General features: G+C 49.4%; 1 pseudogene; it reads right to left on the bottom strand.

Annotated features, from left to right (window-relative positions):
• Window positions 1-76,227: 76,227 nt before the first annotated feature.
• Window positions 76,228-133,386, bottom strand: LOC132887259 (zinc finger protein 883-like; annotated as a pseudogene).
• Window positions 133,387-144,179: the final 10,793 nt, after the last annotated feature.

The following is a 144,179-nucleotide window of genomic DNA, read 5'->3' as shown; positions in this document are numbered from 1 at the left end:
CCCTGCAGGGTCTGTGGCCCAGACTCGACTTTTGGAATTGGGACTATGTTTTTGGAATTGATACCTGGGATCCTGGGGGGAATCTGCAGTCAGGGGCACCTGGGACCTCCCCTGGCCGAGCTATGGGCCTCCAAAGTCGGGCTGGGGCCTCGGACATGACCGCCCCGTGCTGGTTCCCTGGGTGGAGGTCAGGGGCATCTGCCTGCCAAGCCTGGGGCTCCTGGGACCTCCCCTGGCCGAGCTATGGGCCTCCAAAGTCGGGCTCGGGCCTTGTGTATAACCGCCACCTGAGTGGAGCCCCACGGGGAATAACGGCCCCTGGCGGGGGGCTGCCCGGGCCTTCGGGTGCTGGTTCCCTGGGGAGAGGTCAGGGGCATCTGCCTGCCAAGTCTGGGGCTCCTGGGACCTCCCCCTGGCCGAGATATGGGCCTCCAAAGTCGGGCTCGGGCCTTGTGTATAACCGCCACCTGAGTGGAGCCCCACGGGGAATAACGGCCCCTGTCGGGGGGCTGACCGGGCCTTCGGGTGCTGGTTCCCTGGGGGAGAGGTCCCAGGCATCTGCCTGCCAAGTCTGGGGCTCCTGGGACCTCCCCTGGCCGAGATATGGGGCCTCCAAAGTCGGGCTCGGGCCTTGTGTATAACCGCCACCTGAGTGGGGCCCCCACGGGGAATAACGGCCCCTGGCGGGGTGCTGCCCAGGGCCTTCGGGTGCTGGTTCCCTGGGGAGAGGTCCCAGGCATCTGCCTGCCAAGTCTGGGGCTCCTGGGACCTCCCCTGGCCGAGCTATGGGCCTCCAAGTTGGGGCTCGGGCCTTGTGTATAACCGCCACCTGTGTGGAGCCCCACGGGGAATAACGGCCCCTGGCGGGGGGCTGCCCGGGCCTTCGGGTGCTGGTTCCCTGGGGAGAGGTCCCAGGCATCAGCCTGCCGAGTCTGGGGCTCCTGGGACCTCCCCTGGCCGAGCTATGGGCCTCCATGGTCTGGCTGAGGCCTTGTATAAAACAGCCAACTGAGTGGGGCCCCACGGGGGATAGCGTCCCCTGGCTGGGGGCTTCCCGTGCTGGTTCCCTGGGTGGAGGTCAGGGGCATCTGCCTGCCAAGTCTGGGGGTCCTGGGACCTCCCCTGGCCGAGCTAGGGGGCCTCCAAGTTGGGGCTTGGGCCTTGTGTATAACCACCACCTGAGTGGAGCCCCACGGGGAATAACCGGCCCCTGGCTGGGGGCTGCCCGGGCCTTCCCGTGCTGGTTCCCTGGGGAGAGGTCCCAGGCATCAGCCTGCCAAGTCTGGGGCTCCTGGGACCCTCCCCTGGCCGAGTTATGGGCCTCCATGGTCTGGCTCAGGCCTTGTATAAAACAGCCAACTGAGTGGGCCCCACGGGGGATAGCGTCCCCTGGCTGGGGGCTTCCCATGCTGGTTCCCTGGGTGGAGGTCAGGGGCATCTGCCTGCCAAGTCTGGGGTCCTGGGAGGTCCCCTGGCCGAGCTAGGGGCCTCCAAGTTGGGGCTTGGGCCCTTGTGTATAACCACCACCTGAGTGGAGCCCCACGGGGAATAACGGCCTCCTGGCTGGGGGCTGCCCGGGCCTTCCCGTGCTGGTTCCCTGGGGAGAGGTCCCAGGCATCAGCCTGCCAAGTCTGGGGCTCCTGGGACCTCCCCTGGCCGAGCTATGGGCCTCCATGGTCTGGCTGAGGCCTTGTATAAAACAGCCAACTGAGTGGGGCCCCACGGGGGATAGCGTCCCCTGGCTGGGGGCTTCCCATGCTGGTTCCCTGGGTGGAGGTCAGGGGCATCTGCCTGCCAAGTCTGGGGGTCCTGGGGACCTCCCCTGGCCGAGCTAGGGGCCTCCAAGTTGGGGCTTGGGCCTTGTCTATAACCACCACCTGTGTGGAGCCCCACGGGGAATAACGGCCCCTGGCTGGGGGCTGCCCGGGCCTTCCCGTGCTGGTTCCCTGGGGAGGGGTCCCAGGCATCAGCCTGCCAAGCCTGGGGCTCCTGGGACCTCTCCTGGCCGAGCTATGGGCCTCCAAGTTGGGGCTTGGGCCTTGTGTATAACCACCACCTGTGTGGAGCCCCACGGGGAATAACGGCCCCTGGCTGGGGGCTGCCCGGGCCTTCCCGTGCTGGTTCCCTGGGTGGAGGTCAGGGGCATCTGCCTGCCAAGCCTGGGGCTCCTGGGACCTCCCCTGGCCGAGCTATGGGCCACCAAGTTGGGGCTTGGGCCTTGTGTATAACCACCACCTGAGTGGAGCCCCCACGGGGAATAACGGCCCCTGGCTGGGGGCTGCCCGGGCCTTCCCGTGCTGGTTCCCTGGGTGGAGGTCCCCAGGCATCAGCCTGCCAAGCCTGGGGCTCCTGGGACCTCCCCTGGCCGAGCTATGGGCCTCCAAGTTGGGGCTCGGGCCTTGTATCGAACCTCCGACTGAGTGGGGCCCCACGGGGGATAGCGTCCCCTGGCTGGGGGGCTTCCCCTGCTGGTTCCCTGGGTGGAGGTCGGGGGCATCTGCCTGTAAAGTCTGGGGGTCCTGGGAGGTCCCCTGGCCGAGCTAGGGGCCTCCAAAATCGGACTGGATATCTGGAATCCTGGTGGAATCTGCAGTCTGGGGCTGCTCAGTTATACCATGGGCAGATATAATATGGGCAGTTATACCATAGACAGTTATACCATGGGATTCAGGCTAGGGCAAAAAACTTAGACAGGGTGGATGGACCAGGGACTCTTCCCCCTGTCCATGCCCGATTAGGAGAGCTCTCTGCTGGGAGGAGGGAGACTGCATCCCCCCCTGGAAGTGCTGCTGCGCAACCTGGTGCTGCTGAGAGGTGCCATCGGGATACAGGGGATGAGTGGGCCTGGGAACCCATTGAGACTTGATTCATGGAATCCTGGGTCTACCGTCCCCCTGGCTGGGGGCTGCCCGGGCCTTCCCGTGCTGGTTCCCTGGGTGGAGGTCAGGGGCATCTGCCTATGAGGTCTGGGGGTCCTGGGAGGTCCCCTGGCCGAGCTAGGGGCCTCCAAATCGGACTTGATATCTGGAATCCTGGGGGAACCTGCAGTCAGGGGCACCTGGGAGCTCCCCTGGCCGAGCTATGGGCCTCCGAGGGCGGGCTGCTCAGTTATACCATGGGCAGTTATACCATGGGATTCAGACATGGCCAAAATCTTAGACATGGTGGATGGACCAGGGCACTCTTCCCCCTGGCCGTGCCCGAGGAGGAGAGCTCTCTCCTGGGAGGAGGGCGACTGCATCCCCCCCCTGGAAGTGCTGTTGCGCACCTGGTGGTGCTGAGAGGTGCCATCAGGATACAGGTGATGAGTGGGCTTGGGGAACCCACTGAGGCTTAATATCTGGTATCCTGGGGCTGACGTCCCCTGGCTGGGGGCTGCCCGGGCCTTCCCATGCTGGTTCCCTGGGGAGAGGTGAGAGGCATCTGCCTGTAAAGTCTGGGGGTCCTGGGAGGTCCCCTGGCCGAGCTATAGGCCTCCAAAGTCGGACTTGATATCTGGAATCCTGGGGCTGGCATCCCCTGGCTGGGGGCTGCCCGGGCCTTCCTGTGCTGGTTCCCTGGGTGGAGGTCAGGGGCATCTGCCTGCCAAGTCTGGGGGTCCTGGGAGGTCCCCTGGCCGAGCTATGGGCCTCCAAAGTCGGACTTGATATCTGGAATCCTGGGGCTGGCATCCCCTGGCTGGGGGCTGCCCGGGCCTTCCTGTGCTGGTTCCCTGGGTGGAGGTCAGGGGCATCTGCCTGCCAAGTCTGGGGGTCCTGGGAGGTCCCCTGGCCGAGCTATGGGCCTCCAAAGTCGGACTTGATATCTGGAATCCTGGGGCTGGCGTCCCCTGGCTGGGGGCTGCCCGGGCCTTCCTGTGCTGGTTCCCTGGGTGGAGGTCAGGGGCATCTGCCTGCCAAGTCTGGGGGTCCTGGGAGGTCCCCTGGCCGAGCTATGGGCCTCCAAAGTCGGACTCGATATCTGGAATCCTGGGGCTGGCGTCCCCTGGCTGGGGGCTGCCCGGGCCTTCCCGTGCTGGTTCCCTGGGTGGAGGTCAGGGGCATCTGCCTGCCAAGTCTGGGGGTCCTGGGAGGTCCCCTGGCCGAGCTATGGGCCTCCAATGTCGGACTTGATATCTGGAATCCTGGGGCTGGCGTCCCCTGGCTGGGGGCTGCCCGGGCCTTCCTGTGCTGGTTCCCTGGGAGGAGGTCAGGGGCATCTGCCTGCCAAGTCTGGGGGTCCTGGGAGGTCCCCTGGCCGAGCTATGGGCCTCCAAAGTCGGACTTGATATCTGGAATCCTGGGGCTGGCGTCCCCTGGCTGGGGGCTGCCCGGGCCTTCCTGTGCTGGTTCCCTGGGTGGAGGTCAGGGGCATCTGCCTGCCAAGTCTGGGGGTCCTGGGAGGTCCCCTGGCCGAGCTATGGGCCTCCAAAGTCGGACTCGATATCTGGAATCCTGGGGCTGACGTCCCCTGGCTGGGGGCTGCCCGGGCCTTCCCATGCTGGTTCCCTGGGGAGAGGTGAGAGGCATCTGCCTGTAAAGTCTGGGGGTCCTGGGAGGTCCCCTGGCCGAGCTATGGGCCTCCAAAGTCGGACTCGATATCTGGAATCCTGGGGCTGACGTCCCCTGGCTGGGGGCTGCCCGGGCCTTCCCGTGCTGGTTCCCTGGGGAGAGGTGAGAGGCATCTGCCTGCCAAGTCTGGGGGTCCTGGGAGGTCCCCTGGCCGAGCTATGGGCCTCCAAAGTCGGACTTGATATCTGGAATCCTGGGGCTGGCGTCCCCTGGCTGGGGGCTGCCCGGGCCTTCCTGTGCTGGTTCCCTGGGTGGAGGTCAGGGGCATCTGCCTGCCAAGTCTGGGGGTCCTGGGAGGTCCCCTGGCCGAGCTATGGGCCTCCAAAGTCGGACTCGATATCTGGAATCCTGGGGCTGACGTCCCCTGGCTGGGGGCTGCCCGGGCCTTCCCATGCTGGTTCCCTGGGGAGAGGTGAGAGGCATCTGCCTGTAAAGTCTGGGGGTCCTGGGAGGTCCCCTGGCCGAGCTATGGGCCTCCAAAGTCGGACTTGATATCTGGAATCCTGGGGCTGGCGTCCCCTGGCTGGGGGCTGCCCGGGCCTTCCCATGCTGGTTCCCTGGGGAGAGGTGAGAGGCATCTGCCTGTAAAGTCTGGGGGTCCTGGGAGGTCCCCTGGCCGAGCTATGGGCCTCCAAAGTCGGACTCGATATCTGGAATCCTGGGGCTGACGTCCCCTGGCTGGGGGCTGCCCGGGCCTTCCCATGCTGGTTCCCTGGGGAGAGGTGAGAGGCATCTGCCTGTAAAGTCTGGGGGTCCTGGGAGGTCCCCTGGCCGAGCTATGGGCCTCCAAAGTCGGACTCGATATCTGGAATCCTGGGGCTGGCGTCCCCTGGCTGGGGGCTGCCCGGGCCTTCCCATGCTGGTTCCCTGGGGAGAGGTGAGAGGCATCTGCCTGTAAAGTCTGGGGGTCCTGGGAGGTCCCCTGGCCGAGCTATGGGCCTCCAAAGTCGGACTTGATATCTGGAATCCTGGGGCTGGCGTCCCCTGGCTGGGGGCTGCCCGGGCCTTCCCATGCTGGTTCCCTGGGGAGAGGTGAGAGGCATCTGCCTGTAAAGTCTGGGGGTCCTGGGAGGTCCCCTGGCCGAGCTATGGGCCTCCAAAGTCGGACTCGATATCTGGAATCCTGGGGCTGACGTCCCCTGGCTGGGGGCTGCCCGGGCCTTCCCATGCTGGTTCCCTGGGGAGAGGTGAGAGGCATCTGCCTGTAAAGTCTGGGGGTCCTGGGAGGTCCCCTGGCCGAGCTATGGGCCTCCAAAGTCGGACTCGATATCTGGAATCCTGGGGCTGGCGTCCCCTGGCTGGGGGCTGCCCGGGCCTTCCCGTGCTGGTTCCCTGGGGAGAGGTGAGAGGCATCTGCCTGTAAAGTCTGGGGGTCCTGGGAGGTCCCCTGGCCGAGCTATGGGCCTCCAAAGTCGGACTTGATATCTGGAATCCTGGGGCTGGCGTCCCCTGGCTGGGGGCTGCCCGGGCCTTCCTGTGCTGGTTCCCTGGGTGGAGGTCCCAGGCATCAGCCTGCCAAGCCTGGGGCTCCTCGGACCTACCCTGGCCGAGCTATGGGCCTCCAGGGGCGGGCTGCTCGGTTATACCATGGGCCAGTGCTACTGCTGAGGTTTACCATGGGCCAGCTCGACTGGCCAGCGGGGCTGAAGGTCCTTAATGCAGGGTGAGGAGGGCTTAAGTGTGGGTGCCCAGGACCGCCTGGTGCACTAGGCGTGGTGGACGGACCAGGGCGCCTCCAAAGTCGGGCTGCTCGGTTATACCATGGGCCAGTGCTACTGCTGAGGTTTACCATGGGCCAGCTCGACTGGCCAGCGGGGCTGAAGGACCTTAATGCAGGGTGAGGAGGGCTTAAGTGTGGGTGCCCAGGACCGCCTGGTGCACTAGGCATGGTGGACGGACCAGGGCGCCTCCAAAGTCGGGCTGCTCGGTTATACCATGGGCCAGTGCTACTGCTGAGGTTTACCATGGGCCAGCTCGACTGGCCAGCGGGGCTGAAGGTCCTTAATGCACGGTGAGGAGGGCTTAAGAGTGGGTGCCCAGGACCGCCTGGTGCGCCAGGTTAGGGTTAGCTGCCCGGGACTTCCAGGGGAGCCTGCCCCAGCCCTAAGTGGAGCTCCCCCGCCCTGGGAGTAGGGTTAGCTGCCCGGGACTTCCAGGGGAGCCTGCCCCAGCCCTAAGTGGAGCTCCCCAGCCCTGGGAGTAGGGTTAGCTGCCCGGGACTTCCAGGGGAGCCTGCCCCAGCCCTAAGTGGAGCTCCCCAGCCCTGGGAGTAGGGTTAGCTGCCCGGGACTTCCAGGGGAGCCTGCCCCAGCCCTAAGTGGAGCTCCCCCGCCCTGGGAGTAGGGTTAGCTGCCCGGGACTTCCAGGGGAGCCTGCCCCAGCCCTAAGTGGAGCTCCCCAGCCCTGGGAGTAGGGTTAGCTGCCTGGGACTTCCAGGGGAGCCTGCCCCAGCCCTAAGTGGAGCTCCCCCGCCCTGGGAGTAGGGTTAGCTGCCCGGGACTTCCAGGGGAGCCTGCCCCAGCCCTAAGTGGAGCTCCCCAGCCCTGGGAGTAGGGTTAGCTGCCCGGGACTTCCAGGGGAGCCTGCCCCAGCCCTAAGTGGAGCTCCCCAGCCCTGGGAGTAGGGTTAGCTGCCCGGGACTTCCAGGGGAGCCTGCCCCAGCCCTAAGTGGAGCTCCCCCGCCCTGGGAGTAGGGTTAGCTGCCCGGGACTTCCAGGGGAGCCTGCCCCAGCCCTAAGTGGAGCTCCCCAGCCCTGGGAGTAGGGTTAGCTGCCCGGGACTTCCAGGGGAGCCTGCCCCAGCCCTAAGTGGAGCTCCCCCGCCCTGGGAGTAGGGTTAGCTGCCCGGGACTTCCAGGGGAGCCTGCCCCAGCCCTAAGTGGAGCTCCCCAGCCCTGGGAGTAGGGTTAGCTGCCCGGGACTTCCAGGGGAGCCTGCCCCAGCCCTAAGTGGAGCTCCCCAGCCCTGGGAGTAGGGTTAGCTGCCCGGGACTTCCAGGGGAGCCTGCCCCAGCCCTAAGTGGAGCTCCCCCGCCCTGGGAGTAGGGTTAGCTGCCCGGGACTTCCAGGGGAGCCTGCCCCAGCCCTAAGTGGAGCTCCCCAGCCCTGGGAGTAGGGTTACCTGCCCGGGACTTCCAGGGAGGCTGCCCCAGCCCCGAGTGGAGCTCCCCCAGCCTGGGACTTCCAGGGAGGCTGCCCCAGCCCCGAGTGGAGCTCCCCCAGCCTGGGACTTCCAGGGAAGGCTGCCCCAGCCCCGAGTGGAGCTCCCCCAGCCTGGGACTTCCAGGGAGGCTGCCCCAGCCCCGAGTGGAGCTCCCCCAGCCTGGGACTTCCAGGGGAGGCTGCCCCAGCCCTAAGTGGAGCTCCCCAGCCCTGGGAGTAGGGTTAGCTGCCCGGGACTTCCAGGGGAGGCTGCCCCAGCCCCGAGTGCTGCTCCCCCAGCCTGGGACTTCCAGGGGAGGCTGCCCCAGCCCCGAGTGGAGCTCCCCCAGCCTGGGACTTCCAGGGGAGGATGCCCCAGCCCCAAGTGGAGCTCCCCCAGCCTGGGACTTCCAGGGGAGGCTGGCCCAGGGCTCCAGCGGTCTTCCCCAGCCCATCAGAGTCACTTTTGGGGCAATTTCCCAAAAAGTGGTCCCAGTCCAAAAACCAAGTCCCTGGGGCCTGGCCCAGGGCTCCAGGGGCCTTCCCCAGCCCTTCAGGGTCACTTTCTGGGCAAGTTCCAAAAATCAAGTCTGGGTTCCAAAAATCAAGTCCCTGGGGCCTGGCCCAGGGCTCCAGGGGCCTTCCCCAGCCCATCAGAGTCACTTTCTGGGCAAGTTCCAAGAATCAAGTCTGGGTTCCAAAAATCAAGTCCCTGGGGCTCCAGGGGCCTTCCCCAGCCCATCAGAGTCACTTTTGGGGCAAGTTCCAAAAATCAAGTCTGGGTTCCAAAAGTCAAGTCCCTGGGGCCTGGCCCAGGGCTCCAGGGGCCTTCCCCGGCCCATCAGAGTCACTTTCTGGGCAAATTCCAAAAATCGAGTCTGGATTCCAAGAATCGAGTCCCTGGGGAAAAAGGCAATTCTGGGTTCCAGAAGTCATGTCTCCTGTCCCAGCCTACCCCCTAGAGTCCAACAGACCCAGATCCTAGCCGATTATGCTAAGCTAGCCAAATTCCCAGGACTAGATTCTTGGATTCCAACTTGCCATTACGGATGAACGGTTGCAATCCGTTGTGACCGCTCACATCGGTTTGCGTCCAAATCTGCAGTCCCGTCAATGGGGAGCGTTCCACAAATCGAGTCCATTCGCCTAACCCTAATTAGGCGGAGATAGGACAATAGACTCTTAAGGTGGAATTGGATTCCACAAATCGAGTCCGAAATTCCGAAAAGCCATTAAACGGTTTTCCTGTGGGCTGGGTCGCTTTTTGGGATTTTGCAGAGGGTTATTACAGATTTTATGACACCCTTGGAATTAATTTTGGACCTCCCCACGATTTTATACCGCGATAAACCCCCTTATCCCAAGTTCAGCTGCAGTACCGTTCCATGACACCAGGTGGCTATTTCCCAGACTTGATTTGTGGAATTGGCCCAAAATGGGGAAATTCCACTGCAGGGCCATGCAGACTGGTCTCCCCTGCCGCCCTGCAGGGTCTGTGGCCCAGACTCGACTTTTGGAATTGGGACTATGTTTTTGGAATTGATACCTGGGATCCTGGGGGGAATCTGCAGTCAGGGGCACCTGGGACCTCCCCTGGCCGAGCTATGGGCCTCCAAAGTCGGGCTGGGGCCTCGGACATGACCGCCCGTGCTGGTTCCCTGGGTGGAGGTCAGGGGCATCTGCCTGCCAAGCCTGGGGCTCCTGGGACCTCCCCTGGCCGAGCTATGGGCCTCCAAAGTCGGGCTCGGGCCTTGTGTATAACCGCCACCTGAGTGGAGCCCCACGGGGAATAACGGCCCCTGGCGGGGGGCTGCCCGGGCCTTCGGGTGCTGGTTCCCTGGGGAGAGGTCAGGGGCATCTGCCTGCCAAGTCTGGGGCTCCTGGGACCTCCCCTGGCCGAGATATGGGCCTCCAAAGTCGGGCTCGGGCCTTGTGTATAACCGCCACCTGAGTGGAGCCCCACGGGGAATAACGGCCCCTGTCGGGGGGCTGACCGGGCCTTCGGGTGCTGGTTCCCTGGGGAGAGGTCCCAGGCATCTGCCTGCCAAGTCTGGGGCTCCTGGGACCTCCCCTGGCCGAGATATGGGCCTCCAAAGTCGGGCTCGGGCCTTGTGTATAACCGCCACCTGAGTGGGGCCCCACGGGGAATAACGGCCCCTGGCGGGGTGCTGCCCGGGCCTTCGGGTGCTGGTTCCCTGGGGAGAGGTCCCAGGCATCTGCCTGCCAAGTCTGGGGCTCCTGGGACCTCCCCTGGCCGAGCTATGGGCCTCCAAGTTGGGGCTCGGGCCTTGTGTATAACCGCCACCTGTGTGGAGCCCCACGGGGAATAACGGCCCCTGGCGGGGGGCTGCCCGGGCCTTCGGGTGCTGGTTCCCTGGGGAGAGGTCCCAGGCATCAGCCTGCCGAGTCTGGGGCTCCTGGGACCTCCCCTGGCCGAGCTATGGGCCTCCATGGTCTGGCTGAGGCCTTGTATAAAACAGCCAACTGAGTGGGGCCCCACGGGGGATAGCGTCCCCTGGCTGGGGGCTTCCCGTGCTGGTTCCCTGGGTGGAGGTCAGGGGCATCTGCCTGCCAAGTCTGGGGGTCCTGGGACCTCCCCTGGCCGAGCTAGGGGCCTCCAAGTTGGGGCTTGGGCCTTGTGTATAACCACCACCTGAGTGGAGCCCCACGGGGAATAACGGCCCCTGGCTGGGGGCTGCCCGGGCCTTCCCGTGCTGGTTCCCTGGGGAGAGGTCCCAGGCATCAGCCTGCCAAGTCTGGGGCTCCTGGGACCTCCCCTGGCCGAGTTATGGGCCTCCATGGTCTGGCTCAGGCCTTGTATAAAACAGCCAACTGAGTGGGGCCCCACGGGGGATAGCGTCCCCTGGCTGGGGGCTTCCCATGCTGGTTCCCTGGGTGGAGGTCAGGGGCATCTGCCTGCCAAGTCTGGGGGTCCTGGGAGGTCCCCTGGCCGAGCTAGGGGCCTCCAAGTTGGGGCTTGGGCCTTGTGTATAACCACCACCTGAGTGGAGCCCCACGGGGAATAACGGCCCCTGGCTGGGGGCTGCCCGGGCCTTCCCGTGCTGGTTCCCTGGGGAGAGGTCCCAGGCATCAGCCTGCCAAGTCTGGGGCTCCTGGGACCTCCCCTGGCCGAGCTATGGGCCTCCATGGTCTGGCTGAGGCCTTGTATAAAACAGCCAACTGAGTGGGGCCCCACGGGGGATAGCGTCCCCTGGCTGGGGGCTTCCCATGCTGGTTCCCTGGGTGGAGGTCAGGGGCATCTGCCTGCCAAGTCTGGGGGTCCTGGGACCTCCCCTGGCCGAGCTAGGGGCCTCCAAGTTGGGGCTTGGGCCTTGTCTATAACCACCACCTGTGTGGAGCCCCACGGGGAATAACGGCCCCTGGCTGGGGGCTGCCCGGGCCTTCCCGTGCTGGTTCCCTGGGGAGGGGTCCCAGGCATCAGCCTGCCAAGCCTGGGGCTCCTGGGACCTCTCCTGGCCGAGCTATGGGCCTCCAAGTTGGGGCTTGGGCCTTGTGTATAACCACCACCTGTGTGGAGCCCCACGGGGAATAACGGCCCCTGGCTGGGGGCTGCCCGGGCCTTCCCGTGCTGGTTCCCTGGGTGGAGGTCAGGGGCATCTGCCTGCCAAGCCTGGGGCTCCTGGGACCTCCCCTGGCCGAGCTATGGGCCACCAAGTTGGGGCCTTGTGTATAACCACCACCTGAGTGGAGCCCCACGGGGAATAACGGCCCCTGGCTGGGGGCTGCCCGGGCCTTCCCGTGCTGGTTCCCTGGGTGGAGGTCCCAGGCATCAGCCTGCCAAGCCTGGGGCTCCTGGGACCTCCCCTGGCCGAGCTATGGGCCTCCAAGTTGGGGCTCGGGCCTTGTATCGAACCTCCGACTGAGTGGGGCCCCACGGGGGATAGCGTCCCCTGGCTGGGGGCTTCCCCTGCTGGTTCCCTGGGTGGAGGTCGGGGGCATCTGCCTGTAAAGTCTGGGGGTCCTGGGAGGTCCCCTGGCCGAGCTAGGGGCCTCCAAAATCGGACTGGATATCTGGAATCCTGGTGGAATCTGCAGTCTGGGGCTGCTCAGTTATACCATGGGCAGATATAATATGGGCAGTTATACCATAGACAGTTATACCATGGGATTCAGGCTAGGGCAAAAACTTAGACAGGGTGGATGGACCAGGGACTCTTCCCCCTGTCCATGCCCGATTAGGAGAGCTCTCTGCTGGGAGGAGGGAGACTGCATCCCCCCCTGGAAGTGCTGCTGCGCACCTGGTGCTGCTGAGAGGTGCCATCGGGATACAGGGGATGAGTGGGCCTGGGAACCCATTGAGACTTGATTCATGGAATCCTGGGTCTACCGTCCCCCTGGCTGGGGGCTGCCCGGGCCTTCCCGTGCTGGTTCCCTGGGTGGAGGTCAGGGGCATCTGCCTATGAGGTCTGGGGGTCCTGGGAGGTCCCCTGGCCGAGCTAGGGGCCTCCAAATCGGACTTGATATCTGGAATCCTGGGGGAACCTGCAGTCAGGGGCACCTGGGAGCTCCCCTGGCCGAGCTATGGGCCTCCGAGGGCGGGCTGCTCAGTTATACCATGGGCAGTTATACCATGGGATTCAGACATGGCCAAAATCTTAGACATGGTGGATGGACCAGGGCACTCTTCCCCCTGGCCGTGCCCGAGGAGGAGAGCTCTCTCCTGGGAGGAGGGCGACTGCATCCCCCCCCTGGAAGTGCTGTTGCGCACCTGGTGGTGCTGAGAGGTGCCATCAGGATACAGGTGATGAGTGGGCTTGGGGAACCCACTGAGGCTTAATATCTGGTATCCTGGGGCTGACGTCCCCTGGCTGGGGGCTGCCCGGGCCTTCCCATGCTGGTTCCCTGGGGAGAGGTGAGAGGCATCTGCCTGTAAAGTCTGGGGGTCCTGGGAGGTCCCCTGGCCGAGCTATAGGCCTCCAAAGTCGGACTTGATATCTGGAATCCTGGGGCTGGCATCCCCTGGCTGGGGGCTGCCCGGGCCTTCCTGTGCTGGTTCCCTGGGTGGAGGTCAGGGGCATCTGCCTGCCAAGTCTGGGGGTCCTGGGAGGTCCCCTGGCCGAGCTATGGGCCTCCAAAGTCGGACTTGATATCTGGAATCCTGGGGCTGGCATCCCCTGGCTGGGGGCTGCCCGGGCCTTCCTGTGCTGGTTCCCTGGGTGGAGGTCAGGGGCATCTGCCTGCCAAGTCTGGGGGTCCTGGGAGGTCCCCTGGCCGAGCTATGGGCCTCCAAAGTCGGACTTGATATCTGGAATCCTGGGGCTGGCGTCCCCTGGCTGGGGGCTGCCCGGGCCTTCCTGTGCTGGTTCCCTGGGTGGAGGTCAGGGGCATCTGCCTGCCAAGTCTGGGGGTCCTGGGAGGTCCCCTGGCCGAGCTATGGGCCTCCAAAGTCGGACTCGATATCTGGAATCCTGGGGCTGGCGTCCCCTGGCTGGGGGCTGCCCGGGCCTTCCCGTGCTGGTTCCCTGGGTGGAGGTCAGGGGCATCTGCCTGCCAAGTCTGGGGGTCCTGGGAGGTCCCCTGGCCGAGCTATGGGCCTCCAATGTCGGACTTGATATCTGGAATCCTGGGGCTGGCGTCCCCTGGCTGGGGGCTGCCCGGGCCTTCCTGTGCTGGTTCCCTGGGAGGAGGTCAGGGGCATCTGCCTGCCAAGTCTGGGGGTCCTGGGAGGTCCCCTGGCCGAGCTATGGGCCTCCAAAGTCGGACTTGATATCTGGAATCCTGGGGCTGGCGTCCCCTGGCTGGGGGCTGCCCGGGCCTTCCTGTGCTGGTTCCCTGGGTGGAGGTCAGGGGCATCTGCCTGCCAAGTCTGGGGGTCCTGGGAGGTCCCCTGGCCGAGCTATGGGCCTCCAAAGTCGGACTCGATATCTGGAATCCTGGGGCTGACGTCCCCTGGCTGGGGGCTGCCCGGGCCTTCCCATGCTGGTTCCCTGGGGAGAGGTGAGAGGCATCTGCCTGTAAAGTCTGGGGGTCCTGGGAGGTCCCCTGGCCGAGCTATGGGCCTCCAAAGTCGGACTCGATATCTGGAATCCTGGGGCTGACGTCCCCTGGCTGGGGGCTGCCCGGGCCTTCCCGTGCTGGTTCCCTGGGGAGAGGTGAGAGGCATCTGCCTGCCAAGTCTGGGGGTCCTGGGAGGTCCCCTGGCCGAGCTATGGGCCTCCAAAGTCGGACTTGATATCTGGAATCCTGGGGCTGGCGTCCCCTGGCTGGGGGCTGCCCGGGCCTTCCTGTGCTGGTTCCCTGGGTGGAGGTCAGGGGCATCTGCCTGCCAAGTCTGGGGGTCCTGGGAGGTCCCCTGGCCGAGCTATGGGCCTCCAAAGTCGGACTCGATATCTGGAATCCTGGGGCTGACGTCCCCTGGCTGGGGGCTGCCCGGGCCTTCCCATGCTGGTTCCCTGGGGAGAGGTGAGAGGCATCTGCCTGTAAAGTCTGGGGGTCCTGGGAGGTCCCCTGGCCGAGCTATGGGCCTCCAAAGTCGGACTTGATATCTGGAATCCTGGGGCTGGCGTCCCCTGGCTGGGGGCTGCCCGGGCCTTCCCATGCTGGTTCCCTGGGGAGAGGTGAGAGGCATCTGCCTGTAAAGTCTGGGGGTCCTGGGAGGTCCCCTGGCCGAGCTATGGGCCTCCAAAGTCGGACTCGATATCTGGAATCCTGGGGCTGACGTCCCCTGGCTGGGGGCTGCCCGGGCCTTCCCATGCTGGTTCCCTGGGGAGAGGTGAGAGGCATCTGCCTGTAAAGTCTGGGGGTCCTGGGAGGTCCCCTGGCCGAGCTATGGGCCTCCAAAGTCGGACTCGATATCTGGAATCCTGGGGCTGGCGTCCCCTGGCTGGGGGCTGCCCGGGCCTTCCCATGCTGGTTCCCTGGGGAGAGGTGAGAGGCATCTGCCTGTAAAGTCTGGGGGTCCTGGGAGGTCCCCTGGCCGAGCTATGGGCCTCCAAAGTCGGACTTGATATCTGGAATCCTGGGGCTGGCGTCCCCTGGCTGGGGGCTGCCCGGGCCTTCCCATGCTGGTTCCCTGGGGAGAGGTGAGAGGCATCTGCCTGTAAAGTCTGGGGGTCCTGGGAGGTCCCCTGGCCGAGCTATGGGCCTCCAAAGTCGGACTCGATATCTGGAATCCTGGGGCTGACGTCCCCTGGCTGGGGGCTGCCCGGGCCTTCCCATGCTGGTTCCCTGGGGAGAGGTGAGAGGCATCTGCCTGTAAAGTCTGGGGGTCCTGGGAGGTCCCCTGGCCGAGCTATGGGCCTCCAAAGTCGGACTCGATATCTGGAATCCTGGGGCTGGCGTCCCCTGGCTGGGGGCTGCCCGGGCCTTCCCGTGCTGGTTCCCTGGGGAGAGGTGAGAGGCATCTGCCTGTAAAGTCTGGGGGTCCTGGGAGGTCCCCTGGCCGAGCTATGGGCCTCCAAAGTCGGACTTGATATCTGGAATCCTGGGGCTGGCGTCCCCTGGCTGGGGGCTGCCCGGGCCTTCCTGTGCTGGTTCCCTGGGTGGAGGTCCCAGGCATCAGCCTGCCAAGCCTGGGGCTCCTCGGACCTACCCTGGCCGAGCTATGGGCCTCCAGGGGCGGGCTGCTCGGTTATACCATGGGCCAGTGCTACTGCTGAGGTTTACCATGGGCCAGCTCGACTGGCCAGCGGGGCTGAAGGTCCTTAATGCAGGGTGAGGAGGGCTTAAGTGTGGGTGCCCAGGACCGCCTGGTGCACTAGGCGTGGTGGACGGACCAGGGCGCCTCCAAAGTCGGGCTGCTCGGTTATACCATGGGCCAGTGCTACTGCTGAGGTTTACCATGGGCCAGCTCGACTGGCCAGCGGGGCTGAAGGACCTTAATGCAGGGTGAGGAGGGCTTAAGTGTGGGTGCCCAGGACCGCCTGGTGCACTAGGCATGGTGGACGGACCAGGGCGCCTCCAAAGTCGGGCTGCTCGGTTATACCATGGGCCAGTGCTACTGCTGAGGTTTACCATGGGCCAGCTCGACTGGCCAGCGGGGCTGAAGGTCCTTAATGCACGGTGAGGAGGGCTTAAGAGTGGGTGCCCAGGACCGCCTGGTGCGCCAGGTTAGGGTTAGCTGCCCGGGACTTCCAGGGGAGCCTGCCCCAGCCCTAAGTGGAGCTCCCCCGCCCTGGGAGTAGGGTTAGCTGCCCGGGACTTCCAGGGGAGCCTGCCCCAGCCCTAAGTGGAGCTCCCCAGCCCTGGGAGTAGGGTTAGCTGCCCGGGACTTCCAGGGGAGCCTGCCCCAGCCCTAAGTGGAGCTCCCCAGCCCTGGGAGTAGGGTTAGCTGCCCGGGACTTCCAGGGGAGCCTGCCCCAGCCCTAAGTGGAGCTCCCCCGCCCTGGGAGTAGGGTTAGCTGCCCGGGACTTCCAGGGGAGCCTGCCCCAGCCCTAAGTGGAGCTCCCCAGCCCTGGGAGTAGGGTTAGCTGCCTGGGACTTCCAGGGGAGCCTGCCCCAGCCCTAAGTGGAGCTCCCCCGCCCTGGGAGTAGGGTTAGCTGCCCGGGACTTCCAGGGGAGCCTGCCCCAGCCCTAAGTGGAGCTCCCCAGCCCTGGGAGTAGGGTTAGCTGCCCGGGACTTCCAGGGGAGCCTGCCCCAGCCCTAAGTGGAGCTCCCCAGCCCTGGGAGTAGGGTTAGCTGCCCGGGACTTCCAGGGGAGCCTGCCCCAGCCCTAAGTGGAGCTCCCCCGCCCTGGGAGTAGGGTTAGCTGCCCGGGACTTCCAGGGGAGCCTGCCCCAGCCCTAAGTGGAGCTCCCCAGCCCTGGGAGTAGGGTTAGCTGCCCGGGACTTCCAGGGGAGCCTGCCCCAGCCCTAAGTGGAGCTCCCCCGCCCTGGGAGTAGGGTTAGCTGCCCGGGACTTCCAGGGGAGCCTGCCCCAGCCCTAAGTGGAGCTCCCCAGCCCTGGGAGTAGGGTTAGCTGCCCGGGACTTCCAGGGGAGCCTGCCCCAGCCCTAAGTGGAGCTCCCCAGCCCTGGGAGTAGGGTTAGCTGCCCGGGACTTCCAGGGGAGCCTGCCCCAGCCCTAAGTGGAGCTCCCCCGCCCTGGGAGTAGGGTTAGCTGCCCGGGACTTCCAGGGGAGCCTGCCCCAGCCCTAAGTGGAGCTCCCCAGCCCTGGGAGTAGGGTTACCTGCCCGGGACTTCCAGGGAGGCTGCCCCAGCCCCGAGTGGAGCTCCCCCAGCCTGGGACTTCCAGGGAGGCTGCCCCAGCCCCGAGTGGAGCTCCCCCAGCCTGGGACTTCCAGGGAAGGCTGCCCCAGCCCCGAGTGGAGCTCCCCCAGCCTGGGACTTCCAGGGAGGCTGCCCCAGCCCCGAGTGGAGCTCCCCCAGCCTGGGACTTCCAGGGGAGGCTGCCCCAGCCCTAAGTGGAGCTCCCCAGCCCTGGGAGTAGGGTTAGCTGCCCGGGACTTCCAGGGGAGGCTGCCCCAGCCCCGAGTGCTGCTCCCCCAGCCTGGGACTTCCAGGGGAGGCTGCCCCAGCCCCGAGTGGAGCTCCCCCAGCCTGGGACTTCCAGGGGAGGATGCCCCAGCCCCAAGTGGAGCTCCCCCAGCCTGGGACTTCCAGGGGAGGCTGGCCCAGGGCTCCAGCGGTCTTCCCCAGCCCATCAGAGTCACTTTTGGGGCAATTTCCCAAAAAGTGGTCCCAGTCCAAAAACCAAGTCCCTGGGGCCTGGCCCAGGGCTCCAGGGGCCTTCCCCAGCCCTTCAGGGTCACTTTCTGGGCAAGTTCCAAAAATCAAGTCTGGGTTCCAAAAATCAAGTCCCTGGGGCCTGGCCCAGGGCTCCAGGGGCCTTCCCCAGCCCATCAGAGTCACTTTCTGGGCAAGTTCCAAGAATCAAGTCTGGGTTCCAAAAATCAAGTCCCTGGGGCTCCAGGGGCCTTCCCCAGCCCATCAGAGTCACTTTTGGGGCAAGTTCCAAAAATCAAGTCTGGGTTCCAAAAGTCAAGTCCCTGGGGCCTGGCCCAGGGCTCCAGGGGCCTTCCCCGGCCCATCAGAGTCACTTTCTGGGCAAATTCCAAAAATCGAGTCTGGATTCCAAGAATCGAGTCCCTGGGGAAAAAGGCAATTCTGGGTTCCAGAAGTCATGTCTCCTGTCCCAGCCTACCCCCTAGAGTCCAACAGACCCAGATCCTAGCCGATTATGCTAAGCTAGCCAAATTCCCAGGACTAGATTCTTGGATTCCAACTTGCCATTACGGATGAACGGTTGCAATCCGTTGTGACCGCTCACATCGGTTTGCGTCCAAATCTGCAGTCCCGTCAATGGGGAGCGTTCCACAAATCGAGTCCATTCGCCTAACCCTAACCCTAACCCTAACCCTAACCCTAACCCTAACCCTAACCCTAACCCTAACCCTAACCCTAACCCTAACCCTAACCCTAACCCTAACCCTAACCCTAACCCTAACCCTAACCCTAACCCTAACCCTAACCCTAACCCTAACCCTAACCCTAACCCTAACCCTAACCCTAACCCTAACCCTAACCCTAACCCTAACCCTAACCCTAACCCTAACCCTAACCCTAACCCTAACCCTAACCCTAACCCTAACCCTAACCCTAACCCTAACCCTAACCCTAACCCTAACCCTAACCCTAACCCTAACCCTAACCCTAACCCTAACCCTAACCCTAACCCTAACCCTAACCCTAATTAGGAAAATGAAGGAGAATAGACTCTTAAGGCGGAATTCGATTCCACAAATCAAGTCCGAAATTTCAGAAAGCTATTAAATGATAATCCTGCGGCATAGGTCGCTTTTTGGGATTGTGTAGAAGGTTATTACAGATTTGTTGACACCTTTGAAATAAATTTTCGATCTTCTTATGATTTTATACCGCAATAAAACCCCTTAAGCCTAATTACCACTAATTATTGTTGCAATATACTACCCTGTCACAGGGTGGCCGTTGTAAAAACTAGGTTTATGGATTCCGGACTACTTTTTTGGAACTTGCTCCAATAGGCTGGGACACCCCCCTGGACGCTAGGCCACGCCCCCCCAGACTTGATTTTTGGAATTGGGACTAGTTTTTTGGAACTTGCCCCAAACTTAATTCTGATAGGCTGGGACACATCCCTAGACCCTAGGCCACGCCCCCCAGACTCGATTTTTGGAATTGGGACTAGTTTTTTGGAACTTGCCCCAAACTTGATTCTGATAGGCTGGGACACACCCCTGGAACATGGGCCACGCCCCCCCAGACTAGATTTTTGGAATTGGGACTAGTTTTTTGGAACTTGCCCCAAACTTAATTCTGATAGGCTGGGACACACCCCTGGACCCTAGGCCACGCCCCCCAGACTCGATTTATGGATCCGAGCCTACTTTTCTGGAAATCGCTCGAAACTTAATTCCGATATGCCGGCACGTGCCCCCGGACCCCAGGCCACTCCCCCAAAGTGTTTTTTGGGAAACCGGGACCGAGTTCCAAAAAACTAGTCCGAGTTCCAAAAATCAAGTCCGACCGTCTCGCACCTAAAACGGGGTCGAATTGTAACAAATGCTGTATCGGTAGATAGCCCTAAGCGAGACGAAAAGGGGGATACTTGTCTGACGTCCGTACGACTTTCCTGTCCCGAACGGCGGCCCGAAACGCACTCGGAAAAAGGCCTCATAAAAATTGTTGGAAATATTCACAAAAAATCAGGAAAAGGTGCTATTGACTCGCAATTGAGGCTACCCCCCCTAAATCGCGGGCGTTGAGCGCGCCTGACTTGGAACCGAGTCCCTAGCACCTTCCTGTCCCGAGATACACCCGAAGGTGAAAGGTCAGAAAAAAAGTGTAAAAATATTCGTGAAAAATTACCCGAATGTCCGTGCGGCTTCAAAATCGTCACACGCCCTAACTCTGGGTCCGCGATCGTGGCCGAGGCGTCCGCTGAACCTAGGCCCAAAAAAATCGACCGTTTTTGGAGGGAAAATGAAATTCCAACCGGCAAGTCTAAGCAATGGCGTCGGGTTTGGACTCGTTCAGGAAATCGAGTCCAAAGTCCTAACCGAGTGATTTCCAGAGCCATTTCACCCACTTGAAAGTCAGAAAAGTAATTTCTGATGGGCTATTGTGTTTCAGCATCCCATATAAGCCCTGGGAGTGGGGGAAAAAAAATAAAAATTTTTGGAAGATTTTAGGCCCACGGTGTCGAGTAAGGGTATTAGGCCTTTGACATAGGGGCTGGCCACGAGGCCTATTTTTTTTTTTTTCAAAAATCCATTAAATATGGTTACCCTGAGCCTCACACATCCTTTTTTTGTACACATACAACTTTCAGCCTGCAAAAGGGCTCGCTCTGAAGTGAAGGAGTTACAATTACGGCTTTAGGCAAATAGACTTGATTTCCGGAACGAGTCCTAACCTAACTCATTGCTTAGACATTGCCGGTTGGAATTTCATTTTCCCTCCAAAAACGGTCAATTTTTTTGGGCCTAGGTTTCGCGGACGCCTCGGCCACGATCGGGGACCCCGAGTTAGGGCTTGCTAAGGTTTTGAAGCCGCGGGGAGATTCGGGTAATTTTTCACGAATATTTTTACACTTTTTTTCTGACCTTTCACCTTTGGGCGTATCTCGGGACAGGAAGGTGCTAGAGACTCGGTTCTGAGTCAGGCGCGCTCAGTGCCCTCGATTTAGGGGGGGTAGACTCGATTCCGGGTCAATAGCACCTTTTCCTGATTTTTTTGTGAATATTTCCAACTATTTTTACGAGGCCTTTGGCCGAGTGCGTTTTGGGCCGCCGTTCCGGACAGGAAGGTCGTACGGACGTCAGACGAGTACCCGCAGTTACGTCTCGCTTCGGGCTATCGCCCGAAAGGGGCGCGAGACCCTAGCCCGAAAAGGCGGGCCGTGATTGGACAAAATCTAAATTCCAACAGGTAATGTCTAAGCAATGGAGGCCACAACTCAAGTCCAATCTCCTAACCTAAGTGTGTGGGGGATGGGCAGTAGCAGCTGAGAGCTTCTTCTAAGAGCTTTTCTTTGACTGTGACAAGGCCCCGAACTGGATTTTTGGAATTCAGGCTCGATTTTTGGAATTGAGGCTTGATTTTTGGAATTGAGACTCGATTTTTGGAATTGAGGCTTGATTTTTGATATCTTTTATCTCTGGGGCAAGTTCGGGTTGTGACTTGATGTCTGGAACTTGATATCTGGAATTCAGACTTAATACCTTGAACCCATTATGTTTCACACTTGATATCTGGAATTCAGACTTGATATCTGGAACAAATTAGGGTTGGGACTTGATATCTGGAACTGGACACCAAAAAAGCATTTAATTGCAATTCAATAACTTTAATGCACTTCCATATCTTTGATAAAGCCACAATTTAATGCACTTCCATATCTTTAATAAAGCCACACACCCCAGACTCGATTTTTGGAATTGGGACTAGTTTTTTGGAACTTGCTCCAAACTCAACTCTGATAGGCTGGGGCACCAACCCTGGCCCTAAGGCACACCCCACCCGACTCGGTTTCTGGGTTCCAGACTACTTTTTTGGGACTTGCTCCAAACTCAATTCTGATGTGCGGGCATGTGCCACCAGACCATAAGACACTTCACCACACTCTTTTCTTTGGAAAACAGACAACTTCATCAGGAAAAACCCTTATATCTCGCTCCCTGAAAGACATTGGAGGAGACTTTCACCACAGGGTCGTACAGACTGGGCTCCTCTATCAAATTCCAGTGCTATTACACTAGGATTAGGGTTAATTCCAAAAATCGAGTCTCAATTCCAAAAATCGAGTCTCAATTCCAAAAATCAAGTCTCAATTCCAAAAATCAAGTCTCAAACTCCTAACCGAGACTTGATATTTGGAATTGAGACTTGATTTTTGGAATTGAGACTCGATTTTTGGAATTGAGACTCGATTTTTGGAATTGAGGCTTGATTTTTGTTATTTTTGATCTCTGGGGCAAAGTAGGGTTGTGACTTGTTGTCTGGAACTTGATATCTGGAATTCAGACTTACTACCTTGAACCCATTAGGTTTCACACTTGATATCTGGAATTCAGACTTGATATGTGGAACAAATTAGGGTTGGGACTTGATATCTGGAACTGGACACCAAGAAAGCATTTTATTGCAATTCAATAACTTTAATGCACTTCCATGTCTTTAATAAAGCCACAATTTAATGCACTTCCATATCTTTAATGAAGCCACACCCTCCAGACTGGATTTTTGGACTTCAGACTACTTTTTTGGAACTTGCTCAAAACTCAATTCTGATAGGCTGGGGCACCAACCCTGGCCCTAAGCCACAGCCCACCCGACTCGGTTTCTGGGTTCCAGACTACTTTTTTGGGACTTGCTCCAAACTCAATTCTGATGTGCTGACATGTGCCACCAGACCATAAGACACTTCACCACAATCTTTTCTTTGGAAAACAGACAACTTCATCAGGAAAAAGCGTTATATCTCGCTCCCTGAAAGACATTGGAGGAAACTTTCACCACAGGGTCGTACAGACTGGGCTCCTCTATCAAATTCCAGTGCTATTACACTAGGATTAGGGTTAATTCCAAAAATCAAGTCTCAATTCCAAAAATCGAGTCTCAATTCCAAAAATCAAGTCTCAATTCCAAAAATCAAGTCTCAAACTCCTAACCGAGACTTGATATTTGGAATTGAGACTTGATTTTTGGAATTGAGACTCGATTTTTGGAATTGAGACTTGATTTTTGGAATTGAGACTCGATTTTTGGAATTGAGACTCGATTTTTGGAATTGAGGCTTGATTTTTGTTATTTTTGATCTCTGGGGCAAAGTAGGGTTGTGACTTGATGTGTGGAACTTGATATCTGGAATTCAGACTTAATACCTTGAACCCATTAGGTTTCACACTTGATATCTGGAATTCAGACTTGATATCTGGAACAAATTAGGGTTGGGACTTGATATCTGGAACTGGACACCAAAAAAGCATTTTATTGCAATTCAATAACTTTAATGCACTTCCATGTCTTTAATAAAGCCACAATTTAATGCACTTCCATATCTTTAATGAAGCCACAGCCTCCAGACTGGATTTTTGGACTTCAGACTACTTTTTTGGAACTTGCTCAAAACTCAATTCTGATAGGCTGGGTAACCAACCCTGGCCCTAAGCCACAGCCCACCCAACTCGGTTTCTGGTTTCCAGACTACTTTTTTGGGACTTGCTCCAAACTCAATTCTGATGTGCTGACATGTGCCACCAGACCATAAGACAATTCACCACACTCTTTTCTTTGGAAAACAGACAACTTCATCAGGAAAAACCCTTATATCTCGCTCCCTGAAAGACATTGGAGGAAACTTTCACCACAGGGTCGTACAGACTGGGCTCCTCTATCAAATTCCAGTGCTATTACACTAGGATTAGGGTTAATTCCAAAAATCGAGTCTCAATTCCAAAAATCGAGTCTCAATTCCAAAAATCAAGTCTCAATTCCAAAAATCAAGTCTCAAACTCCTAACCGAGACTTGATATTTGGAATTGAGACTTGATTTTTGGAATTGAGACTCGATTTTTGGAATTGAGACTTGATTTTTGGAATTGAGGCTTGATTTTTGATATTTTTGATCTCTGGGGCAAAGTAGGGTTGTCACTTGATGTCTGGAACTTGATATCTGGAATTCAGACTTAATACCTTGAACCCATTAGGTTTCACACTTGATATCTGGAATTCAGACTTGATATCTGGAACAAATTAGGGTTGGGACTTGATATCTGGAACTGGACACCAAAAAAGCATTTTATTGCAATTCAATAACTTTAATGCACTTCCATGTCTTTAATAAAGCCACAATTTAATGCACTTCCATATCTTTAATGAAGCCACACCCTCCTGACTGGATTTTTGGACTTCAGACTACTTTTTTGGAACTTGCTCAAAACTCAATTCTGATAGGCTGGGGCACCAACCCTGGCCCTAAGCCACAGCCCACCCAACTCGGTTTCTGGGTTCCAGACTACTTTTTTGGAACTTGCTCCAACCTCAATTCTGATGTGCTGACATGTGCCACCAGACCATAAGACACTTCACCACACTCTTTTCTTTGGAAAACAGACATCTTCATCAGGAAAAACCCTTATATCTCGCTCCCTGAAAGACATTGGAGGAAACTTTCACCACAGGGTCGTGCAGACTGGGCTCCTCTATCAAATTCCAGTGCTATTACACTAGGATTAGGGTTAATTCCAAAAATCAAGTCTCAATTCCAAAAATCGAGTCTCAATTCCAAAAATCAAGTCTCAATTCCAAATATCAAGTCTCAATTCCAAAAATCGAGTCTCAATTCCAAAAATCAAGTCTCAAACTCCTAACCCTAATCCTAACCGAGACTTGATTTTTGGAATTGAGACTCGATTTTTGGAATTGAGACTTGATTTTTGGAATTGAGACTTGATATTTGGAATTGAGACTTGATTTTTGGAATTGAGACTTGATTTTTGGAATTGAGGCTTGATTTTTGTTATTTTTGGTCTCTGGGGCAAATTAGGTTTGGGACTTGATGTCTGGAACTTGATATCTGGAATTCAGACTTAATACCTTGAACCCATTAGGTTTCACACTTGATATCTGGAATTCAGACTTGATGTCTGGAACAAATTAGGGTTGGGACTTGATATCTGGAACTGGACACCAAAAAAGCATTTTATTGCAATTCAATAACTTTAATGCACTTCCATATCTTTAAAAAAGCCACAGTTTAATGCACTTCCATATCTTTAATAAAGCCACACCCTCCAGACTGGATTTTTGGAATTGGGACTAGTTTTTTGGAACTTGCTCCAAACTCAACTCTGATAGGCTGGGGCACCAACCCTGGCCCTAAGGCACACCCCACCCGACTCGGTTTCTGGGTTCCAGACTACTTTTTTGGGACTTGCTCCAAACTCAATTCTGATGTGCTGACATGTGCCACCAGACCATAAGACACTTCACCACACTCTTTTCTTTGGAAAACAGACAACTTCATCAGGAAAAACCCTTATATCTCGCTCCCTGAAAGACATTGGAGGAAACTTTCACCACAGGGTCGTACAGACTGGGCTCCTCTATCAAATTCCAGTGCTACTACACTAGGATTAGGGTTAATTCCAAAAATCGAGTCTCAATTCCAAAAATCGAGTCTCAATTCCAAAAATCAAGTCTCAATTCCAAAAGTCAAGTCTCAAACTCCTAACCGAGACTTGATTTTTGGAATTGAGACTTGATTTTTGGAATTGAGACTCGATTTTTGGAATTGAGACTTGATTTTTGGAATTGAGGCTTGATTTTTGATATTTTTGATCTCTGGGGCAAATTAGGGTTGTCACTTGATGTCTGGAACTTGATATCTGGAATTCAGACTTAATATCTTGAACCCACTAGGGTTCACACTTGATATCTGGAATTCAGACTTGATATCTGGAGCAAATTAGGGTTGTGACATGATGTCTGGACCCTGGACACCAAGAAAACATTTTATTGCAATTCAATAACTTTAATGCACTTCCATATCTTTAGTAAGCCAAAAAACCTTTAAAGAAATACAATAACATCAAACATTTCAAAACACACTTTTAATAGAACAGCATGGAACAGAAGGTCATGGGGACACTTTGGGCTTGTTCTCCCACAGCCCTAAATCCTCCTGGGGAAAGTTGTTAGGAGCATGTTTCAGGCCATTTGGAGTGTATCGGTGCCTGTTTTGGAGACATTTAAATTTGATATTGAACTCTTTTAGTTTGAGCCTAGGCTCGTAAGCCCCAACACCACGTCAAGGTAGAGTTCACGTTGGGGTTGTTAACACAATGTGGTTTTGTCTAAGCAATGGGTCGGGTTAGGACTCGTTCCGGAAATCGAGTCCAAAGTCCTAACCGAGTGATTTCCAGAGCCATTTCACCCACTTGAAAGCCAGAAAAGTCATTTCTGATGGGCTATTGTGTTTCAGCATCCCATATAAGCCCTGGGAGTGGGGGGAAAAAAATATTTTTTTGGATGAGTTTAGGCCCACGGTGTCGAGTAAAGGTATTAGGCCTTTGTCCCATCCGTAGGGTCTGGCAACGAGGCCAATTTTTTTTTTTCAAAAATACGTTAAATACGGTTACCCTGAGCACCATGCATCCTTTTTTGTACACATACAACTTTCAGCCTGCAATAGGGCTCGCTCTGAAGTGAAGGAGTTAGGGTTAGCGGGTTAGGGAAATAGACTTCATTTCCGGAATTAGGCCTATTGACAGTATCCTATACCTGGAACGAGGCCTAACCTTTCAAAAACATTTAACACTACAAGTCCCAGCATTTTTCTGTCTACCTAGAAGACCCACATAGGGGCCGTTTGGCCCGACGGCTTTTCCCTTATGCACTCCTTTTGTTATGGTAATGAGGCTGTTAGTGGCAGTGTGTGGGGGGAGGGGGTCACCCTTCACACACTTCACACTTCAGTGGTGAATTCATGTTGGCTGCTTCTGTGAGAATGAGGAATAAAAACACATTCTATTCTAAAATGTGAACATGTGAATGTCCCATGTGACCATAACATTTATCCCCATGGCAATTAATCAATTGAACAAGATATGGGAGATACATACTACACTCATACTTGTGTTAATGTACAAATGATTCCTTTTAACATTTCTAGCATTGATTGATGCCTCTGACCAGTGGTCTGTATTTATTTACACGTTTTGCTATTTATTGTGTTGTGATGGGTTTTTTTATTGTATGTGTTTTTTGTCACTCTGCTGTGCTGTAAGACAAATTGCCTTTTTTAAGGACATTAAAGCTTTCAACTCAAGTCAAGATGAGTCATAACGACTCATGTGACTGCAACCAGACAATTGTTTGATGGATAAATACCTCAGTGCACATGGACTATCGCTTCAGTTCCCTCAAGAATTTTGTGGTGAAAGAAGCTCCTCTCCAAGGAACGAAGATGCAGAGATTCAACAGGCATTGGAAATGATCCTGGATGGAGCAAACCCTTGCGACAAGTTCAAGTGGCTCCAGCCGTGTGCCACTATCAGCCACATTTCCATAACAAAATGAGTGTCCAGAGGGGGGACTTGAGGCCAATTGGCCCTCTTGTGGGTTTTCTAGGTAAAAAGGCCAAATGGCCCCTCTCTGGGAAAAAAATCATGTCTCCAAAATAGGTAGGGTTAGCGGGTTAGGGAAATAGACTTGATTTCCGGAATTAGGCCTATTGACAGTATCCTATACCCGGAACGAGGCCTAACCTTTCACAAAAACATTTTTTTAAAAATCATGTCTCCAAAATAGGTAGACTCCAAATGGGCTGAAACCTGCTCCTAACACCTTCCCCTGGGAAGTTTTTTGGCAAGTGGGACTTGGGCAAATTTTCACTACCGGCCTTCCATTGAAATGAATGGGTTAGGGTTTGTTTTTGAATAACTCTGAAACTAAAGGTCCTACGGCTTCGCGGATACATCGGCCACGATCGGGGACCGCGACTTAGTGTGTGCGACGATTTTGAAGCCGCGGGGACATTCGGGTAATTTTTCACGAATATTTTTACACTTTTTTTCTGACCTGTGACCTTTGGGTGTATCTCAGTACCGGAAGGTGCTAGAGACTCGGTTCCGAGTCAGGCGCGCTCGGCGCCCTCGATTTAGGGGGGGTAGACTTGATTCTGGGTCAATAGCACCTTTTCCTGATTTTTTTGTGAATATTTCCAACAATTTTTACGAGGCCTTTTGCCGAGTGCGTTTCGGGCCGCCGTTCCGGACAGGAAGGTCGTACGGACGTCAGACGAGTATCCCCCGTTTCGTCTCGCTTAGGGCTATCTACCGATAGGGGCGCGAGGCCCTAGCCCGAAAAGGCGGGCCGTGATTGGACGAAATCAAAATTCCAACCGGCAAGTCTAAGCAATGGGGTCGGGTTAGGACTCGTTCCGGAAATCAAGTCCAAAGTCCTAACCGAGTGATTTCCAGAGTCATTTCCCCCACTTGAAAGTCAGAAAAGTCATTTCTGATGGGCTATTGTGTTTCACCATCCCATATAAGCCCTGGGAGTGGGGAAAAAATAAAAATAAAAATTGGATGATTTTAGGCCCACGGTGTCGAGTAAGGGTATTAGGCCTTGGACGTAGGGTCTGGCGACGAGGCCGATTTTTTTTTTTCAAAAATCCATTAAATATGGTTACCCTGAGCCCCACGCATCCTCTTTGTACACATACACCTTTCAGCCTGCAAAAGGGCTGGCTCTGAAGTGAAGGAGTCAGGGTTAGCGGGTTAGGGAAATAGACTTCATTTCCGGAATTAGGCCTATTGACAGTATCCTATACCCGGAACGAGGCCTAACCTTTCAAAAACATTTTTTAAAAAATCATGTTGCAGTTGCAAAGAGAATTTACTACTAACGCAAACTTTACAGCACATCAGGGAAAAAAGGACAAAAAAGGCTACCGGTAAACCCACTGAACTTTTTCATATGCAAACGCTGCGCTCGCAGTAATCCGTGGGCATGACAAATGTTTGTTCCTTACCTGTGATTGGTTTAAACTTTCTTTCTCAGTGGTGTGTAGTAAAATATCTTCAGTTAAAGTGAACAAACTGCCTGTGAAAGGGCTAATGGTTAAAATGGTTCTTACTTTACAACTGGTTTTCTGTTCAGTTATATTTGTTCAGCAACATATTACCTGAATGATTACAAATTGTTAAAATATACTTAATTTACCTTATACATAAATATTTATATATTGTTGCCTAATTAACTTGGGTTTTGTTATAGAACAACAAGCATTTATTCATACATGCTTTGTTGTAGAAAAACAGGCATTTATTCATACATTTATTTTATGTTTGTATGTTTAAAGGTTTTTAACCTTCTAGCTTCTACTTCTGATTCTGGTTCTATGTTTTGTTCTGGGAAAACCCACTACTACCACAATTATACTATAACGTCAGTTCCACTGAAAACCAATAAAATACAAGACGAGTGGAATGCTGTGTCCGAGTCCTTCCCTTTCAAGTGTGGGAAACCCTGATGCTCACATACACTTGACAGACCCTGTGTTTGACTTACATCTCTGTTGTTGTTGTGAAAAGTAGTGTGGGGGAAGGGCATCAGCAGCAGAGAGCTTCTGTGTGGGTGGGGAGGGGCAATAGCAGCAGAGAGCTTCTTCTAAGAGCATTTCTTTGACAAGACCCAGACTGGATTTTCCAAAAAAACACCTTGGCGGCGTGGCTTAGGGTCCTAAGGCGTGTCCCAGCACGTCAAAATTGAGTTTGGACCAGGATAGGACATTGGACTTCAATACCAGAATTAGGCCTATTGACAGTATCCTATACCCGGAACGAGGCCTAACCGTTCAAAAACATTTTAAAAAAAAATCATGGATCCAAAATAGGTAGACTCCAAATGGGCTGAAACGTGCTCCTAACATCTTCCCCCGGGAAGTTCTTTGGCAAGTGGGACTTGGGAAGTTTTCACGACTGGCCTTCCATTGAAATGAATGGGTTAGTGTTTGTTTTTGAATAACTCTGAAACTAAAGGACCTACGGCTTCGCGGACACCTCAGCCACGATCGGGGACCCCGAGTTAGGGTGTGTGACGATTTTGAAGCAGCGGGGACATTCGGGTTATTTTTCACGAATATTTTTACACTTTTTTTCTGACCTGTGACCTTTGGGTGTATCTCAGGACAGGAAGGTGCTAGAGACTCGGTTCAAAGTCAGGCGCGCTCAGTGCCCTCGATTTAGGGGGGGTAGACTCGATTCCGGGTCAATACCACCTTTTCCTGATTTTTTTGTGAATATTTCCAACAATTTTTACGAGGCCTTTGGCCGAGTGCGTTTCGGGCCGCCGTTCCGGACAGGAAGGTCGTACGGACGTCAGACGAGTATCCCCCGTATCGTCTCGCTTAGGGCTATCTACCGATAGGGGCGCGAGGCCCTAGCCCGAAAAGGCGGGCCGTGATTGGACGAAATCAAAATTCCAACCGGCAAGTCTAAGCGATGGGGTCGGGTTAGGACTCGTTCCGGAAATCAAGTCCAAAGTCCTAACCGAGTGATTTCCAGAGTCATTTCCCCCACTTGAAAGTCAGAAAAGTCATTTCTGATGGGCTATTGTGTTTCACCATCCCATATAAGCCCTGGGAGTGGGGGGAAAAAAAATAAAAAATTTTGGATGATTTTAGGCCCACGGTGTCGAGTAAGGGTATTACGCCTTGGACGTAGGGTCTGGCGACGAGGCCGATTTTTTTTTTTTTCAAAAATCCGTTAAATATGGTTACCCTGAGCCCCACGCATCCTCTTTGTACACATACAACTTTCAGCCTGCAAAAGGGCTTGCTCTGAAGTGAAGGAGTCAGGGTTAGCGGGTTAGGGAAATAGACTTCATTTCCGGAATTAGGCCTGTTGACAGTATCCTATTCCCGGAACGAGGCCTAACCTTTCAAATACATTTTTTAAAAATCATGTATCCAAAATAGGTAGACTCCAAATGGGCTGAAACATGCTCCTAACACCTTCCCCTGGGAAGTTCTTTGGCAAGTGGGACTTGGGAGGTTTTAACTACCGGCCTTCCATTGAAATGAACGGGTTAGTGTTTGTTTTTGAATAACTCTGAAACTAAAGGTCCTACGGCTTCGCGGACACCTCGGCCACGATCGGGGACCCCGAGTTAGGGGGTGGGACGAATCTGAAACCGCGGGGACATTCGGGTAATTTTTCACGAATATTTTTACACTTTTTTTCTGACCTGTGAGCTTTGGGCGTATCTCGGGACAGGAAGGTGCTAGACACTCGGTTCCGAGTCAGGCGCGCTCGGCGCCCTCGATTTAGGGGGGGTAGACCAGATTCCAGGTCGATGGCACCTCTTCCTGATTTTTTTGTGAATATTTCTGACTATTTTTACGAGGCCTTCGGCCTAGTGCGTTTCGGGCCGCCATTCCGGACGGGAAGGTCGTACGGACGTCGGACGAGTATCCCCCGTTCCGTCTCGCTCGGGGCTATCTACCGATGGGGGCGCGAGGCCCTAGCCCGAAAAGGCGGTCCGTGATCGGACGAAATCAAAATTCCAACCGGCAAGTCTAAGCGATGGGGTCGGGTTAGGACTCGTTCCGGAAATCAAGTCCAAAGTCCTAACCGAGTGATTTCCAGAGCCATTTCACCCACTTGAAAGTCAGAAAAGTCATTTCTGATGGGCTATTGTGTTTCAGCATCCCATATAAGCCCTGGGAGTGGGGGGAAAAAAAATAAAAAATTTTGGATGATTTTAGGCCCACGGTGTCGAGTAAGGGTATTAGGCCTTGGACGTAGGGTCTGGCGACGAGGCCGATTTTTTTTTTCAAAAATCCGTTAAATACGGTTACCCTGAGCCCCACGCATCCTCTTTGTACACATACAACTGTCAGCCTGCAAAAGGGCTCACTCTGAAGTGAAGGAATCAGTGTTAGCGGGTTAGGGAAATAGACTTCATTTCCGGAACGAATCCTAACCTAACTCATTGCTTAGACATTGCCGGTTGGAATTTCATTTTCCCTCCAAAAACGGTCGATTTTTTTGGGCCTGGGTTTTGCGCCTTTGGGTATCGGTAGAGAGCCGGGTCTGTGCGGCCCTACGGTAAAAGTTTTCTCGGGTGTCTTTCGTGGACCGAGTTATGGGCCTTTTTTGGAATGATTTTGAATTGAATTTTGAAACGAATGGGTTAGGGTTTGTTTTCGAATAACTCTGAAACTAAAGGTCCTACGGCTTCGCGGACGTGTCGGCCACGATCGGGGACCCCGATTTAGGGCGCGCGACGATTTTGAAGCCGCCGGGACGTTCGGGTAATTTTTCACGAATATTTTTACACTTTTTTTCCGACCTTTCACCTTCGGGCGTATCTCGGGACGGGAAGGCGCTAGAGACTCGGTTCCGAGTCAGGCGCGCTCGGCGCCCTCGATTTAGGGGGGGTAGACTCGATTCCGGGTCGACGGCACCTCTTCCTGATTTTTTTGTGAATATTTCCGACTATTTTTACGAGGCCTTCGGCCTAGTGCGTTTTGGGCCGCCGTTCCGGACGGGAAGGTCGTACGGACGTCGGACGAGCATCCCCCGTTTCGTCTCGCTCGGGGCTATCTACCGACGGGGGCGCGAGGCCCTAGGCCGAAAAGGCGGGCCGCGATCGGACGAAATCGAAATTCCAACCTGCAAGTCTAAGCGATGGGGTCGGGTTAGGACTCGTTCCGGAAATCGAGTCCAAAGTCCTAACCGAGTGATTTCCAGAGCCGTTTCCCCCACTTGAAAAATAATTTCTGACATCGACCCGTGCGGCTCGATCGGACTCGGTGCGCTATTACGTTGCACGACCCCTTTTTCCCCATTCATTTATATGGGCTTCTTTGGAGATACGTGAGATCTCGCCAGCAGATGGAGGCAAAACACAAGCGATAATACTCTGCCTCTCGACTTCAGTTCCACAGGGAATCTTGGTGTGATTTTCTGGGGTCTCCTCACAGGGCCTGGCTAAGCGCGCTGCATCACTCTCGCGATTTCCCACAGGGGAATTGTCTAGTTATTATTATTCTTATTCTTCTTATTATTTTTTTTTCAAAAATCCATTAAATACGGTTGCCCTGAGCCGCACGCATCCTTTTTTGTAGACATACAACTTTCAGCCTGCAAAAGGGCTCGCTCTGAAGTGAAGGAGTGAGGGTTAGCGGGTTAGGGAAATAGACTTCGTTTCCTTGAATTAGGCCTATTTACTGTATCCTATACCCGGAACGAGGCCTAACCTTTCACAAAAACATTTTTAAAAAAATCATGTCTCCAAAATATGTGCCAAACGCCTCCAAATGGGCTGAAACGTGCTCCTAACACCTTCCCCTGGGAAGTTTTTTGGCAAGTGGGACTTGGCCGTTTCACCCACTTGAAAGTCAGAAAAGTCATTTCTGATGGGATATTGTGTTTCAGCATCCCATATAAGCCCTGGGAGTGGGGGAAAAAAAAAATAAAAGGGTTTCATTTCATCCAAAATCATTTTGGATGATTTTAGGCCCACGGTGTCGAGTAAGGGTATTAGGCCTTGGACGTAGGGTCTGGCGACGAGGCCGATTTTTTTTTTTCAAAAATCCGTTAAATACGGTTACCCTGAGCCCCCACGCATCCTCTTTTCCAACTGTTTTTACGGGCCTTCGGCCTAGGACGTTTCGGGCCGCCGTTCCGGACAGGAAGGTCGTACGGAGGTAGGACGAGTATCCCCCGATTCGTCTCGCTCGGGGCTATCTACCGATACCGCGTTTGTTACGGTTCGACCCCGTTTTAGGGGCGAGACGGTCGGACTTGATTTTTGGAACTCGGACTAGTTTTTTGGAACTCGTTCCCGGTTTCCCAAAAAAACGCTTCGGGGGAGTCGCCCGTGGTCCGGGGGCACGTCCCGTCGTATCGGAATCGAGTTTCGAGCGATATTTCAAAAAAGCGGTCTCGGATCCGGATGTCGGGTCGGGGGGGCGTGGCCTAGGGTCCGGGGGCGTGTCCCAGCCTATCAGAATCGAGTTTGGGGCGAGTTCCAAAAAACCAGTCCCAATTCCAAAAATCGAGTCCGGGGGGCGTGGCCTAGGGTCGGGGGGCGTGTCCCAGCCAATCAGAATCGAGTTTGGGGCGAGTTCCAAAAATCTAGTCCCAAGTCCAAAAATCGAGTCCGGGGGGCGTGGCCTAGGGTCGGGGGGCGTGTCCCAGCCAATCAGAATTGAGTTTGGGGCAAGTTCCAAAAAACCAGTCCCAATTCCAAAAATCGAGTCCGGGGGGCGTGGCCTAGGGTCGGGGGGCGTGTCCCAGCCAATCAGAATCGAGTTTGGGGCAAGTTCCAAAAAACTAGTCCCAATTCCAAAAATCGAGTCCGGGGGGCGTGGCCTAGGGTCGGGGGGCGTGTCCCAGCCAATCAGAATCAGGTTTGGGGCAAGTTCCAAAAAACTAGTCCCAATTCCAAAAATCAAGTCTGGGGGGCGTGGCCTAGGGTCCCGGGGGGGTCCGCAGCCAATCAGAATCGAGTTTGGGGCAAGTTCCAAAAAACTAGTCTGGAGTCCAGAAAACAAGTCTCTAGTGTTAGAGCGCCACCTAGAGTCCAATATGCCCTCGGCCTAGCCGACTAAGCTAAGCTATCCCAATTCCACAAACTGTGTTCTTGGATTCCAACTTGCCATTACCGATGAATGGTCGCAGTCTGTCGTGACCGGTCACGACGAAAAAATTCCAACTCCACAGTCCCCGCAATGGGGCCGGTTCCACAAATCAAGTCTATTTGCCTAACCCTAACCCTAACCCTAACCCTAACCCTAACCCTAACCCTAACCCTAACCCTAACCCTAACCCTAACCCTAACCCTAACCCTAACCCTAACCCTAACCCTAACCCTAACCCTAACCCTAACCCTAACCCTAACCCTAACCCTAACCCTAACCCTAACCCTAACCCTAACCCTAACCCTAACCCTAACCCTAACCCTAACCCTAACCCTAACCCTAACCCTAACCCTAACCCTAACCCTAACCCTAACCCTAACCCTAACCCTAACCCTAACCCTAACCCTAACCCTAACCCTAACCCTAACCCTAACCCTAACCCTAACCCTAACCCTAACCCTAACCCTAACCCTAACCCTAACCCTAACCCTAACCCTAACCCTAACCCTAACCCTAACCCTAACCCTAACCCTAACCCTAACCCTAACCCTAACCCTAATTAGGCGGAGATAGGACAATAGACTCTTAAGGTGGAATTGGATTCCACAAATCGAGTCCGAAATTCCGAAAAGCCATTAAACGGTTTTCCTGTGGGCTGGGTCGCTTTTTGGGATTTTGCAGAGGGTTATTACAGATTTTATGACACCCTTGGAATTAATTTTGGACCTCCCCACGATTTTATACCGCGATAAACCCCCTTATCCCAAGTTCAGCTGCAGTACCGTTCCATGACACCAGGTGGCTATTTCCCAGACTTGATTTGTGGAATTGGCCCAAAATGGGGAAATTCCACTGCAGGGCCATGCAGACTGGTCTCCCCTGCCGCCCTGCAGGGTCTGTGGCCCAGACTCGACTTTTGGAATTGGGACTATGTTTTTGGAATTGATACCTGGGATCCTGGGGGGAATCTGCAGTCAGGGGCACCTGGGACCTCCCCTGGCCGAGCTATGGGCCTCCAAAGTCGGGCTGGGGCCTCGGACATGACCGCCCGTGCTGGTTCCCTGGGTGGAGGTCAGGGGCATCTGCCTGCCAAGCCTGGGGCTCCTGGGACCTCCCCTGGCCGAGCTATGGGCCTCCAAAGTCGGGCTCGGGCCTTGTGTATAACCGCCACCTGAGTGGAGCCCCACGGGGAATAACGGCCCCTGGCGGGGGGCTGCCCGGGCCTTCGGGTGCTGGTTCCCTGGGGAGAGGTCAGGGGCATCTGCCTGCCAAGTCTGGGGCTCCTGGGACCTCCCCTGGCCGAGATATGGGCCTCCAAAGTCGGGCTCGGGCCTTGTGTATAACCGCCACCTGAGTGGAGCCCCACGGGGAATAACGGCCCCTGTCGGGGGGCTGACCGGGCCTTCGGGTGCTGGTTCCCTGGGGAGAGGTCCCAGGCATCTGCCTGCCAAGTCTGGGGCTCCTGGGACCTCCCCTGGCCGAGATATGGGCCTCCAAAGTCGGGCTCGGGCCTTGTGTATAACCGCCACCTGAGTGGGGCCCCACGGGGAATAACGGCCCCTGGCGGGGTGCTGCCCGGGCCTTCGGGTGCTGGTTCCCTGGGGAGAGGTCCCAGGCATCTGCCTGCCAAGTCTGGGGCTCCTGGGACCTCCCCTGGCCGAGCTATGGGCCTCCAAGTTGGGGCTCGGGCCTTGTGTATAACCGCCACCTGTGTGGAGCCCCACGGGGAATAACGGCCCCTGGCGGGGGGCTGCCCGGGCCTTCGGGTGCTGGTTCCCTGGGGAGAGGTCCCAGGCATCAGCCTGCCGAGTCTGGGGCTCCTGGGACCTCCCCTGGCCGAGCTATGGGCCTCCATGGTCTGGCTGAGGCCTTGTATAAAACAGCCAACTGAGTGGGGCCCCACGGGGGATAGCGTCCCCTGGCTGGGGGCTTCCCGTGCTGGTTCCCTGGGTGGAGGTCAGGGGCATCTGCCTGCCAAGTCTGGGGGTCCTGGGACCTCCCCTGGCCGAGCTAGGGGCCTCCAAGTTGGGGCTTGGGCCTTGTGTATAACCACCACCTGAGTGGAGCCCCACGGGGAATAACGGCCCCTGGCTGGGGGCTGCCCGGGCCTTCCCGTGCTGGTTCCCTGGGGAGAGGTCCCAGGCATCAGCCTGCCAAGTCTGGGGCTCCTGGGACCTCCCCTGGCCGAGTTATGGGCCTCCATGGTCTGGCTCAGGCCTTGTATAAAACAGCCAACTGAGTGGGGCCCCACGGGGGATAGCGTCCCCTGGCTGGGGGCTTCCCATGCTGGTTCCCTGGGTGGAGGTCAGGGGCATCTGCCTGCCAAGTCTGGGGGTCCTGGGAGGTCCCCTGGCCGAGCTAGGGGCCTCCAAGTTGGGGCTTGGGCCTTGTGTATAACCACCACCTGAGTGGAGCCCCACGGGGAATAACGGCCCCTGGCTGGGGGCTGCCCGGGCCTTCCCGTGCTGGTTCCCTGGGGAGAGGTCCCAGGCATCAGCCTGCCAAGTCTGGGGCTCCTGGGACCTCCCCTGGCCGAGCTATGGGCCTCCATGGTCTGGCTGAGGCCTTGTATAAAACAGCCAACTGAGTGGGGCCCCACGGGGGATAGCGTCCCCTGGCTGGGGGCTTCCCATGCTGGTTCCCTGGGTGGAGGTCAGGGGCATCTGCCTGCCAAGTCTGGGGGTCCTGGGACCTCCCCTGGCCGAGCTAGGGGCCTCCAAGTTGGGGCTTGGGCCTTGTCTATAACCACCACCTGTGTGGAGCCCCACGGGGAATAACGGCCCCTGGCTGGGGGCTGCCCGGGCCTTCCCGTGCTGGTTCCCTGGGGAGGGGTCCCAGGCATCAGCCTGCCAAGCCTGGGGCTCCTGGGACCTCTCCTGGCCGAGCTATGGGCCTCCAAGTTGGGGCTTGGGCCTTGTGTATAACCACCACCTGTGTGGAGCCCCACGGGGAATAACGGCCCCTGGCTGGGGGCTGCCCGGGCCTTCCCGTGCTGGTTCCCTGGGTGGAGGTCAGGGGCATCTGCCTGCCAAGCCTGGGGCTCCTGGGACCTCCCCTGGCCGAGCTATGGGCCACCAAGTTGGGGCTTGGGCCTTGTGTATAACCACCACCTGAGTGGAGCCCCACGGGGAATAACGGCCCCTGGCTGGGGGCTGCCCGGGCCTTCCCGTGCTGGTTCCCTGGGTGGAGGTCCCAGGCATCAGCCTGCCAAGCCTGGGGCTCCTGGGACCTCCCCTGGCCGAGCTATGGGCCTCCAAGTTGGGGCTCGGGCCTTGTATCGAACCTCCGACTGAGTGGGGCCCCACGGGGGATAGCGTCCCCTGGCTGGGGGCTTCCCCTGCTGGTTCCCTGGGTGGAGGTCGGGGGCATCTGCCTGTAAAGTCTGGGGGTCCTGGGAGGTCCCCTGGCCGAGCTAGGGGCCTCCAAAATCGGACTGGATATCTGGAATCCTGGTGGAATCTGCAGTCTGGGGCTGCTCAGTTATACCATGGGCAGATATAATATGGGCAGTTATACCATAGACAGTTATACCATGGGATTCAGGCTAGGGCAAAAACTTAGACAGGGTGGATGGACCAGGGACTCTTCCCCCTGTCCATGCCCGATTAGGAGAGCTCTCTGCTGGGAGGAGGGAGACTGCATCCCCCCCTGGAAGTGCTGCTGCGCACCTGGTGCTGCTGAGAGGTGCCATCGGGATACAGGGGATGAGTGGGCCTGGGAACCCATTGAGACTTGATTCATGGAATCCTGGGTCTACCGTCCCCCTGGCTGGGGGCTGCCCGGGCCTTCCCGTGCTGGTTCCCTGGGTGGAGGTCAGGGGCATCTGCCTATGAGGTCTGGGGGTCCTGGGAGGTCCCCTGGCCGAGCTAGGGGCCTCCAAATCGGACTTGATATCTGGAATCCTGGGGGAACCTGCAGTCAGGGGCACCTGGGAGCTCCCCTGGCCGAGCTATGGGCCTCCGAGGGCGGGCTGCTCAGTTATACCATGGGCAGTTATACCATGGAATTCAGACATGGCCAAAATCTTAGACATGGTGGATGGACCAGGGCACTCTTCCCCCTGGCCGTGCCCGAGGAGGAGAGCTCTCTCCTGGGAGGAGGGCGACTGCATCCCCCCCCTGGAAGTGCTGTTGCGCACCTGGTGGTGCTGAGAGGTGCCATCAGGATACAGGTGATGAGTGGGCTTGGGGAACCCACTGAGGCTTAATATCTGGTATCCTGGGGCTGACGTCCCCTGGCTGGGGGCTGCCCGGGCCTTCCCATGCTGGTTCCCTGGGGAGAGGTGAGAGGCATCTGCCTGTAAAGTCTGGGGGTCCTGGGAGGTCCCCTGGCCGAGCTATGGGCCTCCAAAGTCGGACTTGATATCTGGAATCCTGGGGCTGGCATCCCCTGGCTGGGGGCTGCCCGGGCCTTCCTGTGCTGGTTCCCTGGGTGGAGGTCAGGGGCATCTGCCTGCCAAGTCTGGGGGTCCTGGGAGGTCCCCAGGCCGAGCTATGGGCCTCCAAAGTCGGACTTGATATCTGGAATCCTGGGGCTGGCATCCCCTGGCTGGGGGCTGCCCGGGACTTCCTGTGCTGGTTCCCTGGGTGGAGGTCAGGGGCATCTGCCTGCCAAGTCTGGGGGTCCTGGGAGGTCCCCTGGCCGAGCTATGGGCCTCCAAAGTCGGACTTGATATCTGGAATCCTGGGGCTGGCGTCCCCTGGCTGGGGGCTGCCCGGGCCTTCCTGAGCTGGTTCCCTGGGTGGAGGTCAGGGGCATCTGCCTGCCAAGTCTGGGGGTCCTGGGAGGTCCCCTGGCCGAGCTATGGGCCTCCAAAGTCGGACTCGATATCTGGAATCCTGGGGCTGGCGTCCCCTGGCTGGGGGCTGCCCGGGCCTTCCCGTGCTGGTTCCCTGGGTGGAGGTCAGGGGCATCTGCCTGCCAAGTCTGGGGGTCCTGGGAGGTCCCCTGGCCGAGCTATGGGCCTCCAATGTCGGACTTGATATCTGGAATCCTGGGGCTGGCGTCCCCTGGCTGGGGGCTGCCCGGGCCTTCCTGTGCTGGTTCCCTGGGTGGAGGTCAGGGGCATCTGCCTGCCAAGTCTGGGGGTCCTGGGAGGTCCCCTGGCCGAGCTATGGGCCTCCAAAGTCGGACTCGATATCTGGAATCCTGGGGCTGACGTCCCCTGGCTGGGGGCTGCCCGGGCCTTCCCGTGCTGGTTCCCTGGGGAGAGGTGAGAGGCATCTGCCTGTAAAGTCTGGGGGTCCTGGGAGGTCCCCTGGCCGAGCTATGGGCCTCCAAAGTCGGACTTGATATCTGGAATCCTGGGGCTGGCATCCCCTGGCTGGGGGCTGCCCGGGCCTTCCTGTGCTGGTTCCCTGGGTGGAGGTCAGGGGCATCTGCCTGCCAAGTCTGGGGGTCCTGGGAGGTCCCCTGGCCGAGCTATGGGCCTCCAAAGTCGGACTTGATATCTGGAATCCTGGGGCTGGCGTCCCCTGGCTGGGGGCTGCCCGGGCCTTCCTGTGCTGGTTCCCTGGGTGGAGGTCAGGGGCATCTGCCTGCCAAGTCTGGGGGTCCTGGGAGGTCCCCTGGCCGAGCTATGGGCCTCCAAAGTCGGACTCGATATCTGGAATCCTGGGGCTGGCGTCCCCTGGCTGGGGGCTGCCCGGGCCTTCCCGAGCTGGTTCCCTGGGTGGAGGTCAGGGGCATCTGCCTGCCAAGTCTGGGGGTCCTGGGAGGTCCCCTGGCCGAGCTATGGGCCTCCAATGTCGGACTTGATATCTGGAATCCTGGGGCTGGCGTCCCCTGGCTGGGGGCTGCCCGGGCCTTCCTGTGCTGGTTCCCTGGGTGGAGGTCAGGGGCATCTGCCTGCCAAGTCTGGGGGTCCTGGGAGGTCCCCTGGCCGAGCTATGGGCCTCCAAAGTCGGACTCGATATCTGGAATCCTGGGGCTGACGTCCCCTGGCTGGGGGCTGCCCGGGCCTTCCCGTGCTGGTTCCCTGGGGAGAGGTGAGAGGCATCTGCCTGTAAAGTCTGGGGGTCCTGGGAGGTCCCCTGGCCGAGCTATGGGCCTCCAAAGTCGGACTTGATATCTGGAATCCTGGGGCTGGCGTCCCCTGGCTGGGGGCTGCCCGGGCCTTCCTGTGCTGGTTCCCTGGGTGGAGGTCAGGGGCATCTGCCTGCCAAGTCTGGGGGTCCTGGGAGGTCCCCTGGCCGAGCTATGGGCCTCCAATGTCGGACTTGATATCTGGAATCCTGGGGCTGGCGTCCCCTGGCTGGGGGCTGCCCGGGCCTTCCCGTGCTGGTTCCCTGGGTGGAGGTCAGGGGCATCTGCCTGCCAAGTCTGGGGGTCCTGGGAGGTCCCCTGGCCGAGCTATGGGCCTCCAAAGTCGGACTCGATATCTGGAATCCTGGGGCTGACGTCCCCTGGCTGGGGGCTGCCCGGGCCTTCCCATGCTGGTTCCCTGGGGAGAGGTGAGAGGCATCTGCCTGTAAAGTCTGGGGGTCCTGGGAGGTCCCCTGGCCGAGCTATGGGCCTCCAAAGTCGGACTTGATATCTGGAATCCTGGGGCTGGCGTCCCCTGGCTGGGGGCTGCCCGGGCCTTCCTGTGCTGGTTCCCTGGGTGGAGGTCAGGGGCATCTGCCTGCCAAGTCTGGGGGTCCTGGGAGGTCCCCTGGCCGAGCTATGGGCCTCCAAAGTCGGACTCGATATCTGGAATCCTGGGGCTGACGTCCCCTGGCTGGGGGCTGCCCGGGCCTTCCCATGCTGGTTCCCTGGGGAGAGGTGAGAGGCATCTGCCTGTAAAGTCTGGGGGTCCTGGGAGGTCCCCTGGCCGAGCTATGGGCCTCCAAAGTCGGACTCGATATCTGGAATCCTGGGGCTGGCGTCCCCTGGCTGGGGGCTGCCCGGGCCTTCCCGTGCTGGTTCCCTGGGGAGAGGTGAGAGGCATCTGCCTGTAAAGTCTGGGGGTCCTGGGAGGTCCCCTGGCCGAGCTATGGGCCTCCAAATTCGGACTCGATATCTGGAATCCTGGGGCTGGCGTCCCCTGGCTGGGGGCTGCCCGGGCCTTCCCGTGCTGGTTCCCTGGGTGGAGGTCAGGGGCATCTGCCTGCCAAGTCTGGGGGTCCTGGGAGGTCCCCTGGCCGAGCTATGGGCCTCCAAAGTCGGACTTGATATCTGGAATCCTGGGGCTGGCGTCCCCTGGCTGGGGGCTGCCCGGGCCTTCCCATGCTGGTTCCCTGGGGAGAGGTGAGAGGCATCTGCCTGTAAAGTCTGGGGGTCCTGGGAGGTCCCCTGGCCGAGCTATGGGCCTCCAAAGTCGGACTTGATATCTGGAATCCTGGGGCTGGCGTCCCCTGGCTGGGGGCTGCCCGGGCCTTCCCGTGCTGGTTCCCTGGGTGGAGGTCAGGGGCATCTGCCTGCCAAGTCTGGGGGTCCTGGGAGGACCCCTGGCCGAGCTAGGGGCCTCCAAAGTCGGACTCGATATCTGGAATCCTGGGGCTGGCGTCCCCTGGCTGGGGGCTGCCCGGGCCTTCCTGTGCTGGTTCCCTGGGGAGAGGTGAGAGGCATCTGCCTGCCAAGTCTGGGGCTCCTGGGAGCTCCCCTGGCCGAGCTATGGGCCTCCAAATTCGGGCTCGATATCTGGAATCCTGGGGCTAACGTCCCCTGGCTGGGGGCTGCCCCCCGTGCTGGTTCCCTGGGTGGAGGTCCCAGGCATCAGCCTGCCAAGCCTGGGGCTCCTCGGACCTACCCTGGCCGAGCTATGGGCCTCCAGGGGCGGGCTGCTCGGTTATACCATGGGCCAGTGCTACTGCTGAGGTTTACCATGGGCCAGCTCGACTGGCCAGCGGGGCTGAAGGTCCTTAATGCAGGGTGAGGAGGGCTTAAGTGTGGGTGCCCAGGACCGCCTGGTGCACTAGGCGTGGTGGACGGACCAGGGCGCCTCCAAAGTCGGGCTGCTCGGTTATACCATGGGCCAGTGCTACTGCTGAGGTTTACCATGGGCCAGCTCGACTGGCCAGCGGGGCTGAAGGTCCTTAATGCAGGGTGAGGAGGGCTTAAGTGTGGGTGCCCAGGACCGCCTGGTGCACTAGGCGTGGTGGACGGACCAGGGCGCCTCCAAAGTCGGGCTGCTCGGTTATACCATGGGCCAGTGCTACTGCTGAGGTTTACCATGGGCCAGCTCGACTGGCCAGCGGGGCTGAAGGTCCTTAATGCACGGTGAGGAGGGCTTAAGAGTGGGTGCCCAGGACCGCCTGGTGCGCCAGGTTAGGGTTAGCTGCCCGGGACTTCCAGGGGAGCCTGCCCCAGCCCTAAGTGGAGCTCCCCCGCCCTGGGAGTAGGGTTAGCTGCCCGGGACTTCCAGGGGAGCCTGCCCCAGCCCTAAGTGGAGCTCGCCAGCCCTGGGAGTAGGGTTAGCTGCCCGGGACTTCCAGGGGAGCCTGCCCCAGCCCTAAGTGGAGCTCCCCAGCCCTGGGAGTAGGGTTAGCTGCCCGGGACTTCCAGGGGAGCCTGCCCCAGCCCTAAGTGGAGCTCCCCAGCCCTGGGAGTAGGGTTAGCTGCCCGGGACTTCCAGGGGAGCCTGCCCCAGCCCTAAGTGGAGCTCCCCCGCCCTGGGAGTAGGGTTAGCTGCCCGGGACTTCCAGGGGAGCCTGCCCCAGCCCTAAGTGGAGCTCCCCAGCCCTGGGAGTAGGGTTAGCTGCCCGGGACTTCCAGGGGAGCCTGCCCCAGCCCTAAGTGGAGCTCCCCAGCCCTGGGAGTAGGGTTAGCTGCCCGGGACTTCCAGGGGAGCCTGCCCCAGCCCTAAGTGGAGCTCCCCAGCCCTGGGAGTAGGGTTAGCTGCCCGGGACTTCCAGGGGAGCCTGCCCCAGCCCTAAGTGGAGCTCCCCAGCCCTGGGAGTAGGGTTAGCTGCCCGGGACTTCCAGGGGAGCCTGCCCCAGCCCTAAGTGGAGCTCCCCAGCCCTGGGAGTAGGGTTAGCTGCCCGGGACTTCCAGGGGAGCCTGCCCCAGCCCTAAGTGGAGCTCCCCAGCCCTGGGAGTAGGGTTAGCTGCCCGGGACTTCCAGGGGAGCCTGCCCCAGCCCTAAGTGGAGCTCCCCAGCCCTGGGAGTAGGGTTAGCTGCCCGGGACTTCCAGGGGAGCCTGCCCCAGCCCTAAGTGGAGCTCCCCAGCCCTGGGAGTAGGGTTAGCTGCCCGGGACTTCCAGGGGAGCCTACCCCAGCCCTAAGTGGAGCTCCCCAGCCCTGGGAGTAGGGTTAGCTGCCCGGGACTTCCAGGGGAGCCTGCCCCAGCCCTAAGTGGAGCTCCCCAGCCCTGGGAGTAGGGTTAGCTGCCCGGGACTTCCAGGGGAGCCTGCCCCAGCCCTAAGTGGAGCTCCCCCGCCCTGGGAGTATGGTTACCTGCCCGGGACTTCCAGGGGAGGCTGCCCCAGCCCCGAGTGGAGCTCCCCCAGCCTGGGACTTCCAGGGAGGCTGCCCCAGCCCCGAGTGGAGCTCCCCCAGCCTGGGACTTCCAGGGGAGGCTGCCCCAGCCCCGAGTGGAGCTCCCCCAGCCTGGGACTTCCAGGGAGGCTGCCCCAGCCCCGAGTGGAGCTCCCCCAGCCTGGGACTTCCAGGGGAGGCTGCCCCAGCCCTAAGTGGAGCTCCCCAGCCCTGGGAGTAGGGTTAGCTGCCCGGGACTTCCATGGGAGGCTGCCCCAGCCCCGAGTGCTGCTCCCCCAGCCTGGGACTTCCAGGGGAGGCTGCCCCAGCCCCGAGTGGAGCTCCCCCAGCCTGGGACTTCCAGGGGAGGCTGCCCCAGCCCCGAGTGGAGCTCCCCCAGCCTGGGACTTCCAGGGGAGGCTGGCCCAGGGCTCCAGCGGTCTTCCCCAGCCCATCAGAGTCACTTTTGGGGCAATTTCCCAAAAAGTGGTCCCAGTCCAAAAACCAAGTCCCTGGGGCCTGGCCCAGGGCTCCAGGGGCCTTCCCCAGCCCTTCAGGGTCACTTTCTGGGCAAGTTCCAAAAATCAAGTCTGGGTTCCAAAAATCAAGTCCCTGGGGCCTGGCCCAGGGCTCCAGGGGCCTTCCCCAGCCCATCAGAGTCACTTTCTGGGCAAGTTCCAAGAATCAAGTCTGGGTTCCAAAAATCAAGTCCCTGGGGCTCCAGGGGCCTTCCCCAGCCCATCAGAGTCACTTTTGGGGCAAGTTCCAAAAATCAAGTCTGGGTTCCAAAAGTCAAGTCCCTGGGGCCTGGCCCAGGGCTCCAGGGGCCTTCCCCGGCCCATCAGAGTCACTTTCTGGGCAAATTCCAAAAATCGAGTCTGGATTCCAAGAATCGAGTCCCTGGGGAAAAAGGCAATTCTGGGTTCCAGAAGTCATGTCTCCTGTCCCAGCCTACCCCCTAGAGTCCAACAGACCCAGATCCTAGCCGATTATGCTAAGCTAGCCAAATTCCCAGGACTAGATTCTTGGATTCCAACTTGCCATTACGGATGAACGGTTGCAATCCGTTGTGACCGCTCACATCGGTTTGCGTCCAAATCTGCAGTCCCGTCAATGGGGAGCGTTCCACAAATCGAGTCCATTCGCCTAACCCTAACCCTAACCCTAATTAGGCGGAGATAGGACAATAGACTCTTAAGGTGGAATTGGATTCCACAAATCGAGTCCGAAATTCCGAAAAGCCATTAAACGGTTTTCCTGTGGGCTGGGTCGCTTTTTGGGATTTTGCAGAGGGTTATTACAGATTTTATGACACCCTTGGAATTAATTTTGGACCTCCCCACGATTTTATACCGCGATAAACCCCCTTATCCCAAGTTCAGCTGCAGTACCGTTCCATGACACCAGGTGGCTATTTCCCAGACTTGATTTGTGGAATTGGCCCAAAATGGGGAAATTCCACTGCAGGGCCATGCAGACTGGTCTCCCCTGCCGCCCTGCAGGGTCTGTGGCCCAGACTCGACTTTTGGAATTGGGACTATGTTTTTGGAATTGATACCTGGGATCCTGGGGGGAATCTGCAGTCAGGGGCACCTGGGACCTCCCCTGGCCGAGCTATGGGCCTCCAAAGTCGGGCTGGGGCCTCGGACATGACCGCCCGTGCTGGTTCCCTGGGTGGAGGTCAGGGGCATCTGCCTGCCAAGCCTGGGGCTCCTGGGACCTCCCCTGGCCGAGCTATGGGCCTCCAAAGTCGGGCTCGGGCCTTGTGTATAACCGCCACCTGAGTGGAGCCCCACGGGGAATAACGGCCCCTGGCGGGGGGCTGCCCGGGCCTTCGGGTGCTGGTTCCCTGGGGAGAGGTCAGGGGCATCTGCCTGCCAAGTCTGGGGCTCCTGGGACCTCCCCTGGCCGAGATATGGGCCTCCAAAGTCGGGCTCGGGCCTTGTGTATAACCGCCACCTGAGTGGAGCCCCACGGGGAATAACGGCCCCTGTCGGGGGGCTGACCGGGCCTTCGGGTGCTGGTTCCCTGGGGAGAGGTCCCAGGCATCTGCCTGCCAAGTCTGGGGCTCCTGGGACCTCCCCTGGCCGAGATATGGGCCTCCAAAGTCGGGCTCGGGCCTTGTGTATAACCGCCACCTGAGTGGGGCCCCACGGGGAATAACGGCCCCTGGCGGGGTGCTGCCCGGGCCTTCGGGTGCTGGTTCCCTGGGGAGAGGTCCCAGGCATCTGCCTGCCAAGTCTGGGGCTCCTGGGACCTCCCCTGGCCGAGCTATGGGCCTCCAAGTTGGGGCTCGGGCCTTGTGTATAACCGCCACCTGTGTGGAGCCCCACGGGGAATAACGGCCCCTGGCGGGGGGCTGCCCGGGCCTTCGGGTGCTGGTTCCCTGGGGAGAGGTCCCAGGCATCAGCCTGCCGAGTCTGGGGCTCCTGGGACCTCCCCTGGCCGAGCTATGGGCCTCCATGGTCTGGCTGAGGCCTTGTATAAAACAGCCAACTGAGTGGGGCCCCACGGGGGATAGCGTCCCCTGGCTGGGGGCTTCCCGTGCTGGTTCCCTGGGTGGAGGTCAGGGGCATCTGCCTGCCAAGTCTGGGGGTCCTGGGACCTCCCCTGGCCGAGCTAGGGGCCTCCAAGTTGGGGCTTGGGCCTTGTGTATAACCACCACCTGAGTGGAGCCCCACGGGGAATAACGGCCCCTGGCTGGGGGCTGCCCGGGCCTTCCCGTGCTGGTTCCCTGGGGAGAGGTCCCAGGCATCAGCCTGCCAAGTCTGGGGCTCCTGGGACCTCCCCTGGCCGAGTTATGGGCCTCCATGGTCTGGCTCAGGCCTTGTATAAAACAGCCAACTGAGTGGGGCCCCACGGGGGATAGCGTCCCCTGGCTGGGGGCTTCCCATGCTGGTTCCCTGGGTGGAGGTCAGGGGCATCTGCCTGCCAAGTCTGGGGGTCCTGGGAGGTCCCCTGGCCGAGCTAGGGGCCTCCAAGTTGGGGCTTGGGCCTTGTGTATAACCACCACCTGAGTGGAGCCCCACGGGGAATAACGGCCCCTGGCTGGGGGCTGCCCGGGCCTTCCCGTGCTGGTTCCCTGGGGAGAGGTCCCAGGCATCAGCCTGCCAAGTCTGGGGCTCCTGGGACCTCCCCTGGCCGAGCTATGGGCCTCCATGGTCTGGCTGAGGCCTTGTATAAAACAGCCAACTGAGTGGGGCCCCACGGGGGATAGCGTCCCCTGGCTGGGGGCTTCCCATGCTGGTTCCCTGGGTGGAGGTCAGGGGCATCTGCCTGCCAAGTCTGGGGGTCCTGGGACCTCCCCTGGCCGAGCTAGGGGCCTCCAAGTTGGGGCTTGGGCCTTGTCTATAACCACCACCTGTGTGGAGCCCCACGGGGAATAACGGCCCCTGGCTGGGGGCTGCCCGGGCCTTCCCGTGCTGGTTCCCTGGGGAGGGGTCCCAGGCATCAGCCTGCCAAGCCTGGGGCTCCTGGGACCTCTCCTGGCCGAGCTATGGGCCTCCAAGTTGGGGCTTGGGCCTTGTGTATAACCACCACCTGTGTGGAGCCCCACGGGGAATAACGGCCCCTGGCTGGGGGCTGCCCGGGCCTTCCCGTGCTGGTTCCCTGGGTGGAGGTCAGGGGCATCTGCCTGCCAAGCCTGGGGCTCCTGGGACCTCCCCTGGCCGAGCTATGGGCCACCAAGTTGGGGCTTGGGCCTTGTGTATAACCACCACCTGAGTGGAGCCCCACGGGGAATAACGGCCCCTGGCTGGGGGCTGCCCGGGCCTTCCCGTGCTGGTTCCCTGGGTGGAGGTCCCAGGCATCAGCCTGCCAAGCCTGGGGCTCCTGGGACCTCCCCTGGCCGAGCTATGGGCCTCCAAGTTGGGGCTCGGGCCTTGTATCGAACCTCCGACTGAGTGGGGCCCCACGGGGGATAGCGTCCCCTGGCTGGGGGCTTCCCCTGCTGGTTCCCTGGGTGGAGGTCGGGGGCATCTGCCTGTAAAGTCTGGGGGTCCTGGGAGGTCCCCTGGCCGAGCTAGGGGCCTCCAAAATCGGACTGGATATCTGGAATCCTGGTGGAATCTGCAGTCTGGGGCTGCTCAGTTATACCATGGGCAGATATAATATGGGCAGTTATACCATAGACAGTTATACCATGGGATTCAGGCTAGGGCAAAAACTTAGACAGGGTGGATGGACCAGGGACTCTTCCCCCTGTCCATGCCCGATTAGGAGAGCTCTCTGCTGGGAGGAGGGAGACTGCATCCCCCCCTGGAAGTGCTGCTGCGCACCTGGTGCTGCTGAGAGGTGCCATCGGGATACAGGGGATGAGTGGGCCTGGGAACCCATTGAGACTTGATTCATGGAATCCTGGGTCTACCGTCCCCCTGGCTGGGGGCTGCCCGGGCCTTCCCGTGCTGGTTCCCTGGGTGGAGGTCAGGGGCATCTGCCTATGAGGTCTGGGGGTCCTGGGAGGTCCCCTGGCCGAGCTAGGGGCCTCCAAATCGGACTTGATATCTGGAATCCTGGGGGAACCTGCAGTCAGGGGCACCTGGGAGCTCCCCTGGCCGAGCTATGGGCCTCCGAGGGCGGGCTGCTCAGTTATACCATGGGCAGTTATACCATGGAATTCAGACATGGCCAAAATCTTAGACATGGTGGATGGACCAGGGCACTCTTCCCCCTGGCCGTGCCCGAGGAGGAGAGCTCTCTCCTGGGAGGAGGGCGACTGCATCCCCCCCCTGGAAGTGCTGTTGCGCACCTGGTGGTGCTGAGAGGTGCCATCAGGATACAGGTGATGAGTGGGCTTGGGGAACCCACTGAGGCTTAATATCTGGTATCCTGGGGCTGACGTCCCCTGGCTGGGGGCTGCCCGGGCCTTCCCATGCTGGTTCCCTGGGGAGAGGTGAGAGGCATCTGCCTGTAAAGTCTGGGGGTCCTGGGAGGTCCCCTGGCCGAGCTATGGGCCTCCAAAGTCGGACTTGATATCTGGAATCCTGGGGCTGGCATCCCCTGGCTGGGGGCTGCCCGGGCCTTCCTGTGCTGGTTCCCTGGGTGGAGGTCAGGGGCATCTGCCTGCCAAGTCTGGGGGTCCTGGGAGGTCCCCTGGCCGAGCTATGGGCCTCCAAAGTCGGACTTGATATCTGGAATCCTGGGGCTGGCATCCCCTGGCTGGGGGCTGCCCGGGCCTTCCTGTGCTGGTTCCCTGGGTGGAGGTCAGGGGCATCTGCCTGCCAAGTCTGGGGGTCCTGGGAGGTCCCCTGGCCGAGCTATGGGCCTCCAAAGTCGGACTTGATATCTGGAATCCTGGGGCTGGCGTCCCCTGGCTGGGGGCTGCCCGGGCCTTCCTGTGCTGGTTCCCTGGGTGGAGGTCAGGGGCATCTGCCTGCCAAGTCTGGGGGTCCTGGGAGGTCCCCTGGCCGAGCTATGGGCCTCCAAAGTCGGACTCGATATCTGGAATCCTGGGGCTGGCGTCCCCTGGCTGGGGGCTGCCCGGGCCTTCCCGTGCTGGTTCCCTGGGTGGAGGTCAGGGGCATCTGCCTGCCAAGTCTGGGGGTCCTGGGAGGTCCCCTGGCCGAGCTATGGGCCTCCAATGTCGGACTTGATATCTGGAATCCTGGGGCTGGCGTCCCCTGGCTGGGGGCTGCCCGGGCCTTCCTGTGCTGGTTCCCTGGGTGGAGGTCAGGGGCATCTGCCTGCCAAGTCTGGGGGTCCTGGGAGGTCCCCTGGCCGAGCTATGGGCCTCCAAAGTCGGACTCGATATCTGGAATCCTGGGGCTGACGTCCCCTGGCTGGGGGCTGCCCGGGCCTTCCCGTGCTGGTTCCCTGGGGAGAGGTGAGAGGCATCTGCCTGTAAAGTCTGGGGGTCCTGGGAGGTCCCCTGGCCGAGCTATGGGCCTCCAAAGTCGGACTTGATATCTGGAATCCTGGGGCTGGCATCCCCTGGCTGGGGGCTGCCCGGGCCTTCCTGTGCTGGTTCCCTGGGTGGAGGTCAGGGGCATCTGCCTGCCAAGTCTGGGGGTCCTGGGAGGTCCCCTGGCCGAGCTATGGGCCTCCAAAGTCGGACTTGATATCTGGAATCCTGGGGCTGGCGTCCCCTGGCTGGAGGCTGCCCGGGCCTTCCTGTGCTGGCTCCCTGGGTGGAGGTCAGGGGCATCTGCCTGCCAAGTCTGGGGGTCCTGGGAGGTCCCCTGGCCGAGCTATGGGCCTCCAAAGTCGGACTCGATATCTGGAATCCTGGGGCTGGCGTCCCCTGGCTGGGGGCTGCCCGGGCCTTCCCGAGCTGGTTCCCTGGGTGGAGGTCAGGGGCATCTGCCTGCCAAGTCTGGGGGTCCTGGGAGGTCCCCTGGCCGAGCTATGGGCCTCCAATGTCGGACTTGATATCTGGAATCCTGGGGCTGGCGTCCCCTGGCTGGGGGCTGCCCGGGCCTTCCTGTGCTGGTTCCCTGGGTGGAGGTCAGGGGCATCTGCCTGCCAAGTCTGGGGGTCCTGGGAGGTCCCCTGGCCGAGCTATGGGCCTCCAAAGTCGGACTCGATATCTGGAATCCTGGGGCTGACGTCCCCTGGCTGGGGGCTGCCCGGGCCTTCCCGTGCTGGTTCCCTGGGGAGAGGTGAGAGGCATCTGCCTGTAAAGTCTGGGGGTCCTGGGAGGTCCCCTGGCCGAGCTATGGGCCTCCAAAGTCGGACTTGATATCTGGAATCCTGGGGCTGGCGTCCCCTGGCTGGGGGCTGCCCGGGCCTTCCTGTGCTGGTTCCCTGGGTGGAGGTCAGGGGCATCTGCCTGCCAAGTCTGGGGGTCCTGGGAGGTCCCCTGGCCGAGCTATGGGCCTCCAATGTCGGACTTGATATCTGGAATCCTGGGGCTGGCGTCCCCTGGCTGGGGGCTGCCCGGGCCTTCCCGTGCTGGTTCCCTGGGTGGAGGTCAGGGGCATCTGCCTGCCAAGTCTGGGGGTCCTGGGAGGTCCCCTGGCCGAGCTATGGGCCTCCAAAGTCGGACTCGATATCTGGAATCCTGGGGCTGACGTCCCCTGGCTGGGGGCTGCCCGGGCCTTCCCATGCTGGTTCCCTGGGGAGAGGTGAGAGGCATCTGCCTGTAAAGTCTGGGGGTCCTGGGAGGTCCCCTGGCCGAGCTATGGGCCTCCAAAGTCGGACTTGATATCTGGAATCCTGGGGCTGGCGTCCCCTGGCTGGGGGCTGCCCGGGCCTTCCTGTGCTGGTTCCCTGGGTGGAGGTCAGGGGCATCTGCCTGCCAAGTCTGGGGGTCCTGGGAGGTCCCCTGGCCGAGCTATGGGCCTCCAAAGTCGGACTCGATATCTGGAATCCTGGGGCTGACGTCCCCTGGCTGGGGGCTGCCCGGGCCTTCCCATGCTGGTTCCCTGGGGAGAGGTGAGAGGCATCTGCCTGTAAAGTCTGGGGGTCCTGGGAGGTCCCCTGGCCGAGCTATGGGCCTCCAAAGTCGGACTCGATATCTGGAATCCTGGGGCTGGCGTCCCCTGGCTGGGGGCTGCCCGGGCCTTCCCATGCTGGTTCCCTGGGGAGAGGTGAGAGGCATCTGCCTGTAAAGTCTGGGGGTCCTGGGAGGTCCCCTGGCCGAGCTATGGGCCTCCAAATTCGGACTCGATATCTGGAATCCTGGGGCTGGCGTCCCCTGGCTGGGGGCTGCCCGGGCCTTCCCGTGCTGGTTCCCTGGGTGGAGGTCAGGGGCATCTGCCTGCCAAGTCTGGGGGTCCTGGGAGGTCCCCTGGCCAAGCTATGGGCCTCCAAAGTCGGACTTGATATCTGGAATCCTGGGGCTGGCGTCCCCTGGCTGGGGGCTGCCCGGGCCTTCCCATGCTGGTTCCCTGGGGAGAGGTGAGAGGCATCTGCCTGTAAAGTCTGGGGGTCCTGGGAGGTCCCCTGGCCGAGCTATGGGCCTCCAAAGTCGGACTTGATATCTGGAATCCTGGGGCTGGCGTCCCCTGGCTGGGGGCTGCCCGGGCCTTCCCGTGCTGGTTCCCTGGGGGGAGGTCAGGGGCATCTGCCTGCCAAGTCTGGGGGTCCTGGGAGGACCCCTGGCCGAGCTAGGGGCCTCCAAAGTCGGACTCGATATCTGGAATCCTGGGGCTGGCGTCCCCTGGCTGGGGGCTGCCCGGGCCTTCCTGTGCTGGTTCCCTGGGGAGAGGTGAGAGGCATCTGCCTGCCAAGTCTGGGGCTCCTGGGAGCTCCCCTGGCCGAGCTATGGGCCTCCAAATTCGGGCTCGATATCTGGAATCCTGGGGCTAACGTCCCCTGGCTGGGGGCTGCCCCCCGTGCTGGTTCCCTGGGTGGAGGTCCCAGGCATCAGCCTGCCAAGCCTGGGGCTCCTCGGACCTACCCTGGCCGAGCTATGGGCCTCCAGGGGCGGGCTGCTCGGTTATACCATGGGCCAGTGCTACTGCTGAGGTTTACCATGGGCCAGCTCGACTGGCCAGCGGGGCTGAAGGTCCTTAATGCAGGGTGAGGAGGGCTTAAGTGTGGGTGCCCAGGACCGCCTGGTGCACTAGGCGTGGTGGACGGACCAGGGCGCCTCCAAAGTCGGGCTGCTCGGTTATACCATGGGCCAGTGCTACTGCTGAGGTTTACCATGGGCCAGCTCGACTGGCCAGCGGGGCTGAAGGTCCTTAATGCAGGGTGAGGAGGGCTTAAGTGTGGGTGCCCAGGACCGCCTGGTGCACTAGGCGTGGTGGACGGACCAGGGCGCCTCCAAAGTCGGGCTGCTCGGTTATACCATGGGCCAGTGCTACTGCTGAGGTTTACCATGGGCCAGCTCGACTGGCCAGCGGGGCTGAAGGTCCTTAATGCACGGTGAGGAGGGCTTAAGAGTGGGTGCCCAGGACCGCCTGGTGCGCCAGGTTAGGGTTAGCTGCCCGGGACTTCCAGGGGAGCCTGCCCCAGCCCTAAGTGGAGCTCCCCCGCCCTGGGAGTAGGGTTAGCTGCCCGGGACTTCCAGGGGAGGCTGCCCCAGCCCTAAGTGGAGCTCCCCAGCCCTGGGAGTAGGGTTAGCTGCCCGGGACTTCCAGGGGAGCCTGCCCCAGCCCTAAGTGGAGCTCCCCAGCCCTGGGAGTAGGGTTAGCTGCCCGGGACTTCCAGGGGAGCCTGCCCCAGCCCTAAGTGGAGCTCCCCAGCCCTGGGAGTAGGGTTAGCTGCCCGGGACTTCCAGGGGAGCCTGCCCCAGCCCTAAGTGGAGCTCCCCAGCCCTGGGAGTAGGGTTAGCTGCCCGGGACTTCCAGGGGAGCCTGCCCCAGCCCTAAGTGGAGCTCCCCAGCCCTGGGAGTAGGGTTAGCTGCCCGGGACTTCCAGGGGAGCCTGCCCCAGCCCTAAGTGGAGCTCCCCAGCCCTGGGAGTAGGGTTAGCTGCCCGGGACTTCCAGGGGAGCCTGCCCCAGCCCTAAGTGGAGCTCCCCCGCCCTGGGAGTAGGGTTAGCTGCCCGGGACTTCCAGGGGAGCCTGCCCCAGCCCTAAGTGGAGCTCCCCAGCCCTGGGAGTAGGGTTAGCTGCCCGGGACTTCCAGGGGAGCCTGCCCCAGCCCTAAGTGGAGCTCCCCATCCCTGGGAGTAGGGTTAGCTGCCCGGGACTTCCAGGGGAGCCTGCCCCAGCCCTAAGTGGAGCTCCCCAGCCCTGGGAGTAGGGTTAGCTGCCCGGGACTTCCAGGGGAGCCTGCCCCAGCCCTAAGTGGAGCTCCCCAGCCCTGGGAGTAGGGTTAGCTGCCCGGGACTTCCAGGGGAGCCTGCCCCAGCCCTAAGTGGAGCTCCCCAGCCCTGGGAGTAGGGTTAGCTGCCCGGGACTTCCAGGGGAGCCTGCCCCAGCCCTAAGTGGAGCTCCCCAGCCCTGGGAGTAGGGTTAGCTGCCCGGGACTTCCAGGGGAGCCTGCCCCAGCCCTAAGTGGAGCTCCCCCGCCCTGGGAGTAGGGTTACCTGCCCGGGACTTCCAGGGGAGGCTGCCCCAGCCCCGAGTGGAGCTCCCCCAGCCTGGGACTTCCAGGATGGCTGCCCCAGCCCCGAGTGGAGCTCCCCCAGCCTGGGACTTCCAGGGGAGGCTGCCCCAGCCCCGAGTGGAGCTCCCCCAGCCTGGGACTTCCAGGGAGGCTGCCCCAGCCCCGAGTGGAGCTCCCCCAGCCTGGGACTTCCAGGGGAGGCTGCCCCAGCCCTAAGTGGAGCTCCCCAGCCCTGGGAGTAGGGTTAGCTGCCCGGGACTTCCATGGGAGGCTGCCCCAGCCCCGAGTGCTGCTCCCCCAGCCTGGGACTTCCAGGGGAGGCTGCCCCAGCCCCGAGTGGAGCTCCCCCAGCCTGGGACTTCCAGGGGAGGCTGCCCCAGCCCCGAGTGGAGCTCCCCCAGCCTGGGACTTCCAGGGGAGGCTGGCCCAGGGCTCCAGCGGTCTTCCCCAGCCCATCAGAGTCACTTTTGGGGCAATTTCCCAAAAAGTGGTCCCAGTCCAAAAACCAAGTCCCTGGGGCCTGGCCCAGGGCTCCAGGGGCCTTCCCCAGCCCATCAGGGTCACTTTCTGGGCAAGTTCCAAAAATCAAGTCTGGGTTCCAAAAATCAAGTCCCTGGGGCCTGGCCCAGGGCTCCAGGGGCCTTCCCCAGCCCATCAGAGTCACTTTCTGGGCAAGTTCCAAGAATCAAGTCTGGGTTCCAAAAATCAAGTCCCTGGGGCTCCAGGGGCCTTCCCCAGCCCATCAGAGTCACTTTTGGGGCAAGTTCCAAAAATCAAGTCTGGGTTCCAAAAGTCAAGTCCCTGGGGCCTGGCCCAGGGCTCCAGGGGCCTTCCCCGGCCCATCAGAGTCACTTTCTGGGCAAATTCCAAAAATCGAGTCTGGATTCCAAGAATCGAGTCCCTGGGGAAAAAGGCAATTCTGGGTTCCAGAAGTCATGTCTCCTGTCCCAGCCTACCCCCTAGAGTCCAACAGACCCAGATCCTAGCCGATTATGCTAAGCTAGCCAAATTCCCAGGACTAGATTCTTGGATTCCAACTTGCCATTACGGATGAACGGTTGCAATCCGTTGTGACCGCTCACATCGGTTTGCGTCCAAATCTGCAGTCCCGTCAATGGGGAGCGTTCCACAAATCGAGTCCATTCGCCTAACCCTAACCCTAACCCTAACCCTAACCCTAACCCTAACCTAACCCTAACCCTAACCCTAACCCTAACCAGAGAAATGAAGGACAATAGACTCTTAAGGCGGAATTCGATTCCACAAATCAAGTCCAAAATTTAAAAAAGCTATTAAATAATAATCCTGCGGCATAGGTCGCTTTTGGAGATTGTGTCGAAGGTTATTACAAATTTTTTGACACCTTTGAAATACATTTTCGATCTTCTTACGATTTTATACCGCAATAAAACCCCTTAAGCCTAATTACCACTAATTATTGTTGCAATATACTACCCTGTCACCGGGCGGCCATTGTAAAGACTAGATTGTTGGGTTCGAGACTACTTTTTCGGAACTTGGTCCAATACGCTGGGACACACCCCTGGACCCTAGGCCACGCCCCCCAGACTCGATTTTTGGAATTGGGACTAGTTTTTTGGAACTTGCCCCAAACTTAATTCTGATAGCCTGGGACACACCCCTGGACCCTAGGCCACGCACCCCAGACTTGATTTTTGGAATTGGGACTAGTTTTTTGAAACTTGCCCCAAACTTAATTCTGATAGGCTGGGACTCACCCCTGGACCCTAGGCCACGCCCCCCAGACTCGATTTTTGGAATTGGGACTAGTTTTTTGGAACTTGTCCCAAACTTAATTCTGATAGGCTGGGACACACCCCTGGACCCTAGGCCACGCCCCCCAGACTCGATTTATGGATCCGAGCCTACTTTTCTGGAAATCGCTCAAAACTTAATTCCGATATGCTGGAACGTGCCCCCGGACCCCAGGCCACTCCCCCAAAGTGTTTTTTGGGAAACCGGGACCGAGTTCCAAAAAACTTGTCCGAGTTCCAAAAATCAAGTCCGACCGTCTCGCACCTAAAACGGGGTCGAATCATAACAAATGTGGTATCAGTAGATAGCCCTAAGCGAGCCGAAACGGGGGATACTTGTCTGACGTCCGTACGACCTTCCTGTCCGGAACAGCGGCCCAAAACGCACTCGGAAAAAGGCCTCGTAAAAATAGATGGAAATATTCACAAAAAATGAGGAAAAGGTGCTATTGACTCGGAATCAAGTCTACCCCCCCTAAATCGAGGGCGCTGAGCACGCCTGACTTGGAACCGAGTCTCTAGCACCTTCCTGTCCCGAGATACACCCAAAGGTGAAAGGTCAGAAAAAAAGTGTAAAAATATTCGTGAAAAATTACCCGAATGTCCGTGCGGCTTCAAAATCGTCACACACCCTCACTCGGGGTCCCAGATCGTGGCCGAGGCGTCCGCTGAACCTTGGCCCAAAAAAATTGACCGTTTTTGGAGGGAAAATGAAATTCCAACCGGCAAGTCTAAGCAATGGGGTTGGGTTAGGACTCGTTCCGGAAATCAAGTCCAAAGTCCTAACCGAGTGATTTCCAGAGTCATTTCACCCACTTGAAAGTCAGAAAAGTCATTTCTGATGGGCTATTGTGTTTCACCATCCCATATAAGCCCTGGGAGTGGGGGAAAAAAAATAAAAAATTTTGGAAGATTTTAGGCCCACGGTGTCGAGTAAGGGTATTAGGCCTTTGACGTAGTGGCTGGCAAAAGAGGCCAATTTATTTATTTATTTTTTTCAAAAATCCATTAAATATGGTTACCCTGAGCCCCACACATCCTTTTTTGTACACATACAACTTTCAGCCTGCAAAAGGGCTCGCTCTGAAGTGAAGGAGTTACAATTAGGGTTAGCGGGTTAGGCAAATAGACTTGATTTCCAGAACAAGTCCTAACCTAACTCATTGCATAGACATTGCCAGTTGGAATTTCATTTTCCCTCCAAAAACGGTCAATTTTTTTGGGCCTAGGTTTCGCGGATGCCTCGGCCACGATCGGGGACCCCGAGTTAGGGTGTGCGAAGATTTTGAAGCCGCGGGGACATTCGGGTAATTTTTCACGAATATTTTTACACTTTTTTTCTGACCTTTCACCTTTGGGCGTATCTCGGGACAGGAAGGTGCTAGAGACTCGGTTCCGAGTCAGGCACGCTCAGCGCCCTCGATTTAGGGGGGGTAGACTTGATTCCGGGTCAATTGCACCTTTTCCTGATTTTTTTGTGAATATTTCCAACTATTTTTATGAGGCCTTTTGCCTAGTGCGTTTTGGGCTGCTGTTCCGGACAGGAAGGTCGTACGGACGTCAGATGAGTACCCCCCATTTCGTCTCGCTTCGGGCTATCTACCGATAGGGGCGCGAGACCCTAGCCCGAAAAGGCTTGCCGTGATTGGACAAAATCTAAATTCCAACAGGTAATGTCTAAGCAATGGAGGCCACAACTCAAGTCCAATCTCCTAACCTAAGTGTGTGGGGGATGGGCAGTAGCAGCTGAGAGCTTCTTCTAAGAGCTTTTCTTTGACTGTGACAAGGCCCCGAACTGGATTTTTGGAATTGAGACTCGATTTTTGGAATTGAGACTTGATTTTTGGAATTGAGGCTTGATTTTTGGAATTGAGGCTTGATTTTTGATATTTTTGATATCTGGGGCAAATTAGGGTTGGAACTTGATATCTGGAACTTGATATCTGGAATTCAGACTTAATACCTTGAACCCATTAGGTTTCACACTTGATATCTGGAATTCAGACTTGATATCTGGAACAAATTAGGGTTGGGACTTGATATCTGGAACTGGACACCAAAAAAGCATTTTATTGCAATTCAATAACTTTAATGCACTTCCATATCTTTAATAAAGCCACAATTTAATGAACTTCCATGTCTTTAATAAAGCCACACCCCCCAGACTCGATTTTTGGAATTGGGACTAGTTTTTTGGAACTTGCTCCAAACTCAATTCTGATAGGCTGGGGCACCAACCCTGGCCCTAAGGCACACCCCTCCCGACTCGGTTTCTGGGTTCCAGACTACTTTTTTGGAACTTGCTCCAAACTCAATTCTGATGTGCTGACATGTGCCACCAGACCATAAGACACTTCACCACCCTCTTTTCTTTGGAAAACAGACAACTTCATCAGGAAAAACCCTTATATCTCGCTCCCTGAAAGACATTGGAGGAAACTTTCACCACAGGGTCGTACAGACTGGGCTCCTCTATCAAATGCCAGTGATATTACACTAGGATTAGGGTTAATTCCAAAAATCAAGTCTCAATTCCAAAAATCGAGTCTCAATTCCAAAAATCAAGTCTCAATTCCAAAAATCAAGTCTCAAAGTCGTAACCCTAATCCTAACCGAGACTTGATTTTTGGAATTGAGACTTGATTTTTGGAATTGAGGCTTGATTTTTGATATTTTTGATATCTGGGGCAAATTAGGGTTGGGACTTGATATCTGGAAATTGATATCTGGAATTCAGACTTAATACCTTGAACCCATTAGGTTTCACACTTGATATCTGGAATTCAGACTTGATATCTGGAACAAATTAGGGTTGGGACTTGATATCTGGAACTGTACACCAAAAAAGCATTTTATTGCAATTCAATAACTTTAATGCACTTCCATATTGTTAATAAAGCCACAATTTAATGCACTTCCATATCTTTAATAAAGCCACACCCCCCAGACTCGATTTTTGGAATTGGGACTAGTTTTTTGGAACTTGCTCCAAACTCAATTCTGATGTGCTGACATGTGCCACCAGACAATAAGACACTTCTCCACACTCTTTTCTTTGGAAAACAGACAACTTCATCAGGAAAAACCCATATATCTCGCTCCCTGAAAGACATTGGAGGAAACTTTCACCACAGGGTCGTACAGACTGGGCTCCTCTATCAAATGCCAGTGATATTACACTAGGATTAGGGTTAATTCCAAAAATCAAGTCTCAATTCCAAAAATCGAGTCTCAATTCCAAAAATCAAGTCTCAATTCCAAAAATCAAGTCTCAAACTCCTAACCCTAATCCTAACCGAGACTTGATTTTTGGAATTGAGACTTGATTTTTGGAATTGAGACTCGATTTTTGGAATTGAGACTTGATTTTTGGAATTGAGGCTTGATTTTTGATATTTTTGATATCTGGGGCAAATTAGGGTTGGGACTTGATATCTGGAACTTGATATCTGGAATTCAGACTTAATACCTTGAACCCATTAGGTTTCACACTTGATATCTGGAATTCAGACTTGATATCTGGAACAAATTAGGGTTGGGACTTGATATCTGGAACTGGACACCAAAAAAGCATTTTATTGCAATTCAATAACTTTAATGGACTTCCATATCTTTAATAAAGCCACAATTTAATGCACTTCCATATCTTTAATAAAGCCACACCCCCCAGACTCAATTTTTGGAATTGGGACTACTTTTTTGGAACTTGCTCCAAACTCAAGTCTGATGTGCTGACGTGTGCCACCAGACCATAAGACACTTCACCACACTCTTTTCTTTGGAAAACAGACAACTTCATCAGGAAAAACCCTTATATCTCGCTCCCTGAAAGACATTGGAGGAAACTTTCACCACAGGGTCGTACAGACTGGGCTCCTCTATAAAATTCCAGTGCTATTACACTAGGATTAGGGTTAATTCCAAAAATCGAGTCTCAATTCCAAAAATCGAGTCTCAATTCCAAAAATCGAGACTCAATTCCAAAAATCGAGTCTCAATTCCAAAAATCGAGTCTCAAACTCCTAACCCTAATCCTAACCGAGACTTGATTTTTGGAATTGAGACTTGATTTTTGGAATTGAGACTCGATTTTTGGAATTGAGACTTGATTTTTGGAATTGAGGCTTGATTTTTGTTATTTTTGATCTCTGGGGCAAATTAGGGTTGGGACTTGATGTCTGGAACTTGATATCTGGAATGCAGACTTGATACCTTGAACCCATTAGGTTTCACACTTGATATCTGGAATTCAGACTTGATATCTGGAACAAATTATGGTTGGGACTTGATATCTGGAACTGGACACCAAAAAAGCATTTTATTGCAATTCAATAACTTTAATGCACTTCCATATCTTTAATAAAGCCACAATTTAATGCACTTCCTTATCTTTAATAAAGCCACACCCCCCAGACTCTATTTTTGGAATTGGGACTAGTTTTTTGGAACTTGCTCCAAACTCAATTCTGATAGGCTGGGGCACCAACCCTGGCCCTAAGGCACACCCCACCCGACTCGGTTTCTGGGTTCCAGACTACTTTTTTGGAACTTGCTCCAAACTCAATTCTGATGTGCTGACGTGTGCCACCAGACCATAAGACACTTCACCACACTCTTTTCTTTGGAAAACAGACAACTTCATCAGGAAAAACCCTTATATCTCGCTCCCTGAAAGACATTGGAGGAAACTTTCACCACAGGGTCGTACAGACTGGGCTCCTCTATCAAATTCCAGTGCTATTACACTAGGATTAGGGTTAATTCCAAAAATCTAGTCTCAATTCCAAAAATCGAGTCTCAATTCCAAAAATCGAGTCTCAATTCCAAAATTCAAGTCTCAAACTCCTAACCCTAATCCTAACCGAGACTTGATTTTTGGAATTGAGACTTGATTTTTGGAATTGAGACTCGATTTTTGGAATTGAGACTCGATTTTTGGAATTGAGACTTGATTTTTGGAATTGAGGCTTGATTTTTGTTATTTTTGATCTCTGGAGCAAATTAGGGTTGGGACTTGATGTCTGGAACTTGATATCTGGAATGCAGACTTGATACCTTGAACCCATTAGGTTTCACACTTGATATCTGGAATTCAGACTTGATATCTGGAGCAAATTAGGGTTGGGACTTGATATATGGAACCTGGACAACAAAAAAACATTTTATTGCAATTCAAAAACTTTAATGCACTTCCATGTCTTTAATAAAGCCACAATTTAATGCACTTCCATATCTTTAATACAGCCACACACCCCAGACTTGGTTTCTGGGTTCCAGACTACTTTTTTGGAACTTCGTCCAAACTCATTTCTGATAGGCTGGGGCACCAACCCTGGCCCTAAGCCACACACCCCCCGACTCGGTTTCTGGGTTCCAGACTACTTTTTTGGAACTTGCTCCAAACTCAATTCTGATGTGCTGACATGTGCCACCAGACCATAAGACAATTCACCACACTCTTTTCTTTGGAAAACAGACAACTTCATGAGGAAAAACTCTTATATCTCGCTCCCTGAAAGACATTGGAGGAAACTTTCACCACAGGGTCGTACAGACTGGGCTCCTCTATCAAATGCCAGTGCTATTACACTAGGATTAGGATTAATTCCAAAAATCAAGTCTCAATTCCAAAAATCAAGTCTCAATTCCAAAAATCAAGTCTCAATTCCAAAAATCAAGTCTCAAATTCCTAACCCTAATCCTAACTCAGACTTGATTTTTGGAATTGAGACTTGATTTTTGGAATTGAGACTTGATTTTTGGAATTGAGACTTGATTTTTGGAATTGAGACACAATTTTTGGAATTTTTGATATCTGGGGCCTCAGCCATGATCAGGGACCCCAAGTTAGGGTGGTTGACGATTTTGAAGCCGCGGAGACATTCGGGTAATTTTTCACGAATATTTTTACACTTTTTTTCTGACCTTTCACCTTTGGGCGTATCTCAGGACAGGAAGGTGCTAGAGACTCAGTTCCAAGTCAGGCGCGCTCAGCACCCTCGATTTAGGGGGGGTAGACTTGATTACGGGTCAATAGCACCTTTTCCTGATTTTTTTGTGAATATTTCCAACTATTTTTATGAGGCCTTTGGCCGAGTGCGTTTTGGGCCGCTGCTCCAGACGTGAAGGTGCTAGAGACTTGGCTCCAAGTCAGGCATGCTCACCGCCCTCGATTTAAGGGGGGAGACCTGATTCCAAGTCAATAGCACCTTTTCCTGATTTTTTTCTGAATATTTTCAGCTATTTTTATGAGGCCTTTTGCCGAGTGCGTTTTGGGCCGCTGTTCTGGACAGGAAGGTCGTACGGACGTCAGACAAGTATCCCTTGTTTCGTCTTGCTTAGTGCTATCTACTGATACCACATTTGTTACGATTTGACCGCGTCTTAGGTGTGAGACGGTAGGCCACGCCCCTGCGGTTTGGCCCCCGAAAAACGTGGGAGGAACGTTTCGCCACAGGTTCATACAGCCCGGCCTACTGTACCAAAATCCAGCAGCGCGAGACCCTAGCCCGAAAAGGCGGGCCGTGATTGGACAAAATCATAAATTCCAACAGGCAATGTCTAAGCAATGGAGGCCTCAAATCAAGTCCAATGTCCTGACCTATTTTTTACTGTTTGTGAAAGAAGTGTGTGGGGGATGGGCAGTAGCAGCAGAGAGCTTCTTCAAAGAAGTGTGTGGGGGATGGGCAGTAGCAGCAGAGAGCTTCTTCTAAGAGCTTTTCTTTGACTTTGACAAGGCCCTGGACTGGAATTTTGGACTTCAGACTACTTTTTTGGAACTTGGTCCAAACTGAATTCTGATTGGCTGGGACAAGCCCCCCGACTCTAGGACACACCCTCCAGACTGGATTTTTGGACTTCAGACTACTTTTTTGGAACTTGGTCCAAAATGAATTCTGATTGGCTGGGACACGCCCCCTGACTCTTGGACACACCCTCCAGACTGGATTTTTGGACTTCAGACTACTTTTTTGGAACTTGGTCCAAAATGAATTCTGATTGGCTGGGACAAGCCCCCCAACTCTAGGACACACCCTCCAGACTGGATTTTTGGACTTCAGACTACTTTTTTGGAACTTGGTCCAAAATGAATTCTGATTGGCTGGGACACGCCCCCTGACTCTTGGACACACCCTCCAGACTGGATTTTTGGACTTCAGACTACTTTTTTGGAACTTGGTCCAAAATGAATTCTGATTGGCTGGGACAAGCCCCCCAACTCTAGGACACACCCTCCAGACTGGATTTTTGGACTTCAGACTACTTTTTTGGATCTTGGTCCAAAATGAATTCTGATTGGCTGGGACACGCCCCCTGACTCTTGGACACACCCTCCAGACTGGATTTTTGGACTTCAGACTACTTTTTTGGAACTTGGTCCAATCTGAATTCTGATTGGCTGGGACACGCCCCCCGACTCTAGGACACACCCGGGTTAGTTTGTTTGCTTCTGGTGTTATTTGTTTAAAGAATCATATAGGTAAGGGGTGAAAAAAAATCCCCACAAGTACACAAGTTGAAGATTTTGATTGAATAAGTGAAATTAGTTCAGTCTCTTTAAGGAGTGTAAAACACAAATCATTGCTCATAGTCATAGTGTTGGATACTTATCAAATTGTCTAGTTTCAAATTAATAGTTTGATATTTTTGCCTGATATTTTCAATTTTGCCATTGAAATAAACTTCATTAAGCCATCGCTACTACATATTGAAGGTTTGCATGTTTCTGTGGTGGTCTTATTCCTAGTTAATTCTGCAAAAGTATTCCATAAAAATTTAAGATTATTTTTGTTATCTTCTGTTATGGTGGTGTGGGTGCAATCAGTTAATTATTGAAATTAAGTGATCAATCTCATTAAATCAGTCTCATTAAATTTTGAAGGTCAATAATTAAAATGAATCAATGCCATTGAATCATTTAATTTGACTCGTTTGAATTGAATCATACCATAGAATCAGTCTCATTCAGTGAATCGTTCAATGAATCATTTAGTGAATCGTTCAATGAATCATTTAGTGAATCGTTCAATGAATCCTGGATAAATTACCAAACAGCTAGATTATGGTATATTTCCAAATTATTACGATCACTTACCATATTACATAACATATGCACCCTTTCTGAATTCTTTGAGAAGATTGGGGACTTCACATATTGTTCACCAACAAGATGAATACACACAGCTTTGATAATAAATGAATTTATTATACAAAGATTAAAAAAAAAATGGATAATCAATATATACAAGCAGTGAGGTGTATATACACATGTGTGGTGTGTGTGTGTATGGCCTAGCTTGTGGCTAGCTAAAACAGTGTGTGTGTGTGTGTGTGTGTGTGTAGGACTTGACCATGTGTTTAGCCTCTAGTGTGTGTTTGCTAAAGGCCCTATGGCCTAGCTAAAGTGTGTCTGTTAGGCCTGGTGAGGCCTACTGAGCACGTGTTGCTAAAGACAAGGGTATTAGCCGTAGCTAACTAAAAGCTAACTTGTGGATTTCTAGCTGAGGTGTGGTTTATCAGGCCTGATGGCCTGCTGAGCACATGGTAGGCCTTGATTAGCTTTGTGTTGCTAAGCAGACAAAAGGGAAGCTGTAGCTAACCCACTAGCTCATAACCATACTGAATCCACTGAAATCTTAATGACATCAAGATGTATAATAATGAAATTATAATGTTAGTAAGAATAAAAAAGAGAGAAGCATGCGCAGCCTATCTATTAAACAATTGAGAGAACATAGAACCAAAATAAATCAACACGCTGCGTGTCTAACAGTGTAACAGATAAACCTGGGTTTAAATTCACACTATTTCAATAAAAGCAAATTCCTAAGACTATCCTAATTATGCCCAAATGCCAAAATCTTACTTAATCCTGCCTTTAGCAAGATATGAAGAACTATTCGCCGGTGTAGTCTCAGGCCTCGCCGTGGGAGCACGTGAGCTGCTCGTGATGGAGGCGTAGAAAACTTTCGGGTCCAGCAGAGCACTTGGGTGGTTCCCGTGGAAAGCAGAGGATTCTTGGTCCGAACCTCAGCGTTCGTGAGGAAAAGTCTCTGATCAGAATAAGATGCACAGCGCTTTTGAGTTAAAAAGGATTCAATCGCTTCTTAACTTTTAACTGCCTGGGCTGCAGTCGTGACGTCACTTCTAATGCAAGTAAACCGGTTGTAACTCAGGTTGAGTTTAAAGATCGCGCGACTCTAGAGTTTACCTTTGCCAAGGGTAAGAAGATCGCGCTGAGTGATGGATCTTGCAAGAAAGAAGACGTCTTTTTGGGTGGAGAGCGCCTCTTTATACGTCCAGATTCATCGGGAGCCAGACGTGAGAGACAAAGATATCGGAGCTTCCGCTTGGATTTATGTTTCCTTGTATGATGACGTAGATGATCCCGCCCACGTGTGACGTAGGTCACACGGAAGTTGCCTGGGAATTGTAGTTCTGACACAAGATGGCGGCATGATACCTACAGTCCCCCTTTTGGTCTCAGGGGTATGACGGAGTCGTAGCACTGAGAGCACCGTATCGTATCATCGCCGTGTCCATAGTCCTTGATGTAGACTTGTCCTGTGCAGTCCATGGTGTCCTGCGGAGACTGTGTAAACTTGTGAGTTCCAGTAAGACAGTTGGAGACAAAGGCATTTTGGGCATATAATCACTATGGGCATTTTGGGCATATAATCACTAACTAACTAGATCAAAACCACATCAAAAAAAAAATTAAACATTGAACATGAAACATGTAGCGTTTAATTTCCTATGCATAAAAAAAAAGAAAAAGAGAAGAAATGAAGGAAGGAAAGAAGTATTAGTGTTTGGGTTGGCAAACCTAATCTTCTGGGAAGGTGATAGCAGTGGGTGGTCTGGCTAGAAAGCATGCACTACTGCGGCTAGCTGTCGGGGACACAGACCATCTTATCTAGCTAGGCGTGTAGTATTATGTATGGGTTGCCTGGGCAGACCCAGTGGATGTCTTTCGTGAAGGTGCACATCTCCAAGTTTTGTGAATTCACAAAAGTGAGGATAGCACTGCCAAGACTATATGCCAGGTGTATTTGTGATGAATACACACTAGTAATAATAGCGGATTTTAGTATTTTATCTACCATGTTATACTGAAGGGTTATTACTTCATTGGGTTGGTGAAGTCTGACCGGGAATGTTAGTGTACGCTTATGGTTGAGTGATGCGTACAAGCTATGTGGACAGGATGGGCCTAGCTGTCGTCCACCCCCTTTTGGAGTGAGGACTGTTCAAAAGGTTTGATTCGATTATCGTGGAAATCGATATGAAAGCGTTTGATTAGGCCTAGATGTCCTAATGTGATACGCGATGGGGAACGGTTTTCCCACGATCGAAAGGTCTTGACCAGGGTGGTAGGAACTTCTCTGAGATTCGGGTGTAGTAGGTTTTGTGTCCTTCTACTCTCGAATCGAGATTCTTTTGGGCACCTGTAAAGGTTGACTGTAGGTGGCGTCGTAGGTCGGCGACATGTTGATGTGCGGTGTATGCAATCGCGACGCTCATGGCCTCTGGTTTGTATAGGAGATGCGGGGGAAGAACCAACTCTCGCCCAGTCATCATCCCAAAGGGTGTGACTTCAGTGGCGCAATGAGGGGTGGACCAAATGGCCCTTAGCACCAAGGGAAGTTTCACGTCCCAAATTTTACCATGGTTTGTGATGTACTTTCGCAGCATGTTCACAATGGCTTGAATGGCTCGTTCAGCCTGACCAGAGAATTGAGGGTGGTACGCGATATGGAATTTCGCCTCGACGCCTAACGTTCCACAGCGCAGCCATTACACCAGCAGTGAAATGGGTGTCTGTGTCGATGGATAGAGGGAGATTTTTGCCACTAGGGGGAGTCGCGATGTCGGGTGTTTCGACACCGGACTCGGTGTGCAAAGACATGAACTGAAGTTCATCGGAAATTTGATCTCGCGTGGCACTCGGTTGATCGGTGTTCGCACCAATCTCGTCGCAACGGGTTTGTGCATATTTTGTGGGATCCAATGACTGTGGGGTTTTGTTTTGTGTGAAGCTGACTAAGTTTATGTCGCAGGGCTTGGTTGGGATTGGGTCGCCTTGTGAGAGCCGTGTGTCTGAGAAATGGTGGTGAAGACTTTAGCGCACGTGAGAAGCGCGTTGTGTGTTTGCCTTCGCCACCAGGGGGGGGCTCTACATCCTGACCCTCGCCTGCTGTTTCAGAGGGATCTTCTTCCCCCTTTTACGAGATATACCCGTGGTTCCTGGCCTAGTCATGCCAGCGAATAGCTTTTTGCCATTTTTCTTGGGCTCTTTTGTTTTCTCTGTTGAGGGGTCTGACGTCTCCTGTAACAGTTCTTTAATCTCAGCCAACTGGGCTTTTAAAGAGTCCATCTCTGAGTGGAACTCACCAGGTTGGTCTGAGTCACTGTGTTGGTCGTCTCTACCCTTACGTTTAGAGCTACGGTCGGAACGCTTCTGCCGTTTCTGGTCAGAGCGGGGATGACGGTTTTGCTGCCAACCGTTTTGTTCCCTACGACCCTTTTCATTTGATGGGCGATTGCCATAGTCACTGTGGACTCGCCCTCGGTCCCTCCTGGCCTTACCTTGTCGATTTTTCCACTCACCCTTGTGATGGCTCGGCAAGGATCGGGCTGGACCGGAATTTTTCCAGGTGGGTCCCCCTTTCGGTGCTTCACCTCCTTCTAAGGTTAGCGGGGGCTTGTCCTCACCCTGGAGACTAAGGACTCTGGGTTCATCATCATTTCCATTTGCGGTTTTGACAATGGTCTCCCAGGTCATTTGGGCTAGTCGCCTAGTTTCCCTCATCGAATAGCGACCTTGTCGACACGTCAGTGTGACATGGGTCCGCACGCTTGGGTGGAGGTTATGTAAGAAGAGAGATATGAAACCTCCATCTTCTTCCAAACCTGGTGCGCTACTACCTTGGAAATAGGCAGTACGTAGCCGTCTGTAATATTCACGAGGCGCCTCAGACCGTTTTTGTTTGATTTGTAATGCACACAATATCGCGGAGGTTTCGTCCGTGTATGGCGCATATTCTTCCCTCATGTAATTGCGAAGTTTCGAATAACTATCGCGAATGTTTGGGGGTAGTGTCTCTAAAAAGGCACGAACGTTACTACTGGCGGTCTTCCAGATTAGTCTAAGTTTTTCACGTGTTGTGGCGTTCGGCAGGTCCATCAGGCATCGATCAATTTCTCGTAAATAGTTATTTACATTAGTTCTTTTATTATCGGGATCGAATCGCTCGATATCTTGGGCAAGTAGGTCAATTTGCCGTAGGCGGAGGGCTTGGTGCGCGTCCTTACGCGACTCCTTTTGCTCTCCTGAGTACTCACTGTCTGAGCTACTCTGGAATCGCTCCCGCTTTGCACGAGATGCGTGGTCTGATTCATCTGGAGATTGATCAGGGAAACTGAAGCGCACTGACCTAGGTGTGCTACGGGCCTGGGCTCGGGATGAGCGCAGGGCGGCTCCATCCTGGCTAGACGACGACGGAGTCGTGTAGCGAGTTGATGGAGTTTGGCGGGATGTCTGGTCCTCGACCAGATCATTTACGGTGTCCGGTTCGGACGCCTCTTCCTGCTCTGAGCTTTGGCGCATTGTTGGGGGTCTTTCACGCCCCTCGCGCTGCTCTTGGGGGGTCTGCTCCTGGGCAGCCCTCTTAGCAACCATTTCGGCTTTCTCTAGCCGTTTGGTGCAATCATCAAGGGAGGTCTTCAAGAGCTCACGCTCCCTATGTAAATCATTATTGTCGGCTGTCAGCTTGGCGTTGCTGGTGGTCAGCCTTTCAACCTCTCCGCGGAGGCATCTGATTTCCGAATCAGCATCTTGGAAGTATGATAGGAATAGCTTACCTAGTGCCGCTTGGACACTAATAGTTGTTCTTTTTGGATCTCTCATATGTTTGTTTGAGTTATCCAAGCTGTTTTGGCATTCACTCTCACTTGTGTACTTAATGTTTGCCTTTTCGGAGGCAGAGCAGTGAATGAGGTCTGCGATGACCTCAAGGAGAGACATGTCTTGAGCATTGTCTTCCATTTTTGAGACACGAGAGGATGCCATTTTACTTAGGCTGGATACTAGATAATTAATCAAGTTAATTATTAATTTAATCATTATTAACGTTAACGATGTAATTGATTAATAAGGTTTATTTGGAAAGGCTCTTATTCTAAGTTAAATAGGTTATGAGTATTGGTGATATGGGTATCACATGACTGTTAACCGTTTTAACACACCTGGGGATATACCTTAGCAGTTGCTGAATCAACTGATAGTTTATTTGTTGTTGAACAATATCCCAGAAGTCAACAAACCAATCTGCCTCACACGGGGCACCAATTTAACTGTGGGTGCAATCAGTTAATTATTGAAATTAAGTGATCAATCTCATTAAATCAGTCTCATTAAATTTTGAAGGTCAATAATTAAAATGAATCAATCCCATTGAATCATTTAATTTGACTTGTTTGAATTGAATCATACCATAGAATCAGTCTCATTCAGTGAATCGTTCAATGAATCATTTAGTGAATCGTTCAATGAATCATTTAGTGAATCGTTCAATGAATCCTGGATAAATTACCAAACAGCTAGATTATGGTATATTTCCAAATTATTACGATCACTTACCATATTACATAACATATGCACCCTTTCTGAATTCTTTGAGAAGATTGGGGACTTCACATATTGTTCACCAACAAGATGAATACACACAGCTTTGATAATAAATGAATTTATTATACAAAGATTAAAAAAAAAATGGATAATCAATATATACAAGCAGTGAGGTGTATATACACATGTGTGGTGTGTGTGTGTGTGTGTATGGCCTAGCTTGTGGCTAGCTAAAACAGTGTGTGTGTGTGTGTGTGTGTAGGACTTGACCATGTGTTTAGCCTCTAGTGTGTGTTTGCTAAAGGCCCTATGGCCTAGCTAAAGTGTGTCTGTTAGGCCTGGTGAGGCCTACTGAGCATGTGTTGCTAAAGACAAGGGTATTAGCCGTAGCTAACTAAAAGCTAACTTGTGGATTTCTAGCTGAGGTGTGGTTTATCAGGCCTGATGGCCTGCTGAGCACATGGTAGGCCTTGATTAGCTTTGTGTTGCTAAGCAGACAAAAGGGAAGCTGTAGCTAACCCACTAGCTCATAACCATACTGAATCCACTGAAATCTTAATGACATCAAGATGTATAATAATGAAATTATAATGTTAGTAAGAATAAAAAAGAGAGAAGCATGCGCAGCCTATCTATTAAACAATTGAGAGAACATAGAACCAAAATAAATCAACACGCTGCGTGTCTAACAGTGTAACAGATAAACCTGGGTTTAAATTCACACTATTTCAATAAAAGCAAATTCCTAAGACTATCCTAATTATGCCCAAATGCCAAAATCTTACTTAATCCTGCCTTTAGCAAGATATGAAGAACTATTCGCCGGTGTAGTCTCAGGCCTCGCCGTGGGAGCACGTGAGCTGCTCGTGATGGAGGCGTAGAAAACTTTCGGGTCCAGCGGAGCACTTGGGTGGTTCCCGTGGAAAGCAGAGGATTCTTGGTCCGAACCTCAGCGTTCGTGAGGAAAAGTCTCTGATCAGAATAAGATGCACAGCGCTTTTGAGTTAAAAAGGATTCAATCGCTTCTTAACTTTTAACTGCCTGGGCTGCAGTCATGACGTCACTTCTAATGCAAGTAAACCGGTTGTAACTCAGGTTGAGTTTAAAGATCGCGCGACTCTAGAGTTTACCTTTGCCAAGGGTAAGAAGATCGCGCTGAGTGATGGATCTTGCAAGAAAGAAGACGTCTTTTTGGGTGGAGAGCGCCTCTTTATACGTCCAGATTCATCGGGAGCCAGACGTGAGAGACAAAGATATCGGAGCTTCCGCTTGGATTTATGTTTCCTTGTATGATGACGTAGATGATCCCGCCCACGCGTGACGTAGGTCACACGGAAGTTGCCTGGGAATTGTAGTTCTGACACAAGATGGCGGCATGATACCTACAGTGGAGAGAAACATTGAACAAGCAGCATTAGAAGCTTGTCTCTGGAGTTCCAGTGGCTCTCATTCCATGCTAATTGGAATAATATAAATTTTGTTTGACACCATTTTCTAATTTTACATGTGTTTTGTATGTTTTAAGATGCATGTGTGATTGTTATACCAAGGTGCTAGGGTTTTTTTTCTCCTGAATTATTTTTCTTTTAAGTGGAGCTACATTATCTAAAGTAAAGCAGAATGTTGACTCGAAGCATTCAGTTGTCTGATCAAGTTCTGTGAGGTCTAATGGGGATCCAATCATAGTTGATAACTCTGGGAAACTACTGATAAAACTTTATGCAGTAGTTGCAGTGAATGTACTTTTGATGTGATGGTGTGCAAGGTGCATATTATTGTTAAGACATTTCAAAAAAGATGAGGTAATGGTCTGAGGGAGCATCAGACTGTGGAAGTATGACTATATTTTCTATATTTAATACAAATGCAAGTGCTAGATCGAGAGTGTGACCACTAGGAATCATACAAAAACCTGAACAAAAATAGGGTTAGGTCCTATGACATTCTGATTCACCCCTACTGAATCTAGAATGGACACGGATGCTGTTCTCAGAGTCTTCCAGGTGATCAAAACAATGTCTCTAACAATTAATTTGTTGTCTAAAGATACAACCAGGTTTGAGAAATTCCGCAAATTCAGAAACAACTTCAGAATTTAAACCACGGGTCTGTAAATAATTAGTTGAATCAACTGCGTATATTTTTTTTTTACCTACATACATTAGGATAAAGAACTTCAAGCATACTGAATTTTTGCTCAGGTTTTTGTACAATTCCTAGATTATTATAAACAACTTTGATGCCTTCTCCTCAACCAGTGAGACGAGCTTCATTTAAGTGCTCCGTACTCATTTGGTTTGATCGACATTTCCATTAAATATTAAAATCCTGATCAGTAATAATTCCATGAACAATTAGTCTCATGCTGCAGTACTACACTGATAAGTGTTACAGTTAATTCATTATTTGTATGGTGGTAATGACTACTTAAGAGCAAAAGAAAACATTAACAGTCTCATTTTCAGGGATCCCAGCAGTAATTGAAAAAAATAGAGGACAAGAAACTATCAGCAGGGGTCAAGAGGGCTGCAAGCCCCCTGAAGCTGTTGAGATTTTAACATTTAAAGATGCTATAGAACACATTTTTTTTTTACATAGATTTAACATAGAAAAGCAACAGAATTTAACAATAATGTGTATCTATTTGATGCCATATTTTGTAATCAAATGACATAAGTGGCAAAAAAAAATTGTTATTTATAAAAATTAGATGAAAATGTAGCTTTGAAGAATATACTTCTTCTAACCCGGACACTGTTCTGCTATCTCTTTTATGGATGATATCTTTTTTCCACAACATATTCAGGGCTGTGAAATTGTAAATAAGAAATCTGGGGAAAAGGGGGGGTCTGGGGGGCACAGCCCCCCAGCATAAGCCGGGGGTCTGGGGCCCGCAGGGCCCCAGACACCAAGCCATTTTAGGTGTTATATGGTGTATTCTGAGCATTTCCTGCAAGTAAAAAATTGATCTCAACAAGTAAATATTTGACTAGTCTTGGTCTTCATTTTGCCATATAAAATACCTATCAACAGTTTTCTCTTTTAAAATGAAAGAGCCATGTAAAATACCTTAAATATCTAATAAGTGCCTATGTATTTTATCTCTTAATCAAAATAAAAGTAAAAAAGTGTAAATAACAATTTAAAGAAATATTAATAAAAGAAAACTTTGATAGGCCTTTCAAAATGACTTTGCGAAAAATCATGGTCAATATTTAAGTGAGAGATACCTGTTGTCTTCCAAATTACACTTAATTCTTGTATTATGTCCTGGCTTTTTCCAAGAATCTGTCACAATGTCTCTTGTCTACAGAGCAAAAGTTAAAAAAAAAACTAATGTTTCTTATCTAATATATTATTTACATCTTTTCTTTTACTTCTGGCTCCTTCTATTCCTCTTTGCATCACTCCCAGCTATTTCTTTCAATTCATCTTTCAGTAAGGCTATTAGTTATTAGTTCTATAGTATTTGCATTCCTCTATTAAAGCTATTTACAAAATGTTCATAGTCTGTCAAACAGCATCTAATGAAAGTCTTTTAATTTTCTTTTCTTTAACACCATCTTTCAGTTTTGCAAACTTGTTCTTTTTCATCTTTTCCTTCAGTCTGTCTGCGTGTTCTTTTCTAGCCCTCTTTTCATCTCTCTCAAACACCTCCTTAGCTTTCCTTTTTGATGGCATTTTAACTATGTCTGATCTTACACCCTGAAATACAAAATTCACGTATGCGGTGCCAGGTCACGCAATATAGCTATTTTTAGCTCGGTCATGCACTCCGTGTTGCCAGATACTGCTGAAGTTTTCCAGCCCAAAATATGTTCAAAACCCACCAAAATGCACTTGAAACCGCGCAATCTGGCAACACTGCTCCTGAGTCGCAGTCAAGACGTGTTCAACGCTCAGCTGGCATAAAACTCCGCGAGTCCGGCTGTATTGAACCGCAGGTCTCGTGCAAGGCGATTAAAACTGACTAGACCCCCCCCCCAATGATTTTTAATGCAAAAATAGACATTTTGTGAAGATATTTTTCGCGACAGAATCCGCAGAAATTTCACAGCCCTGCATATTGAATTAAGTTCAACGCATTAGAAACAAAAGCACGAACGGAGTTAAAACACATTTTCTAGCAAATGGGCACAGCCATATTGTTTTCTCGTTCTATCGCATACAGTCTCGCGGTATTTACATCATTTTAACTTCCAAGTGTTCCCAAATGTCAACGAGAACAAACGAAGCTGACAAAAACATCGCTAAACAAGCAAACCAAATCAGAACGTATTCTGCTAGTCATTTTACTTAAACATATTTTTAACGGATATACAAGAGATTTAAAAAAAAACAAAAAACACCACCACTTTGGCTAGAAAAATAGCGGAATTCCGCTAAATAGCGGACATCTGGGATCCCTGCATTTTAAACATCACTATAAGGTTACATATTTTAAAACAGTCATAGAACACTGGTCGACAGCCAAAATGCTTCTGAAATATGTATAGTCAAACTTTACTAACTCTGGATCGCTGAGAATGAAAATGAAACTTAAAATTGTTCATTGGCTCGTTTTCAAGATTGGCTCTATGAATAAATCTATGAGTGGGTTTGGATAGTACTTACTTTTTTGGCAAAACAATGAATGATGCAATCTGAAGCCGGTATTGCATCATACATGACATTAGGTTATTCCTGGAAGTCACTGATGATGCATTCATAAGTCAACTGACATCACTCTGCTGAACAAACTGGTCTTATATCAGCTCAAAAAAAAATTCATACAGTGCTTTGCACTCGAGATCAAGTCTTTGCGTGACAAGAGACAAGCTGCCAAAAAATAAATAGAAACCCACTGCATACACACAGAATAAGGACGAATCCTATTCAGTACTTATAGTTTTTGCAATTTGGTTCATAATACATTTTATTTATATAAACTTTTTGCTGATTTTCTAGTGTTACATAAAGAGAACAGGTGAAATATGTAAACCGACCATAAACACATGAAGAGACCTAGTTTTACAATTTATATTTAAAACATTACAATCTATACAATGTACATAAGTATAAAATTTAAAATCTTAAATATCTTGGAAGCCATAGCCAATCAGCTGATTAACTGTCACTTCTAATTCAACAAACCAAATTTCATAATAGCCAATTTCATCTCTGAAGCAGACAACTTCTGAAAAATTGTTGACCAGTGTAACATGTGGGTGCAATCAGTTAATTATTGATATTAAGTGATCAATCTCGTTAAATCAGTCTCATTAAATTTTGAAGGTTAATAATTAAAATGAATCAATCCCATTGAATCGTTTACTTTGACTCATTTGAATTGAATCATACCATAGAATCACTCATTTGAAGTGAATCGTTCAATGAATCGTTTAGTGAATCATTTAGTGAATCATTCAATGAATCGTTTAGTGAATCATTTAGGGAATCGTTCAATGAATCATTTAGTGAATCATACCATTAATCCTGGTGCTTAATAATAAATTACCAAACAGCTAAATTATGGTATATTTCCAAATTATTACGATCACTTACCATATTACATAACTTGTATATGCACCCTTTTGAATTAGAGGGAGACTGGGGACTTCATATTGTTCACACAAATAAACACAGCTTGTTTAATAAATGAATTTATTATACAAAGATAAAAAGATAAAATAAATCAATATATACACAAGCAGTGAGGTGTGTGTGTGTGTGTGTAGGACTTGACCATGTGTTTAGCCTCGTGTAGCTAACTACACGTGGTGGAGGCCTAGCTTGTTGGTAGCTAAACAAAAGAATGTTATCTAAACAGAACAAAGGATTAGCTCTGTGTTTAGCCTTGTGTTGCTAGTGTGAGTTTGCTAAAGGCCCTATGGCCTAGCTAAAGTGTGTTTGTTAGGCCTGGTGAGGCCTACTGAGCACGTGTTGCTAAAGACAAGGGTGTTAGCCGTAGCTAACTAAAAGCTAACTTGTGGATTTCTAGCTGAGGTGTGTTTTATCAGGCCTGATGGCCTGCTGAGCACATGGTAGGCCTTGATTAGCTTTGCGTTGCTAAGCAGACAAAAGGGAAGCTGTAGCTAACCCACTAGCTCATAACCATACTGAATCCACTGAAATCTTAATGACATCAAGATGTATAATAATGAAATTATAATGTTAGTAAGAATAAAAAAGAGAAGCATGCGCAGCCTATCTATTAAACAATTGAGAGAACACAGAACCAAAATAAATCAACACGCTGCGTGTCTAACAGTGTAACAGATAAACCTGGGTTTAAATTCACACTATTTCAAATAAAAGCAAATTCCTAAGACTATCCTAATTATGCCCAAATGCCAAAATCTTACTTAATCCTGCCTTTAGCAAGATATGAAGAACTATTCGCCGGTGTAGTTTCAGGCCTCGCCGTGGGAGCACGTGAGCTGCTCGGGATGGAGGTGTAGAAAACTTTCTGGTCCAGCGGAGCACTTGGGTGGTTCCCGTGGAAAGCAGAGGATTCTTGGTCCGAACCTCAGCGTTCGTGAGGAAAAGTTTCTGATCAGAATAAGATGCACAGCGCTTTTGAGTTAAAAAGGATTCAATCGCTTCTTAACTTTTAACTGCCTGGGCTGCAGTCGCGACGTCACTTCTAATGCAAGTAAACCGGTTGTAACTCAGGTTGAGTTTAAAGATCGCGCGACTCTAGAGTTTACCTTTGCCAAGGGTAAGAAAGAAAATCGCGCTGAGTGATGGATCTTGCAAGAAAGAAGACGTCTTTTTGGGTGGAAAGCGCGCCTCTTTATACGTCCAGATTCATCGGAAGCTAGACGTGAGAGACCAAGATGGAAGCGTTGTCCAATTGTTTTATGTTTCCTTGTATGATGACGTAGATGATCCCGCCCACGCGTGACGTAGGTCACACGGAAGTGGACTGGGAATTGTAGTTCTGACACAAGATGGCGGCATGATACCTACAAACATGAACAATAAAGTTCAAAGTACAGGTCATTTTCAGTCAAAACTGTAACAACCATATTTAATTTGACAACTTTAAATCATGCAGTGTCTCTGAGTTAGTGCACTTGAAGGTCTTAAATGTAACTAAACAAGCAAACATCTTCCCACACTGTGAGCAGTGATACGGCTTCTCTCCTGTGTGAATGCACTGGTGTTTTTGGAGATCACTCTGCTAAATAAAACTCTTCCCACACTGTGTGCAGTGATACGGCTTCTCTCCTGTGTGAATGCGCTGGTGTAGTCGGAGAGCACTCTGATGAGTAAAACTCTTCCCACACTGTGAGCAGTGATACGACTTCTCTCCTGTGTGAATGCGCTGGTGTAGTTGGAGAGTACTCTGATGAGTAAAACTTTTCCCACACTGTGAGCAGTGATACGGCTTCTCTCCTGTGTGAATGCGCTCGCTGGTGTAGTTGGAGAGTACTCTGCTGATTAAAACTCTTTCCACACTGTGAGCAGTGTAGGTGCAATTGGTTTTAAGTGATCAATCTCATTAAATCAGTCTCATTAAATCATTGAATCAGTCTCATTGAATCATTCCATTAATTTTGGTGCTTAATAATAAATTACCAAACAGCTAAATTATGGTATATTCCAAATTATTATGATCACTTACCGTATTACATAACTCATATGCACCTTTAGAATTCTTTTGAGATTGGGTGACTTCAAGTATATTATTAGGCACAACAAATAAAGAGACAGTTTCAATAATAATGGAATTTATTATAACAAAGATAAAAATGAATAATAGCAGTTGGAATCATTATACACAAATGTGATATGGTGTGTGTGGGTGTTTGTGTGTGTGTGTGTTATCTGAGGTGTGGGGGGGGTCACCACATGGGGGGTGACCACATGTTTCTAAGTAGCACAAAAGAGTTAGCTTTGGTAGCTAACTAAGATGTGTTTGTGAGGCCTGTGTGTGTTGAACAAAAGTGTTAGCATGGATTGCTAGCTAAGGTGTTTATGTGGCCACGTGGCCTGACAAAGAGTTAGCCTGTGTGTGGCCTGAACAAAAGAGTTAACATGGATTGCTAGCTAAGTTGTGTTTGTGTGTGGCCACGTGGCCTGACAAAGAGGTTAGCCTAGCTTGCTAACGAGACAAAAGAATTAGCCGTGTTTTTAGCTAAGGTGTGCTTGTGTGTGGCCTGTGGCCACGTGTGGAGACAAAGATTAGCCTTGTGTGGCTAAGCTAAGACAAAGGAAAGCTAGCTAGGTGTGAGGGTCACCACATGGGATTTGAGAACAAAGGGAGGGGGGTGTCACCAGGTGGGGTTTGAGAACAAAGGATTAGCTCAGCTTTGCTAATTCACTAGCTTATAACATTCCTAAATCCCCTGAAACCTTGATGAGGTCAGAATATGTGTAATAAGGAAATCAAAATGTTAGTAAGGGATAGAAAAGCATGCACAGCCCAGCTATTAAACAATTGAGAGATTAAAACAAAACAGAACAATCATCAATTCAACAGGCTGCGTGTCTACAGTGTAAACAATTAAACCGTTCCTGAGTTTAAATTCACACTACTTCAATAAAGCTAATTCCTAAGACTAGTTTTATGCCCAAAATGCCAAGTCTTACTGAAGTATCTTGCCCTTCTGTAGAAAGCAGAGAATTCTTGTAGAGGCCGAGTTTCACGGGAGCTCGTGGAGACTCCTGTAGAAAACAGAGAATTCTTGGTCCGACGCTTCGTAGCTCGTGGGAAGAAAAACTCTGGTCAAACAAGGTGCACAGTGCTTTGGTTAAAAAGGATCAAGTTGCTTCTTAACTTTACATTAAACTGCTTGGGCTGCAGTTTTGTACGTACTCATAAGGAACAGATGAAACCGGTTATATTCAATTCTGAGTCAAAATCACGCGATTCAAGACTCTACCGTGGCCAAAGGTAAGTGAAAGAAAAGCGCGAAACTCCGATTCTTGGAAGAAAAAAAGACATCTATATCTGGTGTGCTCGGCAGAGCAAATCTCTTTGTGTCCAGACAGCTTGAAGTCCAAGACGGAAAGAGCGGAAATGTTGTTCAGTTACTTATGCATTCATGGAGGATGTGACGTTGGTGATCCCGCCCAGCGTGACGTAGGTCAACGCGGAAGTTGGCTGATGGGAAATGTAGTTTCTTAAAGGGACTGTGTATTGTACCTACAGCAGTGATACGGCTTCTCTCCTGTGTGAATGCGCTGGTGTACTTGGAGAGCACTCTGATGAGTAAAACTCTTCCCACACTGAGCAGTGATACGGCTTCTCTCCTGTGTGAATGCGCTGGTGTAGTTGGAGAGCACTCTGCTGAGTAAAACTCTTCCCACACTGTGAGCAGTGATACGGCTTCTATACTGTGTGACTGCGCTGGTGTCGTTGGAGATCACTCTGACGAGTAAAACTCTTCCCACACTGTGAGCAGTGATACGGCTTCTCTCCTGTGTGAATGCACTGGTGTAGTTGGAGAGCACTCTGCTGAGTAAAACTCTTCCCACACTGTGAGGAGTGATACGGCTTCTCTCCTGTGTGAATGCGCTGGTGTCGTTGGAGATCACTCTGACGAGTAAAACTCTTCCTACACTGTGAGCAGTAATACGGCTTCTCTCCTGTGTGAATGCGCTGGTGTTGTTGGAGATCACTCTGACAAGTAAAACTCTTCCCACACTGTGAGCAGTGATGCAGCTTCTCTCCTGTGTGAATACGCTGGTGTGTTTGGAGAGCACTCTGCTGAGTAAAACTCTTCCCACACTGTGAGCAGTGAAACAACTTCTCTCCTGTGTGAATGCGCTGGTGTTTTCGGAGATGACTCTGATGAGTAAAACTCTTCCCACACTGTGAGCAGTGATACGGCTTCACTCCTGTGTGAATGCGCTGGTGTGTTTGGAGATTACTCTGCTGAGTAAAACTCTTCCCACACTGTGAGCAGTGATACGGCTTCTCTCCTGTGTGAATGCGTTGGTGTTGTTGGAGAGCACTCTGATGAGTAAAACTCTTCCCACACTGTGAGCAGTGATACGGCTTCTCCCCTGTGTGAATGCGCTGGTGTATTTGGAGAGCACTCTGATGAGTAAAACTTTTCCCACACTGTGAGCAGTGATATGGCTTCTCTCCTGTGTGAATGCGCTGGTGTATTTGGAGAGAACACTGACGAGTAAAACTCTTCCCACACTGTGAGCAGTGATACGGCTTCTCTCCTGTGTGAATCTGCTGGTGTTTTCGGAGATGACTCTGATGAGTAAAACTCTTCCCACACTGTGAGCAGTGAAACGGCTTCTCTCCTGTGTGAATGCGCTGGTGTCGTCGGAGAGCACTCCGTTCAGTAAAACTCTTCCCACACTGTGAGCAGTGAAACGGCTTCTCTCCTGTGTGAATGCGCTGGTGTTGTTGGAGATTACACCGATGAGTAAAACTCTTCCCACACTGTGAGCAGTGAAACGGCTTCTCTCCTGTGTGAATGCGCTGGTGTTGTTGGAGATGACTCCGTTCAGTAAAACTCTTCCCACACTGTGAACAGTGAAACGGCTTCTCTCCTGTGTGAATCCGCTGGTGTCGTTGGAGAGCACTCTGACGAGTAAAACTTTTCCCACACTGTGAGCAGTGATACGGCTTCTCTCCTGTGTGAATGCACTGGTGTGTCTTGAGTGCACTCTGATAACTAAAACTCTTTCCACAATCTGAGCAGTGGTGAATTTCCTTATGTATATCATGATGGGAAGTATCAGAATGGATAATATCAGTTGATGTTGGTTGACGACTGGAGCATTTGGAGGGGATCTGAAGCTTATATTTAATCTCTCCTGATTCTCGCAGTCTCACGTACTCTTCATAGTGGCATCTCTGGATATGCTTGTCGAGGTAAATTGGAGATGCATCGGAACGAGGGCATGTGGAGCATGAAATGACTTGCAGCAGAGCGTTCTTTACTTCTGGAGAAATGAAAGGACAAAAATAAATTGAACATGAAATGCAACAAGATTATAAAATATAACAACACTAACCCAATGTAAGGAGTGCTTTTACTGAAACTTAATCAAGATTCTACATGAATTAAGACTGAGACAAAAACAAAAGGTTGCAGACTAAGATATAGCAGCCTCTAGCTTGGAATACTGGGAGATTCAATAAGGTCCTGGAACAGCAGCTATGCACAGCATTGGCCATAGCCCCGTGGGTCTGAGCGACCAAAGGGGAGTTGTTGGTTCCTGTTGGACATCATGTCAAGTCTCGGTAATGGCAAGCCTAGCCTTATTTACATCTCATCCAGGATTGAGAAGGAAACTCAGCCCTCACATTCAAGGTTCTAAAAGATCCAAAAATGGGCCTTATTTATCAAACTGGATATGGATAGATTTATTTGCAAATAGTTTCTAGTAGCATTTACACAAGCAAATATGTATTTTCTATCTGGATTTTTTATATGGATTAGGTGGTCAAGTTTAAAACACTTATTAATTTCAATTACACACTAATTTCATGAAATTAAGTTTTGTGGGATTTTGTGAAGCCCCATGATTCATATTAATGTAATTGATGAAAGCAAGCCAACATCCATAAATTAAGACATATTACAATAGTCATTTAATTTAAATGTAGGCGTATAAAAAAAAAAGGACACACTGCATCGTTTCAGATGGCATTCAAGTAGGTCTGCAGCAGTAGGAATTTCCTTACTGCAGTATTTGAAGAATGCCATGGTGTGATTTGTAGTAATAAAGCAACTAAACCTCCATGTGTTTAATTGTTCGTTAATTCATCAGACACTATTTGTTCCTTAACATGTTGAAGTTCTTCAGCTGCAAGAGTTTAAAGTGCATATCCGGGACCTATTTATTTATTTATTTATTTATTTATATATGAAAAATATGTCCCTTTACACACTCATCCAGAAGGGTACTTTTGCACAAGACCATCTGTCGACAGCAGAAAAAAATAAAATAAAATAAAAGGCGTCTGGAAAAATCCCAAGGGAGTCTGGAGCCAGATTCGTGACGTCACCTGCGGAAGCGTCAGCAGGCTGCGAGACCTTGCACAGTTTCAGTGCACAGCCTGTGTAGACCAAGCGCTCCCATTTCTCTCTTTGTCCAGTCTTTTGGGAAATGATGAGTACTAATCCCATCATGATTGGTGTTGCTACACCCTCCTACGATACATCTGTTAACCATTTTAATAATTACGTGATAACGTTGAAGAAATTTGCAGAAAACCACCAGGTCGTTTTCTCATAAACAAACCAGCGCTGACGTAGGATTCAGAGGGAGGCGTCCCGCACGCGACATCACGAAAATCAGTGTTTGCCGGGAAATTCAAATGCCAAGTTTTTCCAGAGGCGGACCGATTTGCCTCAAATGGCTTGATTTCAACTGAATTTTTCTGGTATTGCGCAAGGTAAAAAAAATTCAGAGAATGCAGAATGTTATAGATATTTGACCAAAGTTTAATATAAAATAGGAGAATTACATTGATCTTGCTCCTGAATTTACCCGTGATATGCACTTTAAGGAGCTAAAATTTAACATAATTAAAAAGATAAGTTCTCCATGGTATGACTCTCGTCTCGTCTCGTCTTCTTCCGCTTATCCGGGACCGGGTCGCGGAGGCAGCAGTCTAAGCATGGAAGCCCAAACTTCCCTTTCCCCAGACACCTCGGCCAGCTCCTCGGGAAGAACACCGAGGCGTTCCCAGGCCAGCCGAGAGACATAGTCCCTCCAGCGTGTCCTGGGTCTTCCCCGGGGCCTCCTCCCGGGGGGACATGCCTGGAACACCTCCCCAGGGAGGCGTCCAGGAGGCATCCGAAAAAGATGCCCGAGCCACCTCAGCTGGTTCCTCTCGATGTGGAGGAGCAGCGGCTCTACTCCGAGCCCCTCCCGAGTGACTGTGCTTCTCACCCTATCTCTAAGGGAGCGCCCAGCCACCCTGCGAAGGAAACTCATTTCAGCCGCTTGTATCCGCGATCTTGTTCTGTCATTACCCAAAGCTCATGACCATAGGTGAGAGTCGGAACGTAGATCGACCGGTAAATTGAGAGCTTCGCCTTTTGGCTCAGCTCCTTCTTCACCACGACGGACCGGTAAAGCGACCGCATCACTGCGGAGGCTGCACCGATCCGCCTGTCGATCTCACGCTCTATCCTTCCCTCACTCGTGAACAAGATCCCGAGATACTTAAACTCCTCCACTTGAGGCAGGACTTCTCCACCAACCTGGAGAGGGCAAGCCACCCTTTTCCGGTCGAGAACCATGGCCTCGGACTTAGAGGTGCTGATTCTCATCCCAGCCGCTTCACACTCGACTGCAAACTGCCCCAGTGCATGCTGAAGGTCCTGGTTTGAAGAAGCCAACAGGACAACATCATCCGCAAAAAGCAGAGATGAAATCCTGTGGTTCCCAAACAGGATTCCTTCCGGCCCCTGGCTGCGCCTAGAAATTCTGTCCATAAAAATTATGAACAGAACCGGTGACAAAGGGCAGCCCTGCCGGAGTCCAACATGCACTGGGAACAGGTCTGACTTACTGCCGGCAATGCGAACCAGACTCCTGCTCCGTTCGTACAGGAACTGGACAGCCCTTAGCAAAGAGCCCCGAACCCCATACTCCCGAAGCACCCCCCACAGAATACCACGGGGGACACGGTCGAATGCCTTCTCCAGATCCACAAAGCACATGTGGACTGGTTGGGCAAACTCCCATGAACCCTCGAGCACCCTATGAAGGGTATAGAGCTGGTCCAGTGTTCCGCGACCAGGACGAAAACCGCATTGTTCCTCCTGGATCCGAGGTTCGACTATTGGTCGAATTCTCCTCTCCAGTACCCTGGAGTAAACTTTCCCTGGGAGGCTGAGAAGTGTGATTCCCCTATAATTGGAGCACACTCTCCGGTCCCCTTTCTTAAAAAGAGGGACCACCACCCCAGTCTGCCACTCCAGAGGCACTGTCCCCGACCGCCACGCGATGTTGCAGAGGCGTGTCAACCAAGACAGCCCCACAACATCCAGAGACTTGAGATACTCAGGGCGGATCTCATCCACCCCCGGTGCCTTGCCACCGAGGAGCTTGCAAACCACCTCAGTGACTTCGGCTTGGGTAATGGACGAGTCCACCTCTGAGTCATCAGCCTCAGTCTCCTCAGTGGAAGACATGACGGTGGGATTGAGGAGATCCTCAAAGTATTCCTTCCACCGCCCGACAATGTCCCCAGTCGAGGTCAACAGCTCCCCACCCGCACTGTAAACAGTGTTGGCAGAGTACTGCTTCCCCCTCCTGAGGCGCCGGATGGTTTGCCAGAATTTCTTCGAGGCCGACCGATAGTCCTTCTCCATGGCCTCCCCGAACTCCTCCCAGTTCCGAGTTTTTGCCTCCGCAACTGCCCGAGCTGCAGCACGCCTGGCCCGCCGATACCCGTCGGCTGCCTCAGGAGTCCCGGAGGTCAACATGGCCCGATAGGACTCCTTCTTCAGCTTGACGGCATCCCTTACTTCCGGTGTCCACCACCGGGTTCGGGGATTGCCGCCACGACAGGCACCGGAGACCTTGCGGCCACAGCTCCGAACAGCTGCGTCCACAATGGAGGTAGAGAACATGGTCCACTCAGACTCAATGTCCCCCGCCTCCCTCGGAAGCTGGGAAAAGCTCTCCCGGAGGTGGGAGTTAAAGACCTCCCCAACAGAGTGCTCGGCCAGATGTTCCCAGCAGACCCTCACCATACGTTTAGGCCTGCCAGGTCTGTCCAGCTTCCTCCTCCGCCAGCGGATCCAACTCACCACCAGGTGGTGATCAGTTGACAGCTCAGCCCCTCTCTTCACCCGAGTGTCCAAGACATAGGGCCGGAGATCAGATGAAACGACTACAAAGTCGATCATCGACCTCCGACCTAAGGTATGGTATGACTCTTGTGGAATTATTGAATTCCATAAAAATACTAAAATTGTTATTGCTTGTTAAATTGCTTGATAATATAACCATCGCATATGCTCCTGAAATAAAGCAAATGTGTTGCAATTGATTTTTATGATGGTTGATGGGTTTGACTGACATCTGCATTATCCAATTAACAACTTCGCTTGGTTCAGACACACTGCATGTGTGTTTTCAACTAACTTCTTTCCAGCCAGCTGGTTATATTGCACTGAAGGTATTATAATGACGTTCCCCCCCCAGTGTTTCTGTAATATGGGGAGGTCTGACATTATCCTATATTATGTGTTTGCTGTGACAGGGCATTCCCCCCTGATTTCTCCCCAATTTTCTCCCTAATTTAGCCATGGCCAATTCCCACCCATCAGACTCCTCTCCAGTATCACATAACAGCTACCAACCAGGGAGGGCTATCATGTGCTTCCTCCAAGAGAAGAAACACCAGTTGACCACGTTTTACTCGTACAATGTCAGGGGGCTGCAAAGCACACTTGGACGAAAGCCCAATCCACTTACTTCCTATTAAATGTGCTCTCACACACCCATGACTGGCCAGTGTAACTGACAGGGCAGAGAAGAGAGCATGCCATCTCTCCCTCCCAGAGAGCCCAGACAATTTTGCTCTCTTGAGCTCCCAACCACAGATGATTGTGGCATCATCAGGATTTGAAAGTGGCAATATCTGGATGATGGGGAGGATGACTGGGACAACACTTTTCTGCTGTGCCACTCGGGATCCACAGGGCATGCATTTTACGCTACTTCTGGTTAAACTGGGCATGATGAATAAAACTATAACAATATCTTGTGGTTTACTACAACCCCGATTTCAAAAAAGTTGGGACAAAGTACAAATTGTAAATAAAAACAGAATGCAATGATGTGGAAGTTTCAAAATTCAATATTTTATTCAGAATAGAACATAGATGACATATCAAATGTTTAAACTGAGAAAATGTATCATTTAAAGAGAAAAATTAGGTGATTTGAAATTTCATGACAACAACATCTCAAAAAAGTTGGGACAAGGCCATGTTTCCCACTGTGAGACATCCCCTTTTCTCTTTACAACAGTCTGTAAACGTCTGGGGACTGAGGAGACAAGTTGCTCAAGTTTAGGGATAGGAATGTTAACCCATTCTTGTCTCATGTAGGATTCTAGTTGCTCAACTGTCTTAGGTCTTTTTTGTCGTATCTTCCGTTTTATGATGCGCCAAACGTTTTCTATGGGTGAAAGATCTGGATTGCAGGCTGGCCAGTTCAGTACCCGGACCCTTCTTCTACGCAGCCATGATGCTGTAATTGATGCAGTATGTGGTTTGGAAAATGCAAGGTCTTCCCTGAAAGAGACGTTGTCTGGATGGGAGCATATGCTGCTCTAGAACCTGAATATACCTTTCAGCATTGATGGTGTCTTTCCAGATGTGTAAGCTGCCCATGCCACACGCACTAATGCAACCCAATACCATCAGAGATGCAGGCTTCTGAACTGAGCGCTGATAACTTGGGTCGTCCTTCTCCTCTTTACTCCGAATGACACGGTGTCCCTGATTTCCATAAAGAACTTCAAATTTTGATTCGTCTGACCACAGAACAGTTTTCCACTTTGCCACAGTCCATTTTAAATGAGCCTTGGCCCAGAGAAGACGTCTGCACTTCTGGATCATGTTTAGATACGGCTTCTTCTTTGAACTATAGAGTTTTAGCTGGCAACGGCGGATGGCACGGTGAATTGTGTTCACAGATAATGTTCTCTGGAAATATTCCTGAGCCCATTTTGTGGTTTCCAATACAGAAGCATGCCTGTATGTGATGCAGTGCCGTCTAAGGGCCCGAAGATCACGGGCACCCAGTATGGTTTTCCGGCCTTGACCCTTACGCACATGCCCCTTTTCCACCAAAGCAGTTCCAGGGCTGGTTCGGGGCCAGTGCTTAGTTTGGAACTGGGTTTTCTGTTTCCACTGACAAAGAACTGGCTCTGGGGCCAGAAAAACCGGTTCCAGGCTAGCACCAACTCTCTGCTGGGCCAGAGGAAAGAACCGCTTACGTCAGCGGGGGGGCGGAGTTGTTAAGACCAACAACAATAACAAGACCGCGAAAGATCGCCATTTTTAAGCGACGAGAAGCAGCAGCTGTACAAACGCTAAGTCATCCATTATTATTATTATTATTGTTGCTGCTGCTTCTTCTTTTGTATAACAACAAAAAATGTTTCTGCTTCGATATTCGCGCCAAGGTTTATGCAAACGTAGCGACGTAACTGACGTATACAGCGACGTAACGATGTATACAGCGACGTAACTGACGTATACAGCGACATAATGACGTGGCTCCGCTTAGCACCGCGAGTTATGGAAAAGCAAACTGGTTCTCAGCTGGCTCGCAAGTTGAACGAGTTGTGAACCAGCACCAGCACTGGCCCCGAACCAGCCCTGGAACTGATTTGGTGGAAAAGAGGCAACAGAGATTCTTCCAGATTCTCTGAATCTTTTGATGATATTATGCACTGTAGATGATATGTTCAAACTCTTTGCAATTTTACACTGTCGAACTCCTTTCTGATATTGCTCCACTATTTGTGGGCGCAGAATTAGGGGGATTGGTGATCCTCTTCCCATCTTTACTTCTGAGAGCCGCTGCCACTCCAAGATGCTCTTTTTATACCCAGTCATGTTAATGACCTATTGCCAATTGACCTAATGAGTTGCAATTTGGTCCTCCAGCTGTTCCTTTTTTGTACCTTTAACTTTTCCAGCCTCTTATTGCCCCTGTCCCAACTTTTTTGAGATGTGTTGCTGTTATGAAATTTCAAATGAGACAATATTTGACCAAGTATAATATTGTTGTCTCATTTGTTTAACTGGGTTCTCTTTATCTACTTTTAGGACTTGTGTGGAAATATGACCTAAAACATCATCAGATTTCCACACAAGTCCTAAAAGTAGATAAAGAGAACCCAGTTAAACAAATGAGACAACAATATTATACTTGGTCATTTATTTATTGAGGAAAGTGATCCAATATTACATATCTGTGAGTGGCAAAAGTATGTGAACCTCTAGGATTAGCAGTTAATTTGAAGGTGAAATTAGAGTCAGATGTTTTCAATCAATGGGATGACAATCAGGTGTGAGTGGGCACCCTGTTTTATTTAAAAAACAGGGATATATTAAAGTCTGACCTTCACAACAAATGTTTGTGGAAGTGCATCATGGCATGAACAAAGGAGATTTATGAGGACCTCAGAAAAAGCGTTGTTGATGCTCATCAAGCTGGAAAAGGTTATAAAACCGTCTCTAAAGAGTTTGGACTCCACCAATCCACAGTCAGACAGATTGTATACAAGTAGAGGAAATTCAAGACCGTTGTTACCCTCCCCAGGAGTGGTCAACCAACAGAGATCACTCCAAGAGCAAGGTGTGTAATAGTCGGCGAAGTCACAAAGGACCCCAGAGTAACTTCTAAGCAACTGAAGGCCTCTCTCACATCGGCTAATGTTACTGTTCATGAGTCCACCATCAGGAGAACACTGAACAACAATGGTGTGCATGGTAGGGCTGCAAGGAGAAAGCCACTGCTCTCCAAAAAGAACATCATGGTTTGGGCCTGTTTTGATGCATCTGGGCCAGGACAGCTTGCCATCATTGATGGAACAATGAATTCTGAATTATACCAGTGAATTCTAAAGGAAAATGTCAGGACATCTGTCCATGAACTGAATCTCAAGAGAAGGTGGGTCATGCAGCAAGACAACGACCCTAAGCACACAAGTCGTTCTACCAAAGAATGGTTAAAGAAGAATAAAGTTAAATGTTTTGGAATGGCCAACTCAAAGTCCTGACCTTAATCCAATCAAAATGTTGTGGAAGGACCTGAAGCGAGCAGTTCATGTGAGGAAACCCACCAACATCCCAGAGTTGAAGCTGTTCTGTATGGACGAATGGGCTAAAATTCCTCCAAGCCAGTGTGCAGGACTGATCAACAGTTACCGGAAATGTTTAGTTGCAGTTATTGCTGCACAAGGGGGTCACACAAGATACTGAAACCAAAGGTTCACATATTTTTGCCACTCACAGATATGTAATATTGGATCATTTTCCTCAATAAATAAATGATCAAGTATAATATTTTTGTCTCATTTGTTTAACTGGGTTCTCTTTATCTACTTTTAGGACTTGGGTGAAAATCTGATGATGTTTTAGGTCATACTTATGCAGAAATATAGAAAATTCTAAAGGGTTCACAAACTTTCAAGCACCACTGTAGTCAGTTTTGCAATAGCAAGATATGCAGTGGGTGGACTTCACGTGTCTCAAAGGAAGCTGATAGACTTCACCTTCTCTGGTTGGTCACGGTCATATGATCAAGAAGACCTACCTGGTTGGTGGAACAGGCCAAAATGAGTTCTCTGGGGAATGCTCTAGTTATTGCAGACTGCATTGTACAACAGCTTTCATCCCAGAAACACTGGTAGGCTCAGAAACGTCACGAAATGATGCAGAAAATAACCTCTATAACCTCTTAGACAAAAGTAACACCTTGCTGTCTGGTTCTTCCTGTAGGTGCAGGACTGAGTTCTTTGGTGTACTCCTCTTCATACCACAACAAGAGCTCCTGTCCTGGGTTAATGGATCGACAGCAACGATACAGAATTCCTCCTTGATACTCAAATGCCACAAGATTCTGTTCTTCTTCATTACGGGCACAATTCACATACCTAAAAGTGTGAGGCAACGTTTCAGAAAAAGGGAAAAATCAGATCAGAGTTACAGACTTGGAGAAAGCATGGTGGAGATATCAATGACATGAAGATAAAGTTCTTCCAACAAATGAGGAGCTGCAAAATCAAATCACTAAAACGACCCAACAGCTAGTGTACTGCTCACCTCATCCAATTCACATGCATCTCTCTTTTGGCATCGATGTATTCTTCACACTGCATGCTCCTGTATACCTGTAGAAAAATACCACATTTACTTTTTTTTTTACACAAAATCAATACAGTGGGGCAAAAAAGTATTTAGTCAGCCACCAATTGTGCAAGTTCTCCCACTTAAAAAGATGAGAGAGGCCTGTAATTTTCATCATAGGTACACTTCAACTATGAGAGACAGAATGGGGGGAAAGAATCCAGGAAATCACATTGTAGGATTTTTAATGAATTAATTGGTAAATTCCTCAGTAAAATAAGTATTTGGTCACCTACAAACAAGCAAGATTTCTGGCTCTCACAGACCTGTAACTTCTTTAAGCAGCTCCTCTGTCCTCCACTCGTTACCTGTATTAATGGCACCTGTTTGAACTCGTTGTCAGTATAAAAGACACCTGTCCACAACCTCAAACAGTCACACTCCAAACTCCACTATGGCCAAGACCAAAGAGCTGTCAAAGGACACCAGAAACAAAATTGTAGACCTGCACCAGGCTGGGAAGACTGAATCTGCAATAGGTAAGCAGCTTGGTGTGAAGAAATCAACTGTGGGAGCAATTATTAGAAAATGGAAGACATACAAGACCACTGATCATCTCCCTCCATCTGGGGCTCCACGCAAGATCTCACCCCGTGGGGTCAAAATGATCACAAGAACGGTGAGCAAAAATCCCAGAACCACACGGGGGGACCTAGTGAATGACCTGCAGAGAGCTGGGACCAAAGTAACAAAGGCTACCATCAGTAACACACTATGCCGCCAGGGACTCAAATCCTGCAGTGCCAGACGTGTCCCCCTGCTTAAGCCAGTACATGTCCAGGCCCGTCTGAAGTTTGCTAGAGAGCATTTGGATGATCCAGAAGAGGACTGGGAGAATGTCATATGGTCAGATGAAACCAAAATAGAACTTTTTGGTAAAAACTCAACTTGTGTTTGGAGGAGAAAGAATGCTGAGTTGCATCCAAAGAACACCATACCTACTGTGAAGCATGGGGGTGGAAACATCATGCTTTGGGGCTGTTTTTCTGCAAAGGGACCAGGATGACTGATTCGTGTAAAGGAAAGAATGAATGAATGGGGCCATGTATCATGAGATTTTGAGTGAAAACCTCCTTCCATCAGCAAGGGCATTGAAGATGAAACGTGGCTGGGTCTTTCAGCATGACAATGATCCCAAACACACTGCCTGGGCAATGAAGGAGTGGCTTCGTAAGAAGCATTTCAAGGTCCTGGAGTGGCCTAGCCAGTCTCCAGATCTCAACCCCATAGAAAATCTTTGGAGGGAGTTGATAGTCCATGTTTCCCAGTGACAGCCCCAAAACATCACTGCTCTAGAGGAGATCTGCATGGAGGAATGGGCCAAAATACTAGCAACAGTGTGTGAAAACCTTGTGAAGACTTACAGAAAATGTTTGACCTCTGTCATTGCCAACAAAGGGTATATAACAAAGTATTGAGATGAACTTTTGTTATTGACCAAATACTTATTTTCCACCATAATTTGCAAATAAAATCTTAAAACATCAGACAATGTGATTTTCTGGATTTTTTTTTTCTCATTTTGTCTCTCATAGTTGAGGTATACCTATGATGAAAATTACAGGCCTCTCTCATCTTTTTAAGTGGGAGAACTTGCACAATTGGTGACTGAATAAATACTTTTTTTTTGTCCCACTGTATATGACTTTGAATGAGGTTTACAGAAACAAGCATAACGGCTCATGCCAATATTATTAAGCCTCATGAAGGCTGAATTAAAGGCTTTTGACTGTATCGTAAGATTCACAAAACAGCTGACAAGCTCCAAGATGAATTTAGTAACCATAGGAAAATGCAGGCAAGGCTTTATCAGAATTTAGGCAAAGGAAAGGTTTCTCATAAAAGGCTTTACTTCTGACATGGCAAAGCTGTGCTGTGAATCAGACCTCTCTGATAAATATCTATCTGTCCCTTCTGTTTTGGTCTCTAAACAGACAGCTACAAAAATACACAACTTTAAAAGTCAGTTCTGTCTCTAAATGGGTTTTATATAAAATATTTTTGATCTGTACAAGTAATATTTATTTATTTAATTTATATGTATGTTGTTTTAGTTCAGTGTAGCAGTGTTCATCTTTAATTTAAATGATTTTAAATTTACTTTTAGTCTTGTGTCCTGAAAATAGTAGTTACATTTTAGTCTATTTTTTTGGTCAAGATTTCATCAATGGAACTCAATTTTAGTCTATCAATGTTTTAATCATAATTTCCTCAGATAGTTGCATGGTACTTGTAAAATATGCCCTGCAGTTTTAAGAGGGCCTGTTGCAGCAGGGGTTTAGCCGGATTCCCCCCCAGCATATGGCTGGTTTTGTCACTATGCAGAAGTTACAGTACTCAGTGTAAATGAGTACACCCCCTTTGAAAAGTAACATTTTAAACAATCTCAATGAACACAAAATTTCCAAAATGTTGACAAGACAAAGTTTAATATAACATCTGTTTAACTTATAATGTGAAAGTAAGGTTAATAATATAACTTAGATTACACATTTTTTCAGTTTTACTCAAATTAGGGTGGTGCAAAAATAAGTACACCCCACAACAAAAACTACTACATCTAGTACTTTGTATGGCCTCCATGATTTTTAATGACATCAAGTCTTCTAGGTATGGAATGAACAAGTTGGTGATATTTTGCAACATCAATCTTTTTCCATTCTTCAACAATGACCTCTTTTAGTGACTGGATGCTGGATGGAGAGTGATGCTCAACTTGTCTCTTCAGAATTCCCCAAAGAAAATAATTTCTTTACACCACAAAGGTGAAGGCTACAAGATGATCAGCAAAGCTTTGCTTATCAGTCAGAATACTGTAGCAAAAGTGGTACAAAAATTTAAGAAAGATGGAACTGCAACCATCTCACAGAGACGTCCAGGTCGTCCACGGAAGTTAACATCTCGACAGGAGCGTCTTCTGATGAGAAGGGTTGAAGAAAATTGGCATGCAAGTTCACTGCAGTTACCTAAAGAAGTAGAAAGCCAAACTGGGGTGACTATTTCCTGTGACACAATACGGCGTACACTGCAGAGGAATGGCATGCATGGATGCCATCCACGAAAGAAGCCTCTCCTAAAGCCCAGGCACAAAAAAGCCTGCCTCGAGTTTGCCAGGGCCCATGCTGACAAAGATGAAGACTACTGGGACTCTGTACTCTGGAGTGATGAGACCAAGATAAATGTTTTTGGAACTGATGGCTTCAAAACTGTATGGCGTCGCAAAGGTGAGGAATACAAAGAAAAATGCATGGTGCCTACAGTGAAACATGGTGGTGGCAGTGTCCTTATGTGGGGCTGCATGAGTGCTGCTGGTGTCGGGGAGCTGCATTTCATTGATGGCATCATGAATTCACAGATGTATTGCTCTATACTGAAAGAGAAGATGCTACCATCACTACGTGCCCTTGGTCGTCGTGCACTTTTCCAACATGACAATGATCCTAAACACACATCTAAGGCCACTGTTGGATTTCTGAAGAACAGGGTGAAAGTGATTCAGTGGCCAAGTACGTCTCCTGATCTGAACCCAATCGAACACCTATGGGGAATCCTGAAGAGATAAGTTACCTAAAAACCTGTGTTTTCTTTCTCTCTCTCTTCCCCCCCCCCCCCAATCTGTCCCTCTGAGTTACATGTTGATCCTGGGATTGAGATGCTGGCCTCTTCTGCCCCTCGGACCTGCTTGATCCATCCTGGTGCCCTGTGTCTGGTCGGAGTTTTATCGCACCGCTCCTGTGAAGGACGGCCCCATGAGGACAGTTGAGGGTTATACCTGTTAAAACTGTTAATATTATAGTCAGGCTGTCTGTTGTTGCCCAAATGAGGATGGGTTCCCTTTTGAGTCTGGTTCCTCTTGAGGTTTCTTCCTCATGTCGTCTGATGGAGTCTTTCCTTGCCACCATCGCCACAGGCTTGCTCATTGGGGATAGATTAGGGATAAAATTAGCTCATGTTTTAAGTCGTTCAAATTCTGTAAAGCTGCTTTGCGACAATGTTTATTGTTAAAAGCGCTATACAAATAAACTTGATTTGATTTGATAAGTTGAGCATCACTCTCCATCCAGCATCCAGTCACTAAAAGAGGTCATTGTTGAAGAATGGAAAAAGATTGATGTTGCAAAATGTCGCCAACTTGTTCATTCCATGCCTAGAAGACTTGGTGCTGTCATTAAAAATCATGGAGGCCATACAAAGTACTAGATGTAGTAGTTTTTGTTGTGGGGTGTACTCATTTTTGCACCACCCTAATTTGAGTAAAACTGAAAAATGTGTAATCCAAGTTATATTATTAACCTTACTTTCACGTTATAAAATAAATGTTATTTTAAACTTTGTCTTGTCAATATTTTGGAAATTGTGTTCATTGAGATATTGTTTAAAATGTCACTTTTCAAAGGGGGTGTACTCATTTACGCTGAGCACTGTATGTGGAGTTAGCCATGACTGTAATGGCGATGAGCACTATTTTCATATCAAGACGTTACTTTGTTCAGACCAATGCCGTATGTGTGTCCTGACTCATATACCCGTTAGAATCCAGGAGCATTATGAAAGCCATGCGAGCAGGGAAGTGAGCGAGTCTAGCAAACCGGATTCACTCCCGCTTCCCAACTACGGTCAGGAACGTGAAAAAGAGGGAAGGCAACATACTGGAATGGATTTTGCTCAGGATATTTCCCCTAGCTGTAAAAATTCCCTTGAGAAGTAAGCTAGGATGACTGTCTGAACAGAACCAGCTATCTTGGGTCACGTTTATTTGTCAGGGCATAATGAACAGAGATTTTGTTTTGCCGTGCTTTTACCGGCCCTCTCTGTGGGCCTGTCATTTTGGGTTCACATGACAGCATACGTGTTCTCACCAGTCAATCACAACCAAGTTAGCTAATGCACATTAACATTCTATACTAATGCAAAAGCAGTGTGCAGCAGTGAAACAAAAGCCATGGAAAGGTCAAAAATTAAAGGAGGGGCCAAACAAACAAACAAACAAACAAACAAACAAACAAACAAACAAACCAGGCATTAGAGGCATAGGCTTCCAAATGTTTAAAAAAAAAAAATCTACAAACTGTTTGGGCATCAGCACCCTGAACTGGCCTGCAATGCCAATTTCAAGGACCAGAATGAAGAGCTTAAAATGGACATTAAAACATAGCTATAGACTAGGCTGTTGCCTCTCGCAGTTACCAGAGGACTAGCCCCCCTGTAACCCTAGCTGTATAGGTGAGAGGCCGAGGGATATGGAAACGAAGGTCAGCGCCGCTCAATGTGCCTGACTGCATGGAGCGGGAAGGACTTTAGAGATGGGCTAGGCTGCATGTTCATTTAAAACTGCTGTAACTTGCCCAACCATAACTGACTATCGAGATTTCCAAGCTTGTTGGGGCTGAAGCACATCAAAGGTCAAATCAGAATGTCAAGGCACACCTAATTAAAAGTTGGCTATCAATTATGAAGACTGTCACACACATTATGATGGGCTAGAAGGTCATCTGCAAATTTTGACCCAGATTGCACTACAGCAGATTGTCAAATAATTATTAAAACAGATGGGTAAATCAGACAGGCAAGTGTATAATTTATTAAAAACGTGAGGCAACGCTCATTACAGTGTTTTCCATGAGTTACCTAGACTGTAGTAAGTGAAGGAAGCATTTTCAAAACACAAACACCATTTGATTTGAGACTGATAACATTAAGTGTCCACTCCAGTCATCCACTAGTCCAAACACAATACTATGGTTATCAATTTAAAACAGCAAACAGATAACATCAATGGAGAAGTTAGCATTGATAATTAGCATTCATCAAACTTGAGCTTAGAGAATGTTAACATCAGCATATCCGAATCTCATATCCTCGCTTTAAAACAGTGCACAGTTAAATTTGTAGAGTTTTTTGGGCCTTTTCCACTACCCTTTTTCAGCTCACTTCAGCCCAACACGGCTTGCGTTTCGACTACCTCAGAGCAGCACGACTGAGCTCACTTCAGCCTTAGTCAGCACCCAAAACTCGCACGGTTTTGGAGTGAGGCTGAAGTGAGCCAAACCGAGCCGAGTGGGGCTAGGGGCGTGAGGAGACACTCCTCTGTGCACTGATTGGTGAGGAGTGTCCTCACATGCCCCCACACGGCCCGCGAGCACGCTGGGATCTTTAACCACCATCTGTAAACACCGTAAACCCAGAAGAAGAAGAATTACGACAAAGAAGATGATGATGATCAGAAAACTAGCACCAAGACCAGCAACACTAATGACTCCATGTTTATTGTTTACTATCCGGGTTAGGGTTAGGGTTAGTGAGACTACCGCTTCAAAGGTCACTGATGTCACTGTTTGCGCCGCCTAACGACATCACGTGACGTCCACCCACTTTCGCTAACTCCACCCAATGTGTCCACCCACTTCCAGCCAGCACGGTTCAGCGCGGTTGTAGTCGAAATGCAACCCCAACAGCCCCATCAGCATTGCACGGCTCAGCCCAACTCAGCCACGTTGGTAGTGGAAAAGCCCCATTAGCTTATTTGAGTCAGAAAAGCTGCTAACACATCCGGTAGCATGTGTTTGTCGTTCAAAACACAAGTGCATGCTCTAACCAGAGTTCAAAATAGGTTTATTTTTGGCTAAAATGAAATTATTCTGCATGTTCTCTATTCTATATTTTACATTTTCTAAAAAAATAAATAAACCAGTTGAACACAGGTAACCACTTTGGCTTCATTTCTTTGAGGGCTGAAGTGTATGCTCTAGTCATTTTTTTAACCGTTTATGAACTGTTAAACTCCTTAACCATGCTTTGCGGGTGTGGCCTTTTTGCTGTGGCATCACCATTCATATCAATACAACCAGTGTGTTTATGCTTAAATTACTAAAGCACAAAATTGTTTTGTACAAGTTCTTCATAGATCTAAAACTCTTAATTTTGCTCTCAAAGTGCTCCAGTTTGATACATTTAACTTTAAAATAAACAAAATTATCTCACAGGGGAGCATGCCCCCAGAGCGAGGGCCACTGACCCTAGTTTCACAAAATCCTGAGGGAAACACTATTATTCTGTCTTTTTTTTTTTTTAAATAACTACTGCCAGAGGAAAAGCTACCTGTTCTTTTGCAAGTTAGGGTAGCTGTGAAAGAAATCTCTCTCAGCTCAAACGTAGAAGTAGGTGACGGTGATTATGCAACATATCCTAGAAGCATGTTGATGTTCAAAAATAAACTTGATGGGTAGTGAACTAATGTGGCAAGTGTGTGTGGAAGGAGAAATCATGAGACGGAGAGCTCCGCTTTTGAATATAAAAAGTGTGTCATTGCATATCGTATAACGAAATTGGACGCCATCCTACCAGTGCAACATCTGCTTCTTTTAGATTTAATTATTTATTTCGGTCATTTCAACTTTCAGTAACATACATATCAGCAAGAAAGACCGAAAAGGATTAGACTGAAGAAAAAGCTTATTGCGTCTACCCTCATCACATTTCATAAATTAATAAATCTTTTTTTTATGCCAAAGGAATTAAGGAAACAAAAAGGAATAAAAAAATTATTATAGTAACAATAGTATCTGTTACATTTTGTTCAATACAATTTTACAGCTTTCAATTTCAAATGAACACCAAAACATACATATTGGATTTTGACATTTTCGTATTCTGTAGCATTACATGTCAAGTAGCTGGATCAAATTTAAATCAAACCATTCTTTTTCCAAACATATTTCATATCTCAGTTTTGTATTTACTGATAATCTTGTGTTTGTATGCTTTTTTAAGGCCTTTAAGCGTGTTACACAGTTTAATTTCATTTCCAAGACCATTCCATAAATTAACTCCTGTTATAGATATACACCTCTGTTTCACATTTGTTCTGAACTTTGTTTTAACAAACATATGAGTTCCTCTCAATTCATAATGACTCTCTCTGATTTGAAAGAACCTCTGAATACAGTCAGGGATAGTTTTGTTTTTGATTTTAAACATAAATTGAGCAATTTTGTAATCCACAAAATCACGAAATTTAAGGCCATTCAAGTTTATAAACAACTGATTGGTTGGTTCACTATAACATATGTTGTGTATGATCCTAATAGCTCTTTTCTGCAATATGAAGATCGGGTTTGTGATCGTTTTACATGCATTTCCCCAGACCTCCACACAAGTTATGTATGGAACAAGCAGAGAATTTTAAAGTGCGTGCAATGATTTTTGGCTTAGAATGTGTTTAGTTTTATGAAGTATTGCAATAGACTTGGACATTTTTGTTTTTACATGTTTAACTTGACAGGTATTTAACTAATGTGACAAGTGTGTGTGGAAGGAGAAATCATGAGATGGAGAGCTCCACTTTTGAATATAAAAACGTGTCATTCCATATCGTACAACGAAATTGGATGCCATCCTACCAGTGCAACATCTGCTTATTAAAAATAAAGAAATAAAATGTCCATATAATATATATTAACAACTCAAACTCTAAAAAGACATACACGCACAAAACATTCACGCACTGCTGTTTTTTTTTTTTAATTGCACGGTCCCTTTAAAACAAGCACTGTTTAGTGCAGTTATGGCTCTTGGGTAGAAGCTCTTTTTCGGTCTATAGACCCCTTACACTGACATCACATTTACGTTAGCAACAGTCACTACCCTACCCTACACCTGGGGGACAAGCAAACTTTGTCTACATACTGTTCACATACTGAAGCCAAGCAAAGATGTCAGACGTCCGTTGCTGTTGTCTGAAGAAAATTACAGCTAAAAAAGCTCTACTAATGGATTACTTGGATAATCTTAGTTATAAAGAAATGAAGGATACATGGAAATTAGAGTTTATTAGTGGCTATGATCTGTACAAAATTCCTCAAAACCAATGGAGTGACGGTATAGATTTGTGGCCTAGTGTTAGCTACATGTTGGAATGTACTTTCCTTTTCCGGAAGAATCCAGACATGGGAGAACAGTTTAAAAAAAAAAAAAACTGCACACCCCACTATATAAACAAGAAAACCTTTGTGTAAAGAATTTTTACCGACATCAGCTTTAGGGAACAGAATGCTGCAAAAGCCTGAGCATTTACTCTCAAAGGACTACTACTTGAACTGTGGGCTAGATGGTATTCCCAGCCCGCCATGTCTCAACAACCTCAAGGACATCAAGTTACAGAGCTATTTGCACTCATTTATACATTGATCTTTATGATTTGTTAAAAAAGAAACAAATTTCTGAAGTATTATTATTTGTAAAATAACGTTATCTTGCTCTAGACTTTCAAACAATGTTGTAAGATTTTATTTTAATTTTATCTAATAGTGGATGGTACAATAATTACAAATGCAAACAGAATCGGCACATTCCAGTTGCAGCTGTAGTCATATAGCTAACTATAATCATATAGTTAACTATAAATCACCCTTGTAATAGTAATTTCAATAAACTGTTCATGTTCAGTTCCCTCTTCATTTATTCTCTATTCAAAAGGCACAACTGAGTCACACAAGTTGATAAGTGTGCAACAGACAGTAACAATTTTATCCAAAATAGTTTTTCCTGCCTTAGTCGATTTATTTCCATTTCACATGCCTGCAGCTGTTGTAAAGTTCAGTGCGTTTATGTAGAACTTTCTCAAACTGTAGGTTCATTACTACACTCTGGCTCCAGGTAGACATTTTGCACAGGACTGAGTTCCTCTGATAACAGAAGCAAAGCTTCAGCGCTTTTTGCTCTTAATCTTTTCTGTTCTTTCAGGATGCATCAGGAGCATGTCGCTCCTTGTTGGGTTTTTTAACTAATTATGTCAGCGTTGTTTGTTTGGTGCCCAATCTGGGTTTTCCATATCGAATAAGGAAGTTGGTTCATCTGGAAGAAAATAATTTGATTTTGTCTGAACACCTTCATGAAGAAGCTAATTCAAATGTGAGCAGAAATAAAAGGAGATTCTTAAACTCTTCCATACTCTATTGCGCCTGTCTATCTTTAAAAAAATACATTTTAAATAGTCGCAAATTTCTCTGCAATTTTCAGGGTTAGCTCCTCTCGCTGTATTCTCTTTAACCACTCATTTCTTCATTGTTCTTGAAGCATTTGCTTCTCTTTGTTAACATCTTTCTTCATAGCAGGGAAATGGTAAGATCTTTTATCTATTCCTCGATTTAAATGATTGGAACAACCAAAAACAGCGCAAAAATGAACCATATTTAAGACTGGTTAAGCCTTGCTTACACGAAAACTGGTATCTTTTCACCTGGGGGTCAATTATCACGTGATGCGTAACGTCATGTGCAAGGGGTCTATTTGTCCATTTCTTAATTGACCTGAACTGCCTGCCCAAGGGCAGCAGTTCAAACAGAGAATTTCTGGGGTGGGACGGATCTTTTAATATACTGAGGGTTCTTTTGAGGCAGCAGGAACTGTAAAGCTCTTCCAGGCAGGGAAGAGGGCATCCGATGATCATCTGGGTGGTGGTGACAACCCTCTGGAGAACTTTTCTCTCTGCTCCTGTGCAGCTGACAAACCACACACTGATGCAGTATGTATGTAAGTATGTTCTCTATGGAGCAACAATAGAAGGACACAAGCAGTTTTTGAGGGAGGTCGTTCATCCTGAGGATCATCAGGAAGTAAAGTCTCTGCTGTGCGTTCTTTATCACTTGTGTGGCATTAGAGCTCCAGGTCAGCTCCTCCTCTATGTGCACCCCAAGGAACCAGAAGTCCAGGATCCTCTCCACATATTGTGCACTGATGAGAATAGGCTGAAAGTCTGTTTTCTTTTTCCTGAAGTCTATGATCAGCTCCTTGGTTTTGGTGGTTGAGACCAGGTTTGTTGACTCAGCACCACCCAGACAGCTGCTCAACCTTGTGCTGATAAGCAGACTCCTTCCCCCCAGAGATGAGCCCCACTATGGTAGTATCATCCGCAAATATGATGATGCCATTACAGGAGCGAGCAGGGTGCAGTTGTAAATGTAGAAGAACTACTTGTTTAATCCTAGATAAAGCCGTGGCACAGCAGTTATGCTCATATTTACATAGGAATAACATCCATGAAATGTACCAGTCAGGATTTAGACCTCATCAAAGAGACAGCTCTGGTTAAAGTAGGAAACGACCTACTGTTGGTGTCTGATCAGAGCTGTGTCTCGCTGCTTGTGTTGCTTGACCTTAGTGCAGCATTTGATACCATTGATCATTCCATTCTTCTGGATAGACTAGAAAATGTTGTGGGAGTTAAGGGAACGGCCCTCTCCTGGCTCAGCTCTTATTTAACTGATCGCCATCAGTATGCTGATGGAAATGGTGATTTTTTTTTCTAGACATACTGCATTTTTTATATCTCAGGGCTTTACATTAGCACCCGCCAAATGCGGGTAAAATTCGGCTTTGGCGGGTAATAACTTTAGTCTCACTTTGGCGGGTGGTTTATTCTGCGGTATGACAATATATTTTAATTGTAGTTTTCTCTGAAGGCATCTGATATAATAAACACATTGCAATGTAATATTACATGCCTACAACTCCCATGAGCACCTGCGTAAACATTCTGACAACATGTTAGAATTGTTTAGAACGTTCGTTAACGTCTCAGATAAAATCAAATGATACGGTAACCTGCGGTTAATGAACAAAGCAACAAAGTTGCTGACGACTGACAAGCGCACTGTGTGGCAGCATATAGCTGGAGTTTCAAACCCTGCTGCTCAGGAAAAAAGGGGCAGAAATGAGCAGGGCCAGAGCAGCATTTTAAAATCACGTGCCGAAAAATGTTCGCCATATTTAAATGAGAGGGGTGAATTACACACCACACAAGAGATATCATCTCATCTCATTATCTCTAGCCGCTTTATCCTGTTCTACAGGGTCGCAGGCAAGCTGGAGCCTATCCCAGCTGACTACGGGCGAAAGGCAGGGTACACCCTGGACAAGTTGCCAGGTCATCACAGGGCTGACACATAGACACAGACAACCATTCACACTCACATTCACACCTACGGTCAATTTAGAGTCACCAGTTAACCTAACCTGTGTAGGTATCATGCCGCCATCTTGTGTCTAAGAACTACAACTTCCGCATGACTACGTCACGCCTGGGCGGGATCACTTACATCATCTCCATGAGATTCAAAAGTGCTTGGAATACACCATTTTGTGTCTCTGGTGTCTGGACTCAGCGGAGAACGGACCATAGAGAGACGCTCACCATCGGACCGTCCGAAACACGCTCCAATGCGATTTCCTCTCTGTGTCTGCTCTTGATCATGGCAGATACCGGAAACACACGAGCTTCAACTCAAACGAGTTAAAAACCGGTTTTTCCTCCATTTTCTTTTACGCGCGCGCAGCTGCAAGTGAAAGCAACCTACTGAGTTTTTATAGAAGAACGGCGGGTTCCACTTCTTTAGACTCGTGCACAGAACTTTCCTCCTCATGAACTATGAAGCTTCTCCAAAGAACCTCTCCAGGCTCCTGTGAACATCTGATTCATCAGAGATTCTCCGCTTGCTACAGAAAGGCGAGACTTTTGAATTAAGGCTGGCACTGGGCACAGATAAATAATATTAGTCTAGACAGTAATTAATTCACTAAGTGTGAAGTTATAGTCAGGAATAAGTGTGTACACTGATTTATTATTTTTGATTCCCTATTATTTGGTACTATTGATTATAATTTGGTTAATCAATAAGTTTTTGCATGATTCTCTCTCTCCTAACATTCTAATTTCATTTAACTAACTCATTGTGACCTCATTAAGATTTCAGAATGTTTTGCCTCCAAAGAGGGCCTTTGTATGCTTAGGGAGAGCCCCTCCTCCTCCTTTGTTCTCAACACGAGGTCCTCTGGATCTCAGTTTAGATCAATATCACCTTGGCTCTGACTGGTATGACCACATTCCTGGGGGGGGGTCTTAACTCCTCCACAAACACGTGGAGTTAGCCATGAGAGCCAAAGCGCCTCTGTATCTCAGTATTAGAGAAATATTATAAGTCCTAAGTTTAATTCAACCTTGATAGCAATTCTCCTGTTTACATTTAAAGCCATATAAACTACAGATGACTGTTTGAATGTATTTTAATCATTAATTTCTGGTTTTTGACACACATGGTTTACTAGGCCTGAAGGAAGCACATGGTGTAGCTAGGCTTTTCTTTGTCTGTTAGCCACAAAGCTAATCACTTGGCTACACACACACGTGCTCACTAAACCTTGCAGATAACGTTCCTGGCTCTTCCTGGTACACCACATTCCAGAGCTTTAACCTCTAACCCCACACACATGTGGAGTTAGCCACACACACACATATATATATACATATATATATATACATATATATATATATATATATATATATATATATATATATATACATACACACTCAGAGAAACACTGTTCCATTCTGAGATTTCATTCTGTTGCCATTCAGTTATTAAATTTTCATTTTACTTTTCTTATTAATTCCCTTTTTTTTAATCTTTTTATAATAAACTCTATTATTATCAGAATTGAAGTGGTGTCGTGTCTGTTGTCCCAATATCTTCTGGAAGTCGCCCACATCGTCAAAGAATTCTTAAGGTGTATGAATAATTAATTAGATGCAGTTTGGTAAGTGATAAATTTGAATTATCAAATTTTAAATGATTCTTCAATTGGTTCTTCAAATGATTCACTAAAATGATTCATTTGATTCACTGAGTGATTCATCGAATGACTCACTGGATGATTCATTTGAATGATTCACTTCAAACAATTCAATGAGACTGATTCCATGGTAGGATTCAATTCAAATGAGTCAAATTAAATGATTCAATGGGATTGAATCCATTTAATTATTAAAAGATTGATCACTTAATACCAATCTACATACACAAGCATTAATTACACCTACATAATTGGTGCCCCGTGTGAGGACGATTGGTCTGTCGACTTCTTAAGTATTGTGCAACAGATAAACTACCAGTTTGATTAACCCCAGGTGTGTTAAAACAGGAATGTGATAATCATATCACACATTCTCACAACCTATTGATAACTTAGGATAAGAGAACAAATCCAAACAAATAAACCTCGTCTCGTCTCGTCTTCTTCCGCTTATCCAGGACCGGGTCGCGGAGGCAGCAGTCTAAGCATGGAAGCCCAAACTTCCCTTTCCCCAGACACCTCGGCCAGCTCCTCGGGAAGAACACCGAGGCGTTCCCAGGCCAGCCAAGAGACATAGTCCCTCCAGCGTGTCCTGGGTCTTCCCCGGGGCCTCCTCCCGGGGGGACATGCCTGGAACACCTCCCCAGGGAGGCGTCCAGGAGGCATCCGAAAAAGATGCCCGAGCCACCTCAGCTGGTTCCTCTCGATGTGGAGGAGCAGCGGCTCTACTCTGAGCTCCTCCCGAGTGACTGTGCTTCTCACCCTATCTCTAAGGGAGCGCCCAGCCACCCTGCGAAGGAAACTCATTTCAGCCACTTGTATCCGCGATCTTGTTCTTTCTGTCATTACCCAAAGCTCATGACCATAGGTGAGAGTCGGAACGTAGATCGACCGGTAAATTGAGAGCTTCGCCTTTTGGCTCAGCTCCTTCTTCACCACGACGGACCGGTAAAGCGACCGCATCACTGCGGAGGCTGCACCGATCCGCCTGTCGATCTCACGCTCCATCCTTCCCTCACTCGTGAACAAGATCCCGAGATACTTAAACTCCTCCACTTGAGGCAGGACTTCTCCACCAACCTGGAGAGGGCAAGCCACCCTTTTCCGGTCGAGAACCATGGCCTCGGACTTGGAGGTGCTGATTCTCATCCCAGCCGCTTCACACTCGACTGCAAACCGCCCCAGTGCATGCTGAAGGTCCTGGTTTGAAGAAGCCAACAGGACAACATCATCCGCAAAAAGCAGAGATGAAATCCTGTGGTTCCCAAACAGGATTCCTTCCGGCCCCTGGCTGCGCCTAGAAATTCTGTCCATAAAAATTATGAACAGAACCGGTGACAAAGGGCAGCCCTGACGGAGTCCAACATGCACCGGGAACAGGTCTGACTTACTGCCGGCAATGCGAACCAGACTCCTGCTCCGTTCGTACAGGGACCGGACAGCCCTTAGCAAAGAGCCCCGAACCCCATACTCCCGAAGCACCCCCCACAGAATACCACGGGGGACATGGTCGAATGCCTTCTCCAGATCCACAAAGCACATGTGGACTGGTTGGGCAAACTCCCATGAACCCTCGAGCACCCTATGAAGGGTATAGAGCTGGTCCAGTGTTCCGCGACCAGGACGAAAACCGCATTGTTCCTCCTGGATCCGAGGTTCGACTATTGGTGCACGTGGTGCAATATTCCTTCCACCGCCCGACAATGTCCCCAGTCGAGGTCAACAGCTCCCCACCCGCACTGTAAACAGTGTTGGCAGAATACTGCTTCCCCCTCCTGAGGCGCCGGACGGTTTGCCAGAATTTCTTCGAGGCCGACCGATAGTCCTTCTCCATGGCCTCCCCGAACTCCTCCCAGTTCCGAGTTTTTGCCTCTGCAACTGCCCGAGCTGCAGCACGCCTGGCCTGCCGATACCCGTCGGCTGCCTCAGGAGTCCCGGAGGTCAACATGGCCCGATAGGACTCCTTCTTCAGCTTGACGGCATCCCTTACTTCCGGTGTCCACCACCGGGTTCGGGGATTGCCGCCACGACAGGCACCGGAGACCTTGCGGCCACAGCTCCGAACAGCTGCGTCCACAATGGAGGTAGAGAACATGGTCCACTCAGACTCAATGTCCCCCGCCTCCCTCGGAAGCTGGGAAAAGCTCTCCCGGAGGTGGGAGTTAAAGACCTCCCCAACAGAGTGCTCGGCCAGACGTTCCCAGCAGACCCTCACCATACGTTTGGGCCTGCCAGGTCTGTCCAGCTTCCTCCTCCGCCAGCGGATCCAACTCACCACCAGGTGGTGATCAGTTGACAACTCAGCCCCTCTCTTCACCCGAGTGTCCAAGACATAGGGTCGGAGATCAGATGACACGACTACAAAGTCGATCATCGACCTCCGACCTAAGGTGTCCTGGTGCCACGTGCACTTATGGACACCCCTATGCTCGAACATGGTGTTCGTTATGGACAAACTGTAACTAGCACAGAAGTCCAATAACAAAACACCACTCGGGTTCAGATCGGGGAGGCCGTTCCTCCCAACCACGCCCCTCCAGGTGTCACTGTCGTCGCCCACGTGAGCATTGAAGTCCCCCAGTAGCACAATGGAGTCCCCAGTCTGAGCACCCCTCAGTACCTCTCCCAGGGACTCCAAGAAGGCCGGATACTCTATACTGCTATTTGGCCCGTAGGCACAAACAACAGCAAGAGCCCTCTCCCCAATCCGAAGGCGCAGAGAGGCGACCCTCTCGTTCACTGGGGTAAACTCCAACACATGGCGGCTGAGCTGGGGAGCTATAAGGAAGCCCACACCAGCCCGCCGCCGCTCACCATGGGCGACTCCAGAGAAGTGGAAAGTCCAGCCCCTCTCGAGGAGCTGGGTTCCAGAGCCCAAGCTGTGCGTGGAGGTGAGCCCGACTATCTCTAGCCCAGGGGTCGGGAACCTTTTTGGCTGACTGAGCCATAAATGCCCATTTTTAAAAAATAAAATTTCCGTGAGAGCCATACCATTAAAAAAATGAATACAATTAAATGTAGGCCTATGTATTTTTAAAAAGACCAAACAATTTTAGAGTGTACGAATGTATTATTTTTAATTACGTTTTTATATTGAAGCCAAGAAGGGGAAAAAAACCACTTCTCACCATTAATGAGACTTCTGGGACTGCATCGTTTTACTGATGGCTTTGTAATCTGGCTGATATGCGGTGAGGTTGAGCTTCATGCAGGCGTTGAGGCTTTCATCAGTTAGACGCGATCTTAGGTTGGTCTTGATGTGTTTTAGATGAGAGAAGGACTGCTCACATGTATACGTAGATCCAAACATGGTCAACACAGCAACGCTCACTCGCTGCAGTGTGTGGTATGTGACTGGAAGCGCGTTCCATGTTTTCACAATCAGTTCGTCTGCATGTGGAAGTTTTTTCATTTCTGTCCACTTGTGTTGGCTGGCCAGTTCTGCTTGCTGCCGTGCAAGTTTCTCCAAATCTTCATTCAGCGATTTGAACTTATTCACCCACATGTCCGAGGCCTTCAGATCAGCAACTTCAAGCTCAAATTCTCCGGCAGACACAGCAGGGATGTAACTGAGCTCCGCTGCATCCAGTACGCACTCGTGTGGATGAGTGATGAATTGAAAGAGACGGGTGTGCTGACGAAAATCTCCAAAACGTGCTTTGAACGACTGCAACAGATTTGATGTCATGCTAGCTAGCTGCTGAATATCAACATGTTGAGCGGGGTCACTTGCTGTGCAGGCATTTTTGAATTCCCTCAGTTTTTCAAAGTGCAGTAAACGGCCCGTTTCAATATCTGTAATGAAGAGCTCCAGCTTGTTCTCGAATGCAAACACAGCTTGCTGAAGGGTTGCGACGGTATTTCCAACACCTTGCATTTTCACATTGAGTTGGTTTAGATGTGCAGTCATGTCCACAAGGTAGTAAAACTTCAGAAGCCACTCGGTGTTGTTTAGCTCAGGATGCTCGACACCTTTAATGTCCAGAAAAGTCCTGATTTCGTTCAGGCAAGCCGCGAAACGGCTGAGCACCTTCCCTCTTGACAACCAGCGGACATTGCTGTGCAGAACCAGACCAGGGTATGCATTTCCAACTTCATCCATCAGTGTTTTAAACTGGCGATCATGTAAAGCTCTGGCAACAATGAAGTTGACCACCCGAATGACCAGCGACATCACCTCACCAAGTTGCTCGCCACACATTTGCGCACAAAGCGCTTCCTGATGAAGAATGCAGTGAAGACTGAGGATAGGTCTGTTTTCATGTTGACAAAGAAGGGCCACGAACCCTCTGTTTTTCCCCACCATACATGGAGCGCCATCGGTACACAGAGAAATGAGTTTATCCATGGGTAGATTTTTCTCCTGGGCAAACTCCATAAACGCCTTGAATAAATCTTCACCTCTCGTTGATCCCTTCATTGGCAAAACAGCAAGACTTTCTTCACACAGCGTGTCACCGGCAACATATCTTGCAATTACACTGAACTGGGATACATGGCTTATGTCGGTTGATTCATCCAAGGCGAGGGAGAAGTAGACTGCTGTGTTAATGTCCCTCACTTGTGTTTCCTCCACTTGATTTGCCATCATAATGGCACGATCGTGAACGGTTCTTGCTGACAGAGGCATGTCTTTTATTCGCTTTATGATCTTTTCTTTATCAGTGAAGTCGTCAAAAAGTTCATTAGCCACATCAAGCATTAATGTTTTGGCAAACTCGCCATCAGTAAATGGCTTTCCGTTCCTCACAATTGCTAATGCGCCAGCAAAACTAGCTGAATTGAAGTCACCTTGTCTGGTCCATACACGGAGCTGCTGCTGACTAGCTTGGACTTTCCTCTGTAGCTCTTCGCATGCCTTCTTTCTGCTGTCCCCAGCTGGATATTTGGTTGCAAATGCAGCATGTCGTGTCTCAAAGTGGCGCTTGATATTCGAGCGTTTCATTGAAGCAATTTTGTCATTGCATATTAGACACGAAGCCGAGCCTCCTCTCTCCACAAATGCGAATTCTTCTGTCCACTCATTTTGAAATGTTCGGTAATCGTCATCCTTTTTTCTCTTCGCCATCTTCTTTGTTAGTTGTGCATGCAACAGGTAGCTAGCTGGAATTTTAAATAAAGCGGATGTAATTTTACCTCACACGACCCCGTAGGCACCTTATTGTCCAATAAAAATCGCGTTTTTTTTTAATGTCTGACGTGTCGCCTGCTGGGATTGGCTGATCTGACGCACCCGTGAACTTCAGCGGTGAAAAAAAACCCAGATGGAATGGATTGCAAATACGTGATCATATTTTATATTTTGAAAGCTAATTTAACATTTAGATTTCAGGAAGTCATTTTTTAAACTTTGATAATATATGCCTAACAAAATTATTTTTGACCAACTGTTAACAAATGTCAGATTTGTCCGCGAGCCAGATGCAGTCACCAAAAGAGCCACATCTGGCTCGCGAGCCATAGGTTCCCGACCCCTGCTCTAGCCGGTACCTCTCAACCTCCCGCACAAGCTCAGGCTCCTTCCCCCCCAGCGAAGTGACATTCCATGTCCCAACAGCCAGCTGCTGTGTCTGGGGATCAGGTCGTCGAGGCCCCTGCCTTCGACTGCCACCCAATCCACACTGCACCAAACCCCTACTGCTACCTCTGTGGGTGGTGAACCCACAGGAGGTCGGGCCCACGTCACCTCTTCGGGCTGAGCCCGGCCGGGCCCCATGGGCAAAGGCCCGGCCACCAAGCGCTCGCATACGAGCCCCAACCCCGGGCCTGGCTCCAGGGTGGGGCCCCGGCTGCGTCCTACCGGGCGACGTCACGGTCCTGGATTTTTTCTCCATAGGGGTTTTTTGGTGAACTGCTCTTGGTCTGGCCTGTCACCTAGGACCTGTCTGCCTTGGGAAACCCTAACAGGGGCATAATGCCCCCGACAACATAGCTCCTAGGATCATTCAAGCACACAAACCCCTCCACCACAATAAGGTGGCAGTTCTAGGAGGGGAAAAAATAAACCTTGTTAATTAATTAATTACATAGTTAATATTAATTAATAATAATTGATTAATAATTAACTCATTGATTGATTAATTACCCAATACCCAATTTAAGTAAAATGGCATCCCCTCGTGTCTCAGAGACTGAAGACAACGAGCAAGACGTGTCCCTTTTTGAGGTCATCGCAGACCTCATTCACTGCTCTGACTCAGATAGGGCACCCATTAGGGGCATGAGTAGGCATGATTGCCAGGAGCACATAATCCACTCAATAACGCAAATGAGAGATCCAAAGAGAACAACAATCAGTGTTCAAGATGCACTAGGTAAACTATTCCTGTTACACTTCCAGGATGCTGATCAACAGATCAGATCCCTGAGCAGAGAGGTTGACAGGCTGACCACCAGCAACGCCGAGCTGACAGTCGAGGTCAATGATTTATCTAGGGAGCGTAGCCTCTTGAAGGACTCCCTCGATGAGTGCGCCGAAAGGCTAGAGAAAGCCGAGAAAGGTGCTGGAAGGGCTGCCAAGGAGCAGAAGCCCAAAGAAGGGCGCGAGGGGCGTGAGAGACCCCCCAACCATGCGTCAAAGTTTAGAGTGGGAAGAGGCATCCGAACTGGACACCGAGGATTACCTGGTCGAGCACCAGGCGCCCCGCCAACCTCCATCAACTCGCTACACGACTCCGTCGTCGTCTAGCCAGGGTGGAGTCGCCCTGCGCTCATCCCGAGCCCAGGCCCGTAGCACACCTAGGTCAGTGCGCTACAGCTTCCCTGATCCGCCTTCGGGTGAATCAGACTACGACTCTCGTGCGGAACGGGAGCAATTCCAGAGTAGCTCAGATAGTGAGCACTCAGGAGAGCGAAGGGGGTCACATAAGGACGCGCACCAAGCCCTCCGCATATGGCAAATTGACCTACTTGCCAAAGATATCGAGCGATTCGATCCCGATAATAAGAGAACCAATGTAAATGATTATTTACGAAAAATTGACCGATGCCTGATGGACCTACCGAGAGCCACAACGCGAGAGAAGCTTAAACTGGTCTGGAAGACCTCCAGTAGCAGCGTCCGTGCCTTTTTAGAGACACTACCACAAGACGTTCACGATAGTTATTCGAAACATCGCAATTACATGAGGGAAGAATATGCGCCATACACGGATGAAACCTCCGCGACGTTGTGTGCAATACAGATCAGACAGAAATGGACTGAGGCACCTTGTGAGTATTATAGACGGCTACGTAGCGCCTACTTCCAGGGTAGCAACGCACCAGGTTTAGAAGAAGACAGGGGTTTCAAATCCCTCTTCTTACATAACCTCCACCCATGCGTGCGGAATCAAGTCACACTGATGTGTCGGCAAAATGGCTACTCGATGAAGGAAACTAGGCAGCTAGCCCAAATGACCTGGGAGACCATCATCAAACCCACAAACGGGAATGAGGATGATCCCAGAGTCCTCAGTCTCCAGGGTGCAGATGGGCCCCCGCTAACCTTAGAAGGAAGGGAAGCTCCAAAAGGGGGACCCAATCGGAGAAATCCCGGTCCGAACCGCTCTTCACCGAGCCATCACCAAGGTGAAGGGAAGAAGCGGCAAGGTAAGACCCAGAAGGACCGAAGGCAAGGCTATAGTGACTATGGCAACCGCTCCTCATACAAAAAGGGTCATAAGAAACAAAACGGTAAGAAGCAAGATCGTAATCCCCGCTCTGGCCAGAGATGGCAGAAGCGTTCCGACCGTAGCCCTAAACGTAGGGGCAAAGGTAGCCGACACAGTGGCTCAGACCAACCCGATGAGTCCCACTCAGAACTGGACTCTATGAAGGCCTGCTTGGCTGAATTTCAGAAACTGTTACAAAACCAGTCAAACTCCTCAACCAACCAAACAAAAGAGCCCGAGAAGGATGCCGAAGTCTGCCCGTTGGCGTGGCTAGGCCAGGAACCACGAGTATATCTCGTGAAGTGGGGAGAAGATTTCTGTGAAACCGCAGGCGATGGTCAGGATGTAGAGCCTCCCCTGGTGGTGAAGGCACACCCACGAAACGTACCTCTGATGCAATTCTTAGGCAACCTAGTCAGGAAGGGCAATGCTAAGCGCATTTACACCACCGTGGTGGTCGAGGGTATAGCCACCCTCCACGCCCTCCTGGATACTGGATCAGAGATCATGCTCATGTGTGCTGAAGTCTTTGCCACCATCTCTCAGACGCGGCTCTCACAAGGTGACCCAATTCCAACAAAGCCCTGCAACATGAACTTAATCAGCTTCACACAGAACAAAGCTCCAGTAACACTAATGGCATGGTTGAGACTCACATTCCAAGGTGTGTCCATCATACATCCCACCTACGTTAGCTCCGTGGGTATGGAAGAACTACTGATTGGCCAAGGCAAGGCAAGACAAGTTTATTTATATAGCACATTTCATACACAATGGCAGTTCAATGTGCTTTACAGAAGTAAAAACAAAACAGTAAAGAATAGAGAAATAAAATTACATAAAATAATTTTCTTTATTCTAAAATAATTAATTAAAAGAATTAAAAGAAAATAATAAGAATTAAACAACAGTAGAAATAAAATATTAAAATGCCAAAAAGAAAAAGGAGAAAAAGAAAGAGAAAGGGAAAAAAAAAAACTAGCAGAATAAAATAGAATAAAGTTAAAGTAAATTTAAAACATGCAGAGAAAGTAAAGATTATAAAAAATGTAAAAATATTAATTATTTAACAGAAAGCATCTGAAAACAACTTGGTCTTTAACCTAGATTTGAAGCTGCCAACAGCAGGAGCATTTTTAATGTCCTCTGGCAGTTGGTTCCATAGCTGTACTGCATAGTAGCTAAAAGCTGCTTCACCACACTTTGTTTTAACAACTGGTTTTAATAGTAAATTTTTCTGTTGCGATCTGGTAGATCTGATTGGGTTAGGCCGCTGCAACATATCAGAGAGGTAATTGGGCCCTGTACCATTTAGAGATTTGTACACCAGCAGCAATGCTTTAAAGTCAATTCTGTAGCTTACTGGAAGCCAGTGAAGGGACCTTAGAATTGGAGTAATGTGCTCTGTTCTTTTTGTTCGTGTGAGAACCCTAGCCGCTGCATTTTGAACCAGCTGAAGTCGTTTGATGGTCTTTTTTGGCAGGCCTGTGAAAAGGCCATTGCAGTAATCAACCCTACTAGAGATGAAGGCATGTATTAGTTTTTCCAGATCATGTTTTGACATAAGTCCTCTTAGTTTGGAAATGTTTTTTAGGTGATAAAATGCCGTTTTAGTGCCAAGACCTACTTGACAGGCTGGCGCCACTCACTGATTGCCGTCGCAGTCAATTGTCAGCCCAAGTCACGACCTACCCGTTGTTGGGTCCCTCAAAACAGGCACAAGCCCGCTGCGACGAGATCAGTGCAGACACTGATCAACCAGGCGCCACGGGAGACCAAATTCCCGACGAACCTCAGTTCATGTCTTTGTACACCGAGTCTGGTGCACAAACACCAGACATCGTGACTCCCCCTAGTGGCCACAACTCTCTGGAAAACCATACTTCCTTCCTTTGCTCTCTGAGCAACTCAACCTCAGCTATGTGCTGCCCTATTCTATCAGGTGAAGTGCGAGTCACTGGGACCACGGTCCTCAAATGCAGCTATGACGTTTTGGTCTGAGAAATCAGCCATCAGCCAGACTTTGTTTGACATGCTGTGTCAAAGCCATTCTTGTCCCATGTTCGGGCAGAAAAGCCATCGACTTCTCTCCGCCAAACAACCCCAAACCTCTGTTAAGGCTACTGGCGTCTGTGCTGTGACCATGACAATCGGAACAAGAGAGTTCTTCCATTTCTTGAGTGTGGTCCCTCAACTCTCTAATCCACTCTTCATTGGAGCAGACATTCTGGTTAGGCTAGGAGCCCAGATAGACATGGTGAACCAGGTAATCTGGACTCAAGCCAACATCAACAAACATCCACTCCTCGCCGACCTCGAGCGCATGCTCTCTGGGCAAACCATCCCTCAGGCATGCCAGGTAGCTAGTGAGTTTGACGTTGTCATTCCTGCTAGGACGGCTGGTTTTCCCCTTAAGTTAGTCATTCTGAAAGGTCAAGAGCTCCCATCTTCAGAGGCTTTCTTCCAGCCTCTGCCCCCATTCTTGGAACACAACTTAACAGTTTGTGGCACTCCTCTGCTTCAACTGAACCATCATTCCTCTTACATCCTCGTGCAAAACTTGACCAACTCTCCTGTCACCGTGCCTGCACGTCGTCTCCTAGGTCTGTTGATAGACAGATCATTTCATGACTTTGAACTAACGATTCCAGTCATAGGCGAACTGCCTCTTTCTTTGGTCGGACCAGAAGACGGTAGGACTACCTTCTTCACTGTCCCCCATAACATGATTCGTATCGAGCCACACGACATGCTGTGCGATGACAGAGTTGCCATGGCCAAAGTTGACACCGAAGAGAGCATGACGGTATATGCACTCTCCTCTCAGCCGGATGAAAACACTCCTGCGTCCGACGCTGTAGATTCCTCAATAGGCGAACCATATCCCGGGTTCGACCTGGAGGTCCAACAACAGCTTACCAAGGCTGATAGCCTAACTTCGGACTCTCAGAAACAACAACTTCGCCAGTTGTTTTATGACTTCAAAGACACTTGGTCACGGGACTCTAATGACTGCAGAGTCACCGACCTCCACACCGTACGGATCCCCACGGATCCGGATGCACAACCAACATTTGTGCGCCAGTACAAAATCCCTCTGGCAGCTTATGACTCTATCCAAGAGGTCATAAACACTTTGCTAAAGAAGCAGATCATTCGAGAATGTAATTCCACATACAATTCTCCTTTGTGGCCCGTGCTGAAACCTAACGGCAAATGGCGTCTCACCATTGACTACAGACAGTTGAATAAGCAGGTTCCCCTGTCAAGATGGCCAATGATCCATCTCGACCAGGAACTCGCCAAGGTGAGAGGCGCCAAGTTTATCTCCACTGCCGACGTGGCTCGTGGATTCTGGACGATGAAAGTCGATCCTAAGGACCAGTACAAACTGGCGTTCTCCTTCGCGAATCGACAGTTCACCTGGAACCGGTGCCCTTTTGGGTACTCCAACTCACCAGCGGAATTCAACATATTCCTACACAAGGCTATGAGCGATGCTGCTGCTCGCAGAAACTTGATTTACGTTGACGACATTCTGATCCGATCGCAGACGTTCGAAGCTCATTTACTTGAGATTCGACATGTCCTTACTCAGCTTGCTAACGCTGGAGCCAAGCTCTCCATTACCAAGGGCCAGTGATGTCGCACAAAAGTTGAATACGTTGGCCTGCTCGTGGGGCCTGACAGCATCGAACCCCAGTCTGGGAGGATCCAAGCCATCCAAAACATTTAAGCCCCCACTAATGTGTCAGAACTTAGGAGTTTCCTAGGCATCTGCAATTACTCCAGGCAGTTCATTGAGGACTACGCAGAAATTGCGAGACCACTTACCGAGCTCCTCCGAAAGGATAAGGAGTTCCAGTGGGACAGTCCTCAAGAACAGGCTTTCAGAGAAATGAAGCAGAAATTGAGCTCCGCACCCTGTCTTGCTTATCCAAACAAGGACAAAGCATTTTACCTTGAAGCCAGTTTCTCCACCCACTGCTTAAGTGCTGCCTTATCCCAGCAGTATGATAAGGACAGGCAAGTCGTTGCATACACTAGCCGTTCACTTAGCAGTGTGGAGCTTAAATTCTCAAACTGCGAGAAAGCCCTCTTAACCACCGTTTGGGCCGTCGAACATTTCCGCAGTTACATTGGTGGTCAGAAAGTGGTGATCGAGACATCTCACCAACCTGTCTCTTTCTTGAATAGTCAAAGACTAAGAGACGGAAGGGTGTCCAATAGTCGCATCGCAACATGGATGATGGCCTTACAGGGCTACGACATTGAGGTGAAGTATGCCCAAAACCATAAGATGGCACTGGGCCAAGGCTTGGCCGATTGCCAGCACTGCGATTGCGAAGAGGATGCAGGACAAAATCCTGCCCTCTTAACAACACCCTCCCTTCCGTCAGACCACCACTATTATGAGGATAACTCGTGCAAAGACCTTCCCGTGGTCTATGTAGACGGTTGTTCCTCCCGTCATGAGAATAAACTGCGAGCTGGCGTTGGTATTGTTTGGATAACAGGTCCTCTGGAAGGACAATACCAATACCAAATCGGAGCCAGGACAAGCCAATATGCAGAGATAGCGGCAGTGCTCATCGCTTTGCAACAAGCCAGCGAAGTGGGCATTGAGCAACTAGTTATCTGCTCTGACTCCAACTATGCCCATCACAGTTTTATTTCTCACTTTCCCACATGGAAAATAAATGACATGAAAAATGCTAGAGGAAAAGTAATGAAACACTCTGAACTTTTCCTGGCATGTGACAAACTGGTGGCAGGTAAGGGAATGACTGTGTATTGGAAAAAGGTGAAAGGACACTCTCAAGTCCCTAGACCTGATAAAATTGGCAATGATGAGGCTGATCGTCTCGCCAAAGCAGGTGCTGTGGATGGTTCCCCCTGGGAGTTCCAGGAGGAATGGCTCCCTGAGAAACTGTGTCACGTCGTGAACGCCATTACTCGCCGAAAGGCTAGAGAAAGGTGCGAAGACTCAACACCCCAGTCGTTGACCGTCCATTTAGGTCGACAACCAGGCGACGCAGACCTGGTAACTATGCAGAACAGGGATCCAAATATCAGCCAGATTTGCAACTTTCTCACAGACCGAGAGGCATTCCCCATATCAGAAGTGGCGCTAAAACAGTCAAAAGACCTAAAACACCTCCATAACCTCCAGCACTGCCTGAAGCTTGAAAAAGGGCTCCTGGTGTACATGCCTTGTGGCCAAGGACCACCCCGCTGGGTTGTCCCCCTGGACCACAGAGGGATTGTCTTGCAATATGCTCATGACAGTCCATGTGAAGGTCATAGGAGCGCTAACGCCACCTACAAGGCTCTCCAGCCAATAGTCTACTGGCCTCTCATGATCAAAGACGTAACCGAGTATGTCAAAGGATGCCTGGTCTGTTGTCAATTTCGCCCATCTACACCGCTCAATAGAGCTCCCCTGCAAAGTCGCGGAATTTCCTTTCCCTGGTCCAACCTCCAAATGGACTGGATCGGTCCGGTCCCAAAGTCTTCCCGGGGTAACAAATACCTCCTCACCGTCACGTGCGCTTTCACGAAATGGATAGAGTGTCTACCAGCCCCTAATGACACTGCAGAGACTACTGCTCCCCTCCTCATGAACCATGTGTTCAGTCGCTGGGGCCTTCCTCTATCCATCGACTCCGACAAGGGCACCCATTTCACTGCTGGTGTAATGGCTGCGCTGTGGAACATGTTAGGCGTTGAGGCGAAATTCCATATCGCGTACCACCCTCAATCCTCTGGTCAGGTTGAGCGAGCCAATCAAACCATTGTGAGCATGCTGCGAAAGTATGTCACCCACCATGGTAAAGATTGGGATGTGAAACTTCTCTTGGTGCTAATGGCCATTAGGTCCACTCCTCATCGCACCACTGGAGTCACACCTTTTGAGATGATGACTGGGCGAGAAATGGTTCTCCCACTGCATCTCCTATACAGACCAGAGGACGCGAGCGTCGCCACTGCATACACCGCACATCAGTACATCGGCGACCTACAACGCCACCTACAATCCACCTTTGCGTGGGCCCAAAAGAATCTCGAAGCGAGCGTGAAGGGACAAAAGGCCTACTACGATCGAAAAGCCTCCCATCACGAATACCAAATAGGTGACAAAGTCCTCTACTTCAATTTTACCAAGCCGGTAGGCGTCTCAAAGAAGTTCCTACCCCACTGGTCAGGACCTTTCGAAATCGTGGGAAAACTGTCCCCCGTTGCGTACCGCATCAGGACGTCCAAGCCTAATCAGACGCCCTCCTACCGATGGATTCATAGCAATCAAATCAAACCTTTTGAACAGTCCTCCTTCCAAAAGGGGGTGGACGATAGCTAAGCCCATCCTGTCTACTTAGCTTGTATGCGTCACTTATCTTTAAGCGTACACTAACATTCCCGATCATATTTATCAACCCAATAAAATAAAAGAAATCCTTCTGTATGTTACAGAATGGACTCCCTCGGAATCCTGTGCATCCTCCTCACCCTACAACTGAGTCAGTCAAGTGAGGTGGTGGAGCCTGGCCCCCCAGCTGGCATCATCCTGCAGGAGGCTCCTGGGCTCCTTCTTACAAACTGTCGCATCCACACTCAACGGGTATACGCCCGACTAGACCCATGGCCCGTATACCGCAAACACTTCAGGTCACTGATACCTTCGAGCGACGATAATGGACCAAATGGCGAGATATCTAATGTAGTTGTACACGCTAAACGCACCACTACCCACATGCTAGAACAGTTACAGAAATTCATAGTCACCGAGGAAGAACTGAGTGGTAAAACACGTCAGAAAAGGTTCCTCGGGGGTTTAATTATCGGTGCATCTGCCATTGGATCCTTGTTTTCTATTGGTCTCTCTGCAGCCAACACAGTCAGTTTGAATACGCTGAAAAAGGAAGTTAGCATTCTGCAAAAGGAAATGCCAGAGATCTGAGAGACTGCTTATCCAACAATTCGAGCTGCAGGGCTTAGGCAGATCCCTGCAGGGAACTATACTAACCGTTAATCTGCATACTGATCTAATCCATAACACTATGCAGACTGTCGACAAATTGGCTGGAAGAATCAAGAACGAGATCAAAGATGTCAGAGACATAAGGGATTTAATGCAAGACCTGCTTAGAGAAGTAGGTGACTCAATTAGTTCCCTGAGTAGTGGCAAGGTCCCATCGTATCTCACACCCCTTAGCTTGGTGGAGAATATACTACAATCCACTACTACTACTAGAGACGTGCATTCCTCGCAAATACACCTGGCATATAGTCTCGGCAGTGCTATTCCCATTTTTGTGAGTCCACAAGATTTCGAGATAGGTTTCTTACTAAATCTACCCATCATTGAGAGAAACAACATATATAGACTCAAGTCTGTCCTCAACGTAGGTTTCTGGAAGGACAATGTCCGCATACACATACAAACACCACCCATGGTAGCATACCATGACGACAACCCCTCTGTCTATTTTATTCCCAACCTAGAGATGTGCACCTCCACTAAAGACATCCACTGGGTCTGCTCAAGCAACCCATTTATTAGAGACACTACAGATCGCCTGTGCGGTCTGAGGGCGAAAGCGCCCGAACAAAAGTGTGTAGGTAAAGTGTCCGCAAAGGACGAGGATATGGAAACTAGAGTAGAGAGAGCTGGTAGTCGGTGGGTTGTTAACACTCCAAAAACTGAAATCCTGATGTCCTACAACCAGCACCACACAGCCACAAGAATGAAAATCCCAAACCAAACGGTGTTCCTTAGTGTACCACAGGGAGCCACCATTCACATAGATGACATCACCCTACACCATCTTAGTACTGACAGGTACGATTCAGAAATTGAGATGATAGATGCATTCGAAGGTTATGATCTGGAGATCGGTAACACCCTCCAACAGCAATTGCTGGTTGAAGGGACCAAAACGGTGAAATTTAGTTTAGGTCAGAATGGAATTTCAACCATAGTCTCCCAAACTCGGATCCGAGAGTCACTTGACCTAGGATCTATCATAAGTCTGATTGTTTTGGGACTTCTTCTCTGTGGCTGGGTCTTTTCTGCTGGTATCGCATGCATGCTACACAACCGAACAGCGACGCTATACGCCAAGTTGGATAAAGGAGTCTGCATTCCTGACAGCTTCGGCCATAGTAGCGCACGCTTTCTGGCCAAACCAACTGCTGCTGTTACCGTGCCAGAAGATTAGGCTTAACAACCTAAACACTAACACCTCTTTTCCTTGTTTATTATTTTCTTTGGGTAGGAAATGAAGTCTATATGTAGTGTTCACTGAAATGAAGTATATATGTAGCCTGCACTGAAATGAAGTATATATATATGTAGTCTTTACTGGAAAATATGTAATGTTCACTGTTTGGACTCTGAGGTAACCCTAGTCTAGTTAGATAGTGATTATATGCCCAAGTGCCTATAACGATTATATGCCCAAGTGCCTATAACGATTAAATGCCCAAGTGCCTACCTCCAACTGTCTCACTGGAACTCACAAGTTTACACAGTCTTCACAGGACACCATGAACTGTGCAGAACAAGTCTACCTCAAGGACTATGGACACGGCGATGATACGGTACGGTGCTCTCAGTGCTACGACTCCGTCATACCCCTGAGACCAAAAGGGGGAATGTAGGTATCATGCCGCCATCTTGTGTCTAAGAACTACAACTTCCGCATGACTACGTCACGCCTGGGCGGGATCACTTACATCATCTCCATGAGATTCAAAAGTGCTTGGAATACACCATTTTGTGTCTCTGGTGTCTGGACTCAGCGGAGAACGGACCATAGAGAGATGCTCACCATTGGACCGTCCGAAACACGCTCCAACGCGATTTCCTCTCTGTGTCTGCTCTTGATCACGGCAGATACCGGAAACACGCGAGCTTCAACTCAAACGAGTTAAAAACCGGTTTTTCCTTCATTTTCTTTTACGCGCGCGCAGCTGCAAGTGAAAGCAGTCTACTGAGTTTTTAAAGAAGAACGGCGGGTTCCACTTCTTTAGACTCGTGCACAGAACTTTCCTCCTCATGAACTACGAAGCTTCTCCAAAGAACCTCTCCAGGCTCCTGTGAACATCTGATTCATCAGAGATTCTCCGCTTGCTACAGAAAGGCGAGACTTTTGAATTAAGGCTGGCACTGGGCACAGATAAATAATATTAGTCTAGACAGTAATTAATTCACTAAGTGTGAAGTTATAGTCAGGAATAAGTGTGTACACTGATTTATTATTTTTGATTCCCTATTATTTGGTACTATTGATTTTAATTTAGTTAATCAATAAGTTTTTGCATGATTCTCTCTCTCCTAACATTCTAATTTCATTTAACTCACTCATATTGTGACCTCATTAAGATTTCAGAATGTTTTGCCTCCAAAGAGGGCCTTTGTATGCTTAGGGAGAGCCCCTCCTCCTCCTTTGTTCTCAACACAAGGTCCTCTGGATCTCAGTTTAGATCAATATCACCTTGGCTCTGACTGGTACGACCACATTCCTGGGGGGGGGGGGTCTTAACTCCTCCTCCACAAACACGTGGAGTTAGCCACGAGAGCCAACGCTCCTCTGTATCTCAGTATTAGAGAAATATTATAAGTCCTAAGTTTAATTCAACCTTGATAGCAATTCTCCTGTTTACATTTAAAGCCATATAAACTACAGATGACTGTTTGAATGTATTTTAATCATTAATTTCTGGTTTTTGACACACATGGTTTACTAGGCCTGAAGGAAGCACATGGTGTAGCTAGGCTTTTCTTTGTCTGTTAGCCACAAAGCTAATCACTTGGCTACACACACACACACTCACACACACACGTGCTCACTAAACCTTGCAGATAACGTTCCTGGCTCTTCCTGGTACACCACATTCCAGAGCTTTAACCTCTAACCCCACACACGTGGAGTTAGCCACACACACACACATATATACTCAGAGAAACATTGTTCCATTCTGAGATTTCATTCTGTTGCCATTCAATTATTAAATTTTCATTTTACTTTCTTTATTAATTCCCTTTTTTTTTTAAATCTTTTTATAATAAACTCTATTATTATCAGAATTGAAGTGGTGTCATGTCTGTTGTCCCAATATCTTCTGGAAGTCGCCCACATCGTCAAAGAATTCTTAAGGTGTATGAATAATTAATTAGATGCAGTTTGGTAAGTGATAAATTTGAATTATCAAATTTTAAATGATTCTTCAATTGATTCTTCAAATGATTCACTAAAATGATTCATTTGATTCACTGAGTGATTCACCGAATGACTCACTGGATGATTCATTTGAATGAATCACTTCAAACAATTCAATGAGACTGATTCCATGGTAGGATTCAATTAAAATGAGTCAAATTAAATGATTCAATGGGATTGAATCCATTTAATTATTAAAGATTGATCACTTAATACCAATCTACATACACAATCATTAATTACACCTACACCTGCATGTCTTTGGACTGTGGGGGAAACCGGAGCACCCGGAGGAAACCCAGGCAGACACGGGGAGAACATGCAAACTCCGCACAGAAAGGCCCTCGCCGGCCATGGGGCTTGAACCCGGACCTTCTTGCTGTGAGGCAACAGCGCCAACCACTACACCACCATGCCGCCCAGATTGGCTCGTTCATAGCAAAACTGAAAATACCATGTACTGCGAAGACTGTAGAAAGTCTGGCAAAGACAGGCACCAGTAATTTTAAACTCGAAACTATAAAGGACCACGAAAAGTCAAATGCACACATCGGTACTATAACATCAAAACCGGCGAAGACGGCTGGTTCACTACAGGACAGCATTGCTTTCAGTCCCTGGCTGTCATGAAGTCGGCTGAACTGGAGAGGATGGAGCTGCCGTTTAGAAACATTCACGTGATTGTAAAGAAGTTGATCCCACCCCAGCTATCAACTTATGACCTGCTGGAAGCCTCAGGTCACGAAGACCATTTTTCATGGACCATTCAGACTCATCTGATGATGAATGTAATGAGGACATTTAATGTCTCTCTACACATGTTCACACACACACACACACACACACACACACACAATTAATAGATAATACATAATATACATAATAATACTTGATAATACACAATACTTGCATTGAAAAACATCAAATGTTTTTCAATGATAAATGTTTTGAATTGGACTTTTAATATTAGAATCAGTTCAATTGTACTGAATGTTATTTTTCATATACGATATTTCATATTGTAAGGGGCTTGAATTTGAGTTCAATAAACAGAATACTCTGCTTATATTTTTGTCTGAACTGGTTCCATGTTTTCATAGAGCTACCTTAACAGCACTGAATACTTGAGTGCTACTGTACAGATACATTATACACTGCCATTCATAATTAAATCTAGATCTTCCGAACTTTAACATATCATGGTGAAGAAAAAACTGCGATTTCCTGGCAACAAAATTGTGGCTAGTGAAAAGGCTGAATGGCTAGTGACTCAGGAAAACCACTAGCCACAGTGGCCGGTGTAGGTGCATTTGGTTAATTATTAAGTGATCTCATTAAATCAGTCTCATTAAATTTGAAGGTTAATAATTAAAAAGAATCAGTCTCATTTGAATCGTTTGAAGTGAATCACTCAAATGAATTATTCAAGTGAACCGTTCAGTGAATCGTTCAAATAAATCGAATCAGTGAATCGTTCAAATGAATCGACTGAGTGAATCATTCAAAGTAGTGAATCATTGAATCATACCATTAATCTTAGCACTCAATAATAATTACCAAACAGCTAAATTATGGTACATCATTAAATTATTACAATCACTTACCATTTACATAACTGATATGCACCTTTTTGAATTCTTTGAGAGATTGGGGACTTCAGAGAATATTCTTGCACAACAAATGAATACACACAGGTTGTTTAATAAATGAATTTATCATAAAGATAAAAATAATAATCAGTTGGAAAAACCGTGAGGTAGTGTATATAATGTGTGTGTGTGTGTGTATTTATGTGTGGTGTGTGTGTTTGTGTGTGTCTGACAAAGGGAGAGCAAGGGTGTGTGTGTGTGTGTGTGAGCTATAAAGCTTTGGAATGTTATCTGATTGTGTTGGTATGTGCGAGTGTGGGGGGAAGGGCTACCACATGTGTGGAGACAAATGGCCCTTTTCCACTACCCTTTTTCAGCTCGCTTCAGCTCGCTTCAGCCCGACACGGCTCGCGTTTCGACTACCAAAAACCAGCACGACTCAGCTCGTTTCAGCCCTGCTTAGCCCCTAAAACTCGCACCGTTTTGGAGTGGGGCTGAAGCGAGCCAAACCGTGCCGAGTGAGGTTGGGGGCGTGAGCAGACACTCCCCTGTGCACTGACTGGTGAGGAGGCGTGTCCTCACATGCCCACACACGCCCCGCGAGCGCGCTGGGATCTGTAAACACCGCAAACCCGGAAGAAGAATAATTACGAATTACGAGAATTTCTGAAGCCTCATACGCCTCGCCTCATCTATACGCTCTTGCCAGTATCTGTTGGCGTTGTCAGTGACAACAAGCCACAGCACCAAGACCAGCAACACTAACGACTCCATGTCCTCCATGTTTATTGTTTACTATCCGGGTCGTGAGACTACGGCTTAAAAGATCACTGAATCAGTGACATACAGAGCATCGTGGACGAGTTCGCGGAGCGCAAGGCTCGCCGTATGCCCTTCAAATAATGCGCGCAGTAGGCTATTGATGTTTTATTATGAGCCATGTACAGTATGTCGCCTAATGTTTTTTTGTTTCTGAGTTACATGTTTGTTTGAAGGACTTAATGTACAAAATAACATAGTTGCACCCCGTAGTGTTGAAATTGGTAAACACAGTGCATTCAGTGAGGTTTGCACCGCCCTCCTTTTATTTCTGACTCTTCCTGTCACTGTTGCAACCTCTGAGCGCTCATTCGTATGCCCTTCAAATAATGTGCGCAGTATAGGCTATTGATGTTTTATTATGAGCCATGTACAGTATCCTAATGTTTTTTGTTTCTGAGTTACATGTTCGTTTGAAGGACTTGATGTACTAAATAACATAGTTGCACCCGGTAGTGTTGAAATTGGTAAACACCGCAGTTGCGGACATTTTGTAGCCTAAAATGATGTTATGATAAGCTTTAATAAAGGGCCCGGTCATTTGCCCCGCCCCCGGCCCGGCTCTGACTTGTTCCGCCACTGTCACTGATGTCACTGTTTGCGCTGCTTAACGACATCACGTGACGTCCACCCACTTTTGCTAACTCCACCCAATGTGTCCACCCACTTCCAGCCAGCACGGTTCAGCGCGGTTGTAGTCGAAATGCAACTCCAACAGCCCCGCTCAGCCCGACTCAGCTCGACTCGGCACGGCACGGCTCAGCCGCGTTTGTAGTGGAAAAGCGGCAAAAGAAAAGTGTGTTAGCTCTAGCTTGTTGCTATGCTAAGCCTCCCTTAGCTTTGTGTTGCTAAGTACACGTGGTGAATGCCTTGTGATCCCTGGAGACAACACAATTAGCCCTAGAAGCTAATGGAACAAGAGAATTAGCTTTGGACGCTAATGAGCCAAAAGAAATTAACCATAGGCTAATTTCACCAACTTATACAGTACTGAATCAACTGAAACCTTGATAAGGTCAAAATGTGTGTTAAGGAGATTTAGGATATTAGTAAAAGGAATAAGAGGAGACAACATGCACATTAATTGATATTAAACAAAAACAATTCAACACGCTAAGTGTTTTCAGTGTAACAGATAAACAGTTCATGAGTTAAAGTTCACACTACTTCATAAAACTAATTCCTAGACTAGTTTAATTATGATTAAGATTATGATTAGACTGACTATGCCCAAAATTATGCCAAAATCTTACTGAACATTCTTTTAGCAAGATATGGAGAGATATTCGTCGTGGGGAAGCTTCTGTAGAGGCGCAGAGAGAGAGAGAGAGAGAGAGAGAGAGCTTTCTGGTCCAACGTGATGAAAAGAGGGTTCTTGGTCCGAACTTCAGCGTCCGTGAGGAAAAGTCTCCAATCAGAAATAATCTGCACAGTGGTTTTTAGAAGGAATCTGATCGCTGGATTAAAAACTGCGTTTAAACAGCAGTCATGACGTCACTTTAATACGAATGCCGGCTGTAACTCAGGTTGAGTTTAAAGATCGCACTATTCTGGATTTTTACCTTGGTCAGAGGTGAACACAGAACACACTGGATGGTAGATTTTTGCAAAGTGAGATGTTCCCGGGTTTTAGATTAACTCGCGGAGCGAGTTTCTCTTTATGCCTGCAGACCGGTGGTCCCGACGGAAAGAGAAAGAGGGGAGCATTCCTCTGTCTTATGCACGCATGGCCGACTGACGTAGATGATCCCGCCCACGCGGAAGAGGGCTGGGAGTTGTAGTTCTTAGACACAAAATGGCGGACTGTACCTACATTCCCCCTTTTGGTCTCAGGGGTATGATGGAGTCGTAGCACTGAGAGCACAGTACCGTACAGTCCACATGTCCATAGTCCTTGAGGCAGCTTTGCTCTGCACAGTCCATGGTGTCCTGCGAAAACTGTGTAAACTCATGAGTTACAGTAAGACCGTTGGAGACAGAGGCATTTTGGGCATATAACCACTATATAGGCATTTTGGGCATATGATCACTCTAGCTAACTAGATCAAAATCACATTAAAAAAAATTAAACAGTAAACATGAAACATGTAGTGTTTAATTTCTTATGCATAAAAACAAGAAAAGAGAAGAAATGAAGGAAGGAAAGAAGTATTAGTGTTTGGGTTGGCAAACCTAATCTTCTAGAAATCTTCTATGTTTGGTAATAGCAGTGGGTGGTCTGGCCAGAAAGCGTGCGCTACTGCGGTTAAAGCTATCAGGGACACAGACCATCTTATCTAGCTAGGCGTGTAGTGTTATGTATGGGTTGCCTGGGCAGACCCAGTGGATGTCTTTAGTGAAGGTGCACATCTCTAAGTTTTGTGGATTCACAAAAGTGAGGATAGCACTGCCAAGACTATATGCCAGGTGCATTTGCGATGAATACACACTAGTAATAATAACGGATTTTAGTATTTTATCTACCATGCTATACCAAAGGGTTATTACTTCATTGAGTTGGTAAATCTGACTGGGAATGTCAGTGTACGCTTATGGGTGAGTGATGCGTACAAGCTAGGTGGATAGGATGGGCCTAGTTATCGTCCACCCCCTTTTTGGAGTGAGGACTGTTCAAAAGGTTTTGATTCGATTATCATGGAAATCAATACGAGAGCGTTTGATTAGGCCTAGATGTCCTAATGTGATACGCGACGGGGAACGGTTTTCCCATGATCGAAAGGTCTCGACCAAGGTGGTAGGAACTTTGAGATTCGGGCGTGGTAGGCTTTTTGTCCCTTTATGCTCGAATCGAGATTCTTTTGGGCACCCGTAAAGGTTGACTGTAGGTGGCGTCATAGGTCGGCGACATGTTGATGTGCGGTGTATGCAATCGCGACGCTCATGGCCTCTGGTTTGTATAGGAGATGCGGGGGAAGAACCGTCTCTCGCCCAGTCATCATCCCAAAGGGTGTGACTTCAGTGGCGCAATGAGGGGTGGACCGAATGGCCCTTAGCACCAAGAGAAGTTTCACGTCCCAATTTTCACCATGGTTTGTGACATACTTTTGCAGCATGCTCACAATGGTTTGAATGGCTCGTTCAGCCTGACCAGAGAACTGAGGGTGGTACGCGATATGGAATTTCGCCTCGACGCCTAACATGTTCCACAGCACAGTCATTACACCAGCAGTGAAATGGGTGTCTGTCTGAGTTGATGGATAGAGGGAGATTTTTGCCACTAGGGGGAGTCGCGATGTCAGGTGTTTCGACATCGGACTCGGTGTGCAAAAGACATGAACTGAAGTTCATCGGAAATTTGATCTCGCGTGGCACTTGGTTGATCGCTGTTCGCACTAATCTCATCGCAACGGGTTTGTGCATATTTTGTAGGATCCAACGACTGTGGGGTTTTGTTTTGTGTAAAGCTGACTAAGTTTATGTTGCAGGGCTTGGTTGGGATTGGGTCGCTTTGTGAGAGCCGTGTCTGAGAAATGGTGATGAAGGCTTTAGCGCACGTGAGAGGCGCGTTTTGTGTGTTTGCCTTCGCCACCAGGGGGGCCCTACATCCTGACCTTCGCCTGCTGTTTCAGAGGGATCTCCTCCCCCTTTCACGAGATATACCCGTGGTTCCTGGACTAGTCATGCTAACGGATTGCTTTTGTCATTTTTCTCGAGCTCTTTTGTTTTATCTGTTGAGGAGTTTGACTGTTCCTGTAACAGTCTTCTAAATTCAGCCAAGCAGGCCTTCAAAGAGTCCAGCTCTGAGTGGGACTCATCAGATTGGTCCGAGTCACTGTCTCGGTCACCTCTACCCTACGTGGGTAGCTACGGTTGGAACGCTCCTGCCATCTCTGGCCAGAGCGGGGGTGATGGTCTTGTCGCCAACCGTTTTGTTCCTTGTGACCATTCTCATCTGATGAGCGGTTGTCATGGTCACTGTGGCCTTTCCATCGGTCTCTCCTGGCCTTACCTTGCCGATTCTCCCACTCACCTTGGTGATGGTTCGGCAAGGGGCGGTTTGGACTGTAGTTTCTCCAGGTGGGTCCCCCTTTTGGAGCTTCACCTTCTTCTAAGGTTAGCGGGGGCTTGTCCTCACCCTGAAAACTAAGGACTCTGGGTTCATCATCGTTTCCGTTTGCGGTTTTGACGATGGTCTCCCAGGTCATTTGGGCTAGTCGCCTAGTTTCCCTCATCGAGTAGAAACCTTGTTGACACGTCAGTGTGACATGGGTCCGCACGCTTGGGTGGAGGTTATACAAGAAGAGGGATTTGAAACCTCTATCTTCTTCCAAGCCTGGTGCGCTACTACCCTGGAAATAGGCAGTACGTAGCCATCTATAATATTCACGAGGCACCTCAGACCGTTTTTGTTTGATTTGTATAGCACACAATGTCGCGGAGGTTTCATCCATGTACGGCGCATATTCTTTTCTCATGTAATTGCGAAGTTTTGAGTAACTATCGCGAACGTTTGGTGGTAGTGTCTCTAAAAAGGCACGGACGCTGCTACTGGAGGTCTTCCAGATCAGTTTGAGTTTTTCTCGCGTTGTGGCTTTCGGTAGGTCTATTAGGCATCGGTCAATTTCTCGTAAATAATCATTTACGTTGGTTCTTTTATTATCGGGATCGAATCGCTCGATATCTTGGGCAAGTAGGTCAATTTGCCGTATGCGGAGGGTTTGGTGCACGTCCTTGTGCGACCTCCTTCGCTCTCCTGAGTACTCACTGTCTGAGCTACTCTGGAATCGCTCCCGTTTCACACGAGATGCGTAGTCTGATTCACCTGAAGATGGATCAGGGAAACTGTAGCGCACTGACCTGGGTGTGCTACGGACCTGGGCTCGGGATGAGCGCAGGGTGGCTCCATCTTGGCTAAGCGACGACGGGGTCGTGTAGCGAGTTGATGGAGCTTGGCGGGATGTCTGGTGCTCAGCCAGATAATCCACGGTGTCCGGTTCGGACGCCGCTTCCCACTCTGAGCTTCGGCGCATTGTTGGGGGTCTTTCATGTCCCACACGCTCTTCTTGGGGGATCTGCTCCTCAGCAGCCCTTTCGGCAGCCATTTCGGCTTTCTCTAGCCTTTTGGCGCCATCAAGGGAGTTCTTCAAGAGACTACACTCCCTATGTAAAATCACTGACATTGGCTGCCAGCTCGGCGTTGCTGGTGGTCAGCCTGTCAACCTCTCCACGGAGGGATCTGATCTCTAGATCAGTATCCTGGAAGTGTAAAAGAAATAGCTTACCTAGTACCTCTTGGACACTAATAGTTTTCTTTGGATCTCTCATATGTTTTATTGAATTGATTATATTAATTTGGCATTCACGCCTACTCATGTCCTTAATGCTTGCCCTTTCGGAGTCAGAGCAGTGAATGAGGTCTGCGATGACCTCAAAGAGAGACACGTCTTGAACGTTGTCTTCAATTCCTGAGACACGAGAGGATGCCATTTTGTTTAGGCTGGATGTTGGATAATTTATTAATCAATGAGTTAATTATTAATTAATCTTCATTAATTAACATTAACTATGTAATTAATTAAAAAGGTTTGTTTGGAAATGCTCTCTTATCCTAAGTTGAATAGGTTATGAGTATTTGTGATATGGTTATCACACTACTGTTAACCGTTTTAACACACCTGGGGATATACCTTAGCAGTTACTGAATTAAACTGATAGTTTATTCGTTGTTGCAACAATATTTCAAGAAGTCAACAAACCAATTTTCCTCACACGAGGCACCAATTACTGTAGGTGCATTTGTTTAATTATTAAGTGATCTCATTAAATCAGTCTCATTAAATTTGAAGGTTAATAATTAAAAAGAATCACTCATTTGAATCGCTTGAAGTGAATCACTCGAATTATTCAAGTGAACCGTTCAGTGAATCGTTCAAATGAATCGAATCAGTGAATCATTCAAAGTAGTGAATCACTGAATCATACCATTAATCTTAGCGTTCAATAATAATCACCAAACAGCTAAATGATGGTATATCATTAAATTATTACAATCACTTACCATTTACATAACTGATATGCACCTTTTTGAATTCTTTGAGAGATTGGGGACTTCAGAGAATATTCTTGCACAACAAATGAATACACACAGGTTGTTTAATAAATGAATTTATTATAACAAAGATAAAAATAATAATCAGTTGGAAAAACCGTGAGGTAGTGTATATAATATATATATGTGTATTTATGTGTGATGTGTGTTTGTGTGTGTCTGAGAAAGGGAGAGCAAGGGTGTGTGTGTGTGTGTGTGAGAGCTATAAAGCTTTGGAATGTTATCTGATTGTGAGAGCTATAAAGCTTTGGAATGTTATCTGATTGTGTTGGTATGTGCGAGTGTGGGGGGAAGGGCTACCACACGTGTGGAGACAAAGAAAAGTGTGTTAGCTCTAGCTTGTTGCTATGCTAAGTCTCCCTTAGCTTTGTGTTGCTAAGTACACGTGGTGAATGCCTTGTGATCCCTGGAGACAACACAATTAGCCCTAGAAGCTAATGGAACAAGAGAATTAGCTTTGGACGCTAATGAGCCAAAAGAAATTAACCATAGGCTAATTTCACCAACTTATACAGTACTGAATCAACTGAAACCTTGATAAGGTCAAAATGTGTGTTAAGGAGATTTAGGATTTTAGTAAAAGGAATAAGAGAAGACAACATGCACATTAATTGATATTAAACAAAAACAATTCAACACGCTAAGTGTTTTCAGTGTAACAGATAAACAGTTCATGAGTTAAAGTTCACACTACTTCATAAAACTAATTCCTAGACTAGTTTAATTATGATTAAGATTATGATTAAGCTGACTATGCCCAAAATTATGCCAAAATCTTACTGAACATTCTTTTAGCAAGATATGGAGAGATATTCGTTGTGGGGAAGCTTCTGTAGAGGCGCAGAGAGAGAGAGAGAGCTTTCTGGTCCGACGGAGCACTCAGGTCCGACGTGATGAAAAGAGGGTTCTTGGTCCGAACTTCAGCGTTCGTGAGGAAAAGTCTCCAGAAATAATCTGCACAGTGCTTTTTAGAAGGAATCTGATCGCTGGATTAAAAACTGCGTTTAAACGGCAGTCGTGACATCACTTTAATACGAATGCCGGCTGTAACTCAGGTTGAGTTTAAAGATCGCGCTATTCTGGATTTTTACCTTGGTCAGAGGTGAACACAGAACGCGCTGGATGGTAGATCTTTGCAAAGTGAGATGTTCCCGGGTTTTAGATTAACTCGCGGAGCGAGTTTCTCTTTATGCCTGCAGACCGGTGGTCCCGACGGAAAGAGAAAGAGGGGAGCATTCCTCTTTGTCTTATGCACGCATGGCCGACTGACGTAGATGGTCACGCGGAAGAGGGCTGGGAGTTGTAGTTCTTAGACACAAAATGGCAGACTGTACCTATACCGGTGAGCAAAAAAGTTAATGTAAAGCCCTGATATATATATATATATATATATATATATATATATATATATATATATATATATATATATATATATATATAACCTCTGGGTGATATTATTCATAAACATGATATTAGTTTCCACTGTTATGCTGATGAAACATAGTTGTATGTTTCTACAAAACCTGATGAGAGACACCAGCTTAATAGAACTGAGGAATGTGTGAAGGACATTAGACACTGGATGCTTATTAACTTCCTTCTGCTTAACTCTGACAAGACTGAAGTACTTATACTATGACCACATGCAGCTAGAAGTAAGTTTTCTGATTCCACAGTAACTCTGGATGGCCTTTCTGTTTCTTCACGTGCAGCAGTAAAAGACCTCGGAGTGATTATTGACCCCGGACTTTCATTCGAAACTCACATCAATAACATTACCCGGTTAGCTTTCTTTCATCTCAGAAATATTTCTAAGAGAAGAAATTCAATGTCACTACATGATGCAGAAAAATTAGTTCATGCTTTTGTTACCTCCAGGTTGGATTATTGTAATGCCTTACTGTCTGGATGTTCCAATAAGTGCATAAACAAGCTCCAGTTAGTTCAAAATGCAGCAGCAAGAGTCCTTACTAGAACTAGAAAATATGACCCCATCACCCCTGTCTTATCCACACTGCATTGGCTCCCAATCAAATTTCACATTGATTGTAAAATACTATTCTTGACCTTGAAAGCACTGAATGGTCTCGCACCACAGTACCTGAGTGAACTTCTGCTCCTCTGTGACCCACCACGCCTACTTGGATCAAAAGGTGCAGGCTATCTGCTGGTACCTTGTATAGTGAAGGCTACATCAGGGGGCAGAGCCTTTTCTTACAAAGCTCCACAGTTATGGAACAGCCTTCCAAGTAGTGTTCGGGAATCAGAAACAGTCCATGTTGAAGTCAAGGCTGAACGCATATCTGTTTAGCCAAGCCTTTTGTTAAGAGTGTTTATGAGGGAAAGGAGTAGATCTGGAGGGTCCTCAGACAAGGTGTTTTGGTAAACTGGGATGTATGGATGCTGTCAGTTCCCCACTCACTTGCTCGCTCGAGTTTGTTGATCCTGTAGTGGCTGCTGCTTTATGGCCCGGGGCTCCCTCATGCCTGTGCTACATTCTGGCTCTCCCCTTTTAGTTATGCTGTCATAGTTAGTTGCCGGAGTCCCTGCTTGTACTCAGTGCAAAATGTATACTGTTCCTACTCATCAGTTGACATTGGGCATACCCAACAACCTGTGTTTTCTCTCTTTCTCTCCCCCTCCCCCCATCTGTCCCTCTGAGTTACATGGCAATCCTGACCTCTTCTGCTCCTCAGACCGGCCTGATCCATTCTGATACCCTACATCTGGTTGGAGTCTCATCACGTCACTCCTGTGGAGGATGGCCCCATATGGACAGTTGAAAGTCACACTTGGAAGATGCTCTGGACTCTTACAGTAATGCTTTTATGGCTGAGGACTACAGCTGACTTGCTAACTTTAGGACTGCAGTTGTCATGAACAGTTTTGCACTCAAGTTTCCATCAATGAAGAGTTAGAACATCAACAAAACTGATTTAATGTTAAAAATGTTAGAATCACATTGTGGCGGCACGGTGGTGTAGTGGTTAGCGCTGTCGCCTCACAGCAAGAAGGTCCTGGGTTCGAGTCACGGGGCCGGCGAGGGCCTTTCTGTGCGGAGTTTGTATGTTCTCCCCGTGTCCGCGTGGGTTTCCTCCGGGTGCTCCGGTTTCCCCCACAGTCCAAAGACATGCAGGTTAGGTTAACTGGTGACTCTAAATTGGCCGTAGGTGTGAATATAAGTGTGAATTATTGTCTGTGTCTATGTGTCAGCCCTGTGATGACCTGGCGACTTGTCCAGGGTGTACCCCGCCTTTCGCCCGTAGTCAGCTGGGATAGGCCCCAGCTTGCCTGCGACCCTGTAGAACAGGATAAAGTGGCTAGAGATAATGAGATGAGATGAGAATCACATTGTCTCTTATCACCCAAATGAGGATGGATTCCCTTTTGAGTCTGGTTCCTCTCGAGGTTTCTCTCTCATGTCGTCTGAGGGAGTTTTTCCTTGCCACCGTTGCCACAGGTTTGCTCATTGGGGATAGATTAGGGATAAAATTAGCTCCTGTTTTAAGTCCTTCAAATTCTGTAAAGCTGCTTTGCAACAATGTCTATTGTTAAAAGCGCTATACAAATAAACTTGACTTGACTAGAGGGTGAAGAGTGGGGAGCCATTGCTGAGGCAATCAGACAGGAAGTCCCTTTATCCAGAGGCAGATGGATTAAGACAGTCTCAGGTCTGTCAGGTTGGACACCAGTCTGTGAGGGAGAATGGTGTTGAATGCTGAGCTAAAGTCCACAAAGAACAGCCTAGCATAGCTCTCCTGCTGCTCAAGGTGAGTGAGGGCAGTGTGGAGAGCTGTTGCTATGGCGTCCTCTGTAGACCCATTAGCTCTACAAGTATACTGGTGTCTAACATGGGTGGGGGACTTGAGATGATGCAAGTCTGAACCAGTTGCTCAAAGCGCTTCATGATGACGGGAGTAAGTACCACTGGTCAGTGGTCATTCAGGCTGATAATGGTCTTTTTTTGGCAATGGAAGATGGTAGAGGACTTCAGGCAGGGTGGGATGGTGGACTGGGATAGGGACTGATTGACTTATATGACGTCCTATGCTCTGTACATAACATGGTTCTAGATGTTGTTTTATTTTACTACAAGATACATGCCTTTCAGAAATACTAGACAGAGGTGGTCAATTACTGCAGGAGTCTTGGTCAAGGTGGCTCATTGCTATTTAGCCCCTAATGTTCTCCAAGCTTTAACATTAACAGCCCCATGAGCCTTTGCACTCTGGCAAGGGTCCGTGGAACTGGCAACAACTAAAGCGACTGCCTTTTCTGGTCGCTACAATAATAATCCTCCTCCCTGGAGCCAAATTTATTTTCAAAATGGAATTAAAGGCCATTTAGATAAAAAAAAAAGTAAAAGTGACTACCTACAAACATTTTTAACGAAAAAGTACAGTCTCATCTCATCTCATTATCTCTAGCCGCTTTATCCTGTTCTACAGGGTCGCAGGCAAGCTGGAGCCTATCCCAGCTGACTACGGGCGAAAGGTGGGTACACCCTGGACAAGTCGCCAGGTCATCACAGGGCTGACGCATAGACACAGACAACTTGAGCACTGAGGTGTTACTAGTATTTTTATTAACAGGCAAGTTCCACCACACTGGCTAAAAGAACCGATGTCGGACCGCATTGTGCTCAAACTTGTGATTTACACCACTACTCCACATATCATCTGCAAGAAGAAATTGATATTAATTGGAGCTACCTTCATCTAGTCATCATATTTTGTTACATTAAAATATACAATCTTTATAATAAAATTTATGACAAACTCACAACCGAGGAGTCTCCACTGTTCTTGGCTTCCTCTCGGTTCACCAACTCTCCCTGGCAGGGGCCGAAGTGTGCACCTACTGGAACAGTCTCCCCCTTATTAAACACTCCCAGGCCTGCATCAGGAATACTGGACTTCTGGATTTCTAGCCCAGGAGGAAGTGTTTGTCTGGCTCGGTCAGGGACTCCCATGGGAACAGGAGTATCGGGGATGAAGAGGGGTGGTCCATGAACCTCACATTTTTTGAGGAAGAAGGATTTGCAAACTTCACAGTCTAGGAATAGAGAAAACACAACAGGAAGAAATGAGGCCCAAATGTGTGTGCAATCTGTGTGTGTCTATCTAAGACCATATACGGTACATTATTATTATAACCCTAACCCTACTATTAAAGATTATCCTAAGAAAGCTTGCGAATAAGGTTCACTGAGCATCTGGTTGAGACTAGGTGTCCATCAGGACTGGGATCAAACAGGACACAACAAAGTACCACTATTGGCAAAAAATATGGAAACACCTACCAAAATGACAAAACGCCACAATTTGACCTTTTGTTCTCAAGTTCTCTTAACAAACTAAACATTTTCATCATAACAAACAAATGTTACAAGTAACCAGAGTAAATCATTCTAAAATATTATCAATATTTGGTATGGAACCCCTTGACACTGAAGTGCACTGACACGATCAGGCATGCTATCATAAAGTTTATGAATAAAATCAAGTGGAATTGATCTCCATATGTCTTGCAACACTTCCCAGAGCTGTGGCAGGTTTGAAGGAGCCCTTTTCACCTTCTCTCGCTCCATGTAGTTCCAGACTTGCTCAATTATATTCATGTCAGGACTTTGGGCTGGCCAATCAAGAATTGCCAAGCTGCCATCTTGTTCTTTGTTTTGTAAATACTGTTTAACCATCCCAGCTGTGTGTCTTGGATCATTATCTTGCTGGAAGATAAAGTTGTTGCCAATGAGAGCTCTTCCAGAAGGCACAGCATGATGGATAAGGATTTGTCTGTACTTGTCAGCAGTGAGGGTCCCATCTATTTTGTAGAGATGGCCAACTCCATTGTAGGTGATGGCTCCCCATACTTGCAGGACCCATCCGCCATGTTTTACTGTGGGAAAAATACAGTTTGCCTTGTATCTTTCTCCCTTTCTGCACCTGACTTACTGTTGCATAGCGTTGCCAAATAATTCAAAATTTCTTCTCATCTGAGAACATCACCCTTTTCCACTGCTCAGAAGTCCAACTCCTGTGAATTTTTGCCCAGTTAAAGGGCTGATGTCACGTTTTTGACATCTTTGGCAATATTTTATAACATAAAAAGTAATTCCCGATGATCCATATATTAATTCACGAAGGAGCCTATTTTACAAGTTATGATAAAAAATGCGGCTATTTGGGCAAATTTGACGGGGCTGCAGCACCCAGGAGACGAAGGAGGAGGAGGGGCTATATGACGTCAGTGAAAGAACCTTCCTCCTCACTTACCAGTTTGTTGTTGATGCGACAGGTGTTCAGTTTGTCATTAGTATTATTACAGGGGCGCAGATACGTTTTTTGAACTGGGGGGGGGGACAAAGCTGCCAGCAAACCCAACCCCGATATGCCTGTCAAACTTGTTGTGGGTAACCATAGCGATCAAGCTCGAGCTCGCAACCTGTGCAGTCTGCGCAGCTCAACCAACCGAATATCAGTCTGTTTTGTTTTATGTGAGTTGTTGCAACTATGTATATACTGCTGTGCACCTCAATAAACCGAATGGTAATTAGTCTTTTGATTTTTCCATGAGGTTTGCCTTATGCAAAGAAAGACAGCATAGACGTTTTTTCCTCCCAATAAGTGGGGGGGACCGAACAAGGTGAATTTAAATCTGGGTGGGACGAATCCCACCCGTCCCACCCTCTATCTCCGCCCGTGTATTATTATTATACATATATATATAGTTATTATGCCTTCGCGTTGTGTTGCTGGCTTTTGCTCCAAAACCCACAAGGATGGGGTAAGTTTGTAAAGAGACCCAATTTATACCAGTGGCTATAAATGCCACCACAGGTTCTATGGGCAACTAGTGACACGGAAATCAGGGAAACAAACCAGGAGGATAAATGTTAAGAAAATATTTTATTTTTACAAAGTCATCAATAAAAACATAATTAGAGCCAGATAAAAAAAAAAAAAAATACATAAACAGGCAAACCAGACAGCAGATGCAAAGTGCTACGTGCTTAATTAAATAAATCAGTCTGTGAGCAGAAGGTAATCGGATGAGAATACAAGTATTCAGCAAAATACTACGACCACACAAAAACACTGCAATTTATGGACTGAGACACCCTCATCCGCCAATTAATATGAAACGGCTTCAGGTGCACCTGTGACAGCCAGTGCGGCTGAACCCCGCCCCCAGCGCTCCACGCACCAGCCTACGAGTTTATTCAAGTTTCCCAGAGATCCCGAGGTGCATGCGAAGTGGGTTAAGCAAGTCAGGCGCACTCACCAACATCCGTCCTGTGCTCTGAACACTTCAATTTGGATTGTTTTGACACCCTTCCCAGCTTAAAAGAATCTCTTGGGTGTTCAGTTCAGCACAAACGTGTGTCACTACCATCAGCAGTGCCTACAGTCAGTGTTGCCAGATTGGGAGGTTTCCCGCCCAGTTGGGCGGTTTCAAGTGCATTTTGGTGGGTTTTGAACAGTATCTGGCAATACTGCCTACAGTATTCCAGCGACTCCTCCAAAGACAGTCCTCCTGTCAGAACATGTGTTGTGAAACGACATAAGATAAAGGTATGTAGAGCTATAGATTCTACATGATAATCATAAATGTAATCATAAAGTCGGCGTGATATTAGTCATGTATTTGCTTGTGAAAGCTTGCGGCTTTCATGTAACTGCCGCCTAGCAACGAGAGGCAAAGGGTAAAGAGGGTAGGCTATCATAGATTCTATTCGGAAGAGATCAACACAATTCTAGACTCCCAGAAGAGGAAGAGCTAGCACTAGAGAGTTCACCAGCGTTTTCATGCACCATTTCCATTGAGTAGAACAGCCAGTGAACCGCAGCGTGTTCTTCCGCTGACGTCACAACATGGCCGCGAGCCACGGACCCAGTTTTCTTGCGCTGTGCAACTAAAAGTTGGATATTCGCGTAACAACAGCTTCTTTTCACGTAATTATAACAGAAATCTAACGTTTGCCATGTTGTATAGTTTATTTAAGAAATTGCATAGTCATGTTCGTGTCATCAGCCCTTTCAGTCTCTTCTGCTTATTTCCACCTCTCAACAAAAGTTTTGCGCACTGACACATGACCTTTGAGGCCTTCTGCTGAGAGCGTCTTCCTAACCAGGTGTGGGGAGACATCCTTGCTTGTAGCATCTTGGAGGTCCTGTGCCAGTTCCTTGCTGGATTTCTTCCTCTCTCGTAGGGATGTAGTCTTGAGGTACTGGACATCAGCTTTAGTCAACTTTTTCTTCCTTCCTCTGCCTGAAATGTTCTTGAAGTTCCCAGTCTTCTGGTGATGCTTGAGGCATTTCCAGACAGCACTGTGGGTCACATGCAGTTTCTTTGCTATCGCTCATTATGAATGGCCCTCCTCCCACAAAACTTTCATCCTAATACGCTGCTCTTCTGTAGTTTCTCTCTGATGCCATTTCTGCCTGTTGCCTGGCTGTAGTCAGAGGATAAATACTTTTTCTAATGAATTATTAGTAGAGACCACATGATTTAGTTAATGGTTTTCACCTGTGGAATAATTAGCATATCATGGTAGGATTGCCCAACAAGGAGTGATTAAGGTGGTTTTTGGGGCTAAACTAAACAAAAAGATACTATTTCCAATATTTTTATGATGTTTATCACACAACGATGGCCAAAACTGCTAGTATTTTCATGGGTAACGTATAAAATTGTGGTTAAAAGGTGTCTCTGTATCTTCATAATGTATTTCAGTTGCCTTCAGTGCAGATTCTGATGTCATTTGCACAGATTAAGTATGCAAAATCGATCTTTTCCTAGGCATTTCCAAATTTTGTGCCAGCACTGGATACGAGTATGAGGTTTTTTTTTTTTACTTCCTTGTGGGAGTAAACAAATGGTCAGATATGAAGCTTGCAGGGCAAAATAAAACGAATGTTTATTAACATAACTGTGGCACTGCATGACGTATTTACAGTATTCTCTTAGGACTTGCCTGGTCAGGGTTGTTTTAAATTCAGCTACTTGTTTGCTTATCTTCTGGAGAACAGAATTTCCCAAATTTGTTATGAAAATCACATGCAGGTACAAACAAAATTAACTGCAGTTGTAGTGGTTAGCACGGTTGCCTCACAGCAAGAAGGTTCTGGGTTCGAACCCAGCGGCCGGCGAGGGCCTTTCTGTGTGGAGTTTGCATGTTCTCCCCGTGTCTGCGTGGGTTTCCTCCGGGTGCTCTGGTTTCCCCCACAATCCAAAGACATGCAGTTAGGTTAACGTGGGGCGGCCTTGGGCTGAGGTGCCCTTGAGCATGGTACCTGGCCGCTGACTGCTCCCTGGGCGCTCTGGTGTGGCTGCCCACTGCTCTGGGTGTGTGCGCGCGTGTGCTCACTGCTTCAGATGGATTAAATGCAGAGGATGAATTTCACGGTGCTTGAAGTGTGCATGTGACGAATAAAAAGTTTCTTCTTCTTCTGTCCACACAATAAGTAAGAAAGTAAGTAAATAAATAGTCCAACGCAGTCCAACGGGGAGGAGAACTTGCAAAACTTCACACAGACAGCAACCCGAGCTTAAAATCGAATCCAGGACCCCGGAGCTGCGCCACTGTTATGCCCCGAAATCCGTATATTTGGACTCCTGTCTCTCACACCCACTGTCTCTTATTGAACATTCCATTCTAGAGGCATAATGAGGGGCATACTCTCTGTCCCCTATTAAATCACAGCTGGTTGGGATCTTCTGCGAGTTCATGCATGTGGGGAACAGAGCACATAACACTGTCCTCCAGGTGTGTTTTGCTACAGTATCATGTGACACAGCATGAGCTGCAATTGAAAAAGAGGAGTTTGATGGCTTACATGTCTTGGAGGAAGTACGTGTTAGCCTTCACTCACATGGTTAGAGAGACCTGGCTAGTGGGTGGATACTAGCAGGTGACCACACTGAACGACAAATGGGTGGAAGAAAGAGGGGGAAAAACCTATAATCTTCTAATGTGGTGAAGACGTTACGACACATTTATTTAACATTTATGGAAGGAGACCCAGGTATCAGTCAGTAAGTTTCCCAAGATGGAAGAGTCTTCAGGACAGAGGACTTTGTGCTTTCTGGTTTCTCAGTCACACGACATCCCACATTTTTTTTTTGTCTCAGAATAAAACACAGGAGTGGCTGGAAAGAATGACAGACATTCTGCAACATTAAATGTAAACAGAAACAAATTAAACATTGAATGTGTCATTCATTAATAAATTCAAAATTGCAATAGCAAGCAAATCACTATGGTTTGAGGGGAATCATGCATTTTGGGCCATGCTGTAATATGAAAATAAAACCACGCAGCATAGATTTTTTTTTAATACACACCCATCGTGTGATATTCCATGCTTTTTTTTGTTCAGGTTAACATCCTCGGTTTATAACGATTAAAGTATTTTAAATAAATAAATAAACAAACAAAAAGTTTCTCTCACTCCTTGCTACCATGTTACACGCTCTATAAACAAAGTTCATACTTTAATCTAGGGGTGTGTGATCTGACTATATAAAATCGTTAAGAATAAGAACGAGTAGAAGATCGCAGATGATCTGCCAAAGAGGAGAAATCGTATAGATCGCCTTGGCCAATGAGCGCAATAACTTTTTTTCCCTTTGGGTACAATAACTTGACGTTCTATGCTGGTTCCTGCCGACGCAAGACGTCCTTAACCTGTAGAGGGACTGAAAATCCGCGATCGCGGAAAACGGACGGAAATCGCGGAATTATGCATCTGAAACGGAATTTGTCAGAAATGGAATCTACACATTCTAAGCTTGGGGAGGCTCCTCCCCTGCCCGAGCTACGGGCGTCCAAAGTGGGGCTGGAGCCGCCGATGGGAAAACGAAACTAAAGCTGAGCACTGTGGCTCTTCGTCCCAAGGTGCTGTAAAGTCAGGCTGGAGCCCGGGATAGAAACGAAACCTAAGCGGCACGCCTCGTGGCGAATTACGTCCCGAGGTTGGCGCGCCGTGCCCACGCTGGTTCTTTGGGGAGAGGGCAGAGGTCTCTGGCTGTCAAGTTTGGGGAAGCTTCTTTAAATATAAACTACATTTCGAGCACAAGAGACTGGTGCTAGCAACATTCAAACAGCCACAATAAAGCTATGCAGAAGCCTCCCCACCACCAGTCTTGACCATTTTCAAAAAGCTATTTGGTGTTTTGATACTTAAATCATTTCAAAATAACCGAAGACTGTGTGTTATTCAACATTTCATATTTTACTTTCTTTTTTTATATTCTAAGAATGCACTTTATCAGAGTGAGGTTTACTTTATCAGAGTGAGGTTTACTTAGTGTTGTCTTCACAACCAATAGTGCACTTTATCAGTGTTATCAGTGTGTTTACAATGTTTGCACATGCAAAATTGCTTCTGTTCAGAAAGGTTTGTAGCCCCAAAATGCCTTTTTTTGTTTTTTTTCGACGGAAGATCGTGATAAAAAATCAAAATCGAGATTTTATGTTAAAAAATTGTGATATGACATTTTTGCCATATCGCCCACCCCTGCTTTAATCAATAAAAAAATCTAAATTTCAATGTCAATTTGTTGATTAAAATTACAACCCCGATTCCAAAAAAGTTGGGACAAAGTACAAATTCTAAATAAAAACGGAATGCAATAACTTACAAATCTCAAAAACTGATCTTGTATTCACAATAGAACATAGACAACATATCAAATGTCGAAAGTGAGACATTTTGAAATTTCTTGCCAAATATTGGCTCATTTGAAATTTCATGACAGCAACACATCTCAAAAAAGTTGGGACAGGGGCAATAAGAGGCTGGAAAAGTTAAAGGTACAAAAAAGGAACAGCTGGAGGACCAAATTGCAACTCATTAAGTCAATTGGCAATAGGTCATTAACATGACTGGGTATAAAACGAGCATCTTGGAGTGGCAGCGGCCCTCAGAAGTAAAGATGGGAAGAGGATCACCAATCCCCCTAATTCTGCGCTGGCAAATAGTGGAGCAATATCAGAAAGGAGTTCGACAGTGTAAAATTGCAAAGAGTTTGAACATATCATCATCTACAGTGCATCATATCATCAAAAGATTCAGAGAATCTGGAAGAATCTCTGTGCGTAAGGGTCAAGGCCGGAAAACCATACTGGGTGCCCGTGCTCTTCGGGCCCTTAGACGGTACTGCATCACATACAGGCATGCTTCTGTATTGGAAATCACAAAATGGGCTCAGGAATATTTCCAGAGAACATTATCTGTGAACACAATTCACAGTGCCATCCGCCGTTGCCAGCTAAAACTCTATAGTTCTGTAGGTATCATGCCGCCATTTTGTCTCTGGGGACTACAAGTCCCAGTCCTCTTCCGCGTGACCTACGTCACACGTGGGCGGGATCATCTACGTCATCCTCCAGGAAGGCATAAGTCCGGGCGGAAGTTCCGCCCCTTGTCTCTCGTGTATGGATTTCAAGGAGTCTAGACGCATAAAGAGATGCTCGCAAACCCGAAGACACTTCTTTCTTGCGAGATTCACCATCCAGCGCGTTCTGTGCCTAACCACTGGCCAAGGTAAAAGTCCAGAATAGCGCGATCTTTAAACTCAACCTGAGTTACGACCGGTTTATCCGTATTAGAATTGACGTCACGACTGCAGCCCAGGCAGTTAAAAGTTAAGAAGCGATTGAATCCTTTTTAACTCAAAAGCGCTGTGCATCTTATTCTGATCAGAGACTTTTCCTCACGAACGCTGAAGTTCGGACCAAGAGTCCTCTGCTTTCCACGGGAACCACGCAAGTGCTCTGCTGGACCCAAGAAGACTCTGCACTTTCTACACGGGCGGCTCACGTGCTTCATGAACAGCGAAGCTCTGCAATGGCGAACATCTTCATATCTTGCTAAAGGCAGGATTAAGTAAGATTTTGGCATTTGGGCATAATTAAGATAGTCTTAGGAATTTGCTTTTATTTGAAAGTGTGAATTTAAACCCAGGTTTATTCATTACACTGTTAGACACGCGGAGTGTTGAATTGTTCTGTTCTCTCAATTGTTTTAATAGGCTGTGCATGCTTTTCTCTCTGACTAACACTTTAATTTTCTTATCATACATTTTGACCTTATCAAGGTTTCAGTGAGTTTGGTAATGAGTGTGGAATCTTTTTGTTACTGAGAAAACACGTGCTCAACAGGCCTGACCAGGCCTGATACACTTTAGATAGCTTCCCTTTGTCTTTAGCAACACGTGCTCAGTAGGCCTCACCAGGCCTAACAAACACACTTTAGCTAGGCCATAGGGCCTTTCACACACTAGCAACACAAGGCTAATCTAGGCCTCCACCACGTGTAGTTAGCTACACGAGGCTAAACACATGGTCAAGTCCTTCATACACACACACACACACACACACCTCACTGCTTGTATATATTGATTTATTTTTATCTTTGTATAATAAATTAATTTATTAAACAAACTGTTTACTTGTGTGAACAATATCTGAAGTCCCCAATCCCTCAAAGAATTCAAAAGGGTGCATATAAAAGTTATGTAATATGGTAAGTGATTGTAGTAATTTGGAAATATACCATAATCTAGCTGTTTGGTAATTTATCCAGGATTAATGGTATGATTCACTAAATGATTCATTGAACGATTCACTAAATGATTCACTGAATGATTCACTTCAAATGAGACTGATTCTATGGTATGATTCAATTCAAAGGAGTCAAAGTAAACAATTCAATGGGATTGATTCGTTTTAATTATTAACCTTCAAATTTAATGAGACTGATTTAATGAGATTGATCACTTAATTTCAATAATTAACTGATTGCACCCACAGTTCAAAGAAGAAGCCATATCTAAACATGATCCAGAAGCACAGACGTCTTCTCTGGGCCAAGGCTCATTTAAAATGGACTGTGGTAAAGTGGAAAACTGTTCTGTGGTCAGACGAATCAAAATTTGAAGTTCTTTATGGAAATCAGGGACGCCGTGTCATTCGGACTAAAGAGGAGAAGGACGACCCGAGTTATCATCAGCGCTCAGTTCAGAAGCCTGCATCTCTGATGGTATGGGGTTGCATTAGTGCGTGTGGCATGGGCAGCTTACACATCTGGAAAGACACCATCAATGCTGAAAGGTATATCCAGGTTCTAGAGCAACATATGCTCCCATCCAGATGACGTCTCTTTCAGGGAAGACCTTGCATTTTCCAACATGACAATGCCAAACCACATACTGCATCAATTACAGCATCATGGCTGCGTAGAAGAAGGGTCTGGGTACTGAACTGGCCAGCCTGCAATCCAGATCTTTCACCCATATGTGGGTGCAATCAGTTAATTATTGATATTAAGTGATCAATCTCGTTAAATCAGTCTCATTAAATTTTGAAGGTCAATAATTAAAATGAATCAATCCCATTGAATCATTTAATTTGACTCGTTTGAATTGAATCATACCATAGAATCACTCTCATTTGAAGTGAATCGTTCAGTGAATCGTTCAATGAATCATTTAGTGAATCATTTAGGGAATTGTTCAATGAATCATTTAGGGAATCATTTAGTGAATCATACCATTAATCCTGGTGCTTAATAATAAATTACCAAACAGCTAAATTATGGTACATTTCCAAATTATTAAGATCACTTACCATATTATATAACATTTGCACCCTTTTTGAATTCTTTGAGAAAATTGGGGACTTCAGATGTTGTTCACACAAATAAACACAGTTTGTTTAATAAATGAATTTATTATACAAAGATAAAAAGATAAATCAATATATACAAGCAGTGAAGTGTGTGTGTGTGTGTGTGTGTGTGTGTGTGAGAGAGAGAGAGAGAGAGGGAGTGTGAAGGACTTGACCATGTGTTTAGCCTCGTGTAGCTAACTACACGTGGTGGAGGCCTAGCTTGTTGGTAGCTAAACAAAAGAATGTTATCTAAACAGAACAAAGGATTAGCTCTGTGTTTAGCCTCGTGTAGCTAACTACACGTGGTGGAGGCCTAGATTAGCCTTGTGTTGCTAGTATGTGTGTTTGTGAAAGGCCCTATAGCCTAGCTAAAGCGTGTTTGTTAGGCCTGATGGCTTGCTGAGCACATGGTAGGCCTTGATTAGCTTTGTGTTGCTAAGCAGACAAAAGCGAAGCTGTAGCTAACCCACTAGCTCATAACCATACTGAATCCAATGAAATCTTAATGACATCAAGATGTATAATAATGAGAACTATATGTTAGTAGTAAAGAATAAAAGAGAGAAGCATGCGCAGCCTATCTATTAAACAATTGAGAGAACATAGAACCAAAATAAATCAACACGCTGCGTGTTCAACAGTGTAACAATAAACCTGGGTTTAAATTCACACTATTTCAAATAAAAGCAAATTCCTAAGACTATCCTAATTATGCCCAAATGCCAAAATCTTACTTAATCCTGCCTTTAGCAAGATATGAAGAACTATTCGCCGGTGTAGTCTCGGGCCTCGCCGTGGGAGCACGTGAGCCGCTCGTGATGGAGGCGGAGAAAACTTCCGGGTCTAGCGGAGCACTTGGGTGGTTCCCGTGAAAAACAGAGGGTTCTTGGTCCGAATCTCAGCGTTCGTGAGGAAAAGTCTCTGATCAGAATCAGATGCACAACGCTTTTGAGTTAAAAAGGATTCAATCGCTTCTTAACTTCTGACTGCCTGGGCTGCAGTCGTGACGTCACTTCTAATGCAAGTAAACCGGTTGTAACTCAGGCTGAGTTTAGAGATCGCGCGACTCTAGAGTTTACCTTTGCCAAGGGTAAGAAGCAAAATCGCGCTGAGTGATGGATCTTGCAAGAAAGAAAACGTCTTTTTGGGGTGGAGAGCGCCTCTT

This window comes from Neoarius graeffei, chromosome 5 (genome assembly GCF_027579695.1).
Source record: "Neoarius graeffei isolate fNeoGra1 chromosome 5, fNeoGra1.pri, whole genome shotgun sequence".
NCBI lineage: Eukaryota > Metazoa > Chordata > Actinopteri > Siluriformes > Ariidae > Neoarius > Neoarius graeffei.
This window is presented reverse-complemented; position numbering and strand designations above follow the sequence as displayed.